We start from the raw sequence: 102,894 nt of genomic DNA on the forward strand, positions 1-102,894 counted from the left end.
AGTGGATGAAGCACCGGCCCTGGAGTCAGGAGTACCTGGGTTCAAATCCGGTCTCAGACACTTAATAATTACCTAGCTGTGTGGCCTTGGGCGAGCCACTTAACCCCATTTGCCTTGCAAAAAACAAACAAAAAAAAAAAACTAAAAGCAATTTGGAACTATTTCTCAAAAGTCACTTATTTATATATTTATTCTTTGATCCAACAATATAACTATAAGACTTATATGCTAACAAACTCAAAGAAAAAGGACTCATATGTTAAAAATTATTTATGACAACACTTTTTTTATAAAAAAAAGATTAAAAACTAAGTGATGCCCCCCCAAAAGAAACATTTAAGAAATGCACTGAGAAAAACATATGGAAATTCAAAACACAGATAAGCAGGACAATTTGATGACTAATATAAAGAATTTATCATATACTGGGAAAGCCCCCCCCAAGACATATATAATAGAAAATTGAATCTCATATATATTCCTGAAATTATCATTTTTTTCTTTCTCAGACTCAATTAATATACAATTGATACTCAACTTTTGTGGGGGATAATATTCCTAGAAAAGAACAAAAAATTTAAAAATCAATGTTGATACATAGGGCCTTAGGTTCCCACTATCACCAAAAACTGTAATCTTTCATTGTATTGCCACAGATTTTCTGGCATCAAATTAAACTTAATCACTTAAATGACTTTGCACATTTGGATACAGAGCCCAAAGGACTTGTACTGTGCCTTGAGGGCATAATTATAACACCAAACTTGAGTTTTAAGCAAATGATGAAAATATGCAACAAAAGAACTCTTTATAATGATAGCATGAACAAGAACAGAGAAGCACTTAGTGAGCCCACACATCATGCCTCTAATTTTTTCTCTACTGAAGCCATGAATGTATTGCCAACGCAAAATTGAAAATGAGGTTACTAATAAAATTACTCAAAGTTTGAAGTTTGAAAAGTTAAAAGCACCTAGAATGGCAAGGCATGAATGTTACAGGATACTTTACTCTTTTATCTGACTTGCTGAGTTAAAGAATGAAGTTTGTAAAGTTATAAACAACATTTAGATATTGAATTCCTTCATCAAGCAAAAGGTAGGTCTACCATAGTCAATCAAGTTAGGAAGGAGTGAACTTCTTCAAGTTATTGGATGAAATCATATATATTAGATGAAATCTACAATTGTTGTATAGAGACCTCTGTTCTGCTCCTATCATGTTTCCTGGAGCTGTCGAGCAGCAAACACCATATCAACTGTTCCTTGACCCCTTCTGAAACCACTCTGGCACTCAGGAAGGTGACCAACTCCCAGGTGAAGGATCATTCTATCCAAAAGGACTCTGGCAAGAATCTTACCAGCAATGACTGAAAAAGAAATACCCCTGTGATTGTCACAGGACAATCTATTCCCTTTACTTTTATAGAGATAGATGAAGGAGGTATCTTTGAATTCTTAAGGGATAACTTCTTCAAGCCATATAACCTGGAAAACTTCCGTCAATTTTTGGATGAGCAATAGACCCCCCACACACACACACACACCTTGTAGATCTCATATGGAATAGAATCAGCAAAAGGTGCTTTACTACTTGAAAGGAGACTAATGACATTCAAAAACTCTTCTTCAATTGGAACTTCAACTTGAAGTAAAATGTCAATGACTTCTGCATTGATTGATAATGGTCTGTTAAGAACACTATGGAATTGGTCAGCCCATCTTTCTAGGATCATGTCCCTACTGTTAATCAATGTAGCTCCATCAGCAGTTAGCACATCAGCTAAGATGCACCAAATGGTTTTGGCCCATAAATACCCTTCAGGGAATCATAAAAGCATTTTGATTTGTTACTATCTGCATAAAATTGAATTTGATCTGCCTTCTTACTGAGCCAAGGATCCTGCATCTCTCTAAGCTTCACTTGGACTTTACTTTTGATGGAATTAAAAATTGCCTTCTTAGAAATGGATGGAACTGGACTTCCGGGGCTGAGCCAAAATAGTAGCACAAACCTAATCTGTTCCCAGAGCCTTTCCCTACCAAAGATAAATGAAACCTCTACTCTAACAATCACACTACAGATCCCACCAAGAAAAAGAGAAGATTCAAAGAAGTTTTCAACTGTAGACATCGTGGAAGATCTTCAGTGAAGGTCTGTCCCTGTGGGAGGAAAGGGGAAGTAAAGTCCAGGAGGCAAGGGAGTGGGGAAAGCCAACAGGAGGCTTTTAGCTATAGTGCACTCCAGGTCCTGGAAGCTTAATGATAACAGAGGTCCCAGCAGCTAGAGAGCAAACCAGCAGGGAGGATCCCAACCCTAAACAAAGTCTGAACCCTGAAAACACTGGGGTAAAATACAGGACTGTGTTGGGAACAATCCTTTGTTAAGTCAGAACCTGGACATAAAGGAGGAAAAGGCAAGGCCTGGACTACAAAGGCAACATCTTGGCCAACAAGCAATCGAGGATCATACCTCAGCACCAGCAAAATAAAAGCTTGGATCTATACTCCACATACCCCAGGAGCAGAACTACAACAACAAAAATGAACAAAAAAGCTGAAAGAGTGCTCACTGTAGAAGAGTAATACACAGATAAAGATGATAGCAATGCCATGTCTGAAGAAGAAAGCAGTGAAAAATCACTCACGGGAAAGGTATCAAAACAGTCTATAAATTGGACTCAAATACAAAAGCTCATTGAAGAGTTTAAAAAAGAACTTAAAAACTAAAGAAGGGAGGAAGAAGAAAAATGGAAAAAAGAATTAAAGTCTTGCAGGAAAACTGGGAAAATTGACCAGAGAATTCAACACCTTTGAAAAGGAAACACAAAAGGTAATTGAAGAAAATAAAATTCTAAAAATTAGAATTGAACAGCTAGAAAACAATTGAATCTACAAGACTACAAAATTCCATCAAACAAAATAAAAAAGCTAAAAAAAAATTGAAGAAAATTTAAAGTACCTTCTAGGGAAAATGAATGACCTGGAAAACAGATCCAGAAGAGATAATCTATGAATCATTGGACTACTAGAAAGCCTGGACCAACAAAAGAACCTGGAAAATAACATGCAGGAAATTAGAAGGGAAAACTGCCCCAATCTACTAGAATAAGATAATAATATAATAATTGAAAGAATGCACAAAACACCACTGCCACCACCACCCCACCCCAGAAAGAGACCCCAGGATAAAAACTCCAAGGGCTGTAATAGCCAAATTCCAGAACCCTCAAATAAAAGAGAGAATATGGCAAACAGCAAAAAGAAAACAATTCAAATAAAAAAGGGAACACAATCAGACCAACACTGGACCTATCAGCCTCAACATTGAAGAATTGGAAGAACTGGAATGAAATATTTAGGAGGGCTAAGAACCTAGGATTACAACCCAGAATGTATTACCCTACAAAAATTCAGCATATATTGTCAGGGGAAAAGATGGATGTTCAGTGAAATACAGGACTTCCAGAATTTCCTGACACAAAGACCAGAACTAAACAGAGAATTCCATTGCCAAATACACAACTGAAATTTACATAAAAAAGGTAAATAAAAAGGGGACTGAAAAAACAAAACTGTTTTAAACAAATGTTGGTTCCTAAAAGGGAAAATATAAAAATTCTAATTCTTAAAACTTTACCTCTCTAAGGAAAATTAGAGAGTAGAATATAATTGAAGAGAATGAACCTAAAGGATATGGGTATAATTGGGGCTTGTCTCTCAATTAAAGAGGTCCAAGATCACATCACTATATTTGAAACAAAAAGCCCTGAAAAAAAAAGCAGGAGTGTTAACTTCAACTTAAGTGTTTCATACTTTGACTCACTTTGATCACAAGGTGCTAAGCACCTTGTCTTATGAGGGCATCATAAACTGTGAGGACCTGAGACAATGTCTCTGTTACTTTAAAATCATTTGTAAAGTTCTCTGAGACCTCCACAGCATCCCAATACTTAGAGTTCTTCAAGATACTTACAGTTAATTAGATCAGCATCCTGTGCTTCACTTAATAAGGGGTAAAGTACCCTGGGAGGGAGGGTAAAGGGAAGAGATAATAGGCCTTGGTTCACTTAACAAGGTATTAAATCCCCTGGGGGTGGGGGTGGGGGTGGGGTGGGGGGTAAAGTGTGCAAGAAAATAGGCCTGGGAGAAGGGGAACAAATAGTTCAAGAAATGATATGGCTTTGGATGATACTTTCACTCAGGATGATACTTTGGCTCATGAAGAGGATTGTGTGTACTTGAAAGATACTTGAAAAAGGGGTAAGGTAAAAAAAATGATTATAATTATAATTTGATGCAATTTGAGTCAATGCTGTTTATCAAGCAACCAAGTAAAAAATCTGTGATGATATCTTGATAACAATAGGAGCTTATCAAGCAGTCAAATAATCAAACTGTGATTGATGATACCTGATTAATGATATTAGTGCACCAAGGGAAGAGGCACAAAGATTTATAATTTTAGAGGGAAAGAAGGGAGAATGTGAATGCTGATTAAATTCTATTCCATAGATTTAGCCCAGCGAGGAAGTAAGATACATTCCAACTTGGGTTTAAAAATCTAACTTAAAAAAAAAATCTAACTTAATCTACAGGGAAGGGGGGGGGATTGGGAACAGTAAAGATAAGGGAAGAAGGGACTGATAAAAGGGAAGGGAAGGTAGAAGTGAAAACAAACAGAAAGTTAAATTTTTAAAAGAAAAATCAAAGGGGAAAGTTAGTAAAATTTTGATGAGGGAAAGAGATAAATATAAATGGAGAAAGCATGGAGGGAAATACAGAATTAGTCATCTTAAATGTAAATGTAAATGGGATGAACTATCCCATAAAATGGAAATGGATAGCAAAATGGATTAAAAACCAGAATCCTACAATATGTTGTTTACAAGAAACACATTTGGAGCAGAAAGATACACAGGGTAAAGGTAAAAGGTTGGAGCAAAATATATTATGCCTCAATGGAAGTAAAAAAAAATGTGGGGTAGGATCCTAATCTCAGAAAAAGTAAAAGCCAAAATCACATTCATTAAGAGGAATAAAGAAGGAAACTACATCTTCTTAAAAGCACCATTGGAAATGAAGCTTTATCATTACTAAACATGTATGTATCTAGTGGTGTAGCATCCAGATTCCTAGAAGAAAAGTTGAGTGAATTACAAGGAGAAATAGACAGTAAAACTTTCATAAGGGGAAACTTCAATCTCTCTCTCAGAACTTGAAAACACTAACAATAAAATAAAAAAGAAGTAAGTTAAGAAGGTGAATAATCTTAGAAAATTTAGATATGATAGACCTCTGAAGAAAACTTAATGGGGATAGAAAAGAATATACCTTTTTCTCAGCAATACATGGCACCTTCACCAAAACTGACCATGTACTAGGGCACAAAAACCTTAAAATCAAATGTAGAAAGGCAGAAATAATAAATGCACACTTCTCAGACCTTGATGCAATAAAAATTACATGTAATAAAGGGTCAGGAAAAGATGAACCAAGAACTAATTGGAAATCAAATAACTTTATCTTAAATAATGGGTGGATAAAACAGCAAATAATAGAAATAATGAATAATTATATCCAAGAAAATGATAATAATGAGACATCATACCCAAATTTATGGGATGCAACCAAGGCAGTTTTGAGAGGGAATTTTATTTCTCTAAATGCCTATGTGAATAAATTAGGGAAAGAGGAGATCAATGAATTAGTATACAACTAGAAAAGCTAGAAAAAGAACAAATTAAACCTTCCCAATTAAATACCAAATTAGAAATTCTGAAAATCAAGGTAGAGATTAATAAAATGAAAAGCAAGAAAACCATTGATCTCATAAATAAAACTAAGAGTTGGTTTTATGAAAAAGACAATAAAATAGACAAATTGCTGGTTAATCTGATTTTAAAAAAAGATAGAAGATAACCAAATTATCAGTATCAAAAATGAAAAGAAGGAAAAATTCCACCAATGAGGAGGAGATAATTTGGAGCTACTTTGCTGAACTATATGCCAATAAATTGGACAACTTGAGTGAAATGGATAAATATTTACAAAAATACAAACTGCCCAGATTAACAGAAGAGAAATTAATTTACTTAAATAGCCCCATTTCAAAAAAGAAATCGAAGAAACATCAATAAACTCCCTAAGAAAAAGTCTCCAGGTCCAGATGGAGAAGGAAAAAGGAGAGGAGGAACAGGCTAAGATATTTCATGTAATAAGATTTTTCTTTATTACAATGAGCTATTGCAATGATATGGAAGGGGGGGAAGGCAAGGCGGCATGAGGGAACCTTTGCTCTCATCAAAGGTGACTAGGAGAGGAAACAGCATACATACTAAATGGGGTATAGCCATCTGGAGTAAGGAGGAGAGAAGGGGGACAGGGGGAAGGGAGGGATGTGAGTGATGGAGGAGAGGATGGACCATGGGAGGAGACTGGTCAGATATAACACATTTTCTTTTTTACTTCTTGCAAGGGGCTGGGATTGGATGGCCTGTCCGGGACCATAGGGTCGGGTGGATGCTGGATTTACAAGTGAATTCTACCAAACATTTAAGGAAGAGTTAATTCCTACTCTACATAAACTATTTTTAAAAATAGGAGAGGAAGAAGTTCTGCCTGACTCCTTTTATGACACCAACATGGTGCTGATACCCAAACCAGGAAGAACCAAAACAGCCAAAAAAAATTTTAGACCAATCTCCCTAACAAATATTGATGCGAAAATATTAAATAAAATTTTAGCAATGAGACTGCAGCAAGTTATTATCAGGATAATACAGCATGATCAGGTTGGATTTATACCAGGCAGGCAGGGATAGTTCAACATTAGGAAAACACTCAACATAATTAAACATATCAATAGTAAAATCATAAGATTATCTCAACAGATGCTGAAAAAAAGCCTTGATAAATTATAGCATCCATTCTTATTAAAAACCACTAGAAAGTTTAGGGATAAATGGAGTTTTCCTTAAAATAATAAATAGTAGCTATCTAAAACTATCAAAAAATATTATATTTAATGGAAATAAACTCAGAACATTGCCAATAAATTCGGGGGTGAAATAAGGATGCCCATTATCACTATTACTCTTCAATATAATATGGGAAATGCTAGCAGTAGCAATAAGAGAAGAAAAAGAAATGGAAGGAAGCAGAACTAGCAATGAAGAAGCAAAACTTTCATTCTTTGAAGATGATATAATGGTATACCTAGAGAACCCAAGAAAATCATTTAAAATACTCCTTGAAACAATTAACAAATTCATCAAAGTAGCAGAATATAAAATAAACCCACATAAATCATCAGCATTTCTATATATGAACAACAAAACCCAAGAACAAGAGATAGAAAGAGAAATTCCATTTAAAATAGCTGTAGACAACATGCAATACTTGGGAGGAATCTACCTCCCAAGACAAACCCAGAAACTATATGAACACAATTATAGAGCTCTCCTCACCCAAATAAAGTCATATCTAAGTAATTGGAACAATATCAAATGCTTATGGTCAGGTTGAGCTAGTATAATGAAAAATGACAATTCTACCCAAATTAAATTACTTAATTAGTGCTATACCAATTAAACTGCCTAATAACTACTTTACTGAGCTAGGAAAAAAGATTTACAAAAATCATCTGGAGCAACAAAAGGGCAAGAATAGCAAAGGAACTGATGGAAAAAAAACATGTAAAGCAAGGTAGTCTAGCTCTACCAGATCTAAACTGTACTATAAAGCGGCAGCATCAAAACTGCTTGGTATTGGTTAAGAAAACACAGTAAATGACTACAGCAATCTATTATCTGACAAACCCAAAGTCATCAGCCTCTGGGATAAGAACTCAATATATGACAAAAATTGTTGGGGAAACTGGAAAACAGTATGGCAAAAATTAGGCATAAATCCACATCTCACACCCTATACCAAAATAAGGTCAAAATGGCTACAGGATTTAGACATAAAGAGCGATACTACAGACAAATTAATAGACCAAAAAATACTCTATCTCTTCTACAGGAAAGGAATAAGTTTATGACAAAACAAGAATTAGAGCATATTATAAACTGTAAAATGAATTATTTTGACTATATTAAATTAAAAATGTTTTGCACTAATAAAATAAATGCTACCAAAATTATAAGAAAAGCAGAAAGCTGGGAAACAGCCTTCATAACCAGTTCTGACAAAGGTCTCATTTCTAAAATACATAGAAAATTGTATCAAATTTATAAGGTCACAAGTCATTCCCCAATTGATAAATGGTCAAAGGATATGAACAGACAGTTTTCTGATGAAGAAATGAAAGCTATATATAATCATAGGAAAAAATACTCTAAATCACTACTGATTAGAGAAATATAAATTAAAACAATGAGGTATCATCTCACACCTATTAGATTAGTCCAGATGAGTAAAAGGGAAGATGATTAATGTTGGAAAAGTTGTGGGAGGATTGGGACATTAATTCATTGCTGGTGGATTTGTGAACAGACTCAACCTTTCTGGAGAACAATATGGAACTATACCCAAAGAACAATAAAACTATTCATACCCTTCAACCCAGCAATTCCAATTCTAGGACTATATCCAGAAGAAATTGTAAAAAATGGGAACAGTCTTCCATCTTCCAAAATATTCATAGCAACTCTTTTTGTAGTGGCAAAGAACTGGAAATTGAGGGAGTGCCAATCAATTGGGGAATGACTAAACAAGTTATAGTACATGAATACTATGGAATATTATTGTTCTATAAGAAATCATAAGTGGTTGAACTCTAGAGAAGCCTGGAATGACTTTACAGGCTCTGAATCTGAGCAAAGGGAGTAGAGTGAGAACAATATACATATCAATAACATCATGAGATGAACAATCTTTATGGAAACAACTCCTCTTGACAGTCCAGAGAGCTAGGATACATGTATTACACATTATGGACTATGTACTCCCCAACCAGAAGAAGAAAAAAAAAATAAAACAAAACACACAGAAAAAAAATACCCCTACTGAATGAACACTTTATCAAAAGTATCTCTTATGTGTCTCTTTCCCTTAATCCTAATTCCTCATGCCAATAATTACTAATTTGTAAATATGTTTAACAAAATATGTATGTAAAATGCTTACCTGACTGTTCCCTACTGAGGGGAGAGGGGTGGGAAGGAAAGGTGAAGGGTGTAACTTGGAAATATGCATGTACAAATGGATGAAAATTTATAAAGAAAGAAATAAAAGAAATAAAGAGAAATGGATGGAATTATCCTGAAAGTAAACCCTGTAGAGTTTTTGTTTTTTCATTTAGCAGTTTCTATATTTCCCCATCATTTTCATCAAATCAGTTGTGGTATTTGCTAGTGTTCTGGCCCAGATGGGCAAATGCAGTGCTGTGCACCAAATCTTCTGAAAGCTGCCCATTATTTTTGTGCTCTACTATTGTCAACTGTGTGTTCTCTCAGTTTTCCCTCCAAGTTAGCAATAAACCATTCTCACTTAGAGGGACACTCTAATCTCTTGACATCATTTCTTCAAGTATTCTTGGGGCCAACACTTTGGTTGAATATGAATATTTAGCTTAGAGAGGATGAGCCTGTGACGATTCCAACACTCTGCACCACACATTACCTTTTTCACTTTCACATCTTGTCCATCTCTTGTCCTTACAATCACATAGTCTAATAGATGCCAATATTTGCTACAGGGTACATCCAGGAAGTTTTATTGCATTTAGGTAAACAGAAGACTGTTTGTGATGAGAGGGTCATGAGATGTGCAAGTTTTCAGTAGAAGGTGACAATTGCTGTTGCTGTTTCCAACTCCATTCCTACCAAAGACTCCCTGCTATGACTTTGATACCATCAGTCATGAGGGTTCATGGAAAACTATGTCAATTTGATTTCATGGAGAAGTTCATCAGTATTGTACACCACTTTCATGATGGTGTGCTTGCCTGGGTTCTGGATAGTGGATGATGTTCTCCAGATTTCCCAGTCACCAGTGGAGTAAAACAAAAATGTATCCTTCCTTCCATATTCCATGATGTCTTAAGTCATGTTATCCAAACACTTTTACTGAGGATGATCATGACCTCAAGGTCAGCTACTGATGGCAAATTCTTCAACTTGAAAAGACTACAAGCCAAGACCAAAGTGAAGGAAGTGTTAGTTCATGATCTTCTGCTTGCAGATGATTGTACACTCAATGCAGCCTCTGAAAATGCAACAAAGTTTGGATCCACTTTGTGCCGCTTGTACTGATTTTGGTCTAACAATTAACTACAAGAAAACACAGGTGTTCCATCAGCCAGCAGCACACCATCCATTGATTACAGAAAATGGAGTTTTGAATACTGTGGACATGTTCACTTACTTTGGCAGTGTCCTATCCAAGGAGATACACGTTGACAATGAGACTGACACTCCCAATGTCAGAGTTAAATCAGTGATTGGGAAACTCCGAAAGAAAGGGTGAAAAGAAGAGATATTAGACTGACTACCAAAATGAAGGTCTACAGAGCAGTGTGCTGACCTCATTGCTATATGCCTGTAAAACCTGGACAGTCTACCAGTGCTATGTCAGGAAACTGGATTACTTCCATTTAAATTGTTTTAGGAAGATTCTGAAGATCACCTGGCAGATGATACCAGACACTGAGGTCCTTTTCTTGAACTAAATTGCCTAGCATTCCAACATTACTGCACAGAATGCAAGTACGATGGGTTGGACACATTGTTAGAATGCCAGATGTTTGCTTGCCAAAAAACTGCTTTATGGAGAACTCACACAGGGCAAGTGCCATGGGGAGGTGGGGGTGGGGCTCAGAAGAAGCTATACTGAGACACCCTGAAGATCTCATTGAAGAACTTTAATTGATTGTACAGCATGGGAGACATTGGCACAGGACCACCTAGCATGGTGCACACTCATCAGTGAGGGTGCTGCACTCAGTGAGGAAGACAGAATTGAAGCAGCTCAAAGGAAACATGAGATACATAAGTTTAAGAGTACCCACTCCAGGTTTTCCTATGGACTATTTGTGCCCAACCTGTGGTAGAACATTCTGAGCTCATATTGGTTTGATCAGCCCCAGTCAGACACACTGCAATTTGTCTCAAACAGTGATGTTATTTTGGTTTTATTTAATAATGAAGGACAAAAACCAACCATTAAATGAAATCAAATTATATTAGGATTGGTTGACACTATAAGATGTGCCTCTGAACCTACATATATATCAGAGAAGGAAATTCCTACAGAAACACTCTAGGGGTGGCTAGATGGTGCAATGGATAGAGCACCAGCCCTGGAGTCAGGAATACCTGAGTTCAAATCTGGCCTCAGACACTTAATAATTACCTAGCCTTGGGCAAGTGGCCTTGGGCAAGTCACTTAACCCCATTGCCTTGCAAAAACTAAAAAAACAAAAAACAAAATAACAGAAACACTCTAAAAACTGCTTTGAGGGTTAAGCTTTTGAAATACTTTGAAGAGCTAAATCTTTTGTGCCTATAATCAGAGAGCCACATCAGGTGGGATATGGGGAAGGAGTGTCATATCTCTGGAGACTCAACTAGCAACAAACTATAATTATCACCAGGAACTAAGATGAAACTAGACTTGCCATGAAAAGGCAGCTTTAGGGCACATGAATTTTTCAGGACAGCTCTGGAACTGCAAAGGTCCCAAAAGACTTACTACTTTGGGCAATCATCAAGATTGTCACTATTCATTCCTAATTGGCTATTGTGGGTTCTGTCAAGTCCCTGATAATGTGGACCCTAAGGTCCAGGATGATCCTTGGTTGTTTAGACTACAGGTACTCTATATAAAATTGCTTCCTGTCTTAAGGAGATGAGAGGTGAAGGAGTGAAGGGAAAAAATTGCAACTCAATTTTTTTTAAACGAATATTTAAAATTGTCCTCACATATGATTTCTCTCTCATCACATTCAACTTAGATCAATGTATACCATGGAAGCAATGTAAAGACTAACAGACTGCCTTCTGTGGGGATGGGGTAAGGGAATCGAGATTAGGGGGAAATTTTTAAAATTCAAGATAAATAAATAATTTTTTAAAAAAGAGAACAAAAAAATGAAATAAAATAAAATTGCCCTTACATGTAATTGAGGGGAAAATACTATTTTAAAAAAGTCTATAGGTACTGTGATGAATTAAATTCATTCACTACTGATGGGGCTGCTGGTTTAGACCAAGTCCTGTGTCTCCTTCAAATAAACCCCCAATTCATTCCATAATCATGTCTCATTCATCTAGTCATTTCTTTAGAAAAAAAAAATTTCTTTTATGAACTTAACAAGCATCAACAAAACAAACACAACAAAGAATAAAAGATGAATCTTTTACTTTTGTTATCCAACATTCTTAAAACAGTAACAAAATTGACCTATTTTCTTTTTTATTATATTTTTAAAATGTCTTATTGATTTTTTCTTTCTTTTAATATCTTTCATTATCCACCAACTCAACTCCCACCCCCAGAATCCCTTATAACAAATGAATCTACTCAAGTCAAATACATCAACATATTAGTCATATCTGAAAATGCATGTCTCATTCTGTGACACCATCTCTCAGTCAAGAGGTTTGATAAAGTCATTTCCTGTATCTAATGATTCAAGTCCAGGCATTGATTAGCCTGGTCCATCACGCTAACACAATGACACACACATACACACATTTTTTTAAAAAAGTTTATTTATAGAATGTTTCCCCAGAAAGCTTTATTTTTAAAGGCAAAAAACAGTAATTTTTAAACATCAAGATGATTTTAAGCAATTCCTAAAGAAAAAGCTCAATTTCAGAAACACCCTTGACTTGGACAAAGAACAAAAGTAAATAAAGCATTATTCAAACTTGTTTAATGAATTTTGAAAAGAAAATCTGAAAAGACCTCCAGCAAGATGGTGGAGAGAGAGAAATCACAAGAAAACCCAACTCTATTTCAATGTCTCAAAAATAAAAAGAAAAAATAGTTAATAAATAAAAGAATGACCAAAAATTTTTAGAAGAAAATCTTCTAAACAAAGGGGGAAAATAAAGAAATAAACAAGGCAGCCCAAAAGTCTCTAAAACAATAAAAAAAAATCATGGGTAAAACTAATTGTTGAAATGACAAAAAATAAAAATAAAAGAAATAACATCAACAAGGGTTTCAGAAGCGAAACTGGATCAATTGCAAGAAGAGGAATACTTTTGACTGTGGGTGTCACAGATGAAGAGCAAGCAAAGAGGTGGGAGGGAAAGGGAGGAGTAGACATACCCAAAATGTCATTCCTATTTGAGACTAAGCATGCTTTGAAAAAATGTTTATTAGTACTTGTAGGAATTTGGGAAGTGTATTTAGTGTTGAATTAGGAAAGGGTTTCTCTGTGTGTGTGTGTGTGTGTGTGTGTGTGTGTGTGTGTGTGCACATGCATTAATGCACAATTTCACACAAATTTATAAAAAGTTGGTACTGGATTAATGCTGGTGAAATAAGGAAAAGTATATTTTTGTTCAAGAAAACTACATATATATGTGTGTGTGTGTGTGTGTGTGTGTGTGTGTGTGTATATGTATATGAAGGTACAGTTGAAGATAATCAAACTTAACCTTTATAATACTGCTGTTCAGCCATGTCTGACTCTTCATGACCCCATTTGGAGTTTTCTTGGTGAAGAGGCCAAAGTAGTTTACCATTTCTTAAACCAGCTCATTACACAGATAAGGAACTGAGTCCAACAGGGTTAAGAGATTTATCCATGGTCACAAAACTAGAAAGTATCTGAGATCAGATTTGAGATCAGGAAAATGAATCTCCCTGACTCCAGACCCAGAACTCTATTCGCAATGTCACCTAATACTGTGCTAATTACTAGAGATTCCAAAGGAAAATGAAAGACTGTCCCTACCCTGAAGGAATCTAATCTAATGGGGAAAAAAATAGATCAAAGCTGCTTGGGGGCACAATAGTCTTGGAAATCAAGCAGAATAGCCTATGGAAAATGAAGAGTTAGAAGGCAATTTCTGAGTCCTCACTATATTAAATATATTGCCTTTATAATATCTAGCCCTCAGCCATTGCAAAACTGACTGTAAATGTTCAGAACTGCCATTCTACTTAACCATCTGAAGGTGTTTCTAAACTCTTGCCCTTATTCATTGATGAAAGCCAAAGTTGCTGATTCCCTCCCAGGTTATTCCCACCCAATCCAGAAGAGAAACATCTAGCTCTCTTTGGTTTTCAAGAGATGACTATATCAATGCCTTTACCTTAGTGCTTTTTGATCACATTTTTGTGGTTACAGCATTCCTCTCATTAGTTAATGGGTGTGGTATATGTGTGATAGAGCTATCCAATAATACTTTTTTTGATTAATGCCACCCCCCACCCACCAGGAAATTCCACTGTTCAACAAGGTTAATATCCTCATAATTTAAATTCATACTGTTCTTTACTCATAACTTAGAAGCAAAAGAAATTAATATGAAATAAATTATTTTTTAAAAAAAGAAATCATCATGTGGGCAGGGACTTATTATTCATTTCAGATTGCAAGTAATCCAACCCAGGAGTTCAGGGACAGAATTCAGATTTGTTGTTTAATCTTTTTTTCACTTGATTCCTACTCTTCATGACCCCATTTAAGGCAAAGATACTGGAGGGTTTTCCATTTACCCCTACAGTCCATTTTACAGGTGTGGAAACTGAGGTAAATAGGATTAAGTGACTTCTCCAGGGTCACATGGTTAGTCAGTGTCTGAGACAGGATTTGGATATTAAGAATCAAACCTCCCCCTTCTACTATTTCATGGAGAAAACAGGTAGCTGGACAATTCTAGATCCCCAGGAGCTTCTGGTAACAGTTTCTCTGCTCTTTTTCAATCCCAAGCCCAATATCTGGATGCTCTAGATCTATCTTGGTCTCTGTTACTGCTGCTTTTTCACTTAACTTTTACTTTGGCAAGAACAGGGGTTATGGGTTTCCTCAGTCAGGATCATCATGGTCTCTCAGTCTTAGTCAATGACTGGCAGAACAACACAGTTGTTCTAACCATTAACCCTATGTCCCTTTTTCTCTTGTTTCTCCTCTTCAGATAAGTATGTCGGCTGTATCCTAGGCAACTTTTCCCCCACTCTACTCTTTGGGTTTGTTTGTAGATGCTTTTTCTATCATTAACTCTGAGGCATGCTTATCTTTGGAGTTTTGTGGTCAGAGTCATTCCAGACATAAGGATAATACTTTATCATCTAGGGAGATATAAGCAGAGAATAACTAAATATTCTGCCTCATATGAAAAGAAAGACTTCAAAATTTTTTTTTATTTTTTAAAATTTTTATATATTAAAGGCAATGGGGTTAAGTGACTTGCCCAAGGTCACACAGCTAGGCAATTATTAAGTGTCTGAGGACAGATTTGAACTCAGGTCCTCCTGTCTCCAGGGCTGGTGCTCCATCCACTGTGCCATCTAGCTGCCCCGACTTCAAAAATATTTTAACAAATAAAACTCAATAATATTTTACCTGGAAGAAACAGCTAACACAAAAGAAGACATGCAGATTATTAGTGTGTATTTTTTATTAGGCTAAAGGGAAGCTAAGTCATACAGTGGCTAGCCTGCAAGTTGGGAAGACCCAAGTTCAAACTGATCTCAGACATCTTTACCAAGGAAACCCGAAATGGGGACATGAAAAGTCAGACAATAATGAAAAAAAGTCAGACAAGACTGAATGAAAACATGCCACACCCCTCATCTCCATGCCTTTGCACTGGTAGTTCTCCAAACCTGCAATGCATTCCTTCTTCATATTTGTCTCATAGGATCCCTTACTTTCTTCAAGGTTCAGCTCAAGTTCCACCTTTTACAAAAAAGCCTTTCCTGATCCACACAACTGCTTACTTCCTCCCTCTCTACCCTGTTTTAATTTCATATATGATCATGTTGTTGCTGCTGGAAGAAGATTTTTTGTTTGTTTGTTTTGCAAGGCAGTGGGGTTAAGTGGCTTGCCCAAGGCCACACAGCTAGGTAATTATTAAGTGTCTGAGACCAAATTTGAACTCAGGTACTCCTGACTCCAAGGCCAGTGCTCTATCCACCTCACCATATAGCTGCCACTGCAAGAAGATTTTTAAGGTCACTGAAAAGGTAAAAGAAGTCAAACTCTCTCTGGGATGTTAAAACTGCTCAGGATTTTATTATAGCAAAGTATTACAAATATACAGGGTAAAACTCCTAGAAAAGCAGTAACTGCTTTAAGATTAGGCTAGGTGAAATTTGAGTGAGAGTGAGAGAGAGGGGGGGGGAAGAGAGAGAAACAGCCCCAGTCACATGGCACAGGGGACCATGGTAAACCACCAAGGACTAGCAAGGGAGCACATTACCTAGGAAGGAAAGAAAGATGTAGACATCCTACAGTATCAGAAGATAGAATCATGAAGAAGAGCCCAGAAGGGCCAGCATTTCTTGTTAAATACCCTACTGTGGTAGTTTGGGCAAGGGGTGGTGCTTGGGGAGTGGTCTTGTACTTTGGGGCAGTTATCCTCCAATGGCAGGCTACATACAGGTCCCTTCCTGTCCCAAGGTGCTTGAAGTTCAGCCTGTCATTTATAGTCATGCCAGCGTTGTACTGGTTCTTCCTGTTCCCAGGTTAAATGGAGGGGAAAATGAGGAACAAGATACAAACAACAGGGGTCAGGCTACATCTCAGCATATTCTTGACATCAGAAGGCTGGAAAGTTGGGAATAAGGAGACTGGATACAAATTTTACTTTAAACAATGAAACAATAGGAGTTGATTTACATTGCAAGAGCAAAGAACCTTCCATACCCTTTAACAAGATTTTTAAAGCATTAAGATTACAGAATTTGTTTCTGCTGCAGTCATAATTCTCTCATAATTATCTGCAACAATGTGTAAATGGAAGGGGCCCATTGAGGATCTAGTCATTAGAGAATCCACAATATTCTCTTCCTGCTGCCTATTCCCAAGGAAGTTTGATGAGTCTTTCCAGAATGAATAATGTGGTCGGGAGAGGGTCCCTTTCTAATTCAGAGAATAGCTGGTTTTCTTTGATTTAATGAATTGAAAAATTAAGAGCTTTAAAGGGAGAAACAATAACTTAAACCCTCCATTGGCAATGAAACAATATAGATCTTAAATATACGTGCTATAAGCAACAAAATCACTAAATTTTTCAATTAGATGAAATACAAAAAGATTAAGGATTTTGAAAAGCAATAAAAAAGAAAACAGTGCTCTGCCAAAGGAATTTGACAAATCAAACAGAAAGGATATGCAATATAGAAGTTATAAACTTGAAAAGAATATTGGAAAAAATGTATTTGATAGAGGAAAAAATGGAGTTACCAGGAAATATATTTACTGAAACTCACATGGTAGTTTTGCATTAATCATATTTAGAGCATAAATAAATAAATTCATAAAGGCAGATAGCTTAAATGCTTCCTTTGGAAATCATGACATACAAAAAAGTAATCAGTATGGAAAATCTGAGTAAAAGATGAATGAAATAGAGATTTTCAAAGGAATTGTTAACTAAACATAGGCTAAAAATTCTTGATACTAATGACAAGTGATACAAAGTGTAAAAATTTGTGAGATGCAAAAATATAATCCTTGGAAAAAAATCTCCTAATTGCCTAAATTAATAAAAGATAGGATTTATAGGCTGAGAAAAATACCTAAAAATTAGAAAATCAATCATTTATATAATTAAAAAAAGAAAAAATGGGGCAGCTAGGTGGCGCAGTGGAAAGAGCACTGGCCTTGTAGTCAGGAGTACCTGAGTTCAAATCCGGCCTCAGACACTTAATAATTATCTAGCCATGTGGCCTTGGGCAAGCCACTTAACCCCATTGCCTTGAAAAATCTAAAATAAAACAAAAAAACAAAACAAAAACTGAAAGTGAACTACATTGAATCTAAAGGGAAAAATCCAATAAACCATATAATCATTTTGAAAAAACTAAATGAAATTGATAAACTATTAAATTGATTTTTAAAAGAAAAGAAAATCAAATTACCAAAATTAAAAGAGGGGGTAGACAGCTAAGTGGTACAGTGGATACAGCACCAGACCTGGAGTCAGGAGGACTTGAGTTCAGTTCTGGACTTAGACACAATAATTTCCTAACTATGTGAAATTGGGCAATTCACTTAACCCCATTGCTTTGCAAAAAAAAATGAGGAGGAGGAAATCCTGGCTATGGGAAAATAATAAATAAAATAATTGGAAACATAAAATAATTACATAAAATAATAATTATCTGTCTGGAAATAAAAATTAAATAAAATATATTAACTCCTAAAAATTAAATATTTTTATTAAAATTATTAAATTTTCCAATTGACAAAACCAGAGATAAATAACCTAAGTAAGTAAATTTCAGAAAGAGATAATGTAATAAGTGAAATTTATCAAACATTTAACTCCTATTCCACAGTAACGTTTTCAAAAATTTATAAAAATATCATTCTATCCAATTCTTTCTAAGACACAAACATGGTCCTTATACATAAAGACTATTTTCACTAATAAATGGTAGATAAGATACTGGCAGAATTTTTTTTTGATCCAGTCTGCAAATTCATTTGACATTTTATAAATAAATTAGACGGATGGATGGATGGATGGATAGATGGATGGATGGATGGATGGATGGATGGATGGATGGATGGATGTGAAGCCAGGAAAGCATAACAGAAAAAGGAAGAACTTCAAGATTGATTTAGTTTGGGGATGAAAAAAATCACCAGCCTATCTGACTCAAGGAGAATAAGAAAAGGCATAAATTTTAATTCACAAACTACTGCAAAGGTTCACAAATTACTACAAAATATTAACAGGTTCTTTGGAAAAGCAGCAAGATAGTGAGTTTCAACAGAATTAGTGGAATTAAGCAAAAAGGAAATAGCTACAAACTGGGCTGGTGAGAACATCAAGGACAGCTAAGAGGGAGGAGAGAGAAACAGTCATGAGATCATGACTGGACTTATATGAATATGGATTCAGCAGCATGGAGAAAAGGGTGGTAGAGTTTGATGGATCATGTTCCCCAGAGCAGGCTGCCCTCTAAGGGAAGGTAAGCCAGAAGGTATAAGCATAAAGAAGGATAATAGGGACAGGAGAGTTTGTTGTGATTAGCAGAAGCTAAGGAAAAGAAAGACCATAGTGAAGGCAGACAACCACTGATCCTTAAGCAGAGAAAGAAGTTAAAGAAAAGAACAGTCTAGACCTAAACCACCATGAAAGGTTGAACTTTAAGGAAAGGTAAAGGAGAGAGAAGAATAGTTACATGGTGAGTTACGCTCCCCAAGAGGCAGCTAGCTGGTGCAATGGATAGAGTTGGGAGGCCCTGAGTTCAAAATCTGGCCTCAGACACTTAATAAATACCTACCTGTGTGACCTTGAGCAAGTCACTTAACTCCATTGCTTTACAAATAAAAAATAAAAGATTCCAGGGATTCAATGAAAAAAAGTGCAAAAGAAGGTGGCTTAGCCCTACCAGATCTAAAATTATATTATAAAGCATCAGTCATCAAAACTGTCTGGTATTGGCTAAGAAATGGAGTGGTGGACCAGTGGAATAGACTAGGTGCAATAGCAGGAAATGATTATGGTAATCTGCTGTTTGATTAAACCCAAAGAGTCCAGCTATTGGGATAAAAACTCTCTCTTTGATAAAAACTGCTGGGAAAATTGGAAGTTTGTATGGAAGAAACTTAGATTAGACCAGCACCTCACACCCATACCAAGATAAGATCAAAATGGATATAGGATTTAGACATAAAAAATAATATTATAAGCAAACTAGAAGATCAAGGAGTAGTTTGCCTGTCAGATCTATGGAAAGGGAAGCAGTTTATGACCAAGGAAGAGATGGAGAACATCACTAAAAATAAACTAGATTATTTTAATTACATTAAATTAAAAAGCCTTTGCACAGACAAAACCACCATAACCAAGATCAAAAGAAATGTAGTAAATTGGGAAACAATTTTTATGACTAGTGTTTCTGACAAAGGACTCATCTCTAAAATATAAAGAGAACTGAGTCAAATTTTTAAAAAACAAGCCATTCCCCAATTGACAAATGCTCAAAGGATATACAAAGGCAATTTACAGATGAAGAAATCAAAGTGATCCAGTCATATGAAAAATTGCTCTAAATCATTACTTATTAGGGAAATGCAAATTAAAGCATCTCTGAGGTACCACCTTTTACCTCTCAGATTGGCCAATATGACCAGAAAGGACAATGATCATTGTTGGAGGGGATGTGGTAAATCTGGGACATATTACACTGTTGGTGGAGTTTTGAATTCATCCAACCTTTCTAGAGAGCAATTTGGAATTACTCCCAAAGGGCAACAAAAATGTGCATACCCTTTGATCCAGCAATACCACTACTGGGTCTATACCCTGAAGTGATAAAAAAGGGTAAAAAAACATCACTTGTACAAAAATATTCATAGCAGCCTTGTTTGTGGTGGCAAAGAATTGGAAATTAAATAAATGTCCTTCAATTGGGGAATGGCTTAACAAATTGTGGTATATGTATGCCATGGAACACTATTGTTCTATTAGAAACCAGGAGGGATGGGAATTCAGGGAAGTCTGGAGGAATTTGCATGAACTGATGCTGAGTGAGATGAGCAGAACCAGAAGAATATTGTACATCCTAACAGCAACATGGGGGTGATGATCAACCTTGATGGACGCACTCATTTCATCAGTACAACAATAATGGACAATTTGGGGCTATCTGCAATGGAGAATACCATCTGTATCCAGAGAAAGAATTGTGGAGTTTGAACAAAGACCAAGAACTATAACCTTTAATTTAGAAAAAAACTGCTATCTTATTATGTAATCTTACTATCTCTTAAACTTTATTTTTCTTCCTTAAGGATATTATTTCTTTCTCATCACATTCAATTTGGATCAATGTATACCATGAAAACAATGTAAGGAATGGCAAATTGCCTTCTGTGGGGGGGGGAGCAAGATTAGGGGAAAAACTGTAAAACTCAAAACAAATAAAATCTTTTAAAAGTAAAATAATAATAATAATAATGAAATAAAAAAAGAATTCTGCTCCCCAAGAGTGGACTTCTCCAAAGGAGGGTGAACCAGCAGGGGATAAATAATAAAGGACAAAAGGGTATGAGAGGTTATTTGGGGGTGACAGTCCCTAGACTAGGCTGTCCCTCCAAAGGAGAAGGAGGAAATTCAACTGAGGAGTGAACAAGATTTTTAAGGAGGAAGTAGTATGTAGCAAGACATAGGGAGAAGTAGATGGAAGGGGGTAGCTCAAAAAGCAGAGGATGAGGTAGCTCCAAAACTTAATCCTTTCCAGCTAAGACAGGGATCCCTTGTTTTATTGCTAGAAGTCTTTGTGCCTGGGGATAGGGATTTTACAGGAAGTTTTTGCCAGGGAGGGGTAAGGTACTTTACTAAAAGTTCATTGATCTCAATTCTTATCTTGGAAAATGAGATGGGAAGAGGGGAGAGGTCATTATTAATGTAAGGTACATAGTCAATATTTCTCTTAACATTTCCCCTACTTCAAAAGTAAATACATATATATCAAGGTTGGCTCTTGCCCTTTGTTATGAAAGAAGACAAAAATGACATCACTATGTTTGAGAAAAATCATATTGTGTCAATGTCGCTGATGCTGTACAAACAATTCTAAAGTTCTTCACTGAGACCTTCAGGGTGTCTTGGTATCGCTTCTTCTGACCCCCTTGTGAGCATTTGCCCTGTGTGAGTTCTCCATAAAAAAAGGTGTTTTTTGGCAAGTGTTCCTTTCATAATCTAACATGTCTAGCCCATTGTAATTGTACTCTGAAATAATGTTGGAATGCTAGGCAATTGGACCTCACTGTCTGGTATCTTCTTCTGCCAGGTGATCTTCAGAATCTTCCTAAGATAATTTAAATAGAAGTGATTCAGTTTCCTGGCATGATGCCGGTAGACTGTCCAGGATTCACAGGCATATTGCAATGAGGTCAGCCCAATGGCTCTGTAGACCTTCAGTTTGATAGTCAATCTAATACCTCTTCTCCCACACTTTCCTTCAGAGCCTCCCAATACTGATCTAAAAAAAAAGACACAAAAGACATATAAAAGTACATATACATATATATATATATGTGTGTGTGTGTGTGTGTGTGTGTGTAAACATGTATATATATATATATGTATATATATGCATATATGTATGTGTGTTTATAATTATTCATATAGCACCCCTCTGGGTTACATTCCTGACTCAAATTCTCAGATTAAGGCTCCTGAAGGATAACAGATTCAAAGTACTCTGAATCTGCACTGCTAAAACTTTAACTTGTGAGCCCCCATTGATGCATTCACTTTTTATAGTCAGACAGTTGATGCAATGGAATAAAAAGAAAATCATTTGTTGACATGACATATGATTAACAATAGCAATAAAATATATCCCCTAAACCTAGTCCATATCTTCCTAAGAAAGTAAAGATGAGAAAAGTTGAAGTTCATTACTGTTCACTAGATCATGTTTATTTGACTATTTTCAGAATTTTGAAGCTTATAGATGAGAAACTATAAATCAAAGAATTGTTTGGGACAATGGAAAATTGTATATGGTTTGTGTTATACCTAATATAACTATGGATATGGGTTTCACAATTTAAGTTAGAGATTGTTCACTCATAAGAAGGCAATAGAAACCAGAAGAAAAGATGAGAAGCTAAAAATCAGAAGAATGAAGAGTCATAGTTACAGTCTGAAGATGAGAGCTAGTGATGGAAATAAGCATACCAGAAACTCTCTTCTGTTTCTTAAAAGAAACAGAGGAAAGAAAAATCAGAAGATAACAGAGTGTGCTTCAAGTTAAAACCAGGAGGGCAGCTAGGTGGCACAGTGGATAGAGCACCCACCCTGAAGTCAGGAGTACCTGAGTTCAAATCTGGCCTCAGACACTTAATAATAATTACCTAGCTGTGTGGCCTTGGGCAAGCCACTTAACCCCATTTGCCTTGCAAAAACTGAAAAAAAAAAGTTAAAACCAGGAAGTTTCTGTAGCAGTTTGGGGAGCTCTTTTACTTAGAAGAGAGTTCTAAAGGTTCTCATGGACCTCATGGCAAAAAGGAGAGTCTTGCTGGGTGAAGAAATTATTAGGCCTGTCTTTGTTGGAGTTTTTTGAGAAGAGCTCCTTAGACATCAGAGAACAGATCTGAGGAGCTTTGTAGTTTTGGGAACTGTTACTTATTGAAATAGTTTAACACTGCTTCAGGGAGCAGATCCAAAAGCTGTATGTGCCAAGCTAAGAACTGCTATTTCACTGAAAATGTATGATGCTACTGTTACCTACAGAGCTTTATATTGTTCCAGTGATCTAACAGTAGCAGACAAATGGTTTTATGGAGTGGGAGAATAGAGAAGCTTATAAGAGGTACAGAAGACAGTGCAAACTTCTATAAGAGACCACTAATATCCAGTATAGCAGTCCAAACACACAAGCTTTCCTACTCCTATGCCTCAATGCTAAGTTTCTGTGTTTGTGTCCATTATCCATTCCCCACCCTCCCATCCCATTATGTTCATGGATGCATGAACATAATGTGCTTTAGTAGGAGAGTATAAACCAGATTTATTGATGGACATTGTGTTTTGATTATTCCTGCTTTTGCTTTCACATAAGTAAATATTACATATTTAACACTTATTGGTATCATTGTAACAAATTTGTAAAAATGGGAAGCACAACCGGGATTTACAATGACAAGTAATATGGCTATAGCCCCACCACCTGCAGAGCCCCTAGGATCCTAAGAGTTACAATAACAATATAACCACCTCTATACCAATCTGTACCTCAAGAAAAACTAACAGATCTAACTATGTGAGGAAAAAAAAGGTATATAGATACAAAAATCTATCCAATGCCTTTTATGGGGTGTGGGCCTCTAATAACAAACATGAATTTCCTGATTATATCGATGTTCGCTGGGTGGTGGAAGCATGTTTTGTGAAAGTCTTAGCATAATTGATAAAGCACAAAGATCCTTGATTGGGAGAAATTATTCCTCCTGGCAAGTCCTCTTAGAAATATTTGATATCCAGCTCCATCCTGAATTGATGCACTCTTACTTCTTGATGCAGTCTATAAAAAGCACTCTGCTTTTTCAAATCCTGCCTTCTAATAGTGGACTTATATAAGAATCCCTCAGGTGGAGTCAAGGTGGCAGGTGTGGAGCCAAGATGACAGCATGAAGGAAGGAATTCCTGGAAACTCATTCCCCCAAAAACTCCAAAATCTGTCAGATTATGACTCTAGCCAAAATTTAGAGGGGCAGAACCCACAGAAAGACTAAGTGATACAATTTCCCAGTCCAAGACAACTTAGAAGATCTCCGGGATACGTCAGTTCCAATGGGACCAGGGTTTGGAAAAAGCTGCAGTGCAGCCTCAGCATAGCACAGCTGGGCTGGGCACTTAGGTCTGTGGCAGAGGAGACAATTTCCAGATCTCTTGACCCAGAGTTCACCAGGAACATCCGGAACAGGTGGTGAGAGAACTCTGTCACACCAGAGTAAGCTATGACCTCAGAGCAGCCCTGCAGTGAAAAGCTGAAATGGGAGTCAGCAGAGCCACCCAGAATGTCCAGAGCTCTCATCCCATAGACGGTAAGGGGGTCAGGGGAAACTGAAGATGTCTCTCTGTTCTCCCTGGGGCAGGACTCAGCTGTTTGCCCACACTCAAATTCAGGTTGTAGTTTGGGCTTACATACCACTACCATAACCAAGCAGGGCCCATCCTCACAGTTCCAGGGTAGAGGGGAGGACCTGAACACACACAAGAGAGCAGTCAGAGACTCTCATAAGACCTTGGAGGAATTAAGATCCCTATGGGTTGTCCCAAACCCCCACCTCCCCCAAAACCTTGGAAGTGTGATAAATCAATCATAGGCTGGGGAAATGAGCAAACAACATAAAAAGAAGAATCTGACCATAGAAAAATTACTTTGGTCCCATGAAGGATCAAAATACATACTCAGATGATGACAAAATTGAAGCTTCTATATCTAAAACCTCCAATAGAAATAGAAAATGGGATCAGGCTATGGATGAGTTCAAGTACTTTTTTTATTGGGGGCAGTTTGGTGGGGTTAAGTGACTTGCCCAAGGTCACACAGGTGATTATTAAGTGTCTAATGTCAGATTTGAACTCAGTTCCTCCTGACTCCAGGGCCAGTGCTCTAACCATTGCACCACCTAGCTGCTCCTATGGATGAGCTCAAAAAAACTTTGAAAAGCAATTAAAGGAGGTGGAGGAGAAATTGGGAGGAGAAATGAAAGCAATGCAGATGAAGCATGAAAATCAAGTCAGCAACTTGGTGAAAGAAATACAAAAAAAAATACTGAAGAAAATAATATGTTAAAAACCAGTTTAGGTCAAATGGGAAAAGCAACACAAAAGGCAAATGAGGAGAAGAATGTCTTAAAAAGCAGAATTAGCCAACTGGAAAAGGAGATAAAAAAGCTCTCTGAAGAAAATAACCCCTTCAAATACAGAATGGAACTAAAGGAAGCTGATGACTTTATGAGAGAACTCAGGAAGAAATAAAACTGTACCAAAAAAACCCCAAAATTAGAAGAAAATTTGAAATATCTAATTGGAAAAACAACTGACCTTGAAAATAGATACAGAAGAGATAATTTAAAAATTAATGGACTGGGGCAGCTAGGTGGTGCAGTCGATAGAGCACAGGCCCTGGAGTCAGGGGTACCTGAATTCAAATCTGACCTCAGACACTTAATAATTACCTAGCTGTGTGACTGTGGACAAGTCATTCAATCCCATTGCCTTGCCAAAAAAAATTCATGGACTACTTGAAAGTCATGACCCTAGATTTCATTTTCCAAGAAATAATACAGCAAAATTGCCCTGAGATCCTAGAAGCAGAGGGCAAAATAGAAATTGAGGGAATTCACCAGTCACCTCCTGAAAGAGATCCCAAAAGAAAAACTTCCAGGAATATTTTAACCAAACCCCAAAACTACCAAGTCAAAGAGAAAATACTAAAAGCTTCCAGAAACAAGCAATTCAACTACTGTGACTCTATAGTCAGGATTACACACAATCTGGCAGCATCTACATTAAGGGCCCTTAGGGCTTGGAATATGATGTTCCAGAAGGCAAAAGATCTTGGTTTACAACCAAGAATCAACTACCCAGCAAAACTGAACATCCTCTTTCAGGGGAAAAGATGAACTTTCAATGAAGCAGGGGAACTGTCAAACTTTCCTATTGAAATGACCAAAGCTGATCAGAAAGTTTGATATCCAAGTACAGGACCCTGGTGAACCATAGAGGGAGTGGAAGAGAAGGACTAACTATGAGAAACTTAATGATGTTGAACTGTTTGCATTCCTGCATAGGAAGAAGATACTGAAAACTGATATGAACTTTCTCATTTATAAGAGCAGTTAGAAGAAATATGTATAGGCAAGGAGCTGAATATAATGTAATATAATGAAAAGTTGAATATAATGTAATATAGTAAATAAGATGGAATCAATGGGTGATGAAGGAAAGTACTGGGAGGTAGAGAAAGGAGAGGAAGAAGGGGCTAAGATATTTCACATAAGAGTCAAGAAAAATCTTTTACAATGGAGTGGAATGGGGAAGGAAGGGGGGATGAGTGAGCCTTCATTCTCATCAGAAATGGCTCAGAGAGTAAATAACATACACACCTAATAGGGTATATAAATCTATCTTATCCTAGAGAAAAATGAGACAAAAGGGATGGGATAAGGGGGAATGGGGGTAGGGAAGAGGGAAATAGGTGATAGAAAAGAGGGAACATCATGGGAGAGGGTACTCAGATACAACACACTTCTGAACAAGGACAGGATGAAAGGAGAGAGAGAGAATGGAATAGATGGGAGTGGGAGGAGTAGAGTGGAGGGAAATACAGCTAGTGACAGCAACTGTGGGAAAAATATTGAAGTAACTTCTCTGGTGGCTGTGATGGGGAAGGCAACTCATCCCAGAGATAGAACACAGACTGAAGTACACTTTTTTTCTCACTATTCTTGAGGTTTCTCATCCTTTTGAAGGGTAGAGGGGTTTATGATTACTCTCACAAGATTATTATAATAATATAAAAAATACTTATAGTACTTGTTTAAAAATATTTTTAATATTTTGCATATTTTATCATAAATTTGTTATTTAAATTCTTTGCAAAAATTATCTCAACAAATATAAAAATAAGATCTAAATTAAAAAAACAGAATCCCTCTCCAAAATTCCATTTTGGTGTCTATTTTTCTTTCTTTTTAAAAAATTGTATTTTTTTAAGGCAATAAGGTTAAGTGACTTGCCCAAGGTCACACAGATAGGCAATCATTAAATGTCTGAGTTCAGATTTGAACTCAGGTCCTCCTGACTACAGCACCAGTGCTCTATCTCCTGCACCACCTAGCTGCCTCAGGGGGGTCTGGTTTTTTTTATCCAGGCTCCCCCTAACAGATACCTGTGCAATATGAGGGTGTTTGGATTCCACAAGAATGTAAAAGAAGAATTGTTAGTTTACATTCCTTGCCTGCATTATTGCCTATGGGCAGATCCATGAGTTAAGACAAAAGACTTAGCCTCAAAATTTAAGATTAGGTCAGGTCTGCCCCTACCTAGTTTTGAGTTAACTTGGGGTCTGTGTCCTTCTCCTTTGTGCATGCTCAAGGAGGTAGCTGTTCTTGCTCATTAGTATTATGGGGAAGAATGTATCAGTTAGATCTATGACCCCAGCCAATGATTGGCATGAAGGGGCAAGAACAAAGCCTTTCAAAGTGCATATAACACCTAGCAGTTCTGATTTCAGGGCCCCTCTCCCCTTCAGAGATGTGTGCCATTTATTAAGATGTCTTAATAAAAAAAAATTTTAATCACTCTGGACTAAATATTTCTGAGCCATTTATAACAATTTGAGGGCTTGAATGGGATATAATGCAAATCTTTTTGGCATTTTCCCACAAGAACACAAGAAAATAATGTGTGCAAATGACTTGATTTCAAACACACTTTCTTGGTGTTCTCTGAAGGGGAAAGATCTGAGATTCCTGGGAAGATTGGCCAGGGTTTGGAGCTGAGAGTGATTAAGATTAAGCTGAGAGTAAGAAGTGCAGTAAGGGGTGATCTGCATGGTGGTGAGGTGGTGGCCAGAAGCACCCTGCCTGGTTCCAGGTTGGAGATCTATCCTGAAAGAGAGGCTAGAGGATAACAGGGTGCTCTGAAGGGACAGAGGGTGATTTGGGGTCCCTCTCCAGGTATTTCCCTGAAAGAAACTTAAAGTCCACTATGGGGAAGATTGCTGGCAGCCTCAGGGGACAAGGGAAACTCGTGGCCAGTAGCTGGAAGCCAGAAGCCAGAAGGAAGCCAATTGGATCCAGTATGGTATATGAGTGAGTTTGACTGTTCCCTCAGGGTATATGTGTTTCATATGATTATAGGTTCTGGATGCCATATCTTGTGTAAGTGGTCTGGGTTAGGTATTTCTAGGTCTAGAGACTCACTCTAAGTTTTAAACTGTGGGGGAGTTGGGAATTGGGCCCAGGAGTTTTGGGATGTGGGGGAGAAGGAAAGTAGGACTGCAGCGTCACCTTCATGAAGCTCAGCCCCTCCCTCACTGGGCACCAGTGTATGGAGTTAGAGATAGGGGGGGGGGGGGACTCTTTTTTTTTAATTTTAGAAAGGTTTCAGTTTTACAGTTTTTACCCCAATCTTGCTTCTCTCCCTCAACCCCCCATAGAAGGCAGTCTGTTAGTCTTTACATCATTCCCATAGTACGCATTGATCTAAGTTGAATGTGATAAGAGAAAAATGATATCCTTAAGGAGGAAGCATGCAGTATGAGATATAGAAGAATTACATAATAAGACAATTTTTTTAAATTAAATTAAAGGTACATAGAAAGTCTTTGGTCTTTGTTCAAACCCCACAATTCTTTCTCAGGATACAGATGGTATTCTCCTTTGCAGATATCGCAAAATTGTGCCTGATTATTGCCCTGTTGTTATGAGCAAGCCCATTAAGGTTCATCATCACTCCCATGTTGCTGTTAGGGTATACAATGTTGTTCTGGGTCTGCTCATCTCACTCAGTATCAGTTCATGCAAATCCTTCCAGGTTTCCCTGAATTCCCTGGTTTCTAATAGAAAAGTGTTCCATCACATACATATACCACAGTTTGTTAATCCATTCCCCAATTGATGGGCATTCCCTCAGTTTCCATTTCTTTGCCACCACAAAGAGAGCTGCTATGAATATTTTTGTACAAGTGATGCTTTAACCCTTTTTCATCATCTCTTCAGGGTATAGACCCAGTAGTGGTATTGCTGGATCAAAGAGTATGCACATTTTTGTTGCCCTTTGGGAGTAATTCCAAATTGCTCTCCAGAAAGGTTGGATGAGTTTACAGCTCCACCAACAATGTGTTAGTGTCCCAGATTTCCCACATACCTTCCAATATTGATAATTGTCCTTTATGATCATATTGGCCAGTCTGAGAGGTGTGAGGTGGTACCTCAAAGATGTTTTAATTTGCATTTCTGTAATAATTGGTAATTTAGAGCAATTTTTCATATGACTATGGATCGCTTTGATTTCCTCATCTGTAAATTGCCTTTGCACATCTGTTGACCATTTGTCAATTCGGGAATGGCTTGTCTTTTTTTTTAAATTTGACTCATGGGACGGCTAGATGGTGCAGTGGATAGAGCACCAGCCCTGGAGTCAGGAGTACCTGAGTTCAAATCCAGCCTCAGACACTTAATAATTCCTTAGCTGTGTGGCCTTGGGCAAGCCACTTAACCCTATTTGCAAAATCCTAAAAAAATGAAATAATAAAATAAAATAAAATGAAATTTGACTCAGTTCTCCATATATTTTAGAGATGAATCCTTTGTCAGAAACACTAATCATAAAAATTGTTACCCAATTTACTACATTTCTTTGGTCTTGGTTACAGTGGCTTTGTTTATGCAAAAGCTTTTTAATTTAATGAAATCAAAATTATCTAGTTTGTTTTAAGTGATGTTCTCCATCTCTTCTTTGGTCATAAATTGCTTCCCTTTCCATAGATCTGAGAGGTAAATTATTTCGTGATCTTTGAGTTTGCTTATAATATTGTTTTTTTTTATGTCTAGATCCTGTATCTATTTTGATCTTATCTTGGTACAGGGCATGACATGTTGATCTAATCTAAGTTTCTTCCAGACAAACTTCCAATTTTCCCAGAAGTTTTTATCAAAGAGAGAGTTTTTATCCCAATAGCTGGACTCTTTGGGTTTATCAATCAGCAGATTACTATAATCATTTCCTGTTATTGCACCTAGTCTATTCTACTGATCTACCACTCTATTTCTTAGCCAATACCTGACAGTTTTGATGACTGATGCTTTATAATATAATTTTAGATCTGGTAAGGCTAAGCCACCTTCTTTTGCACTTTTTTTCATTAAATCTCTGCATATCTTGACTTTTTATTTCTCCATATGAATTTACTTACAATTTTTTTAACTCATTAAAGTAATTTTTTGGAATTTTGATCAGCAGGACACTAAACAAGTAGTTTAATTTTGATAGAATTGCCATTTTTATTATATTAGCTCAGCCTATCCATGAGCAGTTGATATTTGCTATATTTGTTATTTAAATCTTATTTTCTTTGTGTGAGAAGTGTTTTGTAATTGTTTTCAAAAAGTCTTTGAAGCATCTGCCTTGACAGGTAGACTCCCCAGGTATTTTATATTGTCAGAAGTTACTTTGAATGGGATTTCTCTTTCTAGCTCTTTCTGCTGCATCTTGCTAGTTATATAAATAAAAATGTTGAGGATTTATGAGAGTTTATTTTATATTCTGTGACTTTGCTAAAGTTGCTAATTATTTCTAGTAGTTTTTTTTAGATGATTTTTTGGGATTCTCTAGGTATACTATCATGTCATCTGCAAAGAGTGAGAGTTTTGTCTCTTCCTTCCCTGTTCTAATTCCTTCGATTTCTTTTTCTTCTCTTTTTGTGGAAGTTAATATTTCTAATATAATATTGAATAGTACTGGTGATAGTGGGCATCCTTACTTCACAAGACGGGGGACTCTAAAAGAGGAAAAAAATCTGTAGTTTGGAGAGAGATTAGGAAAGAGAACTTTTAAAGGAAAGATTGAAAAGTTATAGGAGGGGAGATTTCTTATTCTTAGGACTGTCTGGGAAAGATCCCATGTTTTCTCCCTGGGTTGGGAGAAGTGGGTAGTGGATTAGACACAGGGTAGTCTTGATCCCATCTGCCATCTTGTTAAGACTTGAACTCTAAACTGAGTTCAGGTGAGGAATGTCCTGCCCATGGAGGGGGAGGGAGGGTGGGAGACTTCAAGTGCTTAAGCCTTAAAAGGAAAGACCCAGCCACAGATGAGGTGGTGTCTGGTTGAGAAAAGAAGAAAATATAAAAACCAGGAGTTCGGAGACACATTTATTGAAAGGAAATGATGAGGGGCAGCTAGGTTGGCGTAGTTGATAAAGCACCGGCCCTGGAGTCAGGAGTACCTGGGTTCAAATCCAGTCTCAGACACTTAATAATTACCTAGCTGTGTGGCCTTGGGCAAGCCACTTAACCCCGTTTGCCTTGCAAAAACCTTAAAAAAAAAAGGGAATCATGTTTAAGGAATGTCTCTGCTCTGGCCATGTGGCCTAAAAGTGCTGCACTCCTGACTCTCACTCTGTTTTTAAGGTTGACCCCTTTCTGAACTAGAGTTTTGGGAATCACTCTTAGGGCTTTAAAAGAGGGGAATTAGTGTTGTTACATTCTGATAAAATTTGTACAGAATGGGAGGAATTGAATAATCTAGATAGTTAAAGTGGTTTGTGATTCCTTTGCCATTGGACTAATCATGGCATAAATAAGAATTACATTGGGGTTTTAAATGTTATATATATATATATATATATATATATATATATATATATATATATGAACAGATTCTTGGAGGATCTGCGTACAACTGCTGTGGGGGGCTCTGATGACTGAACAAATAGCAATTGTGTGGTTCCACTGTAAGGTAACTTATTGATGAGTAAGATGTGTTTATCAGTTAATTGATATTTTGTTTATAACTACAGAGAGATTATATTATCTCCTGTGAACATCTAAGTTATTTAAATATTATAATGTTAAAGCCTGGAATTAATATGTAATTGCTTTGAAGGAGTAATAAGGGAAATATAAAAAATTATGACCTCTTCTGGGATAGATATGTGGGTTCATGTATACTGTTATAATGGAAAGATTGTTTTGTACAATCTAGTAATTCATGTGGTATTCTTACTGCTGTTTTGTTATATTGGAATTAATAACACTTACTGGAAATTTAAAGTCATCTAAGATGTTCTAATGGTTTGAAAGAACTCTGAAAATAATGATTTGTATGTTAAGGATGGCTAGTAGTTAAGTTTATATACACAAATTTTCCATACCTACACACACAGGGACTATTTTGGTTGCTTTGAAGTAAAAGTATCTATGTAATATGAGAAAGATAAACATAGGAAAGATAATTTAAGATTTTTTGTGACAATATTTGGTTAATTGTTATGTGAGAATTTAAGAGATGATAGGCAATCTCCTTGCCAAAGGAAGTGTTTAGTTATTGTATAATACAACAGACTAGAAGGAGGGGTCTCTAGCCAAGGGGAATCTAATATACCATCTTTATACAGAGATAGAGTAAATATAATTTCAGACAAAGGGATGTTGGTCTGGAGATCCAGTAAGAAGTATAAGATGAGGCATATAGGTCCAGTCATAGTTAGAATTCCTGGTTTAAGCAAGTACCCAGGAAGGACACTCAGAGCTTTAAGTAGGAGATTCATTAATTGGGACCCCATTAAGACTATAATTGGAATTTAGTGAATTTGGATTCATTCAAGGTTATAATTAGGTAAAGCAATTATTTTAGATCTTGGAACTTTTAATCAATTTGTTCTTTTTTATGTCTGATACCAGAATGGTCAGCAAAAAGTAACACCTCCTGGCTCAGTGTGTTCTTAGAGCCAAGGAAACCAATGAACTGAAGATTACAGGTGACAGGGATATACAGTTGAAGCAGTGGCTTTTCAGTGAGGCCTGAGGTTGAACCCTTTTGACTTGATTTCCCCCCAAAGTGACATTTGACTAGTGTCTCTCTTGGTAGAATAAATCTTGCCTAAGACATTTGATTACTCACATGACCTTTGCCTGGACACTGACATTCAAAAATTAAATCTATAAAGGAATTTTCCTTTGATGTCCTGGATCTTTATAGAAGGAAGTTTTAGGTCAATTGGATTTAATAGCCAGATAGGTTAAGTGTGTGACTCTGACACCTGCTGTCAATTACATGTTTAGATAGAAATTAAGATTCCTTAATTTTTATGTTAGAAGAGATATTTAGGTAAGAAGAAGAATGGGAAATTTTTAGGATAATTACAGTTTCAAGGTCTAGTTTAAGGAAAGGAATGTGAGTTAGATAAGTACATCTGGAAAAGGAAAAGCTATGATATGTTTGGGAATATTTTGGGAAAAAAATTATTTTGGTTAAGGATGTTTGAGTCATTATTGTAATGAGAGCAAAAGGTTAAGACTATTACAAGCTAAAGGTAATATGGTATTTCTTAGTGGAGTCTACTCATGTAGCAAAACACTTATGGAAGTTTATTGTGTTAAAGTGAAATATATGTGTCAATATGGCAGTGAGAAAGGCAAAATGTGAATTGCAATAAGCTCCAGAATCTCATTGTCTTGTGATGAAAACATGTGTTTTGAAGTAAGTAAAATGTTAAGCAGTTTCTTCATCAGAAGAGAAGGGCTCAATAAGTCACCTGAGCTGGAGAGGACCTTTGTGGAATAGATTCAGAGGCTGTGGAAGGATATCAGATGTCTCCAGGGGAGAAAAGAAAAGAGAAGGAGAGACACTGGACTAATCTCTCTATACCATCACTCTCCCATTTGTACATTGTGTAGTAAGAGGATCTGTTCCTTTTGATACCTGTAACTTCCCCCTGATTCTGTAAGTGTGATACCTCTACTTATGTCCCTCTCCTTATGGAAAGGAGTTGGAGTGGAAGAGAGAAAGAGGGAGAATATTGGGTGGCATGATTATATCCTACATGAGTCCGTATAACCTATCAAGGGAGAGTCCTATTTTTGATTTAGAGAATGGAGTATTAGTAACAGTGGGAGGAGAATATAGCTGACAGAAGTCATTGCCCACACTTTTGGTGTGGCTAACTGTTGGGCTTGTGGGTTTCAGAATTGACCCTGAGTCCCCGACCTTCTGAGATCAGCCTAGATTCTCATATCCTAGTCAGAGGTGCACTGTAGCACAGGATTCTGGACCAGAGGAAAGAAACACCAGTGGCTTATGACTGAGTCAGTTCAAGGATACTATTGTTTATACCTGTCTGGACAGGACAATTTCTTGGGAAGTGGTCAATGGCTGTGGACTTATGTTTAGAAGCACAGTACATATTCTGGACTGTACAATTTACAAAGATAGGTGGACTGAGAGTCATGTGAGATGGAATGATAGTACCTGGATCACTTATCAAGATGCATTACAGTAAGGAAAATTGTGATTACCACTGCATATACCCATCTGACAAGGATTGGTCAGGGATTTGTTATCTAGACTTAAGGGCCTGCTACCTGGGCACAGGATGAGAGGTAGAGCTATAGAACCCCAATGTATATCTTGATTAGATTCTAAGCTGTAGTAGAAACAATTACCAATTAGACAGCTAGGGCCCTGGACTTGCTGGTTGGCTAAGTCATGCATACAAGAGAGTTATTAAACATATTACAAAAATAATAGATAATCTGTTGGTTGGAGAAGGAGTTTGTAGTAAATTGAATCTATCAAGTTGCTGCCTAAAGATAGATAACAATAGGCAAGAAAAGACATTAGAAAGTTAGCATGTGCTCCTGCACAAACCTGGAAAATAGAACAGGTCCATGATAATGAAGAAGTAAAAATCTTTATAGAAAAAGAATCAGTCATTAACAAGGGTTTTCATTTAGGCAAGAAATTACTAATTAAGGTTTGAAACCAAATTCTTATAAAAAAAGAAAATGGGAATTGTGAGGAATATGGTGGTGTTTGGGTTCCACAAGAATGTGAAGAGAAAATTGTTAGCTCACATTACCAAGACTGGAGTCTGCCTGTATTATGGCCTATAGTCAGGTATGTGAGTTAAGACAAAAGATTTAGTTTCAACCTAATCAAAAACTGAGATTAGGTCATGTCTGCCCCACCTAGTTCTGAGTTAACCTTGGGTTTGTGTCCTTCTCCTTTGTTCATGTTCAAGGAGGTAGGTGTTCTTGCTCATTAGTATAATGAGTAGGGCAGAGGAAGACTATATCAATCAGATTGTGACACCAGTCAATGATTGCAGCAAAGGGAGAATTTGAATCAATATTATAATATATGAGTGGATCATATTGTAAAACCATGTGAAATTTTATTGGCTACCTGACTCAGTTGGGCTGGTATTCATAAGAATGCCATCTACTCATGGGTTTTTGGTAAGATCTAGGGAATAAAACTTCACTTATAAAACTAATTATATTATTTCATTTTTAGTCTAAGAAAATTATTATTAACAGAAATGGTGCCATTATGAACTCAAATAGATGGGAATTTGAGGATGCCTCTGTCTAAACTCAGATGGGCTCCTTAGAAGGAAAGAGCTCTGTTCATAAAACAGGTTCTGTCTATAACTTTTAAAATCCCAGCACTATTCTGAACCAATATTTTTAAGTTGACAGATGTAGGTTTAGACAATTTTGAGTTGGAAATGGGGTCGACTGCCTTTTAACAATGCTTCATATAGGATCCCTAAAAAAACTAGAACTGTTTTTGAGCCTAGCCAAAACTGGCTTTGGAATAAGATGAGGCTACCATTTTTTTTTTCAATTAAATTGTTTTATTTGGAAATTAAATATTCTCTAGGATTTTACTTGGGTTTGGGGATTCTCACAGGTTGGTGAGTTTTCCTGGTTTATTTCCAGCCAGGGTGGGTGCTGAAGACTTATTCTTAGATCTAAGTGTGGCACTTCTTTAGTAGAATGCCTAATGGTTAGATCTTAGATGCTTTTGGTTGATAAAATGTAAAGGATTTATCTGGCACCCTACTGTCTTTGTCTGCGTTGTGTTTTGGGGACTCTCTAGTGTGAGAGCAATATAGGTTTTCCCTACAGTTCAGGGGCCTCTATGGTTCAAGGTGATCTGACTCATTTTATGTTTTTATATGTGTCTATTTTAAATTGGGTGTTCTCTGTGAAGCATGTAGAGTGAAGCTCTCAGCTATCTCTGCCTGATCAGATTTATTGTCTTATCCCTGTGTTCTTATTGGCTAACTTTACTCTCCAATATCCCTTTTCAAATTAGATCTTTTTCTTTTCCAAAAACTCATGATTTGGCACCACAGGATTTTCCTGAAAATTGCGCTGTTTTTGGAGGAGAAAAGGGTTTATTGTTCTCTTCCCATTTTAAGTTCTGGTCTGACTGACTGTCAGGGTTCTCTCTCTCTCTCTCTCTCTCTCTCTCTCTCTCTCTCTCTCTCTCTCTCTCTCTCTCTCTCTCTCTCTCTCTTTCCCTAAGTTGTTGGTGAGCAGCTCGTGAAAAGATTGAGGTCCCCTTTCTAAATGGGAGAAGTGAGTTTCCTAGCTATTGTTTAAATTTGGTCAACTTTAGCCTAGTCTTTCTGAAAATGAGAAGTGTGGTTTTTTTTGTGGGGGGGGTTCTATTTAAAACTGACCCATTCAATTCTTTTTTGGGGGGGGGTCTTTTTTTTTTTGCAAGGCAAATGGGGTTAAGTGGCTTGCCCAAGGCCACACAGTTAGGTAATTATTAAGTGTCTGGGTTCGGATTTGAACCCAGGTACTCCTGACTCCAGGGACCGTGCTTTATCCACTACGCCACCTAGCCACCCCAGACCCATTCAATTCTTAAACCTTGCTGCAGAGTCTCTCCCTTTGTAGCTGTCCTTTTTATCTCTCTCCTTATCTCATTCACATTAGAGGTTTTCTCTCCAGAATTTCTCAATTCTGACTTTCTCTAAATCTAAAAAAACAAAATAGCACAGGCTAGTTACTATTCTGAACTGAAAGTTTGTTTAAAGGAAAAAAAAAATTTAAAGAAATATTTAGATTTAGTCAGGTATTTTAAAGATTACAAATTATGGATTATGTTCTGTAAAATGTTCTATTGATTTGAAAGGTATATTGTAGACATTTAGAATCTGGATACAAATTACATGAAACTTAAATATATTTTTAAATCAGTTTTAAATTTTAAAAATAAATGTCTTAGTCCTCTCCATAAATAGACAAGGTAATGGGAAAGATATTTTGTTGCTGGATTGTGAGTAGTTTAAAGGAAGTCTGAGTTAAAACAATGGAAAATTTAGTGTGATAGGTAAGTTTAGCTTTTTGTTTACTAATTGGTCATTTAAAATTTTAACATACATATGAGGTACCTAAAGAAATTAAAATTGACCCTAAAATTATTTTCTGACCTGTATTAATTAGCATGATTTTAAAATAATGATAATAATAATAATAATGATGATGATGATGATGATTAAGATTAGAAGTCTCTATGTGTTGCTCCCCCAAAAGCTCTTCTTTAGTCTTCTTTGGCCCAGGGATCTAAGAAGAGGTCCCTGGACTTTGGGGGGGTCAGGGATTTGGGAGGGCTAGGCCAGAGCTGCTAAAATCTCAAAACACAGGATGCCAGTGTACAAGCTTTGTTCTAGTAAGAATTGTGTCTCTAGACAGTGTTGGATTGGTGAGTTCTCCTGAAATAATTAAGTACTGATTTCAGAATAATGAATGGAAGCTGAACATCTTGTTCCACTATTAACTGTTTTTCAGTTAGAAACTATAGAAAGAGTTGTTTTTTTCAAAGAAAAATTTTTTTTTAAAAAAGAGAATATATGTATCAGAAGTTAAGGACCTGTAAGTCCAGATTTTGGTTTGATTTTATCCAAAATTTAATTCTGAAGGGAAAGGTAATAGGACTATATAAATTAAGATATATATATTTAAGTTCAATGATCTTTAATTAGATAACTATATATATATATATATATATATATATATATATATATATACACTATATTTCCCTGTGTATAAGATGCACCCCTTTTTGAAAAATTTGGGGTCTAAAAACTGAAAGCAATTTATACAGTGGTTGTAGATCTTTTACCTACATTTCCAGTTTTTTTGGTTTTGGTTTTGGCTTTTTTTTAAGTTTTTGCAAGGCTAACGGGGTTAAGTGACTTGCCCAAGGCCACACAGGTAGGTAATTATTAAGTGTCTGAGACCGGATTTGAACCCAGGTACTCCTGACTCCAGGGCTAGTGCTTTATCCACTACGCCACATAGCCGCCCCTATTTCCAGTTTTTTTCATGCTTGTTGTCTTTGCACTCATTGTTTCCCATTTGTTAACCAGTATATTAGGCAATGTTTTGCCACATTCTGCCTAGAATGGCTCAGAAAAGATTCTCATACAGTGCTGAATTCAAGTTCAAAGTGATCCAGTTTGCAAAAGTGAATGGAAATCGTGCTGCTGAACCTAAGTTTGATCCTCTCCAACTGAGAAAACAATCCAAGACTGGCTACTGGAAGAAGAAATGTTACTAAAAACACCCTGGCAGAAGAAGGCCATAAGAGGCAAGTCAGCAAAATGACCTGATTTAGAGAGGGGATTGAAGATATGAATTGAAGAGTAAAGGGCAATTGGAATCCCTGTGTCCACAAAGATGGTTCAACAGGAGGCAAGAAGAATTGCTGATGAAAAAGAAGTTATTGATTTCAAAGAAGAACACAAAGGAGAATACAATTGGGGCTTCGGGTTCATGAAATGGAATTGACTAAGCATTTGACACAGACCAGACTTTCCCAAAAGATGACTGAAAGCTAAGAGAAGAAAGGCTTTGAATTTCATGATGAATAAAACTTGAGTTCAATAACTCTATGTAATACATTTTTTTCAAATTTCAGGCCTCCAAATTAAGGTGCATCTTATACATGGGAAAATATGGCAGGTTGATTTTCTGTGCAGTACTAAGTATATAAAATGTTTAACTTGACAGTGTGGTTTGAGGTTGGATTCTTTCTAACTCAGTTTCCCAAGAATGTGACATTTGGAAAATATATTTCACCTTGGCAGACTTAGAATCTGACTTGGAGCATTTGTCTACCTACATAACCTCCATCTAGAACAGACATCTAAATACTTAAGGGACCATTTTCCTTTCTTTTATGTCTCTGATCTTTATAACAAATTGCTATGATCATGTCAGATAATCAATACTAAAATCACATATAGAAATTTAAGTAATTTTGTTCTACATTTATCTAAATTCTACTAGCATCTAGATTAGAGTGTAGTTTGGCATCACTTTTATGAAAGTTTATTTTATTGAATGGAAGAACATCCTCCAAATGGGGTATTACAAAAATAATAATAATAATAATGATGATTAATCTCTATTTATAACTGAATGTTCTGTGAATATCGATAAGACAAATCAAATTACAATTCATCAACATCTAAGAGATTTCCAAAATTTCATTTCCTGGTAATGATAATAAGTTTGATTTGTTAAAAATGTTAAGCAGTTTCTTAGCAGAGGACAATCTCTACAAATAACCAGGATGGGAGAAATCTCTGAAGCTATATCCTTAAACCATAGAACTACATAAAGTGGCTTCAAAAGAAGTGAACCTAAAATCTCTCTTTGCTGCTTGCTGCTTTATCTATATGATTTCTATAATCAAAAGGGGACTTCCCCCTTGAATCTCTGTAATTTGCCTCTTGACATTGTAATTTGTCTTTATGTACTGTTAAGGATTTTATTTCTGTCTGCCCATAGATTCTTGGAAAAGCTTAAGTCCCAAGAGACATGTTTGATATCATATTGTTTGCCTTCTTAATGAGTGGAGGAGAGAGTAGAAGGAGAAAGGTTTTTCTGAACCAATTCCAGTCATTACCTGTTATGGAACAATAGTATTCCATTAAAATAAAAACACAATTTGTTCAGCCATTTCAACTGATGTAGTCCATCTTTTCTTTGCTAATAGAAGACAAATGAAATGCAACCATTGTAATGTAAAAAGATTTAAACTCCATTATATTTTTTTAAGGGGAGGGGTTAGAGAATGGAACAGAATCCAACCACTTTAACCAATAGGAAACTTACCTAATGCCAAAATGAACAAATCTCATATCAACATTATCTATATTCTATTGTATTTTTTATTTCATTAAATGCTTCCAAATTACAAAAAATACCCCAAACATTTTGGGGGGATAGATGTTTTGCAATCTGATAAAGGTGCCCAGATTATAATATTGTAACATTGAGCACACATCCCCCACCCTGAAAATAAGGTAGAATTGGGTTTTTTTGACAGTGATTTTATTTGGAGTATTTTGTGGGGGGGGGTTGTTTTTTTCAAGGCTGTGGAGTTAAGTGACTTGCCCAAGGTCACACTGTTAGGTAATTATTAAATGTCTGAGGTTAGTTTTGAACTTAGATACTCCTGACTCCAGGGCCAGTGCTCTATCCACAGTGCCACCTAGCTGCCCCTTGACAATGATTTTTAAGTGAAGCCTTGAATAAAAAAAGTGAGTTTAACCAATAAAATTGAGTTCTTTTCAGACTTCAGGATTCTACTCTGTATTATTTTGTCCATGACAAGCATTTTTTGCTTGTAATTATAGTTAGTTCCTGTTAATTGGTTTTTTTCCCCCCAACTTCAAGGATTCTCTCAATGGTTGATAGAAAAATAGCTATTGTAGAAAGATAAACAACAACTCCTTTCTCTACCAAGTTTTTCAGAGAGTCTAATAGTTTTCTGGGTGCTTCATACCAATAGTTTGTCATTTCTTGGTATTAAGTTTTTTTCTTAACCAACTTTCCTTTGCATTTCATTGTGACAGATACTGTTTCATTTTACACCAAATACTCCCAGTAAGGTCTTATTTAACAGCCATGCAATGTCTATAATAGTCATTAAAACATGCTCTTTAGGAACTACAATATTTGCACATTTCCTTGGAGTTATATTCACTTTTTAAAAAGACAAGTTTTAAAACAGAACATAAGAGAATAATGAAATACATGTGAATGGTGTAATATCCAACACTCAACTAACAGAGAACTAACTAAAAATGGGGACCATCTCAAGCCAGTTTCATCTGGTCAGAACCAGATATTCTAAATCAACCTAGTGTCAGTAGAAATACATCAGAATGACCAACCATTACTATCACAAAATAAAATCATATCAAAATTATTGATTCACATGCTACTGCATTATCATCCAGTCTAGATATATCCTTGATGCTGTAATAATGACCTCTGGGACATTCTTCCTTTTTTCTCAAGGGATTCCTTAGCAGGTTAATAGTCTATCTTTTCACAATAATCTCAATTTTGGATTTGGAGTCTTCAATACAAATATTGATGACATGTGACATGCTTGCTCCCATTTCATCAACTTCATTAAATCCCCTTACCTACATTCTCCCTCTATTTTAGTCAGTCATCAAGATGGTAATACCTCAGATCTCTGTGTCATCCATAACTGTACCACTTATAATGAATGCTGTTCTCTAAAGTTTTCTTTCCTGATTATAGCCTTCTATCCACTTAGTATGGTATCTAGTACATAGCATCTACATAATAAAATGATTATTGATTGAAAAATCCATCTCCACCAATGAAGATCTTTTTCAAATAGACTTGAACTCCTTCCTTATATAATGAATAAATTGATGGCTGCCTCAGGAAAGGATAGCTGTCTCCCCAACCATCACTCAGTCTGAAAGAAGAGGGAGAGTAGAAATCTTCAAAGATTAGAGAAATGTACCAAGGGCTTCAGAAGGTGAAGCAACTACAATCTAGAGGAAAGATTGAAGCCTTGATTGTGTATGGAAGCATAAGCTGCTGTCAGACCCATTACCACCTTGGTGCCCAGGCATAGCCTGCCTCAAGAGTAAGGCAGAGCTAGAGAAGTTTCTGGTGTAAGCAGAGAAGCCTGGTGCCCTCTTTGCTTGCCACCATTGCTGTTGTTGCTATTGCTGTTACTCTCGGCCCCTTACACAGCCTTTACAGGCATAATATGGTAGGAACCACTGCCGCTGAATGATGTGGATTCCATCAACAGCCAGAGCCAAAAGACTGAGGTTGTCTTTATTTGCCAAGAATGACAATGGTGACATTCCACCTCTTACTTCTCCCTCTTGGGGATAGACCACATCCATTCTAAAATTGATCTCGGGGCAGTTGGATGGTACAGTGGATAGAGAACTAGACCTGGAATCAGGAGGACCTGAGTTCAAATCTTCAGACACTTAATAATTGCCTAGCTGTGTGACCTTGGATAAGTCACTTAACTCCATTGGTTTAAATAAATAAAATTTTAAAAAATAAAAAAATAAAATTGATCTTTTTGAAGTATGGTTTGCCTTTATGTCCACCTGATCTCTTGGTGCTGCTATTAAGATAAAACTTCAAATAACCAATATATAACTATCCTATATGTATTTCATCAATTCAAAGGCAGCTAAGAGGGAAACTATGATTAGTTCTGCACACAAAGAAAGGAATTTTCTTTTTAATTGGCTGGGATTGTCAATTTGAGGCTTGAGATAAAATTGATGTGGATTATTGAAATTCTCCCAAAGCAGAGAAAAATGAAAGGAATCTGCTCTCCTGGATTACCTTGAGCACATTTACTCCTAGGTTCAAATGAGATAATATTTGTAAAGCACTTAGTATCATGCCCATCACACAGTAGGCACTTCTTAAATAATTGCTCTTTTGCCTTCACTACTCTGGGCAAATGGACTTGGTAAGGAGAAACTTTTGTCCATTCAAAGACAGGGAAAGGGATCCATCTTTTCCTCTACCCCCAGAGATAGAGTGGTTTAGTCTGTGACTAAGGGGAAAAGGAGTAGTTGGGAAAGAATGCCCCACTCTTGGGAGGGAATGGGAAAGGGAAAGAGGGAAAGGGAAAAGAAGAAAGAGAAGGGGAAAGGCAGAAAGAGGAAGGGGAAAGGAGAAAGGGGGATAGGGAAAGGAGGAGAAAGAGAAGTGCAAAGGGAGAGAAGGAAGGGGAAAGAGAAAGAAGGGGTAGGGAAGAAAGGGGTAGGAAAAGAGGGAGAGAGGGAAGGGAGAGAGAAGAGGAGGGAATGAAGGGGAGGGAGAGAGAGAAGGAGAGAAAGGGAAAGAAAGAGAAGTGGAGAAAGGGAAGGAAAAGAGGGAGTCACAGTCCTCAATTTATTCATTTTGTAAAACATGGAAATATTCAAATCTATTTGTAAAAGATACTCATTGGTGGAGATTAATTATTTAAACAACAAGCATTTATTAAATAGCTATTAGGCACTAGGCACTGTACTAAATGGACAGAAGTTATGATCAGGAAAGAGAATTTCAGAGATCAGCATTATAAGTAGTATAGTTATGGATGACACTGAGACCTGAGGGTAATACGAAAGAATGGGAAATAGGGAGAGGGAGAGAAGGAAGGAAGGAGAAAAGGGGAAAGAAAGGAGATAAGGAGAGGAGGTGGAGGAGGGGGGTGGGAATGAGATGGGAGGAGAAATGGAAGGACAGAGAAAAGAAGGGGTAGAAGAGAAAAGGGGAGTAGGGAGAGGGGAAAGGGGAGGAAGAGAAAAGAGTCAGAGAGGAGGGGAGGGGAAGAGGAGGGGAAGACTAGCTCTACAACTCCTACTTCAGTAAGTCCTACAAATAGATAAGCAAAATATAAACAAGAGAGATGAAGATCCTAGTTCTAAAGCATCAAAATTTACTTTTTAAGTATCACTGAGACTCTGTTACTCTATGATAGCTAGTGTAAGGGGTGTGTCATCATGATTTCTTCCCTATCACTTCCTATAGTAGAGAGGAAAATTTTCATTGCCATTCTTAGCCTAGCACATAAACAGAATATAATTCTCATACAAATCACTGGTTCTTTTCACATTACTGCATTCACAGCTCCTAAATCAGTGTCTGAAACCACCTAATATAACCTACATCTGCTCTGAGGCAGCCTCCTGATGCTTCTAAATCCCCCCAAGTCCCCTCACTCCCATTTTGAGTGACTGAAAACACCAGACTCCCCACTATAGTAGATGAGGAAGTTATCTTCAGTGAGTGGTTACATCTGTTTTTTGCTTTTACATTATTAACCCCACAGAATTCCAAGTTCCTAAAAAATGTCTTTCTATTCTTTTCATTTCAGTAAACAATTTTTTTTTGCGTTTTAAAGCTTTCTTAATCAGATCAAGTTTTCAGGTACATAAATTATTCTCAGTTCTTGTTAGGTGTTCTCCATTTCCACATTTCATATACATATATATATGTATATGAGTATGTGTGTTCTTTTTTTCCCACTTAATAGTAATGCAATCAATTATTCTTTAAATATTTGGTAGAATTCACTTGTGAATCAATCTGGTCCTTCTTAGGAAGTTCATTTATGGCTTATTCAATTTATTTTTCTAAGATAAGGTTATACAAATATTTGATTTCTCTTCTTGTAACCTGGGAAACTTATGTTTTTGTAGATAGTCATCCATTCCTCTTAGATTATCAGATTTATTGGCATGGAATTGGGCAAATAAATTCCTGATAATTGCTTTAATTTCATCTTCATTGGTGGTGTGCTCACCCTTTTCATTTTTTGATACTGGTAATTTGATTTTCTTTCTTTTTTAAATCAAACACATGGTTTATCTATTTTATTGGATATTTTTCATATAACCACCTCCTATTTTTATTAGTTTTATTAGTTTTTTACTTTCAATTTTATTAATATCTCTTTTGATTTTTAAGATTTCTAATTTAGTGTTTAATTGGGGATTTTTAATGTGTTCTTTTTCTTGTTTTTATAAAAAATTATTTAAATTTTTAAAAACATTTTTATAAAAAATTATGAGAAATTCATACCTAATTCATTAATCTGCTATTTATTTTTTATTGATGCAAGTGTTTAAAGATATAAATTTTTCCCTAAGTATTCTTTTGGCACATTTTCTTATTGCTGTCATTCTCTTTAAGGAAATTATTTATCATCACTAATATTTGTTCTTTGATTCACTGATTCTTTAACAATAGACTATTTAGTTTCAAGTTATTGCTAAATATGTCACCTTGAAAATCAATACTCTGCTAAATTTACTGTAGATTTTGACAGCAGTTATTGTTTCAAGTTTAGATCTAGATTCATTAAATATAACCTTACCTCTTCTTCTGTAGTGTATTTCATATTTTGATATGGAATAAAGAGCAGTTTTGTCTTACTGCCTAATACAGAACTTACTATGTAATAATAATTAAAAAATTGTACATTTACATAGTGCTGTAAAAATTGCAAAGTAAGTTACAAATCTCATTTTCCTGTCATAACAAATCTTGGCAGGTAGGAACTATGTCATCCCTTTTTGCAGATGACGAAAGTGACACAGACAGGTTACATGATTTACCCAGGGTTACCCAGCTAGGAAATGTCTCAAACTGGATTTGAACTTAGGTGTTTCTGAATTAGAAAAGCTGAACTCTAGGGTTAGTGCTGCATCCATTGTACTACCTCACTTTTTTTTTTTGATTGGGCAGTGTGGCTAAGTGACTTGCTGGGGTGGTACAGCTAGAAAATATCAAGTGTCTTGAGTCAGGCCCTCCTAAATACAGAGCCGCTGCTCTTTCCACTGCATCACCTCACTGCCCTCACCTCAATTCCGCAAGCAGTATTTTACTTAGTCATTTTTTTTAAAATTCTTTAAGGAGACTATGTGCAGGACAAGGTGGTAGAAGTCTATTTATGTCCAAATTGTTTGACTAGATTATTAGAAGAAACTATTTACTTAATCTGAATCCTCTGAGAGTTCTTGTGAGTCACAAGGGTGAAAGTACTCCCAGGTTGTTGTTTTTTTTTAAAGAAAGATTTTATTTATTTTGAATTTTGCAGTTTTTCCCCTGGTCTTGTTTCCCTCCCCCAACTCCCTACAGGGGGCAGTCTGTTAGTCTTTGCATTGTTTACTAACAGACTGCCTCCTGTCCGGGTGGGGGGAGGGAGGCAAGATTGGGGGAAAGATTGTGAAACTCAAAATGAATAAGGTCTTTCTAAAAAATAAATACTGAAAGAATTTGGTAAGTTTTGGTTAACAAAGAGGAATAACACTTTAATTTAGAAAAAAAAGATATCTTATTGTCTGATCTTGTTATCTCTTATACTTTTTGTTTCTTCCTTAAGGATATAATTTCTTTCTCATCACACTCAATTTGGATCAATGTACAACATGGAAACAAAGTAAAGACTGACAAATTGCATTCTGTGGGGGCGGGGAGTAAGATTGGGAGAAAATTTGTAAAACTCAAAATAAATAAAATCTTTAATAGAACAAAGAGTAATAAAACAAACTTTACATGGGGAAGACTATTTAGTTTCCATTTAATTTTTAATCTATGTTTCATTGGTTTCTCTATTGAATGTAATTTTAATTGCAATAAAGTTTGAAAAAAGATGCATTTAATATTTCTGCATTAAATTATAAGGTTTTTAAGACTTAAAAATGGCTAGTTTTTAATGAAGATACCATGCACAACTGAGAAAAGGTATACTATTTCTTATTCCAAATAGTTATCTCCAGAGGTCTATCAAGTGTAATTTTTCTATAATGCTATTCACCTCCTTAATTTATTTTTTTATTTATTTCATGTTCAGATTTATCTAGTTCTGAGAGGGGGATATTGAAGTCACCCACTGAAATATTTTACCATCTATTTCCATAACTCATTTAACTTCTCATTTAAGGATTTGTATGTTATGCCATTTGGTGCAAATGTTTACTATTGATATTACTTCATTGTCCATGGTACTTTTTTAGTAAAAGGCATTTTCCTTGCTTATCTATTTTAATTATGTCTATTTTGTTTTTTCTGTGTCTAAGATCATGATTGTACCCCTTCTTTTATTTTTTAAACCTGACCTGAAGCATAATAGGTTTCTACCCCAGTCCCTTATTTTTACTCTGCTCATGTCAGTCTGTTTCAATTGTGTTTCCTATAAACAACATATTGCTGAATTTAATCCATTGTGCCATTTACTTCCACTTTATGGGTGAGTTCATCCTATTGACATTGATAGTAATGAATGTCATAGCTGTGTATTTCCCTCCATCCTATTTTTGCCTTGTTTCTCTCTCTCTCTCTCTCTCTCTCTCTCTCTCTCTCTCTCTCTCTCTCTCTTAACTTAAAAGCCTATATTTTGTTTCTCATCATTTCCTCACTTAATCTACACTCCCTTCTGGCAGTCCCACTCCCATCTTATTCCCTTTCTGTTCCTGCTTTCAAGTTGGGTCAGATAGATTTCTATGCCCAACTTAGTGTATATGTTATTCCCTTTTTGAGTCAATTCTGATGAGAGTAAGATTAAACTTTTGCTTGCCACCCATCCTCCATTTTCTCTTCCAACGCAAAAGCTCTTCCTTGGATGCATCTTTTCCTTTTCCCCTTTCTCAGTTTTCTTTGTCATTCCTTATGTTATTCCATCATAATCAATTTACACTCATGCCCTCTGTCTATGTATACTCCTTCTTTCTGTCCTAACAATAAGATAGTTCTTAGGAGTTATAAATATTCTCTTCCTGTATAGAAAAGTAAACAGCTTAACAATTTTTTAGTATTTTTTAATTAATAGTTTTTGTTCATTTATTGTTTCATTCATTTTTATTTATTTTGTAAGACAATCAGGTTCTCCCAACTAGTGTCAAGTGTCTGAGGGAGGATTTGAACTCAGGTCCTCCTGAGCCCCCCTAGCCAGTTTAATCTTATTGAATCCCTTATGATTGCTTTTATAGGTTTACCTTTTTATGCTTCTTCTGAGTCTTGCATTTAAAAGTAAAATTTTCTATTCAGCTCTGATCTTTTCATTAGGAATGCTTCAAAGTGCTCTACTTCATTAAATTTCCCTTTTTTTCCTACCTGAAGAATTATGCTCAGTTTTTCTCAGTAGGTAATTCTAGCTCCTTTCCCTCATGCTTTACCCCCAAAATATCATATTTCAAACCCTCTGATCCTTTAATGTAGAAGTAGCTAAATCTTGCATTGTCCTGTCTCTATTAAGTAGTCTTTCTAACTACTTAAAACATTTTCTCATTGACCTGGAAGTTCTGGAATTTGGCTATAATAGTCCTGGGAATTTTCATTTTGGGATCTCTTTCAGGAGCTGATTGGTAGATTCTTTCAGTTTTTATTTTACTCTCTGATTCTAGGACATCCAGGCAGTTTTCCTTGTGAATTTGAAATATGATGTCTAGACTCTTTCTTTGACCATGACTTTCAGTTAGTCCAATAATTCTTTTTTTTTTAAATATTTTACTTATTTGTTTTCCCAACTACATGCAATGCTCCCATTGCATTTTTTACCAATCTTTTTTTTTGGCAAGATTTTGAGTTTTACCTTTTTTCTCCCTCCCTCCACTCCCCTCTTCACCTGACAGAAAGCAATTTTTTTTAAAGTTTTTGCAAGGCAAATGGGGTTAAGTGGCTTTCGCAAGGCCACACAGCTAGGTAATTATTAAGTGTCTGAGGGCAGAGTTGAACTCAGGTACTCCTGACTCCAGGGCCCATCACCACGCCACCTAGCTGCCCTGACAGAAAGCAATTTGATATAGGCTCTATATTTATAAACATGCTAATATAGATCCGTATTGATTATGTTGTGAGAGAAGGATCAGAGTCAAACCAAATAAAGAAAACATCGTCCACAAAAATTAGTCCAGTGGGCAACTAAGTAGCACAGTAGATAGAGCACTGGCCCTGAAGTCAGGAGGACCTGAGTTCAAATTCAACCTCAGACACTTAATAATTACCTAGCTGTGTGACCTTGGGCAAGTCACTTAACCTCACTGTCTTACAAAAACAAAGTTTAAAAAAAAAAGAAAAATTAATCCAATAATTCTTTTTTTTTCTTTTGGTTTTTGCAACACAATGGGGTTAAGTGACTTACTCAGGGTCACACAGCTAAGTAGGTATTAAGTGTCTGAGGGAACTGACTCCAGGGCCGGTGCTCTATCCATTGTACCACCTAGCTGCCTCATCCAATAATTCTTAAAATTACCTCTCTTAAATCTCTTTTCCAGGTCTTTTGTTTATCCAAAGAGATATTTCACATTTCCTTCAATTTTTCAATCTTTTGATTTTGTTTTTGTGTTTTGTAATTCTCATAGATTCATCAACTTCCACCTGCTCAATTCTAATTTTTAATTTCTTCAGTGAGCTTTTGTACCTCCTTTCCCCATTTGATTAATTCTGCTTTTTAAGGAGTTCTGCTCTTCAGTGGATTCAGCAGATATTTTGACATTGTTGCCTTCTGAGTTTTTCTTGATTTTCCTTATTGTCATTTTATGATCAGGTTCTTTTATTTTTTGTTTGCTTATTTTTCTAGATTATTTCTTGATTTTAACTTTATACTAAAGTTGGATTCTGCTCATTTGGAACTGCACCTAGAAGGCAATAAAACTACATTCTCTGATCTAGCAATACCACTACTAGTTTTGTATACCAAAGAGATCACAAGAAAGGGTAAAAAACTCACATGCACAAAAAGTATATTAGCTCTTTTTGCAGTGGCAAAGAATTGGAAATTGAGGGAATGCCTATCAATTGGGGAGTAGCTGAACAAATTGTGCTTTATAAATTTGATGGAGTATTATTGTTCTGTAAGAAATGAGGGATGAGGAAGTCAGGTGGCCGCCGCCACCTGTCGCCAGAGGGAAGATGGCAGATCTGGAGGAGCAGTTGTCGGAGGAGGAGAAGGTACGCATAGCAGCAAAATTCATCATCGATACCCCCCCAGGAGAATTTAATGAAGTATTTAATGATGTTCGATTACTGCTTAATAATGATAATCTTCTTAGGGAAGGGGCAGCTCATGCATTTGCACAGTATAACTTGGACCAGTTTACTCCAGTAAAAATTGATGGTTATGAAGAACAGGTATTAATAACAGAGCATGATGATTTAGGAAATGGAAAATTTCTGGATCCCAAAAATAGAGCCTCTTTCAAATTTGATCATTTAAGAAAGGAAGCTACTGACCCCAGGTCCTACAAAGGTGAAAATGCCATTGAAGCTTAGAGACATTCAGTGGAAACTGCCATGAGAGCCTATGTAAAGGAACATTACCCTAATGGGGTCTGCACAGTTTATGGTAAAACTATAGATGGACAGCAAACCATTATTGCATGCATAGAAAGTCATCAGTTTCAAGCAAAAAACTTTTGGAATGGTTGTTGGAGATCAGAGTGGAAGTTTCTACCACACAGGTGGTTGGTATCTTGAAAATTCAGGTTCACTATTATGAAGACGGCAATGTTCATCTAGTGAGCCATAAAGACATACAAGAATCTCTAACAGTGTCTAACGAAGTCCAAACAGCAAAAGAATTTATTAAGATTGTAGAAGCAGAAGAAAATGAATATCAGACTGCCATCAGTGAGAATTACCAGACTATGTAGGACACTACTTTCAAAGCCTTACGTCGACAGTGGCCAGGTACATGCACTAAGATTGACTGGAATAAGATCCTTAGTTACAAAATTGGGAAAGAGATGCAGAATGCTTAAGATGAACACTGCATGACTGGATCATTTTAGTGTCCATGTATAAAAATAAAAATATTACAAAAGTATTCAAAACTGTCAAGTTGCCCATTCAGCATGGGTTTTTGCCATTGAAAAATCACTGTAATTAAGTAGCTTGGTTAGAGCACAAGGCTTAGCTAATCAATCTTTGTTTTTCAGTTTTTTCCCTTATGTTCAAAGAGGGTTGCAAATCACATTAGAGAAAAAGTATTTTATTTCCCTGCACTGAAGAGAGGTGATTGCCTCTAATTTTTTGGTTAAGAAAAAATGAAAAGTGTATGAAAACTATATTTGCTTGATGTAACCCTTTACTTGATATCTTTTATGAAGTGGAAAACTTTTTTGAAATTTGACCATTTCTAGTTTAAGGTGGTTGATGGATTTAGCCATATATGCTGCTGAAGAAATTGTCTACCTTTCCCCCTTTCCTCTTCCATGTATGTAAGATTGAGTTTAGAGGGAAAGTATTTTCTATATTAATTATGTTTAAACCTTTCAAGATAGTTATTTAGCTAGCTTAGCGTTTAGCTAAAATTTTTTTAAACAAGGCCAAGATCTAATGCTATTTTGAGATTTTGAAATTAAACAAAAAATACTTACTTCAGAATTGTATTTAATGCCTTCTTTCCTGTGACAGTTACTCAATTGAGCCTGGATTCTAATCTCCCCTCAAGTTATATTTTATCACACAGCCACAAATGTATTATATAACAAGGCAGATTGTAATATATATAAAACCCTGTACTTATGACCATGTTGGTTTTTTCCCCTTGGATTGAAATGTACTAAAATTCAATGTGACATTAAAAAAAGAAAAGAAATGAAGGATGAGATTTCAAAAAAGTCTGGAAAGACCTGTATGAACTGATGTTGAGTGAAGTGAGCAAAATCAGAAGAACACTATATACATTAACAGCAACATTGTGTGATGATCAACTATGATGAACTTGCTCATCTCAGCAGTATAATAACCAAAGACAATCCTAAAGGACTTGTGATAGAAAATACCATCCACATGCTAAGAAGGAACTATGGAATCTGAATGCAGACCAAGGCATCATACTATTTCCAATTGTTTCAATTTATTGTAGATTTTATGGAGTTTTTTCTTCTTGTTCTGATTCTTCTTTTACAATATGTTGATATGGAAATATGTTTAATATAGTCATAGATGTATTACCTATATTAGAGTTTTCTTTCAGGGGCAAAGGGAAGGGAGGGAAGGAGAAGAATGTGAAACTCCAAACTTTACCAAAAAAGGATTTCTGAAAACTATCTTTGGATCTATATGTATAAAGATATTTATAGCAGTTTTTTCTGGAGATTGAGAGGGTACTTATTGGTTGTTGAATGACTGAATAAATTGTGGTATGTGATTATGATGAAATGCTATTCATATAAGAAATGATGAAAAGGATATTCTCAGTAAAAGACTTACATAAGCCAATGCAATAGAAAATGTACCATTTACAAAGTAATAGTAATGTTGTATGGTGATCAACTGTGAATGATTTACCTTTTCTCAGCAATGCTGTGACCCAAGACAACTCTGAAGGACTTACGGTAAAGCATACTTTCCATCAAAAACAACTATAAAACACTTTTCATACAAATAAAATCAGCTTTAAATACCTGGGCAAATATCAACTACTCGTGGATAAGTCGAGCTAATATAATAAAAATGACAATTACCTAAATTAAACTACTTATTTAGTGCTTCAATCAAACTTCCAAAAAATTACTTTAATGAGCTAACTAAATTCATACGGAGAAACAAAAAGTCAAGAATATCAAGGGATTTAATGAAAAAAAGTGCAAAAGAAGGTGGCTTAGCCTTACCAGATCTAAAATTATATTATACAGAATCAGTCATCAGAACTTTCTGGTACTGGCTAAGAAACAAAGTGATGAATCAGTGGAATAGACTGGGTGCAAAAGAATACTTATCCATACCTAAAGTAGAGCTGATTATGTTGGAATAAAGATTGATAAATACTTTTTTTACTGTATTTTTCTTGAAGTTTCTCTTTTCTTGGGGGGAGAAGTTATGCTTATTTTTACATGATTTCTGTAGTGATGTTTTTCATGTCTACAAATTTGTAATTTATATCTAATAATTTGCTTTCTCAATGAGAAGGAATGGGGAAGAGAGGAAGGGACATTGAAACTTATTTTCATATGTGATCAAGGAAAATTTTTAAAAATTTAAAAAGAAAAATAAAACTATGTATAGATAGATAGATAGGAAAATAAATAAATAAATAGGAGGGGGAAAAAAGTTGGGCTCTGCTCCCTTAGTGGAGGGGCCACTTTACCTCGCTTCAGTTTTTTTATGCTGTGGAGCTAGTTTTAGGGGTCTATAAATTTTCTGTGCTTCTAAGGTGGTATGATACAAGGAAAGGTGTGGTTTATGCTCTGGTCTTGTTCCCCTATACCCACAAGCTTTAGTACTCCTCTTGGCCCTGGAACTGTGACTAGATCCCTTGCTATCCTGCAGTCACAAACACCACCGCTTGTGGCCATAAACGTTTATCCATGTGTACCCTTGTGGCCACAAATACTAATTTCTACTTTATCCTGAAACTACTCCCTGGAACTGTTTATAGGAAATTTAACAAGGCTTTGTACCCTCTTCCAGCAAAGAATCCCTTATAAAGTCGTTCTGATCAGTTGTCTGACCCCCTTACTGTCTGTGGGATGAAAGCTCCCAAAGTCACTTTCACAACTATTTCCAAAGTCTGCTACTATTATTGTGGTGGCATTATTATAGTGATGTCACAACCTGCCCTACACTTTGGCCAAACCATCACTCAGACCTTTCTTGCCAATCTTCTGGGAAAATGTCTTACCCAGATCTTTTGCTGACTCTGTCACTCTAGAATTTGATTTGAGGTACTACTTTAAAATATTTTGTAGGGGCATGATGGAAGATTTCAGTTGAATTGATACTTTGGCTGGAGTCTAACTCTCATGATTTCAGTTTTGGACATGTTGATGTTAAGACATCTATGAGACATCCAGTTTGAGTTGTCCAATAGGCATTTGGAAATGTAAGACTGAAGACTGAGAGAGGATAAAAGCAAAAGATTTGTGAATCATTTGCATAGAGATACTTGAATCCATATAAGCTGATGAGGTCACCAAGAGAAATAGAACAGAGGGAGGAGAGAAGGACTAGGAAAGAACCTTGGGGGTCATGATAATTAAACAGGCACAGCCTGGAAAATTCAGCAAAGCAAACTGAGATGGATCAGTCAGATGGCAGGAAAAGAAAGAACTAGGAGAGAGACATTGGTAGTCTGGAGCCTCCTTTGTCCCAAAATTAATTCCTACTTTTTTCTTGATTATCCATATACACATCATATTTGGCTACCATGAACATACATGATGGAGAATAAGATCAATGTGATGTTTACTTTTGTATCTCCAACATTGTGCACAATATCTTTCACATAGTAAGTAGGTGCTTAGATTTTGTGTTGAATTGAGTGAAAAGAATGTTCATCCATGCTGTCCTGAATCAACCTGACCTTTGGATTGTGCCATTCTTCTATTTTATGCCCTGGGTTGGGATGGGGAGGAGATTTAACCTTCTCAGCTTTGGGATTCCACCCTAAGATCTGTGCTGTCCTGATGAATGAGTATCTATATCTTTCTAGTGGGGCAGCTAGGTGGCACAATGGATAGAGCACTAGCTGCAGAGTCAGGCAAGACCTGAGTTCAAACCCATCCTCAGACACACAATAATTACCTAGCTGTGTGACCTTGGGCAAGTCACTTACCTCCATTGCCTTGCAAAAAACCCACTATATATCTATATCTATCTAGTTCTAGACACACTTCACATTCCACTATAGAGGCAGCTAGGTAACCTAGTGGAGACAGGAAGACCTAAGTTCAAATCCAGCCTCAATCACTTACTAATTCTGAGACCCTGGGCAAGTGTCTTAACCCCTGTTTTGACTACTTCTTCCACTATAGAATGGAGATATTAATAAGTCACAAGGCTGTCATGAGAATAAAATATCTGTAAAGTACTTAGCACAGAGATCACATAGGAGGTGTTTCTTCCCACTATTTCTTTGACATTCAACTTTTCTATTGCTTCATTGTCCTGACAACTGGACCTTGTCATAGATCCCATTAATGGGAACACAGACTTTTCTTTCCCCCCCACCTTATAATCAAATCAATTCTGCCATTACTATGTCAATCAAATCTTCTATAGCTGTGACTTTCCAAAACAAACTACTCATTCTCCCATATTATCTCCCCCTCATAGAATTTAAGCTCCTTAAGGACAGATACTGTCTCCCTTTTTACATTCATATCACCAGCATTCACAGCTCAGTGCTTGGCAAATCATTAGTGCTCAATAGAAACTTTTAACATCATTCATTTAATCATACTGACCTTGCCTAACACCAAATTCCTATCTCTCACAACAGGTTTTGCTGCTACCTCAGACCCTTGGGATCTCAGAGCTCAGAAGCTACTTAGGGATCCATACAGTAGGGTGCAGAAAAAGATAATGTTTTTTAACATAACTTTCTAAGTCCACATTTTTAATCCCCCCCCCCAAATTCTTTTCTCCCTGGGCCATAAGTATTTTCAATATTGGTCTCAATATAATCTAATTTCCCCTTAAATTTGACTTCTATAAAATTTTAGTGTAATAAATATTATTAAATACTAATATCATTTTTGGTAAGTTTAGGTATCTTGTTTCCCCCCAAAAAAACTCTTTTTAGGTTGCAACTTCTGTTCAATCTAATTTTTTTTTTTTGTGGTGATTGTTTGGGTCTCACAAAGGCCCTGATCCAAGCCTGGAACTATGAGTAATATAGATATGAAAAGTCCAGCTTGTGATGTCCAATTGTGTTCCCAAATCCAAGCAACACAAGGTTATATCATCTGCCTACCTCTGGACTATACTTTGACCACAGCTGAGTTTATACATCAACATGATTCGGTTTCTATCTTCCCTCCCACAAGACAGCTTAATAACTGACCAGTAACACAATATCATCATGACAGTAAGTCCCTGGAACTCTGTGGTGTGGTCAGCCAAGATAAGCAAGAAACCCAGGAGGTGGATTCTGGCTAGTATCTTTATACACTAAGTGGTCAATTTTTGATGATCCTAACTGCATCTATCTCCCACATACACACAAACGGATTTTTCTGAAATTGAAAGGCAAACTCTTAACCTCACTATTACATGAGTGTCTACAACAAAGGTCCAAACTCTCCTATTTTACCTAGGACTCAGAGCACCAGATATCTGTAAGCTTCTTGTATGGGAAAGGTTTGCCAATTGAGGAAAAGAATTTATCTAGAAGCCCTGAACAAGAAAACAGGAAATCTGGGTTCAAGCCCAGGCTCCAATTAACTACATGACCCTTCTTCAGTTCTCAATTTCTTTATCTGTTTGAGGAAGGCATTGGTCTAGGTGATTTCTAAGATCCTCTCTGACTGACCTTCCACATTTTATGTTGTCAGGGCCCTTTCATTCATTCTAGATACTATAAAGTATCTTCTAGCTTTGACAATCTATCAACTAAGTTTTCTTTCCAAGGACCTTTCTAATTCTTACACCTTATGCATCATAAGAACAATATATATAGAGAAAGGAAAATGGATTAATTTTATCTTAAAATTTTTGTTGATTTTTTCCCTTCCCCCCTCAATCTTTTTTTCTGTTTTTATTGATATTTCATTTTATTATGAAATGTTATGTTATGAAAAATTTTCAACATTAATCCACTTGCATATTTGTTACACAATTTTCTTCCACTCTCCCACTCTCCCTTCCCCCCTCTCTCCTCAAAGGCAAATGTCTAGTGAACATTGTATAGGTACATTTATGTTTAACATGTTTATATATTAGTCATTTTGTGTTTGAGGAACTAAGAGAAAAGAAAGAAAAGCATGAGATGGGAAGGAAAAAAACATAATAAACTTTTTTTTAAATGAGCAGTGTTCATTCAGATTCTATAGTTTATTTGGTGTTTTTTTTTTCTGAATGTGGATGGCATTGTCCATAATGGGTCTCCCAGGGTTGTCCTAGCTCTCTGAACAGCTCTCTGAAGCTGCTTCCATCATAACTGATGAACTCACAATGTTTTTGTTATTGTGTATAATGTTCTCTTGGTTCTGCTCCCTTCACTTAGCATCGGTTCATTTAATTCTTTCCATACTTCTCTAGATTCCATCCATTCATGGTTTCTTGTACAATAGTACTCCATAACATTGATATAGTATAATTTGTTCAGTCAGTACCCAATTGATAGGCATTCCCTCAATTTCCAATTCTTTGCAATTCTTTGCTATTATAAAAAGAACTGCTGTAAGTTTTTTTAAACATGTGGGACTTTTCCCATTTTTATGATTTCTTCTGGATTTAGGCCTAGTGTTGGTATTGTTGGGTCAAAAGGTATGATAAATTTTATTGCTTTTGGGGCATAGTTTCATGGTGAGTGCCTACCAGCTAACTTATCCTTTATTTATAACTACATACTTTATTCATAATTTATTCATTTGACTCAGTCCAGCTATAGTCAAGTTCTCAGGTGAATGTTGAAGAGGAAAGATGGCAAATTCTCTGTTTATCAAACCAAATACAAGTGCTTAAATATACTCACCAGTTCCTGGTCTACCCCGACTCCGATTGGAGAGTTCCAATCAAACAGTAAAACAAGGCTCAGGTGCTCAAGGACAACAGGGGATGAGAGTTTACTTCTTCAGGCCAGTACTCCCACACACAACAGTCCCTTACAGTTTAATATTGCTCTTCAGAATAGTTGTATTAGTCCCCAACTCCACCAACAGTACATTAATGTCCCAAACTTTCCACAACCTCTCCAACATTGATCGTTTTTCCTTTTTGTCACCTTAACCAATCTGATAGGAGGTGTGTTTCTCCCTCAATCTTACCTGGTGGTTACTGGTTTTACCTTGATATTTTTTCATGTCTCTCCCTTTTCTCCATCCTCCTAAAAGAGCTAGAGCTGTTTCTATCCTGATAGTTTTCATCTCCCCCCCATCCATTCAGCATACCTCAAATGCCTTGCTTAATAAATGATTATTAAAAATGAATGTCAAAAATTGTCTTTACGTGTAACTGGGGTAAAGCAAAAAAATTTTTAAATAAATAATTATTGAGTGCCTATCCTGTAAATACTTTGTCAGTTCCTTCTTGCTTATTAAGATTAACTGGTTCTTTCTGGTGGTCATTGACCCTTTCTTCAATTATGTCCACCTGGAATGTACACAGTTTCAGGGTCCTCCAATTCAATTAGGCCAATCTTAGTTCTTACTGTCTTAGATGAATTCTTATCTTCCACTTCCTTCATTACCTCACATCATTTGTTATCCACTCCCCTTTTGCAAAGCTTGCATTTCTTCTACTGATCACACTTCCTTCAAAACCCAGCTTCCTCTTCCAGAGAGACTTCCCAGACTCTGTAGCTTGGTATTCAAAGTTCTCTGTGATTCTTATACCTATTTCTCCCATCTTATCACCAACATGAGTCACTCTACCCAAGCAAGTCTTAAAACCCCTCTGCTGTCTTCCTGAAACCCATCTGGATTGCCTTTCCACCTGAATACTTTCTGCTTTTCCAAGTCCTCAAAATTCCTCAGGGCCCAAATGTTCCTCTCAGACCTCAATGATCACTCTCTTTTTTTGATTTCCTATGATAATCATGTAAGGAATATACCCACTGGGGATAGTATTTTTACAGGGAAGCTGGGACCGAGATCATTTCCAATTGACTTGACAGCACATACCAGATTATTTTAATAGTCAATGAGAGACATATACATGCTCATCATTGGGATTATGGAGCTTGAATAAAGGAGATGGGTTAGAAATGGTGACTAGTGAGAGGTAATGAAGGGTAAGCAAGGTGGTATAGTGGTATTCAGGAGTTCAAAGCCTGCCTTAAATACCTACTATCTGTGTGATTCTGAGTAAATCACTTGACCTCTCTCTCTCATTCTGAATTTCCCCATCTGTAAAATGGAGATAATTATCAGGTGGCTACTTCACTGGGCTGTGGTGAGGATCAAATGAGATAATGTGTAAAAAGTACCTTGAAAATCTTAACAAGATAGGTATTATTATTTTTATTATCTTGGGCATGTCACACAATCTTTCTGAACCTCGGTTTCTTTCTCTGTAAATAGGGAACAATAATCCTCTTTGGGTCGTGGGCTTTAATACTTGTGTAATGACAATTTGCCACCAGAGGGCGCAGAGAATATCAGACCAAACTCCCTGTTCTTTCAGGGTAATGATTTGCCATTCATTTATTGCTTTGACTCTCACCTGAGCTCTACCTAGATTCACATTTCTATTTCTAAAGTGTATCCATTCACCAAACCAATCAATTTTTTCTGGACCCCACCCAGTCATTTCACCTCAACATTTTTGCTAGCTTCATTGAAACACCTTTGCCAAGATCATTATTTTTTTTAAAAAACTGATGCTTTATTTTATTTTTCCAGTTACAGGTTATATAGAAGTTTTTCCATATTCATCCACTTGCATATTTATAAGTTACACATTTTTCTACCACCCTCCCTTCCCACTTGGTGATGAACAACCTGGAAAAAATAAACATGTGTTTGTGTTTAATTTATTAACATTAGTCATTTCAGGTATGAGGAATTAGGACTAAGGGGAAAGAAAACCATGGGATAGGAAGAGAAAACACAAGAGAAGTTTTTAGGTTTATTTTGGGGGGGGTTATTTTTTTTTTAGGTTTTTGCAAGGCAAATGGGGTTAAGCGGCTTGCCCAAGGCCACACAGCTAGGTAATTATTAAGTGTCTAAGACTGGATTTGAACCCAGATACTCCTGACTCCAAGGCAGGTGCTTTATCCACTATGCCACCTAGCCGCCCAAGAGAAGTTTTTAAAAAGTGATAGTAGTATTATCCATTAAGACTCTGTGGGAGTTGAGTTTGGGATTTTGGGGGGGGATTGTTTTCTGTCTGGATGTGTTATATCATTTGTCCATAACAGGTCTTCCAGAGATGTCTGGATCTCTGAACTGCTGAGAGGAGCTGCAACCATCATAGTTTATCAGCACGTAATGTTGTTATTAATGTGTCCAATGTTCTCTTGGTTCTGCACCCTATGCTCAGCATCACTTCTTGTAATTCTTTTCATGCTTTTCTAAAGTTCAACCATTCATAGTTTCTTATAGAACAATAATACTCCATAACATTCACATACCATAACTTGTTCAGCCATTCCCAATTGATGAATATTTACTCAATTTCCAATTCTTTGCCACTACAAAAAGATCCGGTACAAATATTTTTGAATATGTGGAACTTTTCCCAATTTTTTATGATTTCTACTGAATATAGACCTAGTATTAGTATTGCTGGGTCAAAGGGTATAATCAATTTTATTGCTCTTTGGGCATAATTCCATATTGCTCTCTAGAATGATTGTTTTGGTTCACAGCAATGCATTAATGTCCCAATCTTCCCACAACTTCTCCAACATTGATCATTTTCCCTTCTTGTCAAAAGATCATTATTTTTAAAATTTTAATACTTAAAATTTTATCTTTTATCTTTACATCTCCTTAATTTCATGATATATCTTTCCCCCTATATTCAGTGAGCCATCCCTTGTAACAAAGAATAAAAAAAAGTGAGAAAAAAAAAGTGATTCCATAAAGCTAATATATAAATTCTGTTTGGTAGTATATACAATTTTGTGTGCCACATGCATAGTCCACCTCCCCAAGGAAGGGAGAGGGGTATATTTTCTCATTCTTCAAGATCATTGTAGCCCTTTAAAAAAAAACATTTGCAGGAGATGTGTTAATATACCCTTACTTCAATAACTACAGAAGTCTCAGATTGAATTCACCAAACAAATATATGAACTAGGGATGAACAATCAATTAATCACTCAATGACACTGAACCAAATACAAACAATGTAGTTAAACCACTAAACAAGTGGACAAGGGATAAAAGCCTTTGGGTGAAGTGGGAAGCTGTACAAGATTATTAGGATTGGCTGCAAACATTTAGTCATATCTTATGAACCTATGGACATGTTCTATGGACAGTCCAGATGGACAGTGGTTCCAGGCAAAACCTTAAGAAGGGATTTCTGAGGGAAATCAGAAAAGGAAAAGAGCATTTTTTCCTTCCCTTTGACCTTGTAGATGTTGAAAGGTAAGAAGACCTGAATTTCAAAATGTATTCTGGCCATGTCCTGAGAATAGTTAATAGCAACATCAGAGCCAAGTCAAAACTAGATGCACTGAAGAACAACAGATTCAAGATTCTACAAGGAACCAGGCTAACTTCATGAGGGCCCCACAAAAAGAACTGTGAGCTATCCCTTTTCCTACATACACTTTAAGTTTGAGCCTAGGTGGGAGAATATGCATTAATTTGGGGAGTGATTTTCTTGTCAACTGTTCTTAGTAAATAACCTTTTTTTAAAGTTATGCCTGACTAGTCAATTGATATTAATTGAAAATAAATGGAAGAAGCGCATTGATAAGGGTTCATGAACTAAAGTACTAAAGATTACATCTAATCCCTCTGGGTTATCCCTAGAACACAGAGATGAGAAAAAGGTAGCCAATTTCTGGGGATTGAGTTTGCCAATGAGAATGAAGGTTTGGGATAGTAGCTACAGAGCTAGTGCTATATATTTAATCAGAGAGGCAAAAAAAAAATAAAAATAGTCATCATATTAAAGCACTCACCTCACATATCCCAGACCATTACTAACTTTTAGCCCCCTATTCCCAGCCTCCCAAGGAATAAAGCTTGGATAGTCTGTTCTCAGTGATATCCAGAGAGGAATGAACAAAAATGGTTCACTTATAAAGAGCTGCCATTACAAAAGACTGTACTGATAAATACAGACTGTACATGTTGAATGTAAGAAATGCAGGGTGCTTTTGGTGGCTATCATGGCCCCTAATTTCCCTAGCCTTGAGATCAGCTGTAGGCACACATTAAGATCTCCATCACAGAGCTGGAACTAAAGAAAATTGGGCTAAAAGAAGGGAACATTACCTTGCTTTCCCAAGTATTACAACTCTTCTGGTTTGGCTAATTCATTGGTATAGTTCATTAAAATTGAACTATACTAGCCTGTCCCTAAAAAGGATGATAGAGCAAGATGGGAACATTCTCCGGCTAACAGAGATCATGGGGAATGGATATAGGCATGCAAACCTGGGCCTCAGGTTGGGTTGGATTTACACAAAAAAGAGATCAATCTGTAATTCCTTCAAATTGGATAATTTAAATTTATCCCATAGAAGGAGACTAGACCTCACAGGTCTTGGAATCCAGTAGTCTCATTTTTACAAAAATAGAAATTGAGGTCTTAAGAGGTTAAATGAATTGTCCGAGGCTAGTAAATGAGAAGACTACATCTTCTGAAGATGTTAAAACAGAGGTTCTTAACCTTTTTTTGTCTCATGGATGCCTTTGACTATCTGGGGAAATCTATAGAGCCTCCTCTTGGAATATTATTCTTAAGTGCATAAAAGAAAACACATAGGTTAACAAAGGAAGCAAATTATGTTGAAATATGGATATCAGTATAACTGATATGTTTGTTCATGGACCCCCAATTAAGAACCTCTACACTCTTCCATATTAGTCTTAGAGGGAACTGAGCAGAAGAATGAACTAGATAGGAGACAGTGGGGACTCAGAACAAGAATGCGGTCAGAGGCCTTGAGTGACAATGAGTCAGAATAGAGTTTGACAACATGGATAACTCAGAGACCAGAGGGAGTAATGGTAGACCTAAGACCAAAGGATCAGTGAAAGGAAGAAAACAGAAGAAAAGAAGGAGAGAAAGGAAGTAAGGTCTATGAGAAGGAGCTCAGAGAGCAGCAGCATTATATCTTTCTATTCTATCAACCTTGAAGGGGCATAAACCTCTACAAGACACTTGTCAACTCTGCTTCCTCTATCCCCTTTTCCATATGGGTAAAGATTTGTGGGCTGGGGATGTGTCCTGGGTCAGGGATGACATCATCATCTTTCTCACCCCCTACTGGGCACTATGGAAGAGACAAAGTCTTAAAAACCACAGAATAAACCATCTATTTTGTTTGTTTGTATTTTTATACCTAATGCCAGAACCTAGCCCCTAGTAGGTACTTAATAAAAGTTGAATTGAATTGCATAGTTAACTAAGGAAGGAAAAAGCAGGGCCTAGATTTGGGAGCACTGACTCCAGGTTGAGATGCAGGGAAACTTTGGTCCATTTTGCTAAGAATTTAATGCTATGCACACAGGCTAATAAAGGTCTATCAAGCTAAATCTAATTGAATTACTTTTTTTTTTTTTTAGATTTTTTGCAAGGCAATGGGGTTAAGTAGCTTGCCCAAGGCCACACAGCTAGGTAATTCTTATGTGTCTGAGGCAGAATTTGAACTCAGGTACTCCTGACTCCATGGCTGGTGCTCTATCTACTGCGCCACCTAGCCGACTCCTAATTGAATTACTTTTGACTAAGAAGTTCTGGCCCAAAAAATGAAAAGTTAAAGGGAATTACCCTTGTCCGGATGCTGTTGAGGATGCTGCCTGGATGGATTTCAGGGGTGGGGAGAAGCGCTCATGTTCCACTCCAGAAGAGAGTAGGGAGGTGAGGGAATATTCATGGGGGCTTCCTACCACATGGCAGAAACCTATGGTTCCTGGAGGGGGAACAAGCTTTGTTGGCCTCCTAGTGTCTCACCCCATCGCCACTTAAGAATTGACATTGTTACCCAGGAGTCATCTGTGCTGGCTAAACAGGGGTACCTGAATGTTGGTGGGCCCCAGGAAGGGGTCTGTTTGGTGAAGTTTAGGGAGTCACTGACCCATGCTGGGCTCTCCAGTCAGTGCCAAGACCTGGGGCATCTCACAGTCACTCAGGGTACAGTAATCAGTATTTCTGGGAGAGCTTTCCAGGGTCTGGTCCTCTTGCTTCGGAGAAATGGGAGGGCATCTTATGGCTGATGAACCAGCCTGGCAGACTCCAGGGACATCTGGGTGGTACTGAACATCACCACTATCACCCTGGCTGACTGTCATCATCTCAGGCAGTTGCCAAGTCTCTAGTTCTTCAACACTGAAGTACTTAGACTCTGGGTCCTTGTGGGTTACCTCCTCAAGAGGTTCTCTGGACTTGAACAGATCCTTCTCTTCCATGACATCAACCTTCTTGGGTCTCATAGGGAAGCAAGTGAGGTGAGAAATCGAATCCTGGAACATGAGTCCCAAGAGCTCATCTCTGGTCAAGACCCTCCGATCCACAACCCCCTGCCTTCTGAGCTGGGGAACAAGGAGGTCAGATCTGGTCCACATCTGAAACACAAGCAGAAACACCTAAATGGAGGGATGAGGTGTCCCAGGACAAACTGGATCATGCTCCATTTAGACACACACACACACATACACACACACACACACACACACACACACACACACACACACACACACACACACAGTCATACCCTAAGGCTCCCACTGAGCTGACTTATGATATTTACTCATTCACTCATGTGTGTACTTCCTACTTTTATTAATTCCCTTCCTTTGATGTGGAATATTCTACCTCTCCCCTCCTAATTTGAGGAATCCTTAAAGAACTAAACCCAATCCTGCCTTCTCTTCTTGGACTCCCCTTCCACCAGCCAAGAGAGGACTCTTCTGGACTCTGAGCATTTCTTTTAACTCATCAACATGCATTTATTGAATTTATTAAGGACCTACTCTCTACTTGACACTGTACTAAGGACTGAGGATACAAAGACAAAATGAAATAGTTCCTGCCTTCAGGAAGCTTACATCCTGCAAGGGGAGACTATGTGTACTTGGAAAAGTACATGCAAAATAAACATAAGGGAGTTGGGGAAGGAGTCTTGGAAGAAAAAAATCAGGAAAATTTTCATATAAAAAGTACTTCTTATGGGGAAGCTAGGTGGCACAGTGGATAGAACACTAGCCTTGGAGTCAGGAGGACCTGAGTTCAAATCTGCCCTCAGACACTTAATAATGACCTAGCTGTGTGGCCTTAGGCAAGCCACTTAACCCCATTCGCCTTGCAAAAAAAAAAAAAGTGCTTCTTGACTTAGTCTTGAAGGAAATAAAAATTTCTTATCTGGCACTGATTGTACAATGCCTAACCTTGCTGGTCATGAGCTGCCATGCATATCACAATCACTAAGCTGTGGTAGATTCTTAACAGTAAAGACAATGGTTTATTCTTCTCTGGCACACATGCAGGCACATGTGCAGAAGAGACTCATTAAAGATGAGGAAAATATAGCTTAAAGGTAAATTTGGGGGGGGGGGGAAGATTTGGAGCCTCAATGGAAGAGGAGGACTCAACATGGCTCCAAGAAACTAGTGGGGAAAAACAAAAGAAGAAAGTAGCAGGATCTTCAGTATAGTGTCTAAAATGGAAAGGTGATAGCTCTCCTGTCTCCTGTCCTGGGTCAGATCATATCTAGAGTATTTGTGTTCAGTTTTTCCCTTGACAACTTGGAGCATGACTAGATCAAGGTGATCAGAATAGTAAGATCTGAAACTATACCATGTGTGGATTGAAGGACTGAGAGTGTTTAACTTCGAGAAGAAAGCCTGGTAGGAAGTCAGTTTAAGTTAAAAAAAAAAAATCTGGGGGCCTCTGAAAAAGAGGAAGACAATTTGAATAAGTAGAGTAATAGAAGATAGAAGGAGATGGTACATGAAGACACAGAGAGGGCAGGATGCCCTGACAGTTAAAATGAGGCTCTCCTGTGGAAAAAATGTTGAGTCATCCTTGATGAAATGGAATAAATCCCACATGTATAAGTCCAAAAGTCTAATGGAATACTTTAAGAGGTAGTGAATTCCTTATCACTAGAAATCTTCAAACAAAAGCTGTATAATGTCTTCTCAGGAATATTGAAGGGGGATGTTATTCTAGGTCAGGCATGGTTGAACTCAATAACCTCTTTAGTCCTTTCCAATTCTCAGATTCTGTATGGGATTTAGGTGCTGTCTTCAAGTATTTGGGAGCTGCTATGTGGGAAAAAACATTTGACTCTCTCTTCAAGGCTCCAGAGGTCAGGTATAGAAGTATTAAGTTACAGAGCTTTCCCAAAGTACAATAGACAGCATCAGGAGGTGGTGAGTTTCTCAGCAGCAGCAAAGGTCTTCAATTAAAGAACATTTGATGACCATTGTTGGGGATGTGAGAAATGGGCTTTTTCCTCAGGTACCAGTTGGACCAGAGGATCCTTCAAAGGTCCCTTTCAACTCTGAGATCTTTTGGGGTCTAGGAAGACTTATTAAATTACTCATGAAAAAAAAATTACTCATGAAATTGGACTCTTCCTTTGCCCTTATGTTCTGATTTGTATTACAATTAGTTATGAATGTCTTATTTCCTCCATTAGGCTGTAAGGTGACTAAAAGCAGTATTGTCTGTCTACTTCTTCTCTGCATCCTTCCCCTCTTTCACACACTGCTGAGAACAGAACCTTCTTTATGCAGAAGGGAATATTTACTGAATTCCATCAAAGATCATACTAAATGACAATCAAAACTGCAACTTACTGTTTGTGGTTATGTTTCCTACTCTCAATAAAAGCATTTCTTAAAAGGATCTCTGTGTAAGCCCCTAGGAATATAGGCAAACAAACAGAGAGAAGGAGGGAGAAAGACAGAGAGAGAGAGAGAGAGAGAGCGAGAGAGAGAGAATGATGATCAATTGGTTCCTCTCTCTCATTGTGGGGTGCAAATGATTTAGTGACAAGAAAGGGAAGGAGGACAAGTTCTGGAGAAGGAGCTTAGATCTGTGGCAAGGAGAAAGCAGAGTCTCCCTGGGCTATGAGGATTCCCAAGAAGGGAAGGAAGGGCACTTTGAGAAGTGGGGTGAAGTACTGATAAGATGCTGGGGAGGTACTGCATTAGTCATTCTCCACCTAGCTCTGCCAGGCTACTAGGAATGCTGGTTAAGCTCATCTCCTGCTCACCACCCTCTGGCTTAGTGGTAGGGTATCTGGAGCAGTGATTTTCAGAAGAACAGACTCAACCTCAGAGCTGGCTCTGCTCTTTCTCTTGTAACTCATGTTGAGTTTTTTTTTGTTTGTTTGTTTTTTGTTTATTGCCCTCTGCAAATTATTACCCTTGGGAGGTGGATTATCACTATTTTGGAGAGAATAATAATCTGCAGCTAACATTTATATGGCACCTTAAGGTTTACATATTACTTTACATAAATAGTATTATCCCATTTGATCTTTATAAAGGGCAGGGCAGAGCAGCTAACTGGAACAGTGGGTAGAGTGCTGGACCTAGAGTAAAAAAAGACTCAAGTTCACATCCAGCTTCAGGCACTTGTAGCTGTATGACCCTGGGCAAGTTACTTAACTTTGACAGTTCACTCGTCTGTAAAATGAGGATAATAAATCTTCCAGGGTTGTTGTGAGGATCAAATGAGATATTTATAAAATATTTTATAAACTTTAAAGTGTTATATAAATTCTAGCTATTATTACTACTATCAGTATTGTTGTCCCCATTTATGGATGAGAAAGAAAGGGACCAGGACATTGTCCTAAGAGTCCTAAGACAGGATTTTTCCCTTAGATGTCCTAATGCTCTATTATCTAAAACAACTGATAAAGGGGGAGAGGCAATAAGGGCCCAGGGACCTGTTAGAAGTCACTGAGAACAGTGTCTAGATCCTGGGCCATGGGGAGCGGGGGTGGAGTGGGGAGTCATAGGTTTCCCAGATTACCTGAAAGTTTCCATTATGCACAGTGTAAAGAGGTCTGAAGAAAGCTGCAGGTGAGGGCACATTCTGGTAAAAGGTTTTCTTCACTCTGGAGGGCAAAAGAGAATGGCAAAAAAAAATCAACTAAGGCAAGGAGAAGTGGGAGTACTAGGGGAAGCAGGGCTGGAATGAGGCAAAACCTAATATAGGAGGGACCAGATGAACAAGGAGAGGCAGGGAATTCTTAAAGAATTTGAGAAATGGACAGGAGTTCAGAGATTATCTAGTCCAATCCAAGTCTGACCAAGAATCCTGCTCACCACAATCCTGATAAATTATTATCCAACCTCTGTTTGAAGACTTCTAGTGACAGGGAAAACACTATCTCTCAAGGCAGTCAGTTCATTGGACTTTGAACTTTTAAGTGTAGGATGCCAGGGTCACATGGATAGTAAGTGGAAAAAGCCAGGATTAAAACCCAGGTTCTTTGACTCCCAAACCAGCATTATTTCTATTATGCTGTACAAGAGTCATAACTAGGATAAGATTACTGGGACTTTGCCATAGGTCTCCCATAACAGGGAGATGTGCTTCCTCTCTATAGCAGACTTACTCCTCCTCCTATTCCTCTTTCTATAAATTACCTCTGTTCCATTGCACAGAACTGGGATTCATTTGGTGGGAAGGAGAATGTGGACTCCTCCTCACCATCTGAATTCCCAGTTATGGCTCTGCCAAAAGGGCTCCTTCCTTCTCAGAACTCCAATAAACGATGGACAGTCAATCTGGGAAGGGACAGGTAGACATTCTGTTCCCAATATGCTCCCAAGTGAGGGGCAAGAAAGTGGGGTGAGGTGGAAGTTCTAGTAGACTGCAACTAGGAAAATGAGACCCAGAATCCTCTGGGGTCCTCTACCTGGGAAATAACTTGAAAAGGATGTAAGGAAGGCTGATCAGGAAAAAGAAAATGGAGAAAATGATGATCATGCTGATAGAGCCTTCTTGGCGTGGAGAGGAGACACCTAGAAGACATAAAACCATTCAATCCATTAGCACTATGAGGTAATCATCTGGGAAACTGGTCCTTCCTGCCATAGCCAGTAAAATGAACAGATGAATCCAAACACCACTGTACCCAAGAACTGAAGCTTCAGATGGCAAAGACCAGATATCTCATAAAGAAAGCTGTCTTAGCAACCACCATTGAATGTAGTGAAAAGGGTCTTGGACTTTAAATCTAGAATTCTGGGTTCAAGCAAAGTTGCAACTGGGTCAGGAGAACTGATGCTTTCCCCTCAGACAACTGAGAGCACTTTTAACAGTTTATTAATAATAATAACTAACATCTATATAGTGCTTACTATACCATGCTAACCACTTTACAAATATTACTTCATTTTACTCTCACAACAACCCTGGGAAATAGATAAAATAATATGCTTAGGGTCATACAGCTAGGAAGTGTTGTTTATTGGGTTTATTAATGATTGCAGTTTATTAATGGAGTTAATGTCTTGAACACAAAATCTGGGTCTCTCAAAGAATCCCTAGCATTTAATAAGTATTTATCATTGAATTGAATTGATAATTCTCTTTTTATGGGAAAAAGCATTCTATTGGTGTATAGGGAAATGGAAGATTTGGAGAGGTTAAAACAAAGGTGAAAGAGAGGAAGAAAGACCAACAGAAAAAAACATCTTTTTGTCAAAGCAGAACTAACTCACATGGGAACTTTTGGAGAACAGCCCTTTGATAAATTGGAAACTTCCAATGAATTCAACCCAACAAATATTTCTTTTTTTAATTATGTAAATATTTTATTTGTTTTTCAATTACATACAATGGTAATTTCTACTAATCATTTTTTGCAAGGTTTTAAGTTTTACAGTTCTTCTCCCTCCCTTCCCTCCCCCCTCCCAACAGAAGACAATATGACATAGGCTTTACATTTGCATTCGTGATAAGCATGGATCAAAACTGAACATCCAACAAATATTTCTAAAGTGTCTACTGTATTCAATACACTGTGCTAGACATTGAAGATACAAAAGTGAAAAAGTCCTGAGCTCAAAGAGCTTACAACTTAGCAGCAAAGGTACGTGTCAAAAGGATTAGTGTGGTGGGGAAGCCCAGAGAAGGGATCCAAAGTGATCTAGGAAAATTTTTAAAAAAGAAAGAATAATTTTGGAAGGATCAGAGTTCAAAAGGAGATCAAGGAAGGAGGTGACTGCTGAACTGTGCCTTGAAGGAAAGCAAGGATCTGAACAGACAGACAAAAAGGGAGGGCATTCCAAACAGGAATGCAGTAAATGTGGGAGAGTATGAGATGAGATCAAGACCAGCTAGTAAGAAATAAGTCTATTTTGTTAGTTGAATAATAACAATAAGCAGGACCATATGGCTAAAAATAAAACAAACAAAAAAACTATGATTCAAACCAGAACCTCTAACTCCAAGTCCTATGACCTTTCCACTATACTGGATGGATCCCTAGAACCAACCTTAGATGGGGAAGGTCGACTTTGAAATGTTAATGGACCCATCCAAAAGTCTTTTGATTCTTTTCTCCCCATCACAGGGTCACACAGCTAGTAAGTTTCTAAAGCTGAGTTTGAACTCATGAAAGAAACTTATGTGAAATAAGATTCAAAAAGGAGCAAGACTTATTGGAGTTCTAAAGTGCCAGATCATGGAATTTCTATTTTATGCTTTAGGAAATAAAGAATTCCTGAGGATTTTTTGAACAGGGGATTGACCTGCTCATATCTGTGCTCTATAGGAAGATCATTTTGGTAGTTATGTGAAGGATAGAAGAGGGGAGAGACTGGGAAGGGGGCAGAAAAATCAGGTAGGAAGCCATTGCAATAGTAACATTAAGATAAGTGATGTAGGCTTCAGCTGGGGTGGTGGAAGGGTATGTGGAGAGGATACAAATGTAAGAGATACTATAGAGATAGATTTGAAAGGAGTTGCTAAAAAATGGAGGTGGAGAAAAGGTAGAGTCAAAGATTACTCAGTTTTCAAACCCGTGTGACTGGAAGGATGGTGGTACCAGCAATAGAAGAGGGTAAGTCAGGAGGAAGAGCACCCACAGATAGGGACAGTTTGGGGCACAATAATTTGATCCACAGATATTTGGGGCATTTTGTAGTAATTTATAATGGAATTTCCCTTTCTATCATCATCTGTTGTATTTTGTTATTTTTATATATATATATATATATATATATATATATATATATATATAATAAGTTTGAAGTGCTAGTGGGGTGTCTAGATGGGTGCATCCAGCAGACAATTAGAGGTTCAGTTTTAGAACTTTGGGGAGAATTTGCATGGAGGTGATCAATAGAGCCACCATAGAGTTCACCATTGAGAAAAGAGAAGAGGGCTGAGGTAGAGCCTTTGGGGACACACACATAGCAGGCAGGAGAAGGATGAGGAACAGTCAAAGGGATCCGTTGTGGTCAGAGAAGTAAAGAAAGGAAAAAATTCCCTGAAGCAGGGTGTAGTTGGTGGCCTAAACTGCTGCAGAAAGAAAAGTCAAGTTGGGTAAGGATTGGGAAAAAGCAATCCAATATTTGGCAATCAAGGCTTGCTAGTATGATCCTGAGCACTGGGTGCAGCACTGATCCTGAAGTCAGGAATATCTGAGCTCAAATATGATGTCAGATACATCCATCTATGTGACCCTGGAGAAACTTCTTTACCTCTGTGTGCCTCAGCCAGCTCTTCTTTACAATAGGGATGATAGTACCCATCTCCTGGCATGCTATGACGAATAAAAAGAGGTCACACACGTAAAGTGTTCTGCAAAATTTGATGTACTAATCAAATTCCAGTTATTATTATTATTATTATTATTATTATTATCATTATTAAGAGTTCTACATGAGAATGGACTAGTGTTATTTTTGGAATGAAGGGGAAGACATGCCTCCATGGAGACAAGAGAATAGAAGTTTAGGAGCTGAAGATCTCCACCCTGTTATGCCAACTTGTCGGAGGGAGGAGGAGATCTGATGTCTGTACCACATAGTTGAGCACAAACCTCTTAATCTCTTATGTTATTTTCTTAACTCAATATGTGATCTTGTGTAAGGAAATTCATCTCTCTCTCTCTCTCTCTCTCTCTCTCTCTCTCTCTCTCTCTCTCTCTCTCTCTCGGTCTAAGTTTTCTCATCTGTAAAAAGGCAATACCAATACTGGAGGAATCTGTGTGGGTTCTCAGGATTATTGAGTGTAAAAAATGAGGACATGTACATGAACCACACTGTGAGTCACAAAGTACATTGTAAATATTTGGCTGATACTGTTCGTATTTGCCTTGTCTCACAAATAAGAAAACACTAATACGGGACATTTTTACAATTTTCCAAGGCACATATTCATTTTCATAATCTCATTCAGTGTTCACAACAGTCCTTTGAGAAAAGTTGGGAAGAGGTTATAAGCTCCAGTTTACCAATGAAGAAACATTCAGAAAAGGTAAGAGACTTGCTAAAGCCCATACATAGTAATTAGGTAAATAGAGCACTAGGTCTTCATGAGTTCAGACCCGACCTTAGACACTTGCTAGCAGTATGACTGTGTTAGAGAGACAAGAATCAAGAAAACATGTTGAATGTGCCCATGCACTACCCTCAAAGTTGACCCTCCCCATTTAAGGCTAGTTCTGGGGATCTATACAAAACAGGACTTGGAGTAAGAAGTTCTGAGTTTGAATTCTACTTGGGTTTTTTGGTTTTGGGTTTTTTTTAGCCATATGGTCCTTTTTTCTTCTTGCTGTTTTCAGTCATGATTCCATTTTGGGTTTTCTTGGCAATGACACTAGAGTGGTTATAGATTCAGCAACTGAGGCAAGCAGAGTTAGGAGACTTGCCCAGGGTCACACAGCTAGTCAGTGTCTGAGACCAGATTTGAGCTCAGGAAGGTGTTGTCCTGAGACCAGATTTGAGCTCAGGAAGGTATTGTCATGATTCCCAGTCCCTTCTGGAATGTGCACTAATGATGACCTGGCTGTCTCATTTAGCTGTGTAGCTTAGCAAGTCACTTAATTCTTTCTGAACTTCAGGTTACTCCTCACTAATAAAATAAATGGGCTGAACTAGATGATCTTAAAGGTCCCTTGGAATGTAGTTCTCTAGAGTCCATGAAACCATTAACTTAAATTCTATTCTTTGGATTCTTCTATTCATTCTTTGGATTATTTCAAATTTATCCCTTCTAGAGCTTGTTTGTACATAGTGATTGTGTATGTTGTCTTGAAGAGCAGGGATTGTCTTTTACCCTATATATCCAATATCCTTTAGCACAGTACTTGCACAAAGTACATTTGTTGATTGGCCGAAAAACTGGATCCTCCCTTTGTGAACTCCACTGTCAGTGAGTGACCCACTCACATTCCAGACTTCCTCTACCTCTGGACCCCCTCCAGTTGCCCCAGGAATGTTCTCCCCAGCCAGAAGGCAAACATGAAAAGCCAAGGCTGAAACTGGACCTTGAGAAAAATCAGCAACCCTGGAGATAGGGCTTTGATTCTTGGGCCTCATCTGTCAGTTAAACGACCATCCAGTCTTTTAAGCTTTCATAGCTCTATATGCTGGAGAGTTCCAAGGTCCCACCTCCCTAATTTGCAGTCAGCCCCTGATGCCCTACTCCTGGTCGTCTGCCAAGGCATAACAACTAGCTCTGAGGGGCTTCTGAGCAAATCCTCCTCCTTCCAATTATCTTCTATTCTTGGCTTCTCCCTCCTCCTTCTATCCAATTCTCCTGTCTCCTTAAATTCTCCTTTTCCTAAAAAGGAAAGTTATACTAATAATAATAAACCACATAAACACAGAATTTTGCAAAGCATTTTCCTCACAATGACCTGCTTGGTAAATAATGCAAATATTATTATTCCTATATTTCAGACAGAGAAAAAGAGCCTCACAAAATTTAAAGGGCTTACTTAGGGTCATAGATTTACTGGATTTGGGAAACTAACCATGATCTCTGACCCAGTCTAGGAGACACAATATGGAGTGTTAAGGCACTAGATTTGGAGTTGAGAAGACATGAATTCAGATATCACCTCAGATCCTTATTAGCTGTGAGGCACTAGATGAGTTAACTACTCTGTGTCTCAGTTTCCTCATTTGTAAAATAAGGAAATCTTAAATGTTTCCATCTGTGATCTTTCCCTCATGTAAGGCTCTTGATTTTTCAAACTGAGCTAATGAATTTGTTTTAGGTCAAGACTCAAAGCTGTTCTGTTTTGACATAATAAAGAACTCATGGTCTTTTAAGATCAAGCAGTTGTCTTGTTTAAACATCAACACAAAAATATGTTATGAGGATGGTCTCCTCACAGTCTCCCATTGCCTGTAAAGGTGCTCTCAACAACCATATGTGGAGGCAGCCAAAGGAACCACATATTCATTCTATCTGTCTGAGTTCCTGAATGACATCAACTCTTTGTCTCCACATACCCCATAGAGAGGCACTTCCCCTACAAGTGACCGACCAGTCAGCTAAGGGCTCCTACTTGTGCTCTAGCTCATATACCTGGTGGGGAGTTATCAGATAATGCCAGCTGCTGTATTCAAGTCAACTGTCAGCCTGGATAGGGACACTTCCCAGGGGCTCTCTGTGGAGTGAACTTCAGCTGCCACCACCGTGACCTGCACACCAGCCCATTCCCAAGCTCTGACTCCCCCTCAGTATCTGGGGAGTGCCCTCAATATAGTTGAGCCCCAAGCAAAGTCAAGCCCTCTTAGAAATCAGGCTGAGAAATGTAGAGATAAGGGCAAATCATGGTGCTAACAAGAATGCTACCTTCTGGGGCAGCTAGGTGGCACAGTGGATAAAGCACCGGCCCTGGAGTAAGGAGTACCTGGGTTCAGATCCGGTCTCGGACACTTAATAATTGCCTAGCTGTGTGGTCTTGGGCAAGCCACTTAGCCCCATTTGCCTTGCACAAAAAAACCTAAAAACAAACCAAAAAAAAAAAACCAAAAAAGAATGCTACCTTCTGCAACTTGTGAGCAGTGCCAACAGCAGCATTTTTTCATAGGTATTGTCTGAGAACCCAACAACTAGGAGCCCCATATGGAGAACCAAAGAACTTGACAAGGTGAGGATACAGTCTGCTGTGTCAACTAATAAACTGACCTCGGTGGCTTGTGATCTAGGAGAAAGGACACCAGCTTTGGAGTCAGAGGTCAGAAGTTTGAATTGTGGCTATGCTCCCTGCTACCTATGTAACCTTGAACAAGTCACTCTGTTCTCTGTGCCTCAGTTTCTTTCACTGTAGAATGAGTCCCTTCCATCTCCAAATTTTAAAATCCTAACTATGTAGAAAGAGAATTTAGAGACAGAGTAGTGAAGAGTGAATCTGAAGTAAGGAATCCTGGGTGAGTTTACCTATAATTCCAAAGGGCCAGCAAGAAAGTCAGATTAATACCTACCTTTCGGCAGAGAAGTGATGAACTCAAGATACAGAAGGAGACATTTTGGAACATGATCAATGCAGGAATTTGTTAGGATTGACGATGCCTTTTTGCTGTTGTTTCAGTCATGTCCAATTCTTCATGATCCCATTTGAGATATTGACGAAGATAATGGTATAGTTTGCCATTTCCTTCTCTAAATCAATTTACAAATGAAGAAACTGAAGCAAATTGAGTTAAGTGACTTGTCCAGGATCACACAGTGAGCAAGTATCTGAGATCAAATTTGAACTCAGAACTTCCTGACTCCAGACCTGGCACTCTATCCACTACACCACCTAGCTGCCCATGTTTGTTACAAGGGTTTATTTTATTTTTTAAGACAGGGAAGGAAGTAGAAGGGAGAGAAAAATACATACTTGCTAAATGAGGGAAAAATGAATTCAAAAAATCTGACTCATACTATCTACAGTTTGACTGATTATTTGTTATCACCTTGGGCAGGCCCTTTCCCTTCTGTGAGCCCTAATTTCTTCATCTCTAAAATGGATAAATGGGAGGGGAGATGGACTTATGTGATGTCTAGGCTACCTTTTAGTTCTAACACCATCACGTCTACTTCCCTACTTTGTTTCTTTCTCTAAAAAAATGGGGGTGATGTTTTTATTGTCAACCCCACAGCATTAAGGGAAAATTCCCCACAACAGCTATCTAATGAACTCTCAGATCTTCCATCCTTCTAGCTGGTCTAACACCCAGTGGTTTACCTGTTGCCTCTTCCATTAGAATGTAAGCTCCTTGAAGGCAGAGACTATTTTTCCTTCCATTATATACTCCAATGCTTAGCAAAGATACTTAATGTTTGTTGACTAACAAAATATTCTGTAAACCATTAAGTGTTATGAAAATGTAAGCTGATATTATTATCCTGGAGATGAGCCCTGTGGTTCTGTCTATTTTAGTCCAATCTGCCATAAGGAATAATGCTTGTGCACCCCTTAAGGCTGATGAAAGAGGAAGCATGGCAGTGCTCTAGGGTCAGACCATAAACAGGAAGAAATAGTATAAAAAACATCATCAGTGAAAATCTCAGCCTGAGACTAGGTCTGACACAACTCAAGATAAAAGTACTGGACCCGAAGTTCACAATCAGCCTCTGATAAGTACTAGCTGTGGGATTCTAGGCAAGTCACTTAATCTCTGTCTGAGTCATTCTCCTCATCTATAAAGTGAGGGTTATAATGGCACCTGCCTCTTAGGGTTGTTGTGAGGATGAGATAATATCTGTAATATTACAATATAAAAGCACCATAAAATGCTAGTTATTATTATTATTATTAATTATTATTAATTTTTTATTATTATTACCTATATGACCCTGGACAAAAAAATTTAACCTCTATGGATCTCACTCTGTCAAATGAGGAAGTTAGACTATGGAGGACCCTTTTATGGTTCCTTTTCAGCTCTAAGTCCCTTGACCTTACTGTAACAAGGAAACATCCTCCCTCCTCCAATTTGCTGAGCCAGAGCATGTGTCTGTTATCTCCATGGAGTCATGCTTGCCTATCACAGAGTGCCCCAGTCCATCAGAACAGGAGATTCCCCTGATCACCCTTTGTACACTAAGATGAAACTATCTTCCAGTAAAGTGGCCTGGGCTGTGATCCTCCCAGGATAAATGGACAGGTAAGGGGAGGGATGTGCTTATGTCTTCCAGAGCACAAAGCTGACCTCCATAATTATCAAGTGTTCACTGAGGACTGATACACATGCTGAATACTAATTTGCCACATTTAATCTGCTGAATATTTGTAAAACAAAATTAAATGAATGGCTTTGGGTTCCTTGACATAACTGTCTCTGAACAGAATACCTAGATCTAGCCTATTTAAGATATTGGAATTTTCCTAACTTGAAATTAAGGCATCAGTGCAAGAAGGAGAAACCATTCCACCTTTATAGTTGAAAGGAACCTTAGAGATCACCCCATTTTACAGACTGGAAAATTGGAGCTCTGAGGGAAAAAAATAACTTACCCAAGGTAAAGTCAGTGATAAGGCTTGGGAAGTAATCCAGATCTTCCTGGTTTCCATCAAGACAAAGGTCATGTGTCATCTTAGACAAGAAGCCTTGCCTATTCCCATTAGTCGTTAGTAGCTCTTCTTTCCTCAATAAGTTATTGGGTATAAACTTACCTGTTTACATGTTATATCCTCCTTCTTCTATTAGAATATAAGTTCCTTGAAAGAAGGGACTGTTTTTTCATTTTGTCTTTCTCTGCCTAGAACCTAACCCAATGCCTTCCACATAGTGGATACTTAATAACATAACAACACAATAGGTGCTTAAGTAGTGTTTGTTGAAAGACAGTTCCAAAGAATTTATGATGAAAAATACTATTAACCTCCAGAGAAAGAACAAGAGAGTCTAAATACAGATTGAAAGACATTTTCTTTTTACTTTAATTTTCTAGATTGTTTTTTTGGTTTGGTTTTTTTTTTTTTTGGTCTGTATTCTCTCTTGTAACATGGCTAATACAGAAATGTTTTTTATGACTGTATATGTATTATCTGTATCAAATTGCTTGCCATATAAAGGAGAGAGAAAGGTAAAAATGGAAAGAGGGAATTTAGGACTCAAAAATTATTAAAAAACAAAAATAAAAAATGTCAAGGAGGCAAGTAGATGGCACCAGCCCTTGAGTCAGGAGGACCTGAGTTCAAATCTAGCCTATGATATTTATTAGCTGTGTGACTTTGGGCAAGTCACTTAACATTGATTTACTTTCCCCAAAATGTCAAAAATTGTTTTTACACGCAAAAATAAAAATAAATAAAATAAAATAAAAACATTCTAAAAAAAATTAAGTGCTTCTTGACTGACTCTCAGCATCTATCCTTATTATCACATGGTTCTATCCCTATCCTGGGGATACTTGGACACAAGAACTTTATCCCTCTCAGAGTGGGTGAAAGGAGTTCTACTCTTTTCTGGATATCAGTTGTACCAGAGAAGGCAGGACCTGACCCAGGAGGGTTATGAGAAAACAGAAAGGCTACCTGTCGCCACTGGTTAGAAGAGAGACTCAGCAGCTCTCCCAGAGAGCTAGAACCCTGCGAAGCTCCCAGCCTAGCAACAGCTGCTCACCTACCTAGAGAGCTTGGAGTCTGGAACTGCAGGACTGGACTCCACTCGCTCCATTGGCTCCTATAGCTGAAGTAGTCTTCCTCATCGTCCAAGGGTTCACCTACTTCCTGGGAGCCCATGCGACTGCGCAGCCGGGCCTCATAGATCAAGCCAGGGCCAAATTCGAAGGCTTCAATGGTGGCCGCAGTCACCCCCACAATGTGATCTTTATGTCTTGCCCTCTGTGGGGGATTCATACAATATCAGTGTGCAGGGTTGAAGCTCAAGGCCTGGGTCTCCATAGTTCTAACCACAATAGACCCCATCGCGGTATTATAGCAATCCTAGTCTTGGACTCCTGGGCCTTTGGGCCAGTATGTCTTTGGTGAGCAGCCTTTAGACAGCAGGGGATGTGTTCATGCCCATTTTGCTGGGACAGGTACCACACAGTTTGGAAGCTAAAGAAAGTTTTATAGAGAAGGAAGAGTGGGGACGGGGACGCTGATATTGGTGAGGGCTGGAAACAGGCTGCAGAGGTCTTCTTATAACACAGATACCCCACCTAAAAGGTTTCCCAAACTGGGGAAATTTGGGTATGTTGACACATCTAGTCTTACCTCCCAGGCTTCCCCGTGCTTCTTCAAGGCCAGTTCATAGCGGAGGGACTTGTACAGCTCTTCAATTGGAGGCTTCCAGGAAATGATGCAGCCTCTAGAGCTGACATTGCTCTGCAGGTTGGAGGGAGGATCGAGCTTGACTAGAACAGAAAAATCCCACTGAATCTGGGCCTGTGATTATTCTGCTGAAGGCTGTCAACAGCTGTTTGTGACTATTTGGGATGGGGAAATTGAGCAGGGGTCTCTAGACCCTTTTCAGATCATCCCCACCTTCACTAGTTTCACCTTCCAAAAGTCTATAGAAACAGAAGATGCCAGAGAGGAGACTGGGATCAAAGAGATAGCAAGTAGGTAAGAATCTGAGCAAGAAAGATGCCCTGAGAGATGCCCCTAGAGTCCTGGGCTGGGAGGAACCATCTTTCTTATCTTTGGGTAATACTGGAGGGTCTGTTTCCCCCGTCCTTAAGAATATGCAGAAAAGAGGTTCTAAGGCCTCTAATAGTCATGTGATCATTTAATTGTAGGAAGTTTTTGATTTTCCTGTGTCTAAATCAAGTCCTTTCTGTTGTCATTTAAGCTAATTCTCTCTTTGATTATCTATGGACACTGAGAATGGAGGCTCCTGGTCATCCAACTGGATCACCTCCATAAAGGAAGGATCCTAGAAAAAGATCATGCTCCCTCATACTGCTAACAAGTTATTAATCACTCCCCATCCTCTTACTCTCTCCAGTCCCAAAGTATATAGAACTTTTTCTGCTCTAGACTAAATAAACCCAAGTGTTTTAACCTGTCTTCTCCAGTTCATTCTTCCAAAACCTGATCTCCAGTGTGATTCTGAACCGAGATCTCAAACTTGCTCCTATCTCTAGGTTTTCTTTAAAAACTGAATCAAGACAGACAGAAGCAATTGAGGGAAAAGAAAGCCCCATAGTGTCTCCCTAAACTCAGAGGATGTGAATATAATACATTAAGGCTAAGAGGTCTGATTCCTTCAAGACAGTGGATGCAAACCCATCTTCCTTGGATCTCAGCCACCCAGAGAAATGTCTGACATCAATATTTTATTTTTTTTGGAATTGGATTTTTTTGTTTGAGACTAGGTCTTCTTGTCTCAGTCAGTTTATAAGTATAGTTGTCACTTATGCTCTGATTCTAATGTTGATAAATATGGAAGCTTTTAATCTCTTCCATTATTCTATCCTGGACTGGTTCATATTTCCTTAGATAACCAGGCAGTCCACTCCTAGGATTTTAATTCTTTTTAATGTCAGACTTATTGCCAACATCCTATCACCTTTAACTCTATTCTCAGAACTCCCAAATTCAAATGAGCCAACCCCCCCCCAAACCCAGTAATCAAGAGGACAGGCATGAACTCCCATACTCAGTAACTAACAGATCACTGTTCCTGAAGGCTAGGAAGTTTCTTTGCCTGGAATACTCAATACTCCTATTCCCATCCCTATGATCCCATGGCAAGATAATCCACTCACTGTTCTGCCTGGGCAGATACTCAGGGTCCAACAGATATACCAGCTCCACTCCAGATACATTGCCATGGAAATTAATGGAGAACTCATCAAGTCCTGTCAGTATTTTGTCTGGTGGGAGTTCTAGTGTGCAGGTGCCCATCTGGAGGATACAGGTGTAGTTTTCATGTGGTTCCACATTGCTATAAAACACAATCATGGAGGGAGTGAGCTAATTAGATAAGTGAGGTAATTAGAATGAAAGAGAGATACTCCTTTAACAGAATAAACATAGCCCTGAATTCTTCATCCTTGTTCTTGGGACCTAGGTCTTTTCTTTATACCTCCATCTCTCCATCTCCACCAAACCTATGGGTCCCAAGAGGTGTTCCCTGATACTTCAGCCTATATCCATCTCTTTTGTCCTTCAATTACAAGGGTTATAAAAAAACAAATGAGACATGGCTCTTGTCCTCAAGAAGCTTAAAGTCTTAAAGAAGAGGGGAATGTAATATGGAAGTAAATAACTACAATATAGGTTACCATAATATAAGAGTCTGAAAAGAGGAACAAGAAAAGATACAGTGAGAATGCAGAAGATGGTTGATTAATAAATAGGATTTAGAACTGGAAGGGTGCTGAGATATCATCCAGTAAAACTCCACTTTGCAAATGAGAAAATTGAAACCTAGTAGATGTGACTCATCCAAGGCCACCCAAGCAGGAAATTGTAGAGCCAGAATGCAAACCCTTCTCCTTTGACTCCACTGCCTGGAAAAAGGTAGCTTTAGAGCTACAACACATACATGCATACATACAAAAATACATATACATTCATCTTTCCTAGAAATCCTGACCTAGGGCTAAGCATTTAGTAGGTGCTTAGTAAAGATTTGTTGATTGACTAATAACATTCAATGATCATCCCCCCCAGCCAAGTTAGAAGCTGCCCTTACTGGCCCTGAATCTTACCTAGTATCTTAGGAGGGAGAGAGTATCCTCCCCTTCTAAACCTTTCCTAAAATTGGTGCCCAGGTCAAGAAGTCAATATTCCCAAAAGTCAAAGTTGGGACTCTCCCCCTCTTATGCACCTGATTAGGCTTTACCTGGTGAAGAGGAGCTGATGGACTCTGTCTTGTCTTGGTAGGGTGGTATTCCAACTACAATGGATCCTAGTTATGTAATTATTGAGGCAGGTCAAGGCTCCAAGTTGTTGAGCTGCAGTAGGAAAAGAGCCAAGAGGGAGCAGGGAGGGTGTTTGATCTTCACTCAGTGTTGTACTCTCCCCAACACTCCTCCAGGGATAGGAGAGGGCCTTATTTACCTGAGCTTCAGTTCTAAGATAGGGGCCCAGGGTAGCTGCATGCTGGGAAGCAATACCTCCCTCCATTCTCAAAGCCTGAAGAGTACCCAAGCAACCAAGGGCACAATCTAGTTAAAGCTAGACTATGAAGACCTCCAATGGTGATGTGATCATTTAATTGCAGGAAGTTTTTTATTTTCCTGTGTCTAAATGAAGTCCTTTCTGTTGCCATTTAAACTAATTTTCTCTTTGATCACAAGTTGCCACAGTTTCCTATGAAATGGGGGCTGGGATAAAAGGAAAATGGAAAGAAGGGCTAAGGGGCTGGGATAAAAGGAAAATGGGAAGAAGGTCTAAGGGTAACCTCCTTTCATCTTCTCCAACCCCCTTCTCTTCATGTAATTAGATTGTACATAGAAGGATGAGGGGGGATGGAAGTAGGAGTATAAAACATGCCTAAGGTTTTGACCCTAGGTAACTGAAAAGATGAAAGTGCTATCAATACAAAATAGAAAGTTGGAGGAGGCTGCCTCCTGAGGTAACAGCATCTGAGTGAAAATTGGATGACCTTCCCACCCCCACTCCTCACCTCCTCCTTCCCCTCCACTAAAGGACACCACGCAGAGCCAGGTGAAAAGCTGTACAATGCAGGTTCTCCTCCCAGAAATGTCTGTGAAACATGACCCTGAAACAGAAACAACTATTTCAACTCAATGAACATTCATCAAGTACTTCCCTTAGTTCAAGGAACTGTCCTGGGTTCTGAGGGCTAATAAAATAAAAATAGGGGGACAGCTCAGTGGCACAGAGGATAGAGCACGGCCCTGGAATCAGGAACACCTAAGTTCAAATCCGGCCTCAGTTGTGTGACCTTGGGCAAGTCACTTGACCCCATTGCCTTGCAAAAGAAAACAAAAAAATGAAAAGAGAAATAGCCATTTCCCTAAGGAAGTTTACAAACTAATAGGAGGAATCGATGAAGGGCCAAAGGATAAAGCTAGACAAACTTCCCTGGGAAAATTTCAGGAGAGAAGAGATACTTTTTTTCCCCAACTGGGAAGATAAAGGAAGGTTGCATGGTGGTACTGGCACCTGAGATCAGTCTTGGAGGAAGAAAAGGATTAGAATTGACAGAAATGAGGAGAGTGTGGTATATGTCAAAGGGCCAGCCAACATAAAGAGAGAAATAGCAGCATATGACCAATGAACAGCTAGTAGTCCCCTTCTAGTTAGGCAAGGGAGATGGAAGCAGTATAGAATGGATTGGAGAAGGGGGAGATTGATGAGAGGGAGCTCATCTAGAAGGTGATTATAGTCATCCAGGAGAGATTATGAAGACTGAGATTAGTGTAGTGGCAATAAGAGGGGAGAGGAGCAGACTGCTTATTGTTGTTCATCCTTCATTCTCAAAGAGGAACAAAGTCAGCAGGAGGGTGATGTTTTGATTTACAAGGGAATTGGATTTAAATGAGGTAGAACTGCAAAGTCATCAGCCTTAATCTCTCCTCCAGATTCAAAGGAGTCTAATGGGAAGACACACTTCAAGATGACCAGTGATGGCCCCAAGAGGAGCAGTCACATGCAAGGAGGTAGAATGGATAGAACAGAGAGGAACATTAATGGTCATCTTCTCTGACCCCCTTGTATGCATGTGATTAGTTTTTATGTGGATAAGGAGGAGAGGGGGTATCCCATATGCTATAGGTTTTGACACTAGGTGAGAGTGCTATCAACATGAAGAGGAAAGTTGGAGGAGGCTGCCAGTTCACCTTTCACACAACTGCTAAAATAGTCTCCCTAGGCCTCCACTCAAAAAACTTCCTTGGCTCCTTACTGCCTCTAGGGTCATACACAAACCCTTCACTCAAGCTGATATTCTGTCCCCAACTTTCTATTCCAGTCCCTCCTTGCACCACTCCCAACTAGCATCCAAATTCGAGTCAGAGAACAGCAGAGAGAGGATGGTCTAAGAGGAAGTATACCAGAAAAAGAATCAAGTGTTCTTGAGAGGGAGTTCTAACTTGCCACTTGACTTGCTGCCTAGCCTGAGAGTTATTTCTCCGCCTCTCTAAACCTCAATTTCCTTGTCTATGAAATAAGGATGATAATCTCTACTCTGTCTACCTCACATATTATGTGAATTAGATGAGATAATGTATGTAAAAATGCATTGTAAGCAGCAAAACACTATATAAATGTGAGCTATCATCATTAGCATGGTTAGATATCTGAAAGTCAGATAGATAACTATCCAGCACCCACTGAAATTCATTAGCAAGTTTTTCTCTTCCATCCCTCCCCAGTGAATGAGAAGTGGTTGCTTTTCCTCCTAACTTAATTCTCCAATTCAGTTATAGTTATCCCTTTCACATCTCAACTTTCCCATTGAGATGTTAACGTATAGCAGGCAAGTTTAAGAAATTAATTGGAAATTTGGGGGGAATTTTGCAGAAGCTCAGATAACATACAAAGGATAGCATTTGACACAGAGTCTTTAATCAAATACATAACCCAAATTTTACAATGGAGTAATGTAAACACCCAATAAAAGAAAAAGAAAAAATTAGATTTCTCTGGTACAAAGGGGGCTCCAAAACTTTTATTTGGACTTTCCAGATCATGGGACAACAGCACTGAATCTCTTAACACCCTTGATGTGGAAGAAATAATTCAAAACAATAAAACTAATTCAACATGGACTATGCTGAGTACTAGTACTACAAAGGCAAAAGAGAAACAGTATCTACTCTCACAGAGCTTCCATCTCATAAGGAAGGACTTTAAGGCTCATCTAATCCAACTCCCTCATTTTGCATAAAGAGAAGACTAAGGCCCATAGAAAGGAAGCAACTTGTCAAGTTTACAACAGAACCTAGGACCAAAACCCAAATTGGGTTTTCTCAAACTATGCAGGAGGACCTTAGTTCAAATTTGACCTCACACACTTAATAATTACCTGGCTGTGTGACGTGAGAGAAGTCATTTAATCCCATTTCCTTGCAAAAACAAAACAAAACAAAAAAGAATAAAAGGAAGAAGACATGAAGATGGCTTCTAGTCAATATAATTGAGTTACCCTATACTTCAATGTAAACTCAGATGGCTTCTGAAGTACTAAGAAGCCTGGCTAATCTCTCAATGGGCCTCCAGATTAGGGGGGCACAAGAGGTGCCCCTTAGAAAGAGTTGCTAGGGTAGGAATAGGGTAGGAAGTATTCAAGGAGGTAGGTTTAGTGAGGACAAGATTCAACAGTTGCTATCAGTTCATCTGTCTTTCAAGATGTTACTTTTGATAGTCATAGGGCATTACTGTATTTACTTGCCTGTTATATAAGTTAGATTATGCTCATTGATAAGAAGCATGTGGGTGACAGAAAAACAAATGCTAAGAGGCAGACTCACCAAGCCCCAAGATGCAGGACCTATGACACAGTCCCAGGCACCTAGACAGTTTTGTTTCCGCCCTTACAGAGTAATCCTGAAGAAGTCAGTTTGACACTTTCTCAGTTTCTTTCTTTGTAAAAAAAAAGGGGGCATTGGAAGAAATGATCTCTAACGTTCCTTTCTGCCCTGACATTCAATGCTCTGTGTTCTCCAGTGCCTCTGAATTGTAACAGTCAATACTTTCTATTTGTTCCCAGTTCTGCCACTGTGTGTAATTGATAGTCTTAATCTATAGACAGTATACCCATCGTTCAATCAATCAAATAAGCTTTTATTACATTCCTATCATGGACAAGATGTCATGCTACACAGTGAAGATACAAAGGCAAAAATGAATTAGTCCTAACCTTAGAGAACTTTATTCTTTATTGATGAAAACAAGACATACGCAGATAAGTAAATAAAACAAAGTTAGTTCATTCTGGTCATGAAGGACAGTATATACAAAGGTATGGAGTTGGAAGATAAAATATTGAGTGTAAGGAACAAGAAGAACATTTGGATGACACATAGGATAACTGGAGAGAATATGGTGAAATCACATTACTAGAAAGATGAAATGAATTAATCAGCATTAATTAAGCATGTGATATGTGCCAAGCAGATTGTGAAAAGGCATTCAATGCCAAACAAATGAGTCTGTATTTGATCATGGAAGCAATAGAGGACCCCTAAAGCATTTTGAGCAGGAGACTGACATGGTCAAACCTCCCTGTGCTTTAGGAATCAATTTGGCAGATGTGTGAAGGATGAATTGGAAAAGGTGCAAGGGATAACCATTAAGAAGCTATTGTGGCTGGGCAGGTAGGTGGTGCAGTGGATAGAGCAGGGGCCCTGGAGTCAGGAGTACCTGAGTTCAAATCTGGTCACAGACACTTAATAATTACCTAGCTGTGTGGCCTTGGGCAAGCCACTTAACCCCATTACCTTGTAAAAACTAAAAAAAAAAAAAAAAAAAAAAAGCTATTGTGTGTGGCTGGGCAGCTAAGTAGTGCAGTGAATAGAGCACCAGCCCTGGAGTCAGGAGCACCTGAGTTCAAATCCAGTCTCAGACACTTAACAATTACCGAGCTGGGTAACCTTGGACAAATCACTTTACCCCAATGCCTGGCAAAAACCAAACAAACAAACAAATGGAGCAGCTAGGTGGCAAAATGCATAGAACACCACTCTGGGGTCAGGAGGATGTGGCCTCAGACACTTGCTAGCTGAGTGATTCTGGGACTGCCTTAAAAAAAAGCTATGGTGAGAGTCCAGATGAGAAGTGATGAGAGTATGAGCTGGGAGGCTAAGGAAATAGCTATGTGAGGTAGGAAAGACTGATGTTCGAATTGTTGCGAGGGCTGAGTGATTGTGAAGATAGGTGAGCAAGAGATTTATATCAAAGAGGAGGTGGTGAGGAGAAATAAAACTCTAAGATGGTGAGCAAAGAGAAAGGATAGAAGTGAGAATCATTCAGATCTATATAGCTTTCAGAATGGTCAGTGGAATGGTGGAATGGTTGAGGAAAAAAGGAAAAGAAATTATTATTGTAATTTAGTAGGGACCAAGAAAAAAATTTAGGGAAGACTGACAGCTTCTGAAAACCTCTCAGTAAAACTGCAGTAGACCTAAGACAGGGATGCTGACTAATTTTAATGATCAATTTTGGCTTCAGGGGAGAAATGTCAGTAGAAAAGTAGGAACAATAAGGATATAGAAAATTATGCCACTATCCGATGAGGTTTTACTGAACTATTTTCCTTTCTTACAAGAGAGAGATTATTTGTTTTTCCGTCCTGAGTTTTTTTTTTTTTGGAGGGGGGTGGTCTGAGTAGGGAGAAAATCCAGAAATAGCTGTGAAATAAAAAAAAAGTTAGTTTAAGATCAGAATAATAATAATAATACAATTTAAAAAATAAAACCAAAAGGCATCAACCAAATGGGTGGGGGAGGTAGGGACAAGAGTTGGATCCCACTTGACATCTTTCCAGATTTTCTTTTTTAGTTATAAATTTGACAGAAATCAACAAACATGAACATTTCCATTGGCAAAGAACAACAATAAAAGATTGCAGAAGGAAGTTCAGAAGGGGACACAAATGAGTGGAATGGTATTGCTACTATGAGGTTAGATTTAATATATTCTTTAAAAAGAAACAACCAAAGTCTAACAGAGTTTCAAGGTTTCAATAAAATTTTATTTCTTCAAAAAAATAAAGTCTTTAAGTCTTAACATATTACAAAAAAAAAGTCAGTCAAACTGTTGACCTCAGAAAAGGTGTTAAACATAGGCAGCAGTGACTAGGGAATCCCACTAAAGACTGTCTGACTCAATTTCACTATGGTTCACTCTAGAAGTAGAGGGAGAGAAGTTTAAATAAAGTTCCTTCAGACTCCTATGTGCAGGTGTTCATAAGCTACAGCCTTGACATGAGGGGTCAGGGAAGGGTATCTAGGGTGACCTAGAGATACCAATGGTGAGAAGTCCAAAGGGACCTACCAAGAATAATAATAATAGGTCACATTTCTATCACTCCTTCTGCTTTTCAAAGTGATTCCCCATGGTGGATGAAAGATGAAATGAGTAAGGAAACAAAAATTCGAGCTTACAAGATATTTATTTGGCAATGTATGCTAATAGCATAACAAATTGAGACTCTGCCTCCTTGGCTTTGGTTCTGGATTCCAAATACAGGGAGAAACAGATTTTTATGCCTTAAAAATGATTAATCAAATAAGGTAATTAATTTTTAAAAATTAACTAGGCTACAAAATTGATTAATCTGGTTTCAAATTGAAGGAAAGATTAGGGAATTTCTCAGTTGGAAGAGGGATGAGTAAAGAGGTACACTTCCCTGAAATCAGAAAAAGGGGTGTCCCACTTCCTCATGTGTCTGTATTTAGTCAAAGAAACAAGCATGGTGGTGGTGGTTGTTGTTGAGTTGATTCAGCCCAACTCTCTGGGACTCCAGTCGAGATCTTCTTAGAAAAGACACTGGAATGGTTTCCCTCTCAACCTCATTTTTACAAATGAGTAACTGAGGCAAATGGGATTAAGTGACTTGCCCAGTATTATAAACTAAGTGTCTGAGGTTGGATTTAAACTCAGGTCCTCCTGACTTCAGGTCCAAAACTCTAACCACTATACCAGCCAGCTGCAGCAAATTAATCAGTACAAGGATCAGTTTTTAGATGTCACGTATATGAGTTGCTTGAGATGTATAATTGTGAGCAAACTCCTTGCATCATTTTTAGGATCTGAGTGGGTTTTTTGGTCAGCATAACCTAGATAACCTAGATCCCTGGTTAAGCAGCAGAGAGAAGTGATCCAGCTTCCCAGTCATGCATATCTAGGTTCAAATAATGTATTAAATTTTTCTCAAAATTCCCAAAACTGAATAGTTTTCTCACAGAAACTGGAATGGACCCATAACTGAACACAAAAAGAATGAACTAGAACCAGAATTGAGTAATAAAATAGAATCAATGTAGTTCACTTATTTACCCCAGAACTCTGCCCAAAAGTAACTAAATTTGCATATTCTTTAACTGATGATACCATTATTAGGCTTATTCCCTAAAGAGAGAGAAGAAAGAGAAAAAGATCCTATATGTACAAAAATGCTCATAGCTGTTCTTTCTATAACAGCAAAGAACTGGAAATAAGCAGGTACAAATCAATTTAGGACTGGATAGACAAACTATAGGGTAAGGATAGAACAGAATACCATTAGATATAGTAAAAAGGATTGACTCAGAGAAATATTGAAAGATTTATATGAACATAATAAAGTTGAGTGAATAAAATAGAACCAGAAGAGTGATTTATATAATAACAATAATTTTTCAAAACAAACAACTTTGAAAGACTTGAGAATTTCAATCAGCATAGTGACCAATCACAGTTTCATAGGATTAAGCATGCTACCCACATGACAAAGAGATGATAGACTCAAGATGCAGAATGAGACATATATTTTTAGGCATGGCCAACATGTGAATTTGTTTTGACTATGCATATTTCTTTTCCTTTAATTAAAGTCTTTTATTTATTTTTTGAATTATATGTAAAAATAGTTTTCAACTATTTTTATTTTTGGAAAGTTTTCTTCCTCTCACTCTTCCCTCCTCCCACCCCAAAATAGCAAGCAATCTGATATAGGTTATGCCTTCACAATCATGTTACACATATTTCCATATTAATCTGCATATTTGTTCTAAGAGTTTTTCCCCAGTGAGAACTGGGCTGGGGGCAGTTCTGAAGTCAGGAGGAACTGAGTTCAATTCCAGCCTCAAACACTTAATAATTACCTAGCTGTGTGGCCTTGGGCAAGCTACTTAACCCCAAATGGCCTTGCAAAAACCTAAAAAAAAAAAAAAAATTGGGGTGGAAGGGGAAGAAAATAAATATTAGCCTTCTTTTTTCCTTTTTCTTTTTGGAGACAATAGAGGCAAAGTGACTTACCCAGGATCAAATGGCTAGTAAGTATATGAGGTTACATTTGAACTCAGTTACTCCTGAGTCCAGGCCTGTTATCTTATCCACTGTGCCATCTACCCTAGTAAAGTTTTTCAAAAAAAGGGGAGGAAAAGGAAGAAAGAGGAGAGTATTGACCAGACCTGATTTCAACCTCTCTTCTTCCCCTAGCCTGGTTCTGCTTTGGGAAACTGGAGCTATTCTGTTCCTTGATACTGATTGGCTGATAGGAAATGCTACAACTTGACTCCTTTAGTCCTATGAGATACATTCCTTGGTCCCCATATGTCTAGTCAGTCTCAATATTGGACTTAATAAGCCATGATAATTGTCCTATTGACCACTAATTAATTCTTGAAATCAGGCCAGAGCTTCAGCCTCCTTTGTCAGGAAATGCCTTATTAACATTCCCATTCTCTTTTCTCTACAATCCTAGGGAGCCAGAAACTACAGGGAGTAGGGAAAAGTTAATCTCCTGCTGCAGATGAGATTCATCCTAGACCCAGGAACAACTAGGCGGCTCCTCTTTCAGGGACAGGAATAGCATCCACTCAAAACTGGTTTCCCCCAGGAGATGCTTACATGGGGGGAGAGAGGAGGCAAAGGCTTTCATTTTCATGGCCAGAATTTCAGGTGGCCATCTGGTTAAAATGTGAGCTCTGCCTGAGAGCTCCCCAAACAGTGAGCCAAACCAAAGGTCACGCCTGAGATAGCTTCCCAGAGCAAAAGCAGAAAGCCCCTCAGGCCAGGAAGCTCACCCAACTGGCTATTTTGGTGCTTGGAGCGTGCAGGGTTGATTTCTCTGTGACTGTGGGTGAGGACTATGTTTTCACTGCTGCTTAGGGACCTTGAGGATTTCTTTTTTTAGCTCTCCTATTTTTGTTATGAAGACCAATCACCTTTATGTCTTTTACATATATAAAAGATGTTTTGTGGTTATAAAATACTTTATAATCATTTGATCTTCAAACAACATGTAAAGTAGAGAGGCAGGCTGGGTAGTTAGCTAGTAACTGACATAGTCAACAAAGGTCTCCCTCTAGGAGAATACTTCATGGGAGTGCTTTTTAAGAAATACATTTTTTGTTGTTATTGTTGATTTCATTTCAATCATGTCCAACTCTCTGTGATCCCATTTTTACATTGCCTATGTTTCCTAATATATCCCTTCCCTATGCCATAGAGCTAGCCCTTATAATAAAGAATTAAGAAGAGGGAAAAGACCCTTAAAACAAACCAACATATTGAAAAAGTTTGACATTCTACTCAAGTGTTCCCTATTCATGGTCCCTGTACCTCTTCAAAGAAACAAGGGGAAGATTTTCTCATATTCCTTCTTTGTTGGTCAAAATCAATTATCATAATTTCACAGCATTCCATTTAGTTGTGGTAGTTTTTTACAAAATTTTATTTAGGGACTTAAAATTTTAAAATATATCATTTTGTGATGAATAACATTGATCCTCCCAAACATGACTCCAGAGAATAGATGAGGAAATATTCCTCCCTCCTTTTCCTGGAGAGGAAAAAGACTGTGAGTGTAGAATGATGTTGTTCAGTTTTAACTGACTCTGCATAACCCCTTTAGGGCTTTTCTGGAAAAAAATGCTGGAATAGTTTGCCATTTCCTTCTCCAACTCATTTAATAGATGAGGAAAATGAGGCAAACAGGGTTAAAGGACTTGCCCAAGGTCATACAACTCACAAAGTGGCTCTAATCTCTCTTGCTCTGTCCCATACAACCATTGTCTCTATACATCAATTGGTTTTGTTTATTTTTTTTTCTTAATTACAAGGGAAGGCTCCTGGGAGAGAGAGAAGAGAGATTATCAGGATGTACTATGATGTAAAAAATAAAAAGTATTGGGGCAGTTAGGTGGCCCAGTGGATAGAAAACTGGCCCTGGAGTCAGGAGTACCTGAGTTCAAATCTGACCTCAGACGTTTAATAATTAGCTGTGTGGCCTTGGGCAAGCCACTTAACCCCATTGCTTTGAAAAAAAACCCTAAAAAATAAAAAGTATTAAGAAATTTTTTCAAATATATTAGTTAAGGAAGCAAAATTCTGGAGATAATCCTCAGCCTTGGGAGATGAATCAGACTTTTCAACCACTGAGGAAGTGGGCAGGCAACTGATATTCCTCCATGGTTTGTTTCATATAAATCAGTAACCTTTGATCCTAAGGTTGTAAGCCCCTTAGGCTGTAGAAAAGGGAAAAGTGAGAAAAAAGAAGAGGAGTCAAAGTGAAATGAAAAGGGGAGTAGAAAGGAGAAGGAAAATGGGATCTTCGTGTTCCAGTTGTCCATTAAGTTAAGCTCAGAAATTGGGGAACAGTCACTAGTTGAACCTGGCTGGACCCTTTCCCCTTCCCCCCCCCCACTCTACTTCTTGTTGCTATAGATAAGCAGCCATGCCAATTGCCCGAAAGGATTGAAAAGTCTCAAATGATTTTACCCATGGAAATGAAACTAACATCCCTACCCTTCACCTTATGCCCATTAGGGGTCACCTGTCAAATCCTGCCTTCTCAGCTCCCTACCCCCACAGACCTGAAAGATGATCTGAGTCATAAAGGAAAAAAGTCTCTACCAGATTATTAACACAGTCTGATCCACTCTTGAATTTCTCTTCTTCCTGCTGCTAGCTTGCTTTCAAGTAACTAGTGTGGTGGAAACAGTACCCCAACTTTTTCTCAACAATATTGGAAATCTCATAGTCATAAATCAAGGGTCCCCTCTCCTACATATCTATTGTTAATACTTTCCCTCTGAGATTACCTCCCATAGCTTGCATATAACTATTTATATGCATTTTACTCCTTCTTATTAGAATGTGAACTCCTCAAGAGCTGGCACTGGGTTTTTTTGCCCTTTTTGTATCCCTAATATTTAGTGCAGAGACTAACAAATAGTAGGTGATCAATAAATGCTAATTGATGATGACAAAAAGGAATCCCTGCTCATTTCCCCTGGGAGATGCTCAAAATGGGGAATATCTATCTGTCTCTCCTCAAACCCAAGCTGAGTTTGGGAATGGGGAAAATTATAGCCCTTTTGAGAGCTTGAAGAAGGTCTGAGGCTAGATTAGGGTCATTTAAAAAAATCAATATACCCTTCTTAGTCAAGCTTCTTCTGGGACTCCGGAGTGGGGCAGACTTCCCCAGGGTATGAGCCCCCCAGTTGTTAGTTTCAACTGATTTCTCCTAAGATTTAGCAGTGATACTCAAAGAATGGTTTACAAAAAAAAGAGACTCACCTATACAAAGGCAACGGCCTAACCCCATCTCCTCGACTCCCACTCCTTGGAGCAGATGAGAATTGTTCCTCCTGATCAGGGGTTGACTTAAAATCACATTTTTATTAAAGCAGCAAATTTCCCCTATTTTCAAAGATAATCCTTGGGGCCAATGACATGGTGCCGGAGCAGAGTAGGTTGCAGAGAGCCGCCCACATCTGCAACCACAAGAAAATGTGTGTATGTATCGCTCATGGCTTGAACCAATGGGTTAACAAATTTAATTGCAAACTGGTTGACTAGAGTTTTTAATTCCTTCTCAAGAAAGATGTGAGCTGTGTCTCTGGTAACAGTGGAGAACTGGGAAAATCACTAGAAAAACTGACTGTGGAGTGCTTGCAACACAAAGTCACTGCTTCCTCTATCAGAGTAAATAAAACCCTTTAGAAAAGAGGAATTATATAATGAGCTTTTCCTTTTTATTTTTTGATCTGGAAGGGTATTAAGGATTATAGGTTCATGAAGGCTTAGAGGTCAGCTAGGTGACAAAGTGGATAGAGAACAGGGCTTGAAATCAGGAAAAGATTCAACTTCTTGAATTCTAATCTGGCTCAAACACTTACTATCTGTGTGACCCTAGACAAGTTACTTAACTCTGTTTGCCTCAGTTTCCTCATCTATCAAATAAGCTGGAGAAGGAAATGGCAGTCTACTCCAGTATCTTTGCCAAGAATAGGGTCACAAAGAGTAGAACACTACTGAACATACAAATCTGTGTTAAAAATTGCATTACAGTGCCCAGTCACTCAATTGCTGGGTGCCTCACATTTTATTTTTTGCCTATATTTTACTCCTCATTGTCACTGTCAACAGAAAACTGAATTTGGAGTCACAAGATATGAGCTAGAATTCTAGTTAAGCCACACTCAGTCCCAATGTGACCTTAAGGAAGTCACATCCTCTCTGTCTGAAAAATGAGGATTAAGATGATTTCTAAGGTCTTTGCAACTCTAGATCTGGGATCTAGTAGTTCTCTTACAAAAAAAAAATAACCATTCCCCCACCTAGGTTAAGTCTGAGCAAGAACAGAGAGCAATCATTACCTGAATACCACCATGCCCTCTAATTTTATTGATGACTGAGATCCAGAGAAGGAAAGCAGTGACTTGCTCACAGTCACTTGGGTAATAGGTAGCAGAGTTAGGAGAAGGAAATGGCAAACCACTCCAGTAACTTTGCCAAGAAATGTGGTCACAAAGAATCAGACAACTGAAAATGACTAAAAACAACATCAGGATTCAGACCCAAGCCCTCTGATTCCAAATCCCCTCCATTTTCCTAATATACCATGAACCCACACTTAGCACAACCGTTCACTCTACAGATGAGGAAAATGGCTTCCTATTGCCTTTTGGACAGAATATCATCTGATCCACTTGGCATTTTTTAAAAGTTATTTATTTATTTATCTTGAATTTTACAATTTTCCCCTTAATTTCACTTCCCTCCCCCCACCTCCCACAAAAGGCAATTTGTTAGTTTTTACCTTGTTTCCATGGTGTACATTGGTCTAAGTTGAATGTGATGAGAAAGAAACCATATCCTTAAGAAAGAAAAATAAAGCATAAGTGATAGCAAAATTATATAACAAGATAATGGGTTTTTTTTTAATTAAGTCTTTGGTCTTTGTTCAAACTCCACCATTCTTTCTCTGGATACAGATGGTATTCTCCATCACAGATACCTCAAAGTTGTGCCTGATTGTTGCACTGATGGAATGAGCAAGTCCATTAAAGTTGATCATCAACCCCATGTTGCTGTTAGGGTATACAATGTTTGTCAGGTTCCGCTCATCTCACTCAGCATCAGTTCATGAAAATCCTTACAGGCTTCCATGAATTCCCTCCCTCCTGCTTTCTAATAGAACAACAGTGTTCCATCACACACATACACCACAGTTTATTAAGGCATTCCCCAATTGATGGATATCCCCTCAATTTCCAATTCTTTGCCACCACAAACAGCTGCTATGAATACTTTTGTACATCCACTTGGCATGGATGTACTTGGCAGACCATTTGACTTCAACCTACTTTTCTGAGCTCCTTCTATTATATACATAGAATGTTCCAGACAAACTAGCCCACTTATTGATTGCCATATATGATATTACATCTCCCATGCTCATGACTTTGCAGAGGCTGCTCCCATTCCAAGAGCGCTCTCCCTACTCCACTCTCATTTCTCAGCATCCCTAGCTACCTTCAAGGTTCACTTCAAGCACCACCTCCTGTATCAGGTATCTTCTCCCATACCACTCCACTCTCCTTGTTTAGGCTTATATGTGCACCTATCATTTCCCCCCCAAGGGATTGTAAACTCCACAGAGTTATTTCATTGTTCCTTAGTGTTCTGTGCAACTAGCCCTATGACTGGTATGGAGCAATCACTTAATACATTCATGAATAAATGCATGCATGAATGAAAGAACATAAATAGAATGTAAGCTTCTTGTGGGGAGTTTTTTTTCTTTGTATTCTATCTCTTAGCACCCTATCCTTAGACTTTAAGCTAACAGGGATATCAGAGTTTATTTAGTCCAACCCCTCATTTTACAGATGAGGAACCAAGAACAGAGACATTAAATACAAAATCATATAGGCAGCTCAGACTGAGGGGGATTTTTTTCCTTAGCAATCCTGGAAATTTTATAGAATTTTGCTATATCTTCCCTCAGAGTTTACCTCTGTATAGATTTTGTTATGTGCACAGTAGAAGAGTCAAGATTTGAGACCAAACCCTTCAATACCAGATGGACATTCTGAGTGCTTAATTATGTTTTTCTGCATTGGAATGGAAGTGAATTTTCCCCAGATCCAAAAGTCAATTGGGCAAAGCCAGGAACTCAGGTCTCCTGATTCCTATCTGGTATCTTTCCCATTATGCCCTGTTCTTCACCCCTTTGGAAAACTTTGTTCACTCTCATGCTCAGAACTCTACAAAAAAGAATCTCTTCATTTAGCCTCCTCTGAAGATCTTAACAGCAATTTCCTCATTAATTAATATAATTATAAGCTTCAGATATTTAAACTCCTGATTTGGGGTTGGGGACAGGGGAAACTCAACATATTTAAAAAGCTCATTAACTTAGATCCCAATGTGAATTTTTAAACAATTTGGACAAATCAGACATAGGATGAATTTGAAATTAATTTTTGCATTGTTTATAGGGAGGGAAGAAAAAGAAAAATTAATAAGACATTCATTCATTCATTCCCATATGAAAGAAAATTCAATTTCACATTAAACTGAAAAGGTTATACAGGATTTCCTCTGCATATTTAGAGCCCCTTTGAATATTCAAAATCTGATTTTGTTTTTAAAAATTCAACTGATATATTACCTAGCTGTGAGGTCTTGGGCAAGACACTTAACCCCATTGCTTTGCAAAAAAAAAAAATTCAACAATAGGAAAGCCCATTTAGTCTTCAGAGCTAGAAGGAACTGTAGATGTCAGGTAGTCTAATTTCCTCATTTTATAGAAGTTTGGAGTAGTTAGATGAATTGCCCAAGTTAGTGGTTTAATGAAGAAACCAGGTCTTCAGACTTCTAGGCCATTTCTCTTTCCATTATCCCACGTTTACTCTCACTTAAACTTTCAGGCACATGCTTTGTATCATATGATTTATGTTACTTAATAAAAGATACTTTTCAACCACTCAAACTATTTTAGCAACACATTCATATATCAACAACAATATGTTAACTATATATGATTCTTATCTATTCCTTGAAGCAGACTGGATAAAATCTCTATTTTGTGAAATAAAGCTGACCTAGGAAAATAATATGCTCAAATACACAATGGTGACAACCATGTATATGGAAAAAACAAAATAAAATAAAATTGCAAATGATCACTGTGTAGTGATAATGATTATTTTCCTGAAGACATAATAAAAATGCATTTCCCCCCTTCTTTGCAGCGTTAAAGAATAATTGTGAAATTATATATAGTATCCCCTTTCAAGATATTGCCCCAATTTGTTAGATGGGTCCCAAGATGATTGCCTGCTATGTCTAGGTTGCTCCAAAGAATACCCTGTCGGTGTCCACTCCTAAAGGACCATCCCCCACCCCACCAGCCAACACATATATATACCATGTGCTTCCCAATAGTGGTCAAGCAGTAGCTGATTATAGTGACATAATTAGCTCAAAGCTGGGTGTGATAACACAAGTCACACAAAAGCAGAGGTGTTTGCTAAGATGGCATAGTTAACCAAAAAAAAATGGACTTGAAAATATTTGTTCCATAAGTTAAAGTTCCAAACATACAGCAACTGTACAAAGAATGGACTCAAACTTGGAGTCCTCTCCCTCCCCCAAACTACCGTGTATTCATTTTGCTTATATCATGTCTGTATTTATACCTGTTTATGTTGTTTCTTCTGTTAAAATGTTAGCACCTTAAAGAGCAGGAAATACTTTACTTTGTATTCCTAAGACTTAGGACAATGTCCACCACATAGGAAGAACTGTATAGATGTTTGCTGGTTGATTTACTTAGAGGTTCCAGGAGAAAAGAATCATCTCTAATTGAGAGTTTCATCAAAGGCAACATGGAATAGTTTGCATTTGAGCTGAGCCTTGAAGAAAAGGAAGGATTTAAGCATTAAGAAGGGATACATTACAGATGTGGAGGGAAGCTATAACACAGCAGTTTAAGATTTGCAGAATTCTTTAGATATATTATCTCATTTGATCTTCTTAACAACCTTGCAAGTTTAATGATATTGTTATCTTCATTTTACAGATAAAGAAACCAAGATGACAAAGGTTAAGTCATACACTTAACCTCCAGATAAAGCAACCAATAAGTGTCTGAGGCAGAATTTGAACTTAGATCTTACTGACTCCAAGTCTAATCCTTTGCCATATAACTGTCAAATGTATAAAATAGTAGATTAATACAATGAAATAATACTGAACTGTAAGAAATGAGGAAAAATACTTCAAAGAGACATGGAAAGACTCGTGGGACCCAATGCAGACTGAAGTAAGCAAAACTAAAAGAACTATTTATGCAATAATATCAGAAATTTAAAATGAATATTTTATTTGATATTTTATTTTTTCTTCAATTTCATGTAAAAATAATATTTAACATTAATTTTTTTTTAATTTTGAGTTCTAAATTCTCCCTCCCCTCATTCAGAAGGCAAACAATTTGATGTATGTTACACATGTACAATATAAGAACATATTTCCATATTAGTCATGTTGTGAAAGAAAACACTGATAAAAAAAACCTAAGAAAAATAAAATTTAATAAGTATGTCTCAATCTGTATTCAGATTCCATCAGTTCTTTCTCTAGATATGGAAAGCATTTTTCATCATAAACCTTCAGAACTGATTGTCTTGGATCACTCTATTGCTGAGAATAGCAAAGTCATTCACAATTAGTCATTGTACATACAATATTGCTATTTCTGTGTAGTCTTCTCCAAGTTCTGATAAAAATTGAACAATTTTGATTCCAAATCAACTTTGAGTCTGATCAACTCTGATTCCAGAACACAAAAGAAAAAGCAGACCCACCTCATGACAGAAAAATAATGAACTGATAAACAAATTAAGATATGGATTCAGGGATGGAACTAATAAGGGAATGTATTTTGCTTGATTATGCTTATGTGATTGAGGGACTTTATTCTTCTTTTTAGAGGATATGAAAAGGAGAGAGAAAGAAAAAAAGTGAATGCTTAGAAATTTTTTAAAATTTTAATATACAAATATCTGTGCCAGATCCAGGTAATTTTTTATTGTTGCAATTACATAAAATTTAATTGTAATTGCTATATCTCATTTCATAATGTATATAAGAATGTTGGAATTTCATAAACTACAACTGCTCTGCTTCCTTTGTGAATGAATTCTTTGCTTGCTAGAAAACATGAAAGGAAAGCTCCAAAAGCTTTGAGCAAAGCCCCATTATCTTTTCACCAAAGACCATTTCTCAAGGGTCAAACTATTTAGAGATAAGAACTTCATTAGGATACTTAAGTTTCTATTGATGATATTCCTGCTTGCCTAAGCAACTTACTGCTTGTTCCCTAAATTATTTTACATCATTTAACTTCTAAGATCTCTCCCTATTGCTTCTTTTCTCTTATATAATTAATTTAACACCCATCAGCAAAATGAACAAATAGGAAGTCCAGGTGAGATATGATATGAGCCTGAACTAGATTAGAGCCATGTCAGTGAAGAGGAGGGGACAGATGGAAGAGATACTGCAGAAAATGAAATGACAAGATCTGGCTGACAATTTGCAAATAAATATGATGGGTTGAAGATGAACATGACAAACAACAAACAATCATCTCTTGACACAAAGCACAGGAAAAGTAATATCTATGAATCTCTATTAATATACCCCTTGAGTATTTTTTTAAAGTACATAACAAATTTAATCCAGTAGTTTTAATATCATCTTTCTTGCCTAGATCTCTCTCTCTCTAAACTTCTTTTTTACTCTTGTCTGTGCATTTTGTAATTGTTTCATTGACTTTTGCTTTCTTTTCTTCTGGGGGGCATTATTATTACTGCCTACTGTTAACCCTGTAACTCTCCCTCTCAAAAAAGTATCCTACCATCCCTTTTAAAAAAACAAGAATGATCAAATAAAACATTAAAATATTGGTCATGTCAAAAAGGACATGTCTCAGTCTGTACCTTTAATCTATTCCTTCCCTTTCAAGTAGTTAAAAAAAACTTGTCATCAGTTTTCTGTACTCTTAGTTATTCAGTACATTCATTCCCATCCATCTTCATATGAACATTTGGAGTGGACTTAGCAACTAGGATAAGAATAATAGGTTAACTTAAAAGAAACATTAGATGTACAAATTCGATTTTTGAGTTACACTTTTTTTTTCAGTGATATAGTTTAATTCAATACGAGAGCTGGATAATATTGAAAAAGAAACCATTAAAGTAGGTGTTTGAGTTACCCTTATTACACTTAACATCTGATAAGTCTTTTAAAACCAATGGTACTCTAGTGAAAGTTTAATGATTAACTCTCTGGGAAAAAATACACATAAGATCCATTTCTAAATTTAATAAGCATTATTGACATTTTCTCCATTACTTTCTTATTTCTAAATAATCAACAAAACCATGAATCAAACTCTGATTTGTAGTATGCCAGTTTATGGAGTATAAAAGCTCACACTGAAAATTTAACAATAACTGCTCTGAGTAAATTTCAAAACAGTCCTGTATCAAACAGTCCTGTATTTCCATATTCACTGTAACCTCCTTGAAGGAGTAGTGTGTTCGCTTTTCTTCATATTCCTAGCATTTAATAAGGTATTTGGCAACAAACAATAAATGCTTCTTGATTGGATGGTTAATTTCTGGATCTATTTTCTTCACTCTGCATCAATATATGCAAGACTTTTCAGATGTAAAAAACTAGGACATATTCAGATCAATCTAGTCTTGAAATTGGAATGAAATAAGACTGCCCTGGGCATCTTACAGTTGTTGTTACTATTGCTGCTCTTGCTGCTGCTGTTACCCCTACTCCTCCTCCAATTCCTACTATTCCTACGCCTACTACTTCTATTCCTATTCCTACTCCTACCACTCCTACTCCTACTCTTAGTACATCATAGCAAGGGGAGAATAATCCAAAGGACATTCAGCAAGGATACAAATTGATTAAATTAGAAACAATCTCCCTGCCCCTATGTTGTCCATGAGGGTCTAAAACCTGAAGCTTGAAAGAATAACCAGATGATATGATCTTTGCTTTTGTAATAAGGACATAAGGAAATTACATCATTAGACTAAGTCTTTAGTCTTCTGAGTCAATTAGATTTTATTAAAGAAAAACTATCCTAGCTTGACTGGAACAAGACCTTAGGAAATTGTTCCATCTACACCAGATTTCTCTGAATTTGTTTTCATTCTTTTTACTGTGAAATAATATTCCATTATCCTCATTGGCCATATGAGGCTATTACTTAGCTATTCTCCAACTGATGGATACTCTTGTTGTTTCCAGCTCTTTGCTTCCACAAAAATTTCTGCTATTAATATATTTGTTCATATGGCTCCTTTCCATCTTTCTTTGACCGTTTTGGAATATAAAACTAGTAGTGGCATATCTGAGTCAAAAAATATGAATAGATTAGTAACTTTGGGGTTTAGTTTTAAATTATCTGTCTTCCCATAGCTTCTCCTACAATGGTCAGTTTCCATTTCTATCATCTGTGACCATGAGATGAAAATTCCAGGTTTCTTTAATTTGCATTTCTCTTATTAATAAAATGAAATTTTTTTCTTTGTATGGCTCTTGACAGCTGTTATTTCTTCTTTTAAAAACTACTTATTTGGGGCAGAGCCAAGATGGCGACATGAAGGGATCGAGTCTTAGGAGCTCTCTGATATAAACTAAGGACTCTAACTAAACTTTCGAGAGACAGAACCCACAAAGGGATCCAGGGAGGCGGTTCTCCTACTCAAGGTAACCTGTAAGAGAGCAGAAAGGCTCTGCTTCCCGGGGTCGGAGGGGCGGTCCACCAGAGGGGTGGCCCACCAGAGCCAAAGAACCTCAGCCTCCCCAAGGCAGCCCCAGGGCACTGGGAGCTTCAGCTCACAGCAGTGGGGGAGTCTCCTGAGCTGCACCCCGGGGAGCACTGGCACAAAGTGGGGAAACAGCGGGGGGGGGGGGGGGGGGGGGGGACCTCTGCCAGAGCAAGCACGTGGAGCCCAGCCCTCAGGGCACACAGCCAGCAGCCTGGTCTTTCCGCAGCCCAAATCCAGGAAACAGAAGCAGGCGGAGCCGGTAAGCAGAAGCCCCCAGGGCATGAGCCCATTGAGCTGAGGGAGGGGAGTGAAGAGAGACTGCAGAGCTCTGTCCTCTGCCCCTGGAACAGGACTCTGGGGCTCTGACCACATTCAGATCCTGATCCCAGTCTAGGCCCCACCATAGAACAGCAGGGCCCCCCCCCCCAACCTCAGCCCCGTGGCAGAGGGGGGCGCTTATGGTCATTCACAGATCAGGAGGGAAGACAGAACCTCACACACTGAGACCCTTGTGGGAGTGTCCCAAAAGCTCAGGAAGCACCCTCAAAAAACAGGCTTAGGCTGGGAAAATGAACAAACAAAGAAACAAGAGGAAGACCACTGAGAAATATTTTGCAAATGAGCCCAAGAAGGATCAAAATACTCAGTCTGAAGATGAGGAAGCACAAGCTCCTGCATCTAAAGACTCCAAGAAAAACAGAAATTGGGCTCAGGCTATGATAGAGCTCAAAAAATACTTTGAAAATCAAATGAGGGAGTTGGAAGAAAAACTGGGAAAAGAAAGGAGAGAGATGCAGGAAAAACATGAAAATGAAGTCAGCAGCTTAGTCAAGGAAATCCAAAAAAATGCTGAAGAAATTAGCATGCTAAAAAACAGCTTAGGTCAAAGGGATAAAACAGTTCAAAAAGTTATTGAGGAGAAAAATGTTTTAAAAAGCAAAATTGGCCAGATGGAAAAAGAGATAAGAAAACTCTCTGAGGAGAACAAATCCTTCAGACAAAGAATAGACTTCAGGGAGACTGATGAATTTACTAGAAATCAGGAATCAATACTTCAAAACCAAAAAAATGAAAAATTAGAAGAAAATGTGAACTATCTCATTGAAAAAACAACTGATATGGAAAACAGACTTAGGAAAGATAATTTGAAAATTATTGGAATACCTGAAAGTCATGATCAGGAAAAGAGCCTTGACATCATTTTCAAAGAATTACTACAGGAAAATTGCCCTGATATTCTAGAAGCAGAGGGCAAAATAGAAATGGAGAGAATCCACCAATCCCCCAAGAAAGAGATCCCAAAAAACCAACCCCCAGGAATATTATAGCCAAGTTCCAGAACTCCCAAGTCAAAGAGAAAATATTACAAGCAGCCAGAAGGACACAGTTCAAATATCGTGGAGCTGCAGTCAGGATCACACAGGACTTAACAGCAGCTACATTGGAAGCTCGTAGGGCTTGGAATACAATATACCGGAAGGCAAAAGAGCTTAGAATGCAGCCAAGAATGAACTACCCAGCAAGGCTGAATGTCCTCTTCCAGGGAAAAAGATGGACTTTCAATGAACCAGGGGAATTTCAAAGGTTCCTTTTGGAATGGCCAGAGCTGAACAGAAGGTTTGATCTTCAGATACAGGACTCAGGTGAAGCATAGAGATTGGAGGAGAG

General features: G+C 37.6%; 1 protein-coding gene and 1 pseudogene across 1 annotated transcript; one reads left to right on the forward strand and one right to left on the reverse strand.

Annotated features, from left to right (window-relative positions):
• Window positions 1–49,886: 49,886 nt before the first annotated feature.
• Window positions 49,887–50,956, forward strand: LOC141494802 (F-actin-capping protein subunit alpha-2 pseudogene; annotated as a pseudogene).
• An 8,316-nt stretch (window positions 50,957–59,272) lies between these two features.
• LOC141495536 (interleukin-9 receptor-like) lies at window positions 59,273–92,780 on the reverse strand. Its single transcript, XM_074196961.1, has 9 exons — window positions 92,645–92,780; window positions 82,077–82,172; window positions 81,291–81,402; window positions 80,209–80,387; window positions 78,713–78,852; window positions 78,121–78,337; window positions 68,450–68,555; window positions 67,558–67,642; window positions 59,273–64,133 (listed from the first exon to the last, which is right to left on the reverse strand). The coding sequence occupies exons 1-9, from the start codon at window positions 92,670–92,672 to the stop codon at window positions 63,639–63,641; spliced, it is 1,458 nt and encodes a 485-aa protein (XP_074053062.1). The 5' UTR covers window positions 92,673–92,780; the 3' UTR covers window positions 59,273–63,638.
• Between the last annotated feature and the right edge of the window lie 10,114 nt (window positions 92,781–102,894).

Source organism: Macrotis lagotis, chromosome 8 (genome assembly GCF_037893015.1).
Source record: "Macrotis lagotis isolate mMagLag1 chromosome 8, bilby.v1.9.chrom.fasta, whole genome shotgun sequence".
Taxonomy (NCBI): Eukaryota; Metazoa; Chordata; class Mammalia; order Peramelemorphia; family Peramelidae; genus Macrotis; species Macrotis lagotis.

Coding starts and splice junctions, on each gene's coding strand:
- LOC141495536 (XM_074196961.1), bottom strand. CDS start 92,672: ATGGGGTTAGGCCGTTGCCTTTGTATAG. Junction 80,388..81,290: donor CATCAGCTCCTCTTCACCAG/GTAAAGCCTAAT, acceptor TGTGTTTTATAG/CAATGTGGAACCACATGAAA. Junction 64,134..67,557: donor TGCATAATGGAAACTTTCAG/GTAATCTGGGAA, acceptor CTTGTGTTTCAG/ATGTGGACCAGATCTGACCT.